Source organism: Pinus tabuliformis, chromosome 3_1 (genome assembly GCF_031772625.1).
Source record: "Pinus tabuliformis cultivar Carrire ecotype Pingquan chromosome 3_1, CPIR1, whole genome shotgun sequence".
Lineage (NCBI taxonomy): Eukaryota > Viridiplantae > Streptophyta > Pinopsida > Pinales > Pinaceae > Pinus > Pinus tabuliformis.
In genome coordinates this window covers 152,796,806-152,940,984 of record NC_142301.1, presented here as the reverse complement: position 1 = coordinate 152,940,984, position 144,179 = coordinate 152,796,806, and the positions used below count along the sequence as shown (strand labels likewise).

At 38.0% G+C, this 144,179-nt stretch overlaps 1 long non-coding RNA gene across 1 annotated transcript; it reads right to left on the bottom strand.

The window, feature by feature from the left end:
- Window positions 1–80,245: 80,245 nt before the first annotated feature.
- On the bottom strand, window positions 80,246–81,120 carry LOC149186247 (uncharacterized). Its single transcript, XR_016256115.1, has 3 exons — window positions 80,953–81,120; window positions 80,550–80,588; window positions 80,246–80,440 (listed from the first exon to the last, which is right to left on the bottom strand). It is a non-coding gene; the product is annotated as an uncharacterized LOC149186247 (long non-coding RNA).
- Between the last annotated feature and the right edge of the window lie 63,059 nt (window positions 81,121–144,179).

Genomic DNA, 144,179 nt, shown 5'->3' with positions numbered 1-144,179 from the left:
GGCATCTCCAATGGCAATTCAGTGACTCGGTTAATGAGTTGTGGGGTGAGTTTCAAGGTCAATTCCTTGAAATTTACAGTTGCCAATGTTTTTGATTTGGGCTGCAGGGGCCTTAGGAACTCCTCTGTTATTTCATCATTGTGACCTTGGATTTTATCATAGAAGGTCATCCACTTTGCATGGGAAAACAGGTCTACCACCTCAGGAGTTTCTCTCAATTTCTTGGAATCTGAGGGTTCCTTTCTTATAAACCCTCCAGGCATGGTGAAAATACCCTATTTTCGGCTTGAGCTCTAGTTAGAATGGAAATTCGGATGTGGTTTTCCCCCTTGGTTCTCAGGACAGGGTTTCTCCGCTGTTTGTATCTCCCCCTTTCACCAATTCTCTGGTTAAAATACTGCCACCGCCCAAGACATCGACTTGTCAAAAGGAATGAAGCTCTCACAAACAGAGCGCAGAGCAACTTTTTATACCAATCATATAACAGTCACAAAAAAATTTGATACGTGCACAGGTGAGCCTTACAGCGGTTTGTCATAATAATGGGGAGAGTTTGTTAACAGGAATCATGGAGATGAGTACGACGCAGCACCATTCAAAATAAATTCTATGTATTATATAAGCAAACCACCGTTCTTGACCACAGGCATACTGGTTTCAATTTTCCCCACTTCAAATAAGCTAATTCACCACCTTTCAAAAATTAAGCATGGGGATGGCATGTTCGAGCCTACCTCTCCTCGAGATTTCTAATTCTGACGCATAGACACGGGTTTCTCTGCTTCGGTAGCTTTCACTTTGCTTCCTATAGAGCTCCTTCCGGTAGAGAGCTTCTGTTGCTTCTGGAGGACGTCACGGTACTACGAATCAAGTCTGGGATGCGGGAATAGTTTGAACTGGACCGAGAAATTTGGGCCAATGAACTGCAGAGGAGGAGGACACTCACGGTGCTGAAAAACTGGTTGTGGCGTAAATGACAGTGGTTGAGGTGTGCTCTAGATGAATGATTTTGAAATACGGTGCAATTCATGGCGCGGGGGATGAGGTGTCCAGACCGAGCCATTAGACAACGTCACGGCCATCATTTCTCGGCGTGTTTCTGACCGCCAATATCTATCTCTGACATTACCTGCCATCATCCTTGTCAGTCCGCCGATTTCACTGCAAATCTACTGATTTCCCCAACTGGACACTTCCCACATGTCGGCTCCACGTCTTTCTAGCAGAATCGAGAGTAACCATGCTCGTTCGGATCCCATGAGATAGTTCTACTGGCTGTGGATGGCCAGTTGACTGACCATTGCATTTGTTCAATCCGCACATTCACATTCATGCAAGTTTCACAGTATAGTTCATGTTAATTTGATGAAATAAGGCTAGGCACTTACCTGCGGGTGACCGCGGACATGTTTCACAGGTTTTTTTTGGACGTGAAGCAATGGTTTTGCTCATTGCTGCTTCATGCACAGGCATGGTAATTCCCTCATCCATTTGTTGATGCCAGATGCAAGGCTTTCAGGAACTGGTCCTATGGTGGTGAATGTCACATGCACAGCCCAGTCTGCTCTCAGCTGTGGAGAAGGTGTTCATATTTCCGCAGAGCTGGTAGCATGCCTCCTGTGCTGATTTCAACTGCTCTTGACCCCATAGTGTGTATTCCAAGTGGATCAACTGCTATAAGATTCCTGTAGGACATCCTGTAGCTGCTTCTCCTCCTGGGTTGCATGCTGAAATGGGCACGGCTGCAGTCACGGGTGAAGGTTCCTCTTGGAGGTTTTGACAGGTATAGTATGCGAGCCTTCATGCATTTGATTTGTCCCCTGGAAAAAATGGTGATCTGAGGAAAACTGGACTTTTTTTACATGACTGTGCAGGGGTACAGGACCAAATGGTGGTAATGGCAGTGGAAAGAGAGGACATAGGTGATGGATGGGACAAAAGGGTGGCTGCAGGCCTCACTAACAAACTTCAAGTCTTAAATCCTCCTCCAGAATCGATTTTGGCTCGTCCAAAGGTTCTACAGGATGTTTCCTGTAGAAATGTAGAACTTCCTGTAGAAAGCCCTGAAACTTCCTGTAGGAGGTTGAATCTTGACCCAAAGGTGTCCAAATCCTGGAAAAAGTGTGTGGCCATGGAGGGAGTGTCGGTGAGGATGCCTGGTAGCTTGGGAAGGACCCCTGTCCTTCGTTTGTGCGACCCTCTTTATCTGCATTATATCCTTGCAACCTGCAATAATTTCAAAGATCAGCCCTATTTTTTCTTTTTTCTTTCTTTTTCTCCTTGTTTTTTTCCTTTTTTCTCTTTTTTTTTTTGAGAGACAGCAGGGGCGCCTCTATGAGGTTTTCACCGCCACTATCTGCCCTAGGCGCCTCAAAGAGGTTTTCACCCAAGGATCTTTTTTATTCCATTTCTTTATTTTTCGAGAGACAACAGGGGCGCCTCCATGAGGTTTTCACCCTCACTGCCTGCCTTGGCCGCCTTAGAGAGGTTTTCGTCCAGGGATCTTTTTATTCTCTCTCTTTTTTTTTTTTTGATGATCAAGGTGTGGCCTGAACAGAGGCAGAACCATGCTCTATTACCAGCACTGATTTTTCCACAGTTTCAATGAATTCCTGCCTCGAGAGGGGTTTCTTATATATCTTCAGTCGATGTCCATTGACAAGCATGGGGATGGCCTCTTCATCAATGGTCCTGATAAGGACTGAACCATTGTCGTTACATTTATCCACTGTATATGGTCCTAACCATCTTGTCCTCAGCTTCCTTTTGAAATCCTTGTATCTTGATTCATACAGCAGCTCCCAATCTCCCAGCTGGAATTGCTTTTCATTAGGGTGTTCGTCATGCCATATCTTCCTCTGGAGATGAACTAATTCTCAGTGGAGGAGGGCCTGCATTATTTGTTCATCTAATCCATTCAGCTGCAATAATCTTTCACGTTGAGCATGGCTGAGATCTAGGTCCAGCTGAGCTGCCACCCTCAATGTATTGTACTCGAACTCTATGGAAAGCAAAGCTTTCTTCCCGTGGACCAGCTCATAAGTTGTCAAATCGGTTGTGGTTTTCCAAGTGGTGTTGTAGGCCCACGTGGCCTCAACCAGGTGATCTGCCCAATCCTTTCTGCTGCTACTCACAACCTTGGTCAAAATCCCTTCCAATGCCCGATTAGCGACTTCCACCAGCCCATTTGCTTGAGGATGATAGGGGTTGGAAGTCTTGTGCTTGATCTTGTGATGAGCGAGCAAATCTTCAATCAAGTTGGAGGTGAACTGGCTTCCTTGATCTGTGACTAACTCTCTTGGGTATCCAAACTTGTAGAAGATATTTTCCCTCAGAAACTCAGCCACCTTCTCTTCTGTTGCTGCTTTGATTGCCTTTGTTTCTACCCACTTGGTCAGATAGTCGGTGCACACAATGATGTAAGACTGTTGCTTTGAAGGAGGGTTGATAGGACCCACAAAATCCATGCCCCACTTCTCAAATGGCTCAAAGGTCACTTGAGGTTGGAGAGGCATTTCATCTCTTGGAGTCACTTTCCCCATCCTCTGACATCGATCACATTAGCTGACATATCTTCTGACATCCAGATGGAGAGTAGGCCAATAGTAGCCTACCTGTGGAATTTTGAAGGCAGTCCTTTTTGCTACAAAGTGGCCTCCACAAGGTCCATCGTGACAGGTTAGGAGGATGTCAAAGACTTCCTCCTCCCTAACACAACGTCTCAAGATCTGATCTGGACCAAGCTTAAACAAGTTGCCCTAGATCCATGTGAACGAGGCACTTTTCCTTACAATTCTGCTCTTCTCTTTTGAGGACAGATGCGAAGGAAACTGTGCTGAGACCAAGTAATTTGCTATATCAACAAACCATGGAGAGAGTACTAAGATAGCAAATAGATGTTCATTTGACATCTGATCATCCACTGTTCCTTCTTGACCTGCAAGCAAGTCCACTCTAGACAAGAAGTCAGCAACAACATTTTCCTTACCTGGCTTGTCGACAATCATCAAATCAAATTGTTGTAACAAAAGTAACCATATAATAATACAAGCATTGACATCAGGCTTATTCATTAAATATCTAATCGCAACATGATCAGTGTGTACAGATGTTTGATAACTGGTGATGTAGTGTCTGAACCTATTTAGGGAATGGACTACGGCCAGGAACTCTTTCTCTGTTATAGTATAGTTCATTTCTGCCTTGTACAGGTTTTTGCTGACGAAGTATATGGCATATGGGAGTTTCTCCTCAATTTTTCCTAAGGCTGTCCCTATGGCTTTGTTCGAGGCATCAGTGTGGATGTGGAAAGGTAGGGCCCAGTTAGGACCTCTTGAGATCGGGGCGGACACCAGCTTTTCTTTCAACTCATCCAGTGCCCCTTGACAGTTGTTAGTCCATTTAAACTCAACATCTTTCCCTAAGAGTCCAAACAAAGTCGAGGCTAGCTTGCTGAAGTCTTTAATGAATCTTCGATAATATCTTGCTAAGACTAGGAAACTTCGAACATCCCTTACCTTTTGAGGAGGTGGGACCTTTTGGATGATAACAATTTTCTTAGGATCCACCTGTAATCCTTGGCGAGAAATGGTATGTCCTAGCATGGTCCCTTCAGTCATCAGGAATTCACATTTTTCAGGACTGATGGACAGGTTCATCTCAATGCACTTGGTTAGAAATTTTCCCAGATTAGTCAATGCTTCTCGAAAGTTGGACCCATAAGGAGTGAAGTCATCCATGTAGATTTCTACCGAATCATGGAACAAATCAGAAAATATGCTCAATACTGCTCTCTGGAAAGTGGCAGGAGCATTGCATATCCCGAAGGGAAGGATGCGATAGGCAAAGGTACCCCAAGGACAGGTGAAGGTGGTTTTATCTTGGTCTTCCGGGCTGATTTGGATCTGGTTATACCCGCTGAACCCATCTAGGAAAGAGAAAAACCTTTTCCCTGCCAATCCATCCAACACCTGATCTATGAAAGGCAAAGGGAAATGGTCTTTCTTAGTGGCTTTGTTAAGTTCTCGGTAATCTACACAGATTCTCCACTTCCCATTCTTCTTGGGCACAAGCACTAGGGGCGATACCCACTCACTATCGGAGACAGGATAGATGAATCCTACATCCAACAATTTTTGCAATTCTTCTTTGGCAATGTCCTTAAGGGCAGGATTCATTCTCCTCTGAGGTTGCCTGACTGGTTTACAATGTTCTTTAATGTAGATGTGATGGGTATAGACCAAAGGATGGACTCCTTTCATCTCCTTATAGCTCCAGGCGAAAGCATCTAAGTGTTTGTTCAGTAAGCTACACAACTCCAACTCCTGGGAAGGAGATAGGGAGGAGCTGATCTTCAAAGTTATTTCGGGGCCAAACTCCACATTCTTAATTTTGGGAGAGGTTGGATCAGTGACACAGAGGTCCACTAAGGTGCTGGCTTGGGTATCCTCCACCAATTCCTCTAAGGACAGTGCACTGGGAGGTGGATTCCGAATCAAGGTCTCAATCAAATCATCCTCGGTTTAGGGACCTCCCCTAGTGGTTTCTATGGTGCACAAGGGTGCAAAGTATACCTCATCCTCATCTCCTTCTTCCAGCCAGAGTGGTAAGTCATGTTCTAGCAGAGGCTGGGCAAGAGGGTATAGGACTAGCTTCTTGGACATAGGACCATTTTTGATGGTCATGTTTCCAGCTCGGCAACTGATGTAAGCATCCGCAGTGGCTAACCAAGGCCTTCCCAAAGTGAGGGGGTATCCAGTAAGCTTTGCCTTTGGTTGAAGGACTAAGAAGTCCACAGGATACTCCCAAGAGTTAACCAAGACCAAGACATCCTCCACAATCCCTTTGGGAGTCACAGTGGAGCGATCTGCCAATTGCAGGACTGTCGAAGTCTTCCTCAAGGAACCCTGAAGGTTGAGTTTAAGCATGGTGTCCCTAGTCATCACATTAATGGCAGCCCCTAGATCAATCAAGGTATGGGGGATAATGGTGCCATTTATGTGGACATCAACTACAGGACTCCTAGGGTCCAAATACTTTGGACAGATTACTTGCCCCAACATTAGATCAGACAGTTGTCCTATGACATTGATTGTCGAGGCATCTCTCTTTCTCCTGCCTGGGTGCCTGAAACACTTCTCCTTAATCAATTTGTTGTATATCGGTACATATTTGATGGCCTGGAGAAGGGGTATTTTCACAAACAATTGTTTTAGTTCCCCCAGAAGTTTAGTCTCCTCTGGGTTTGGTTGTGTGGTTACTTTTAGTCGCTCAGGAAAGGGTGGAATGGCTTTAGGTTCACTTTCCTATTTTTTCCTCATCCTCTGGGGGAGGAGGTTGGCGATCTGGAAGGGTCTTTCTGGATCACAGGTTGATCTCCTGGATCTCCACAACATAGGTAGGACATGTTGTTTCCCCAGTGTATACCTGCTGGGCCTATCAGTTGTTGGGGTTTGGGTTCGATTGGGCAGGCATCTGGGGTTGTCTTGGAGGAGCAGGAGGTAATGGTTGTGGCTGAGCTGGTGGTGGAGGCAGAATGGCAGGAGGAGAGTTGTATTGGGGCCTCCACCCCAGTTGAGGTGCATTCCACTAAGGCTGTGGCTGGACATGTGAGTGAAACGAATGAGCAATGGGTTGAGAATGGTATTGAGGTGGATAAGACCAGGGAGGAGGTGCAGACCAGGAAGGATGAGTAGGGGGACCCCAAGAAGGAATGTGAGCAGATTGGTTGGGGCTATAATAAGCTTGGGATGTCCCTTGCATACCCTGTTGGTAAGGTCTAGGTCCATGCGGTCTCCTTTGGTTGAGGAAGTAGAGAGGTTCAGTGGGTGCCTCAGTCCCTTGGTACATGGGTTTGAATCCGGGCAAGGTTGGGCATTGGTTTGTAGGGTGGTTCTCCTCACAAACGAAACATACCTCCACTAAGTGCAATGGACACTCGTTCTTAGGGTGCTTCCTCGTACATCTGGGACAGAAAATGGCCAAAGCCCTCTCAGCTTCCTGTTTCTTTTGTTAGATTCGGAAAGTATCAAGTTGCATGGAAATGGTCTGTCTCATCTCACTTTTGAGGTCTTCCAGCTGATTAGAAAACTCATGCTTGGAAAAGGTAGTACTAGCTAAAAGTGGATTCCCCCTACCTCTTTTCCGAGCTGCCCTAGAGTGGTTTCTAAACACAGTGTTTATGTCCTCATAAGGTAGTTGGTAAATATCTCCTCCAGCTAGCATGTGAAGGGTATCTATAAGGTCTTCAGGACTCCTTGGAGCAGGACCAGCTTTAGAGATTCAGGGTCAAGTGTGCACCTGGCCCGTTTATAGCTAAGTTGGAACCTTTCCTCATAGTCCTCTAGAGACTCATCATTTCCCATGGTCATCCAAAAGATTTCCCCCTTGGTTTCCTTTGACCTACAGTAATCCCGGTATTTGTTGTTAAAGGCTTGCTTCATCTGAGCCCAAGTAGTGATACTGTTTCCAGGTAACCCCATGAACCAGCGTAGTGCTACATCCTTGAGGGTAGAGGGAAAAAGTTTCAACTTTTGCTCATCTTCTGTATAGTCATAAGTTCGACAAAGGACAGAAAAATCAAACAGGAAGGTATCAGGGTCTTCAGTGGTCAATCCATGGAAATGAGGTAAGGCTGAGGGACTTATGTTCTTCATTTTCATGTCCCCAATAGGCTCTCGGATGGGAAAGGTACCTTCTATTCTCTCATCATCGTCTCTACCATTTCTGTTGTCAGCCATAGTCTCACAAGGAATATTTTCTTGCTCTTCTTTTCTTATAGGATCTTCGTATATCTCAGGAGGTTCACCTATAGGTTCTTCTGGATCACTACCACCAAAGAAGAGTGAAGGGTGACTTAGTGAAGTGGTGGGGGTGTTGGGTAGGAATTTTCTGGTATTATCTCTGTTCCTACGAGGCATGAAAGGAATTTTGGCTGTTTTTGCTTTTTTATTCTTGTACCTGCAAAACTGAAACAGATGGAATTGCAACAAACTAAAATCTATCTTACAGAAATGAAAATGCGGAATTGAAATGAAAGCAGGGAAAGACTAATCTATTTTGCTGAAATCAGATTGCGAGAAGGAAATACTAGACTATACTTGAAAAATTGAAATTCTATTCTACGCTTGAAGAATTGAAAGGTTAATCTACGAAAGCAGGAAATGTCTAGTTTAATTTTGTAGAAATGAAATTGCAAAATGGAAATGAAATAAACTACTTAGCAGAAGGTGAGAGTAGGAAAATAGAAGAAAAGCAGCAATCAAAAATACTCTGACGCTTCCCCAGTAATGGCACCAAAAAGAGGTGGTGAGCTCCAGTATTGTAGCAATAATGCTACAACTCCTGGGACTCCCTTCTTTACTTTTATCAACCTGGTAGTTCGTAACAAACTTGGAAGCGACGTGCTGTATGCACAAGTACTAGCTCTTGCCGCAGCTGTCACTTGGTCAGCTGGCACAAGTCCGCTAGGGGATCAAGCCAACTTCTATGGGCTCTGAGAAGAATCTTTTCAACCGATGGACGAAAGCTACTTTAAAGAAAGCAGATCTACTTGCAGAAAGACAGTGAAAAGCTAAAAGAAAACACAAACCCTAGCAAACCCTAATTTTACCAACTAACTCTACTGATGCCAAGAAGAGGATGCAAACTACTGAAGGAAATGCCATTGACTTCTAGGAAGGTAAATACATGTACCTAAGATACTTCTATAGTAACATCTGAAAGAAACATCTTTTTGTATTTTTGAATAAGTTTCCAAAGTTATTATGCATATGATTTGATTGTTTTTGGGTTGTGTAGAGGTGGATATGCAAGAAGAAATGCTTGGGAAAGGTCAAGAAGGTTCAGAGAGGGCCTAAGGGGTCCCTAACACCCTTCCATAGAGTTTCACCGAGTTTAGCTGTCAAGAAACCTCGTTCGTGAGCCTCTACAGGAAGTCTGCAGGGGTTGTACAGGATGTCTGCGATTTTCTACAGGATGTCTAGAATTTTCTACAGGATGTTCAGAGATGAGGTTTTTGGTGGATGAATGGAGAGGGAAAGGTGAAGGATTGAGTGTGGAGGTAGGGTGAGGGTTGGAGATGGTCTAGAACTCGGTGGATGGAGTTGTGGATAGGTGTGGATGGCTGTATTTGGTTCAAAGAAGACTAAAGCAATGTTACACACAAAACTAGGGTTATGGGAGCGAATGGCGAACATGAGGCAAGGATTCTAAGAAAAGGGTGGAGTGGATGGTGTAGATGGCGAATGAACAGATGAAGGGGTGGTACAGGTACTCTGCAAGGCGTTTTCTCCAACTAATCCAATGAAGACCTGTAAATTCAAAATCCTAATTATGATGACCTAAATCCGCTAGCTGCCAATAAAGAGAATGAAAAGAAGTGTGACCTGCAATGAAACCATGTATTTTAACTCATGCAACTAAGCAAATGAACGTCTGAGATTGCAACCAACTTATACACATGAAAATCAAACACTAGTGATTGCATGGCACGACAAAATTAGTGTTTTTGTGGGCAGCAAAGTTATCCTGATCCCAGCTCCAGATCCTACTGAAGGAGAGGTGAAACCAAAGATGTTTGATGGCCCTTTTCTTGAAGATTTTTCCTCTTACCAACTTATCAACAAAATCTGAGCATTCAAAATTCTATCTAACCATTTACAATGACCTATCTAATCAGTAAACTTTAACCTACTTAACAAAAATGTTTTTGCAAATGCATAAAGAACAACTAGCAATACATAGAGGAGGCCTTAGCACTCGGGTTGGGCCCAACCCCAAGAGCTGCAGGCTCCTATAAAGGACTCAGATCTGATACCAAGTAGAGCTGCTTATCATTATTCAAAAATAACCATCATAAGAAAGTTGTACAGCAGTAGCTACAATAAAACAGGCTGAGCAAAATGACAGTACTATAGTGAAAAAATAACAATGGTTCCAAAAGTAAAGTACGAAGGCTAAGGCCTTCCTATTTGTACAATACGAGGGGGCTAGCAGCCCTCCTAGATTCAAGGGACTCAGCTGTCCCAACTGCTAGTGAACAATCACTCCTCCAAAATCTGCTTGGCTGTGTTTAAAACTCGGTTTGGTGGCCTATGGAGCTCGGTGTTGAGGGTGGAGATTTCGAGGAAGGCCATTTAATCCCAGAGACAACCTCCCTATGAATCCTCACCTCAAGCTTGGCTGTCAGCTGACCCATGATTGCTTGGTTTTGCTCCAAAATTTGTCCAAAAATCCTGAAATAACCACGTATTAGTCTCCTAGGTAGAGTGACCACCCTTATTCGTTCAAATAACATAAACATACTAGGAAAACATGCATAATCTATGAAAAATGGAGGATTGAACAAGGATAATTAGGCAAAATGAGCCCAATAGGTTACCCAATTTGGGGGCTCATCAAACTCCTCATTCATGTTTTCAACCATGGTTGGGGTAGGTGAAATGGGTTCTTATTCTTCCCAATAGGTTCTTCAAAAAACTCAGTTTTTTCACCTAAGGGGTCTTCTAGCTCCCCTGTAGTCAGAGAGGGAAGCTAGCAGTCATCGAAAAAGAGTGAAGGTTGATTGGTTAAGGGTGTGGGGGTGTTTGGTAAGAATTTTCCTTGAGTATATCTATTCATATGAGGCATGAAATAATTTTTTTTTTCTTTTATGTGATTTTTTGAAAACTAAATGCAAAATAGAAATCAATGCTTAAGCAGAAATAACATCTACTTAGACACGTACCCGAACATGGTGCCAAAAAGTGGTGAGCCCTGGTATTGCACCAAGAGTGATGCAACTTCCAGGCACTCCTTAGCTCTATTTATCAACCCGAGGTTCATAGAAACTTCGAGGTGACAGTTCTATATACACAGTAGATTGAATTCTACTCATGCCCCCATTAATTAGGCCATTTAATCATTTGGGCTCCAAGACCATTCTTCTATGAATTGGGGGGGAATTAACTACTAAAAGTGAAATTCAAAAGCTAGATCTAATGTAGAAGAAGTAAATGCTTCTGAAATCTAACTTATGGATGCTACCAATTTGTAAATTCTACTTAATCAATTCATGAAAGAACACAAGAGTTATGCTACCTGCAGAAAGGAAACTACACTAATTGCAATCAACCATCTTGCCATCAAATTCACTTGTAAACAAGAAATTATTCTACCAACTCATCACTCAATATTTCATGCATCAACTATCTAATTCAAGCAATCCAAGTTGGGGGTCAACCTTCTTCTAACCTAATTCAAACTTTTATTATAGGTCAAAACAAGGGCAAAACAGGCTACTACAGGCATGCTACAGGGTCCTTGTATTGCTACATAAAGACCTGCAATGCTACAGGAAGGCTACTGAGAGGGTTTGGAAGGTAATAACAATGTGATCAAGGGATGACAAGGTGGGTGCATGTTGTGGTAGATGGATGTAAGGTGACCAACACCTCTAGCCAAGCTCAACACTTCAAAAAGGCAAGTTTTGGACTAAGAAGGATGCTCACGGTGACCTAAAAGATAGAGCTCAAGAACAATGTTTGAGATTCACCAAAAGAGGGTGGAGAAGTCCTAGATGGATATTGTGAAAAGGCCCCTTAATTGCAGATCCAACGGTCCTAAAACATCACATGCACATGCTATCTTATCATTCAAAAAAATATCATCACCAATGGCGGAAAATATGAGCTGAATTTAGAAACTATATAACTTATGCCAAAACTTTTATCTATGCAATGAATCAACTTCTAAGCTACAACAAATACATGCAAAACAGGATAACTAATGTCAACCTTTTTCCAAGAAATCATCAACATAGTGTTTTTGGGTTGTGATTGTATATTCCTCTAATTAAGCTCCCATGAGAGAGATGAGATAGAGGCAATAATCATAGGATTTTTGAGGAATTATATTATAATAGAATGTAGCAACTAACAAATATTTGAAGCTAAAAAGGAATATCAATACACAAGAGGTACCTAAGCTATTGGGTTTGGGCCCAAACCCAATAGCCTCATCCCTTTGAAACTAACTTAGTGACGGATCAATAAGAAACTTCTCATTATCATTGCAGAAATGTCAAATACATCACATAACAAGTCAAAAATAGAAGTAAGAAGTGCTTGAGCTCAATAGCATCTTAGCTAAAAACAAAATTTGAATCCTAATGATCTCTTTGTCATGTTTATTTATACAAAATTGTAGCTACCAGCAACTCCCTAGAAAATAGATATGTTTGTATCCCAAAACTTGAGAAAGGTGGATCTAGTTCTTCCTTGCACTACACTGGCTTGGCTGCCCATGAACTCATCCTACTTGGCTGCCAATGACTTCGAGTTGATGAGAAATAAAGTGGTGATCTGGGCTTATTTAAGGAGTTAAGGAGGTGGAAAACCTCCTAGAATCTCCCCTTGTTTTCTACTCTGAGCTCCTGCTTTGAAATTATCTCGAAATTGCTCCAATTCCCGCATTTAAACCATATTAGGCCACATGACATAGAAACACATCTTTCACCCCTCACGCTAAGCATAATATAACAAAAAATGTAAATAAATGTGAGAAAGAGATAATTTTAAAGCTGGAGGATAACATTTTGATCCCTAATATATGCTTATTGATGAGCCTCATCAATAGGTAAAAATTAATAATTAGTCACTATTGCATTAACAACTTAAGAAAGGACCAGGAAAGATCATATTGTAGCATGTAAAAAATTCCTAGCCTGATCTTGCTCTAGCAATATAGTTCCTACACCCATTTATAGTTTAACATATTGGCACTAGGTCGCCTATTAGACACACTGTCAATTTTTTGGTCATAAAATTTTCATTTGAGATCTAAATTGTGTTAGAAAGTAGAAATTGAGTTATAATTAATATAGAAACATGTTTTTAAAATATGCCTATTTGGTTCTTCAAAACATGACTATCCTCAAAGTTTTTTTAGAAATTTGATCAAGTCCGTTTGCCATCAGATATGATAAACAAGCAAATTTTCCAAAATGGTGATCAAAATGGATATGAATGTTTGTAGAAATTTTATTTTCAATATATTACATCTACATATATAAAGAAATTTAAATATTTATGACCAATGTTAATTTTCACAATGCGTTGCAACAAAAACAACATTTTATACATATAATTTAATTTATTTATTTATGTACTTATTTATTTGACTTTCTAGCCTAACCTACTATGTTTGAAAAGGATGAAATATATCTATTTATAAGAGTACTTCCAATGGAACCATTTTTAAACAAGGCCTCAAGTATGTACATACCCAAACTAGAAAAATACACATTAATAAATGATAGTGTATGAGAGACCAAGTTCCCTTGAAAAGATGGGCCCAAAAGTTTCCAAAGTATGGAGTGATGTTGCAACCAAATGATGGAATGAAACAAATATTCAATATAACCTTGAGTCTCTTGATTTCCCATCGTTTTCATATCATGAAGTTCTTCCATGACTTCTACAATTTTGGGATTTGAAGTCTTCCCAAACCTAATATAAGTTTCCTTTAGTGGGGCAGTTTAAATAGAATGGATGGGAAGGGTGGGTAAAATTTCTAGTTCAACATTGTAAGCATATTGTGCTGGTTTATTATTGTGAGCATGTGGAATATATTGAACAGGCATTTGTGTAGGGAGTGGAGGATTTGATGATGTAGCTGATTGGGTTGTGTGACCGATCTTGATAGGCAAGCAAGATGTTGTTGAAAACATAGTGAAGAGTGTGGATTATATGTCTGTGCTAAAAGATGAGGGAGAGTAGTCATGTAATCATAAGATGAGCCATGTCAAACTTGTGGACGAGATTGGTGGAGTTATACTGAGATTGACATGGTTGTCCTAACATAAGAGTATTCCTTGATGAATAATGCAAGTAAGAAAATGGAGAAAAAGTGTTTTGAACCATACGTGTAGGCCACAATTTCCATGGTTGTGAGCTTGTTGCAACTTCTCAATCTCTTTGATATGTTGTTTTCATCCCAGGTAAGAAATAACAACTATCTTTGGGATGCTCCTTTCAGCACTAAGATAAAAACACTTCTTCAAATTTTTCTTTATTTTTCTTAACCTACAAAACATCCAACTATGAATTTAGAGAGCTAATAAAATCAATTTTAAAATGATCAAATAAATCATTGATTTCAACTCTTGTATCTCTTGTTCTTGTAGCAGATTTGGAAAGGAAAGAAGAAAGTTCTCTAGAATTATTACCAGCATTGGAGATTCCTCTTGAATACCATATGCATAATTCACAAAGATCATCATATGATAGTTGAAAAACATCATGTTTTCCATCATATTTAAGAGTTATAAAAATTCATCTTTGAATCCTTTAAGAAGGAGTGTTTTCAAGATCTCTTTTGTAAAATGTTTATGCTTTGATTTCTGAAGGTTGTATTGAAATCATTCCACATAGTCCTCCAATATTTCACCTTCTCCTTGTGTCATACTAAAAATATCTTCACTGGCCTTGCAATAGTCTTGGTACTTCTTTAAGAATTCATTCCTCATGTCTTCCCATGTTTGGATACAGTTCCCACCAAGGCTCATAAACCATCGAAAAGTTGCTCCTTTTAGAGTAAGAGGAAACAATTTCAACCTTTGATCACTAGTACAATAATTATATCCTCTACAAAGTACTTCAAACTCAAATAAAAATGTATCTAGTTCTTCATTTTCCAAATCATGAAAAATTGGTAAAGAAGATGGGGGAATGATGTGAATTTGTGTCACTCCTCCTAGATCTTTGATAGGGAATTCAAAAGTAGTAGTGTGTACCATTCCCTCCCAAAAGAGAATATGTTTTTCATTTGCTACTTTGAGGCTCCTCCTTAAAATGTTCTTATCAATAATTCAGTGGAATAGGTGGTTCTTACATCACCTCTTAAGTGAAATGATAAACAAAATCAAGTTCCTAGCTCTAATGTTCCTACTTTTAACCATGCATGCTATATGACCTAAGTCTGACTAATGATGGTAGATATGTCACTGGTTCCCTAGGATGTGTGTGTGGGTTTTTACCTTTCGTCTTCAATATCCAATCCTCATGAAATCAAGTATGCATCTACGAGAAAATATTAGTGCGATAGTGCTATTTGACTACCTCTCCGACAACAATTCCAAAATGTTGGGGAAATTAATTGTTGAATAAATAAAAGCTAATCCTCTGAACATTAATTATCAATCTGAGAAACATCTTTTTATTTCAAGGTAATCCGAAAAATATATGAAAGAAAATACCAATAGATAACATTGGTTCTACATGATCGTGTTCTACATTATCTAGCTCATTCAACAAGAAATAAAATGTAAGGCTTGAATGACAATACTAAATTTAAAAAGCAAAAAGTAAATGATAGGAAAAATAATTATGTTGATCACACGACTTGAATCAATAATAAATGAAACCAAACCTTATTAAAGTGGAAATTTAACCTATTGCACCCAACATAATTGAAATGTTAATATAGAGCAGCAAATTAATAGAAATCTAGAAATTGATGGAAATAACAAATCTAGAAAATGTAGTAGCCAATAAATTACAAAAAAAAAAATTACTTTAAGGAACAAAAATTGAAATTCAAAGAAATGAGCACAAATGTTCGAGGAAACACCTCATCGAAGGTAGTGGGCCCAACTTCCCAAGAGTCAGTTCTACCTTGAAAAATAATCCAGAACATATTACAAGTAGAAAATTGTGAAATTCCACAGATATCTCCTTTCATTAAAAATTAGAAATAGATACAATACAACTCTGAGCTCTACCTCTAATTCAATAATTTTCCATACCCTCTTTGATCTTTGTTTTCATTAAATACAAAGAGAGTAAAGGGAAATTACAACTAAATTGATTACAAAATGATTTCCCCTTACAATTTTGAATTGATTAAGGAATCTTAATAAACGATATCAGATCTGAAATATTTCTCCATCATGATTCATCTGGAATTAGTCGAGTCTGGTATTGAAATTGAGAGAATTTGGAAAATTGCCACAATAAAAAATATGAGAAAATCACCTTCAGAGAACTTTTCATTTCTCTCAATCCACCCGAATTTTGGAAAAATACTTAGTGGAAAACTAATTTGGTCCGTTTTGCACAAAACACATGTCTTGGAATTTCAAGATTCATCTTCATTTGTTTGAAAATTCCTACGGAAAACTATCACATTTTATCCTAGTGAATTTCTGAGTTGGAATATTTGATTGAGCTGAAGATCAAATTTGCAATTTGGAAGATGCTGGGTTGTGTTATATTCTTTCCATGAGTAGATCCCCTAGTTAAATTGGGGGGGTTAGAGGGGGAGCGAAGCAACACCTTTTTTGCATTGACTGCATAGTGGGGGGGTCACAGGGGGTTTGAAGGGGGAGGTTAGCGCCCCTCTATAGGGTCTAGGGCAGCACCCCGGGGAATTTTTTTTTGGACCCTATATTAGGTGGGTGGACCTACCTATGGTTTTGTACATGGTTTTCACACATGGTTTTGGGCGCGATGGTTTTCGGTCCATGGTATTGGATGCTTCGGCATGTATATATATGTATTGCAACATTGAAAGGAACATAATGAAAAGTCAATCTAGTAGACCCGGTTTTGGAATCCCGGGGAAAATATCTGTATATATTTGTTTTATGTGTTATGCTCTCGCTATTGTTTATTTTTCTATGTTTTAGAATTCATATGTAGGTAATTTCTATACGAGGTGAAAACCTACATTTGGTATCAGAGCTGTTTTGGCTTCAAGGGGATGCCTTTGTTGTTGAGGGGTTTCGCTCAGGCCTATGGTAGACCCTATTCAGTGGGATATTTGCGAGATTGATTTTGGTGGTGAAAGAAGATGGCGAGCAGTGGAAAGTTTGAGATTGAGAAATTTAATGGTCAGATTTTTGAGTTATGGAAACTCAATATGGAGGATCTGTTGGTAGATAAATATCAGTGGATCGCGGTAGATCTGGGTACTAAACCAACGAGAGTGTCTGATGAAGAATGGAAGAAGTTGGATCCTTCCGTGCGTCTTAGATTTAGTATTACTGAATGTATCAGGGGAAGCTACGACGAAGGCTTCGTGGGACAATTTGGGGACTTTGTACCAATCTAAGTCTCTGGTGAATACACTGTTCCTATGAAAAAAGCTGTATAATGTGAGGATGAAAGATCGAGACTCGGTGACAGAGAATTTGAACACATTTAATGCTGTTGTAAGATAGTTATTATCTAGTGATATTAAAATTTCAGATGAAGATAAGTGCATTAGTTTGTTGTGTTCTCTACAAGATTCATGGGATAGTTTGGTTATTGCAATAGGGAGCAATGCAACTGCCTTGCAGTTTGATGAAACAGTCTCATCCTTACTGATGGAGGAGATGAGATGGAAAAATATGGATAGACAGAATGGTGATGCCTTGTCTGTATGATGACGGTCCCAAAATAGAAACAAAAATAAGTCATCAAGTGGGAGATATAAATCTAGAGGGAGATATAAATCTCTAGGAAAACCTATAAAGGTGTGTTGGAAATGCGGAAAGGAAGGGCACTACAAAAGGGACCGTAAATCTAGAGCTCCTGACAAGGGAAAGGGATCTGATGATGCTCCTTCTAGAGAGGTGAAAACCAACTCAGATGAAGGTTGGGATGTGTACTTGGCTTCTTCAAGTACACATGTAGATCATGAGGCATGGTTGATTGACTCATGTGCATCCTTTCACTTCACTCCCCATAGAGAGTGGTTCTGCAAGTATGAGAAATATGATGGTGGTGATGTCTTCTTGGGGGATGACAGGAAGGCTAAAATCATTGGTCGCAAAAAATTTAAGTTGAATTTTCAAGGTGGAAGGATTAGAACACTTCCGGGTGTTCTCCATATTCCTGCATGGGACAGAAATATGATTTCTGTAAGCAAGTTAGATGATGTGTGTAAAAACAGAGTTCGAGAAGGATACTTGTAAGATGGTTTGGGGAGCACTGGTATTGATGCAAGGAGTTCGTATTGGATCTCTGTAAAAGCTGCAAGGTAGAACTGTTGTTGATGGGTGCAACAATTATGTGTTTCCTGAAAGTGGAGTAGAAAATCTAGTGGTCTCTAGAGAAAAGACCATGCTATGGCATCAAAGGCTTGCACATATTGGAGAGAAGGGCCTTCAAATACTTCGTGGTAAAGGTATGGTAGAAGGTATGACTAATAGCTCTCTGGATTTTTATTTATGTGAAAATTGTGTGTATGGGAAGCAACATCAGGTGAGTTTCCTCTCTAGTGGTAAGAGGGTGAAACATATATTAGAGCTTGTGCATAATGATGTGTTTGGACATGTGAAGGTTCCATCACTGGGTAATTCTGTGTACTATTTATCATTTATAGATGACTTCTAAAGGAATACATGCATATATTTTCTTAAGAAAAAATCTGAAGTATTTGACATGTTTAAAGAATTTAAGGCTCTGGTGGAAAACCAGACAGAGAAGAAGATAAAGGTGTTGAGGATAGATAATGGTGGAGAGTTTTGCAAGAAGGAATTTGAAGAATTTTGTAAGAAGTCAGGTATAGCACATCAGAAGACTACTCCATACACACCTAAGAAAAATGGAGTGGCATAAAGAATTAACAAAACATTGATGGAAAGGGAAAGAAGCATGCTCATTGGTTCCGTTTTAGGACAAGAATTCTGGGCAGAGGTGATGGAGACTGCATGTTACTTGGTCAATAGATCACCTTCATCAGCAATGGAGGATAAGACTCCACAAGAGGTATGGATAGGTAAGAAACCCTCACTTTCACATCTGAGGGTATTTGGATGTGATGCACACACACACACATATATATATATATATATATATATATATATATATATATATAGATATATATATATGTTGCAAAGGAGAAAATAACAAAGTTGGATAGTAAATCCAAAAAGTGCATCTTTATTGGGTATAAGGATGGTTTAAAGGGTTATAAACTTTGGAACCCAGTAACAAGGAAGGTTGTGTACAATTGAGGTGTGGTGTTCAAAGAGGTGAAAGATGTTATTAAGCATGAATTCAAACCAAAGGCACTTGAGAAGATAGAGTTTGCGCTAAAGGAGGAAGAATCAGACTCTATAGCAGAAGAGGAATCAGAAGATGAAGAACCACAAACTCCAAGTGTGAGAAGATCAGTTCGAGAAACAAGGTAGCTATAAAGGTATAGTCCATCTGCTTTTTGTTCAAATTTTGTTTTATCCATTACTGATGATGATCCCAGAACTGTGAAGGAAGTAATAGATATAGAGGCTAACAAACTCTAGAAAGAGGCCATGGTTGATGAAATGGAATCTTTGCACAAAAATGAGGCTTGGGATTTGGTGGAGTTGTCGGCTGGAAGGAAACCCATTGGAAGTAAATGGGTGTTCAAGAAGAAGACAAATGTAGGAGGAAAGACGGAAAAATACAAAGCTTGATTGGTAGAAAAAGGTTATTCTTAGGTTTCAGGAATTGATTTTGGTGATATTTTTTCTCCTGTTGCCAAGGTAGCTTCTATTAGATTACTTTTATATGTTGCTATTGCTTTTGATTTTGAGGTAGAATAGATGGATGTGAAGACATAATTTCTTCACGGGGATCTAGAAGAAGAGATCTACATGAAGCAACCTAAAGGCTTTGCAGTGAAGGGTAAGAAAGAGTTGGTATGCAAGTTAAAAAAGTCTCTATATGGGTTAAAATAGTCACCAAGGATGTGGTATCAAAAATTTGATACATTTATATGGGGACTTGGCTTCACCAGAAGCAAAGCAAATCACAATGTGTATTTTAAATTAATTGGCGACTGTGTTATTTATCTGGTCTTGTATGTGGATGATATGTTGCTGGTTGGAAATGACAAAGAAATTATCCAGGATTTGAAGACCCAATTGTCCTCCAAATTCGACATGAAAGATCTTTCTTTTGAAAACTATATTTTGGGAATGGAAATTAAAAGAGATTGAGGAAAGAGGAAGCTCTGGTTAAACCAGAGGAAGTATGTCGAGACAATATTGCAGAGGTTTAAAATGCAGGATAGTAAACCGGTGAAGGTTCCTATTCATGTAGGTGTAAAGTTATCTGTTGAACAGTGTCCCAATGCACAAAAAGAGGAAGAGGACATGTACCATGTTCCATATGCAAGTGTAGTCGGTAGCATAATGTATGCAATGGTCTGTACTAGAATAGACATTGCACATGCAGTGGGAGTATTGAGTATGTTTATGTCAAAACTAGGGAAGGAGCACTAGACAGTAGTGAAGCAGGATTTCAGGCATTTACGTGGCACTAATGATTATGGTTTGTGCTACCAAGGAAGACCATGATTGGACTTAGTGTTGGATATTCATGGCTTTGTTGATGCAGACTGGGCTGTAGATCTGGATTAGAGAAGATCTACAAGCGGGTATGTGTTTAACCTATTTAGAGGTGCATTCAATTGGATGAGTAAGAAACAATTTGTAGTGGCACTATCAACTACAGAGGTAGAATACATGGAAGCCACTCATGAAAGAAAGGAATCAGTTTGGTTGCAGAGATTGTGTTCAAGTATGGGGTTAGTATAGGGAGCTATAAGGATAGACTATGATAGCCAAAGTGTAATTTTCTTGGAAAAGAACCTTGCTTATCATTCAAAGGCAAAGCACATTGATGTTCAGTATCACTTTGTGATGGATATGATAGAAGGCAAAAATGTGTTTCTAGTACAGGTGGACACTTTGAAGAATACTGCAGATGCATTGAAAAAATCTGTGAGCTCTGAGGAGTTCTCTTGGTGTAGAGAAACAATGGGCATTGCAGGGTTGGATAAATGACTAAACTCTCCCGTGACCCCTATGGAAAGAAAACAACAAGTGGGAGAATGTTGGGTTGTGTTATATTGTTTCCATGACTGGCTCCCCTAGTTAAACCAGGGGGTTAGGGGGGGGGGGGGGGCAGAGCCCCCCCTTCGTTGCACCGACTACACAGAAGGTGGGCCAGAGGGGTTTGAGGGGGGCGGTTAGCCCCCCTCTACGGGGTCCAGGGAAGCGCCCCAAGGAATTTATTTTTTGTAACCTATATTAGGTGGGCAGACCTACCTAAGGTTTTTTGCATGGTTTTGGGCACGATGGTTTTCAATCCATGGTATTGGATTCTTCGGCATGTATATATATGTATTGTAACACTGAAAGGAACATAATGAAAAATTAATCTGGTAGTATCAGTTTTTGGATCCAGGGGAAAATATCTATGTATATTTGTTTTATGTGTTATGCTGTTGCTATTGTTTATTTTCTGTGTTTTAGAATTCATATGCAAGTAAATTCTGTACGGAGTTAAAACCTACAGAAGAGATATTGGAGGCCAAAATCTTGAGTAGTGTTATAAAAAATTCATTAATAAACCATCATTGACAAAATAATGCATAATAATCTTCAATTTATTAAAAATAAAGGAGAACAAATATTATTTACTCGCAAGAGCATAAATAATTATAAAATGGAATTATATGATAAATGATGATAAATGGTGTGATAAAAGAATGGTGGAAATGGATGAAATTTATGTCGATAAGTGATAATAATAATGAAAAATTAGTGGCCCAACAAAAATTCCCCCGTAGCTAAAAATAGATGAAAATTTTACTTCTAAAATATTGTAATTTCATAGTCAATCAGGGTCGTTTAATAGTTGGATTATCTGACAGAAGAAGTTATGTTAATTTAGGGTTTTTTTTCCCTAGAAGGAAACTCTCAGTTTATATGAGGGAATTGTATTGTAGTTGTGTATGATTATTCTAAGCGAGATAGAGAGAGGAGGTTGTATTAGAGAGAAGATGAAATAACAACGGATTTTTTGTAGGTTGTATCTCTTCATTTTGTTGGATAATATAAAAGGAAGGAATTCTTGTTTCTCTGTGGATGTAGCCCAAATTAGGTGAACCACATATATTTGTGTCTCTCTTGTTGTATGCATTTTTGTATTTATGTTTTCGCAATATTTGTGTATTTCATTTCTCCATTAATTAATTTCTAACAAGCTATTGTAGTAAACATCATGCCTTGTCTCTCTTTCTCTCCAATATTAACGGTAGCTTTCTCCAAAGTCAGTCATTGTGACTTATAAAGTGTTAAACTCAAAGTAATTTTTAATGGTAGTTGTTTTCTATTACCTTGTTTAAATTCAAAGTGACTAACAATGTTGAATGATGGAAAATGGGAATAATGAAGAATGTAGTCAATTACAAATAGTTTACAGTTTCAGGAAGAAAACATTCCAAGTAAGTGAATATTTTATTTAAGATGAAAATTCAAGAATTTATTTATGGTTGAATTACTATAACATAGAAATGAATGCATGTTGTCAATAATTCTTTTGTTCTTCCAATGAAATCAATGCACACTATTAATCTAATTTCTTTGAAATTAATCTACACCATGCATCTAGTTACATCAAATCAGAAATCAACATCTATATTGAAATCAATGCATCTAGTGCAAGCAATCAAATAGGATTAGAAATAAACTTCTACATTGAATTAAATGTAACTAGTCCAAGAAATCAAATAGGATTAGAAATCAACATCTACACTAAAATTAATGCATCTAATACAAGCAATCAAATAGGATTAGAAATCAACAACTACACTAAAATCAATGCATCCAATGAAATCAATCAAATAGGATTAGTAATAAAGAACTATAATAAAATCAATGCATATTTTTCAATCAATCAAACATGACTAGGAATCAACTTACACTGAAATCAATGCATCTATTTCAGTGAAAACCAAAATATTCATAAGATGAAAGAGTTTCTCTCTCTCTCTCTCTAGTGCAAGCAATCGAATATGATTAGAAATGAACATCTATATTAAATCAATGCATCTAATGCAAGAAATCAAATAGGATTAGAAATTAATAACTACATTGAAATCAATGCATCCTATGTGATCAATCAAATAGGATTAGGATTCAACATCTACACTAAAATCGATGCATCTATTTCAGTGAAAAACCAAAATATTCATAAGATGAAAGAGTCTATCACCCTCCCTATCTTTGTTTCTCTCTTATTCCCTCTCTCTCCCCCCACCACCTGTATCTATATCTCCCTCCATCTCTCCTTCTTTATCTCTCTATCTCATCCCCACCTCCCCCCCCAAAACAAACATGCTCTCTCTCTCTCTCCATATATATCTATTTCTCCTTCCCTCCCTACGCCTCTCTCCTCTTTTGTTAGGTCCCTATAATACTAGTGATTACCCCATTACTATTGTAGTTGTATCCCTTATTAATATTGTTGTGCCCCTGTTGTCCCCATATTGTTATTACTGTGCCCCATAGAATCCCTCTATTGTTATTTTGTGGCTTTATATTATTAATGTTAGGTCAGCTGGGTTATATTGTGACTCCTTAGACTCGTATATATAGAAAGGAGGTTTTGTCATTTGAATCATCCAAGAATTGTTCATTTATGTAATGTAAAGGAGGTTCCCCCTCGAAGAGGTTGAATTCTAAGGTGTTGATCTATCCATTCTATCTTCTTTTGAGCTGGTTTCATAACATTTGGTATCAGAGCTTTGGATTCTAGGGTTTCGTTGCTCCAAATAGGTGATCGTGGCATGTTCACTATAACTTTTTTTCTGCGACATTCCAGAAACTAAAAAAAAAAACCCATTTGAGAAAAAATCTCACTGAACCTCGGGTCTGAATTTCAGAGCTTTTCGCACTATAGTTGTGGAGATATGATCTAAGGAAGTTTGTCTTTTTGTAGACTCTTAAATTACATTCCAAACAAGTGACCTGGGGAAAATCGTCATAACTTTCTCTTTGAGCATCAAATTGAAATTTCGTAAGAAGGTACAAAAAGAGGATGGACTGTAGTTACTTGTATATATATTTCAGAGAAAAAGGTCGAAACAGTGACTCATGGAACATCATACAAGTTCGCACTATTGAACTAGTCTATAATCAGGTCACTGTGGGAGATTTGGCATAAATATTCCTTGGAGAATCCAATTTGGATAAGATTGGTGGCATTATAAAGAGGACATAGACGGCTACTTCAGGTTGCAATTTTAGAATTGGAAGATTTGAAATTACAGAGATACATGAGAGGCAATATCGAGCTCCTACAAAGTGAAAAAAGGTGTGTAGATTTTAAAAAAAAAAATCTTAAGCTTGGTTTGAAAAATTATTTTGAACAATTCAAAGGGCATAGTAGAGCATTATTATCAGTAACTGATGCCCCGAGGAAAGAAAATGCAAACACCTAGTAAGAAACCTAAAAGCCCTAGCATGACTCATGAAGAAGAGGAAGAAATGCTACATGATATATCAAAATTACAAGACCAAGTGCAACAAATGTCACTCTCACAAAAGCTAACAGAAGCTAAGATAAATGGCGTGGAATCTAAGAGAAAGGGCATGGAAGCTAAGATGAATGGCATGGAAGCTAAGATGGATGATTTGAAGATATATTTGAAGACAGACATGGAATATTTGAAGACAGATTTGACAAAGATTCTACAAGAAATGCTTACTTATGGTGAAAGGGTAGTAAAGGAAACTCATGATGAGAACAAAAGAAATGTTAATCATGATTTCATAGACTCTAATGTTGGACTGAAGACCCACCATATTCCAAAAATCGATATGAGGAAGTTTGATGTCAAGGATCCCGCAACATGGATATTACAAATGGAGCAATTTTTTGATCTCAATAATGTGCAAAACACACAGAAGGTATGTATTGAAACTTTATATTCGGAACCAAATCAGTTTGTATGGTATCAATGGCTTTTCTCTCGTAAACAAATTATCACTTGGGCAATTTCATGGAAGAATTGACATCGCATTATGAGGATACAAAAAGCAACACTTTTTTTAGCCAATTGATAGGTCTCAAACAAAAGGGTTCAATAATGGAGCATATTGAGGAGTTCCAAAAATTGAACATAAGGGTAAAAAATATTCCAGAGGAGCATAGGGTTGATGTGTTCATAGGGACTTTAAAGGATAATATCCAACATGATGTTCACCTTTGGGAACCTGATCCATTAGAGAAGGCATTCAGGTTAGCAAGAAAAATGGAAAGCAAAATTATGGCAACTAGGAAGCATACCAGCCACAACTATAAAGATGGAAGTGTTGTTGCCCCTAGTATTCCACAACCTATAAGGTTGACACCACAAAAATTGGAAGAAAAAAGACCAAAAGGGCTTTGTTACAATTGTGATAGCAAATACACTAAAGGTCATAAGTGTGCTGAGAAGAAATTATTCTACATCGATTGTGAAGAGGAAGAAGAAAAGGAGCAAGAAAGATCAAAAGAAGAGGATATACTCCAGGAAAAAAGCCTAGATAAAGAAGAAATGAATCCTACCATTTCTTGTAATGCATTGGCTGGAATTACCACTCCTCAAACCATCAAGATAGAAGTACAAATCAAGAAGAAAAAGGTAATAGTGTTGATTGATTCAGGAAGTACCCACAATTTTATTCATTGTAGATAGCAAAAGAATTGAATTTCTTCCTATATCCAGCACTAGAGTTTCAAGTGATGATTGCAAATGGAGGAACGATAAATTGCTCTGGAAAGTGCCATAATATCAAGCTATCCATGGGAGAATATGTATTGAATAGCCCATTGCTTTCCATTCCAATGGGAGGTGTTGATGTTGTACTAGGAGTCCAATGGCTACAATCCTTGGGTACAATAGCTTTTAATTTTCAAGAACTTTTCATGAAATTTTCTGTGGAAGGAAAGGAAGTTGAATTAAGGGATATTGCAAGGAAACTGGGAAAGATAATCAGCTCTAACGGTATGACAAAGCTTCTAAAAAAGGAACAAAGAGGTGTAATTGCACAATTATGTTCGCTAGATGTTTCCACATTGGAATCATCTATTTCTCCAGGTCTCCAAAAAGTCTTGGACAATCATTCCAAGGTATTTGAGACTCCCAAAGGTCTCCCACCTATTCGTGATCATGATCATGCTATTCATCTGATTCTAGGAAGTGTTCCTCCAAACATCAGGCCATACAGGTACCAAAAGAGTGAAATTGAACGTATGGTTGCAGAAATGGTAGAGGCAGGTATAGTTCAACCTAGTCAAAGTTCTTTCTCTGCTCCAGTATTATTGTTGCACAAGAAGGATGGATCATGTCACATGTGTCCGGATTATAGGGAGCTCAACAAGCTCACTATTAAGGATAAGTTTCTCATTTATGAATTATTGGATGAATCGCATGGATCAATTTACTTCACCAAGTTGGATCTTCATTCAAGATATCATCAAATCAAAATGAAGACTGAAGACATTTCGAAAAGAACATTTAGAACTCATGAGGGTTATTATGAATGTTTGGTCCTGCATTTTGGCCTTACCAATGCACCTTCTACATTTCAAGGTTTGATGAATTCCATTTTTAAACCCTTCCTTAGAAAATTTGTGTTAGTATTTTTTGATTATATACTAATCTACAACAAGTCTTGGAAGGATCATGTTGAACATGTTGATAGGGTGCTACAACTGTTGGAGCATAAACAATTATATGCAAAAAGATCCAAATGCTTCTTTGGAGTACAAGAGGTGGAATATCTGGGTCATATTGTATCTCATGAAGGATTTAAGGTAGACCCTAGCAAAATTAGAGCCATTAAGGAATGGAAAATACCCACATTCATAAAGCATCTGCAAGGATTTCTCGGGTTGACAAGGTATTATTGGAAGTTTGTTAAGAATTGTGGGAGAATAGCAGCACCTCTAACAACATTATTGAAGAAAGATTCATTTTCATGGACTCTAGAAGCGACAAAGCCCTTCGAGCATCTTAAAGAGGCAATGTGCCAAACATTGGTCTTAGCTACACCAGACTTCACAAAAACCTTTATTGTGGAATGTGATGCTTTAGGAAATGGAATTGGTGTTGTTTTAATGCAAGATGAAAGACCCATTGATTTTGAAAGTCGTCCAATCAAGGGAAAGTTTTTACACAAGCTATTTATGAGAAGGAAATGTTGGCAATACTCCATGCACTTAAGAAATGGTGACCCTACCTGATGGGAAGACACTTCAAGGTAAAAATGGATCATGATAGCCTTAAACACTTTTTAGAACAAATATTATCCTCTAAAGAGCAAAAAACGTGGGTCACAAAGATATTGGATTATGATTTTGAAATCATCTAGAACAAAGGGAAGAAAAATGTGGTGGTAGATGCACTCTCAAGAAAGGATGAGGATGTGGAAGCATTGTTGTGCGCCATTTCTATTATCCAACCAGATTGGATAAACGAAGCAAGGGAGGAATGGAAGAATGATGAAGAAGTGTGGGCACTTATTCGAAAGTTACAACAAGATTCTAGTACATCCAATACATTTAGCCGGCAAAATGATTTGTTATGGTACAAAGATCGCTTATACCTCTGTAAGAATTCCCAACTAAAACAAAATATTCTTATGGAATTGCACACTTCTCCCTTAGGAGGGCACTCAAGATTTTAAAAAACTTACCACAGGGTTAAGAAGGATTTTTTTTGGGATGGCCTTAAATCGGATATTCAAAAGTTTGTGGCGGAATGTTTGGTTTGCCAAGAAAATAAAGTTGAAACAATTAAGACACCGGGTCTATTACAACCTTTATCCATTCCAAGCCAACATTGGGAGGAGGTTTCAATGGATTTTATCACAGGTTTACCCAAGTATGAGGGAAAGAGTTCCATCATGGTGGTAGTTGACAGACTTACCAAGTATGCACACTTTTGTGCATTATCACATCCATTTAAAGCCAGTACAGTTTCTACTGCATTTATGGAAACAATTCAAAAGCTACATGGAAACCCAAAGATTATTGTAAGTGACAGAGATCCCATTTTCACTGGAAATTTTTGGACATAATTATTTTCTTATCTTGGTATTCGGTTAGCTCATAGCTCATCTTATCATCCTTAATTTGATGGGCAAACTAAGATAGTAAACAAATGTTTGGAAGGATATCTTCGTTGCTTTGTATATGATAAACAGACACAATGGGTCAAATGGTTGCCTCTGGCTGAATGGTGGTATAACACTTCCTTCCATACAACAACAAAAATGACCCCATTTATGGAACTTTATGGATATCATCCACCATCAATCACATCATATTTAAGAGAAAATTCTAAGTTTCAAGCAATGGAACATCACATAGAACATCAACAACAAGTCCTCCAACTCTTAAAGGATAACCTTGTGTTGGCACATAATAGAATGAAACAACATGCAGATCAACATCGCATCGAAAGAAGTTTTGATGTAGGTGATTGGGTATTCCTACAGCTACAACCATATAAGCAAATGTCCCTCAGGCAAGCTAAGAAGGATAATAAATTATCACCAAAGTATTATGGTCTGTACAAGGCGTTGCAAAAGATTGGTACTATGGCTTACAAATTGGAGCTTCCTGCAACTTCTCAATTGCACCCAATTTTCCATGTTTCATGTTTAAATAAGGTTATAGGTGACAAGCTCCCAGTTCAAACAATATTTCCAGAACTTGATGAGGAAGGAAAAATTATATTGGAATCCAAAGCAGTCAGAGAAGCAAGAACTCGACAACTATGAAATTGATCAATTTCGGAGTATCTTATCAAGTGGAAGAACTTATCTGCTGAAGATTCCACATGGGAGGATGAAAATTTTATACATAAGCATCCAGAAATACTCAAGTGTTGAGGACAACACTTTTTTGAAGGAGAGGGGCATGTTAGGTCCCTATAATACTAGTGATTACCCCATTACTAGTGTAGTTGTATCCCTGATTAATATTGTTGTGCCCCTGTTGTCCCCATATTGTTATTACTGTGCCCCATAGAATCCCTCTATTGTTATTTTTGTGGCTTTATATTATTATTGTTAGGTTGGCTGGGTTATATTGTGACTCCTTAGACTCCTATATATAGAAAGGAGGTTTTGTCATTTGAATCATCCAAGAATTGTTCATTTATGTAATGTAAAGGAGGTTGCCCCCTCGAAGAGGCTGAATTCTAAGGCGTTGATCTATCCATTCTATATTTTTTTGAGTTGGTTTCATAACATCTTCACTCTCTCTCCCTTCCATCTATATTTATATATTCCTCCATCTCTCCTTATTTGTCTCTTTATCTCACCCCCAAACATATACTCACTCTCTCCATATATATCTATCTCTCTCTCCCTCCATCTTCCTTTCCATCTCTCTATGTCTTCCCCTTCTCTCCCTCTCTCTCTTCTTCTCCCTCTTTATTACATAATATAATATTAATATCCATAATTTTGAAACTTCATATATATATATATATATATATATATATATATATATATAGATATATATATATATATATAGATATATACATATCTATATATATATATATATATATATATATATATATATATATATATATATATATATATTAAATCTAATATTATATTAGAACTCTTAATCCTAATATATTAATATATAATATATATGGATATAAATTTCATGATATTAATATATATCCTAATATATTAATATACATTATAGTATATCATATTTAATATTATAATAAATGTTTTTTTTTAATATATTACAATTAAATATATTTGACTATTAAATTATAATTTAGAATGTTAAGTGCTATTAACCATGTTTAATTAATCACAATGACCATGTATTAAAATTTAATCTTAAAAATATTTACAAAATCTAAATATTTATGTATTTTTGGACACATTTTCACATTCCCATTAGAGTTTTAATACCTAAACAAAATGAATTAACCTTATTGTTCAATCATAAAAGAATCACAATATGGTGCAAATATGTAAATTATAGACATTTTTTCAAATAAGACAAAATGGTGGGTATAATTAGGTTTTTCAATTATGCCTCTATCTATAAAAGGAAGGGGAATTAGTAAGTGTGTGAGTAGTGTTGGTTATGTGTGTGTGTGTGTGTGTGATTTTAAACAAATAACTTAAATTGAAGGATGTAGATAAAAAAATTAATAAAACTTTAAACATGTTCATTTTCACCAAAATAGGGAATTTATGTTTAAATTTTTCATTGTGGTATATCTACTCACAGAGTTTCATCCTTCCCCTTGTTTCTTTTCCATCATGCATCTTTCCTATGCCAATCACGATGTTTAATTTGATGGTGCATTGTTTGGTTCTATCTACCATACTTGATATTAGAGGATTCATCATCTTGGAGATGAAAATCTTTTCTTGATATGTTTTTCATGCCATTTCTTACAAATTTGGTGTCAACCAACGTTGAAGCAATGGGATATTTTGTTATGAAACCAACTCACAAAAGATAGAAAAGGTAGATCAACACCTTCGAAATTAGCCACTTCGATGGGGTAACCTCCTTTACATTACACAAATGAACAATTCTTGGATGATACAAATGAAGAAACCCCCTTTCTATATATAGGAGTCTAAGGGGTCACAATATAATCAAAGCCGACATAACAATAATAATATAAGGGCACAACAATAACATTAGTGGGCTTCTATGGGGCACAATGGGGACAATAAGGGAACAACAATAACAATAAGGCTATAATGACAATAGTAATGGGGGAATCACTAGGATTATAGGGACCTAACATGCCCCTCTCCTTCAAAAAAGTGTTGTCCTCAATTCTTGAGTATTTCTGGATGCTTTTATATAAAATTCTCATCCTCCCACGTGGAATAGCAAGTGGGTAAGTTCTTCCACTTGATGAATAGATACTTTGAATTTGGTCGATTCCGTAGCTGTCGAGTTCTTGTTTCTATGACTGCTTCAGGTTCCAATATGAATTTTCCTTCCTTGTCAAGTTCTGGAAGTATTTTTTGAATTGGGAGCTTGTCACTAATGACCTTCTTTAAGCATGAAACATGGAAAACTAGGTGCACTCAGGAAGCTGCAAGAAGCTCCAATTTGTATGCCATAGTACCAATATTTTGCAACACCTTGTACGGACCATAATAATTTGGCGATAATTTATTATCCTTCTTAGCTTGCTTGAGGGACATTTGTTTATATGGTTGTAGTCATTGAAATACCCAGTCACCTACATCAAAACTTCTTTTGCTGTGATGTTGATCTTCCTGTTGTTTCATTCTATTCTGTGCCAAAGTGTCCTTTAAGATTTGGAGAACTTTTTTTTGATGCTCGATGTGATCTTCCACTGCTTGAACCTTAGAATTTTCTCTTAAATATGATGTGATGGATGGTGGGTGATATCCATAAAGTGCCAGAAATGGGGTCATTTTGTTTCAGTATGGAAGGAAGTGTTATACCACCATTCAGCAAGAGGCAACCATTTGACCCATTGTGTCTTTTTACTAGATACAAAGCAATGAAGATATCCTTCCAAACATTTGTTTGCTATCTTAGTTTTCCCATCAGATTCAGGATGATAAGATAAGCTATGAGCTAACTAAGTACCAATACAAGAAAATAATTTTGTCCAAAAATTTCCAATGAAAATGGGATCTCTGTCGCTTACAATAATATTTGGGTTTCCGTGTAGCTTTTGAATTGTTTCCATAAATGCAGTAGAAATTGTATTGGGTTTAAATGGATGAGATAATGCACCAAAGTGTGCGTACTTGGTAAATCTGTCAACTACCACCATGATGACACTCTTTCCTTTGGACTTGGGTAAACCTGTGATAAAATCCATTGAAACCTCCTCCCACCATTGACTTGGAATGGATAAAGGTTGTAATAGACCCGGGGTCTTAATTGGTTCAAATTGATTTTGTTGGCAAACCAAACATTCCACCACAAACTTTTGAATGTCATATTTAAGGCCATCCTAAAAAATTCCTTTTTAACCTTGTGGTAAGTCTTTAAAAATCTCGAGTGCCCTCCTAAGGGAGAGGTGTGAAATTCCATAAGAATATTTTGTTTGAGTTGGGAAATATGACATAGGTATAGCAATCTTAGTACCATAATGAATCATTTTTTCAACTAAATGTATCAGATGTACTGGGATATTTTTGTAACTTTTGAATGAGTGCCCACACTTCTTCATCATTCTTCCATTCATCCCTTGCTTCGTTTATCCAATCTAGTTGGATAATAGAAATGGAACAAAGGAATGCTTCCACATCCTTGTCCTTTCTTGAGAATGCATCTGCCACAACATTTTGCTTCCCTTTTTGTAGATGATTTCAAAGGCATAACCCAACATCTTTGTGACCCATTTTTGTTGCTCTTCTAAATATAATCTTTGTTCTAAAAAGTATTTAAGACTATCATGATCTGTTTTTACCTTGAAGTGTCTTCCCATTAGGTAGGGTCATCATTTATTAAATGCATGTAGTATTGCCAACATTTCCTTCTCATAAATAACTTTGTGTAAATACTTTTCTTTGATTGGATGACTTTTGAAAGAAATGGGTCTTTCTTCTTGCATTAAAACAACACCAATTCCATTTCTTGAGGCATCACATTCCACAAAGAAGGTTTGTTGTGAAGTCTGATGTAGCTAAGACTGTTGCTTGGCACATTGCCTCTTTCAGATGTTCAAAGGCCTTCGTTGCTTCTGCAGTCCATAAAAATGCATTTTGCTTCAATAATTTTGTTAGAGGTGTTGCTATTCTCTCATAATTCTTAACAAACTTGCGATAATACCCTGTCAACCTGAGAAATCCTCGCAAATGCTTTATGGATGTGGGGATTTTTCATTCCTTAATGGCTTTAATTTTGCTAGGGTCTACCTTAACACCTCCAAGAGATACAATATTACTGAAATATTCCACCTATTTTACTCCAAAGAAACATTTGGAGCCTTTTGCATATAATTGTTTCTCCTCCAATAGTTTGATAATATTGTCAATGTGTTGAACATGATCCTTCCAAGACTTTCTATAGATTAGTATATCATCAAAAAATACTAACAAAAAATTTCTAAGGAAGGGTTTGAAAATGGAATTCATCAAACCTTGAAATATAGAAGGTGCATTGGTAAGGCCAAAAGGCATGACTCAAAATTCATAATGACCCTCATGAGTTCTAAATGTTGTTTTCAAAATGTCTTTTGTCTTCATTATGATTTGATGATATCTTGAACGAAGAACCAACTTGGTGAAGTAAATTGATCCATACAATTCATCCAATAGTTCATCAATGACAAGAATGTGAAATTTATCTTTAATAGTGAGCTTGTTGAGCTCCATATAATCCTAACACATGCACCATGATCCATCCTGCTTGTGCACCAATACTACTGGAGCAAAGAAAGAACTTTGTCTAGGTTGAATTATACCAGCCTATAACCTTTCTACAACCATACGTTCAATTTCACTCTTTTTGGCATAGGGATATCTGTAAGGCCTGATGTTTGGAGGAACACTCCCTGTAATCAAATGAATAGCATGACCATGATCACGAATAGGTGGGAGACCTTTGGGAGTCTCAAATACTTTGGAATGATTGTCCGAAACTTTTTGGAGATATGGAGAAATAGATGATTTCGATGTGGGATACTCTAGTGAATTGTGTAATACGCCTCGTTGTTCTTTCTTTAGAATATTTTTCATTCCATTAGAGCTGATTATCTTTCGTGGTTTCCATGTGATACCTCTTAATTCAACTTCCTTTCCTTTCAAAGAAAATTTCATGAAAAGTTCTTGAAAACTAAAAACTATTGTACCCAAGGATTATAGCCATTGGACTCCTAGTACAACATCAACACCACCCATTGGAATGGAAAGCATTGGGCTATTCAATACATATTCTCCCATGGATAACTTGATATTATGGCACTTTACAGAGAAATTTATGGTTCCTCCACTTGCAAACATCACTTGACACTCTAGTTCTGGATATAGGAAGCAATTCAACTCCTTGGCTATCTTACAATGAATAAAATTATGGATACTGCTGAAATCAATCAACACTATTGCCTTTTTCTTCTTTATATGTCCTTCTATCTTGATAGTTTGAGGAGTGGTAATTCCGGCCAATGCATTACAAGATATGGTCGGATTCATTTCTTCTTTCTCTAGGTTTTGTTCCTAGTGTATATCCTCTTCTTTTGACATTTGTTGTTCCTTTTCTTCCTCCTCTTCACAATCTATGTAAAATAATTTCTTCTCAGCAAACTTATGACCTTTAGTGTATTTTCTATCCCAACTGTAACAAAGCCCTTTTGCTCTCTTCTCTTCCAATTGTTGGGGTGTCAACCTTGTAGGTTGTGGAAGGATAGGGGAAACAACACTTCCATCCTTATAGTTGTGAGTGGTAGGATTCCTTGTTGCCATAATTTTGCTTTCCATTTTCTTGCCAACTTGAATGCCTTCTCGAATGAGTCAGGTTCCCAAAGGTGAACCTCATGTTGGATGTTATCCTTTAAAGTCCCTATGAACACATCAATCCTATGCTCCTCTGGAATATCTTTTAATCTTATATTCAATTTTTGGAAGTCCTCAATGTGCTCCATCATTGAACCCTTTTGTTTGAGGTTTATCAATTGACTAAAAAAAGTGTTTCTTTTTGTATCCTCATAATGTGCTATTGTTTCTTCCATAAAAATTGCCAAAGTGACAATTTAGAGCAAAGCCATCGATACCATGCAAACTTATTTGGTTCCAAATATAAAGTTTCAATGCACACCTTTTGTGTGTTTTGCACATTATGGAGATCAAAATGTTGCTCCATCTATAGTATCCATGTTACGGGATCCTTGACATCAAAATTCCTCATATCAATCTTGGGAACATGTTGGGTCTTTGTTCTAATGTTAGAGTCTATGAAATCATGATTAACATTTATTTTGTTCTCATCATGAGTTTCCTCTACTACATTTTCACCATTAAGAAGACTTTCTTGTAGCAACTTTGACAAACCTTCCTTCAAACCTTCCATGTCTTTCTTCAAATCTTCAATGTTGTCATTCTTCGAATCATGATTAACATTTCTTTTGTTCTCATTATGAGTTTCCTCTACCACCTTTTCGCCATTAGGAAGCCTTTCTTGTAGCAACTTTGTCAAAATTTCCTTCCAACCTTCCATGTCTTATCCCAATATTCAATTTTGTCTTTCATACCATCCATCTTAGCTTTCATGCCATTCATCTTAGCTTCCACACCATTTATCTTAGCTTCTGTTACCTTTTGTGAGAGTGAAATTTGTTGCACTTGGTCTCGTAATTTTGATATATCATGCTGCATTTATTCCTCTTCTTCATGAGTCATGCTAGCGCTTTCAAGTTGTTTACTAAGTGTTTCCATTTTCTTTCTTCAGGGCATCAATTAATGATAATTATGCTTCACTATGCCCTTTGAACTTCAAACTATTTTTTTCAGCCCAAACTTATACAAAATTTGAAAAAGATTACACACCCTTGCTTTGCTTTGTAGAAGCTCGATATTGAATCTGTTGTATCTCTGTAATTGTGGATCTCCAAGGTCTGGAATTTCTTCCTGTGGTATCCCTCTAAGTCCTATTTTGAATTCCACTCATCTGATCAAAATCGGATTCTCCAAGAAAGCGTTATGCCCAATCTCCCAAGCTGACCTGTTTATATATGTTTCCAGTAGAGAAAACTTATATGGTGTTCCACGTGTCACAGTTTCGACCTTCGGATCTGAAAATTATACACAGAAAACTATCATTTTCCCTATTTTTGTAACCTCTTATGAAATTTTATATGATGCTCAGAGATCAAATTATGATGATTTTCCCACGATCACCTTTTTGGAATGTAATTCGGGAGTCTGCAAAAACTATAACTTCTTCAGATCATATCTCCGAAAATATAGCAAGACAAGATCTCAAATTTGGACCCAAGGTTCAGAACGATTTTGGCTCACATGGGTTTTTTCATTAGATTATGAAACTATGTAAAAAAAAGGTTATAGAAAAAATTCCACGATGACCTATTTGGAGCAGCAAAACCCTAGAATCCTAAGCTTTCATACCAAATGTTATGAAACCAACTCACAAAAGATAGAAAAGATAGATCAACGCCTTAGAAATGAGCCACTTCTAGGGGGCAACCTCCTTTACATTACAAAAATGAACAATTCCTGAATGATACAAATGACAAAACCTCCTTTCTATATATAGGAGTCTATGGGGTCACAATATAATCAAAGTCGACATAACAATAATAATATAAGGGCACAACAATAACAATAGTGGGCTTCTATGGGGCACAACGGGGAAAATAGAGGCACAAAAATAAAAATAAGGGATATAATGACAATAGTAATGGGGGAATAACTAGTATTATAGGGACCTAATGTATTTTGTATGATACAAAACCCTCGATAAATTGGACATTTTTGTTGGCATTATAGTGTTTCCATTGATGTCAACCGGTGCTCAACTTTGTAATAATAATTTATATTCCTTGTACTAGTCAAATGTATGGTCCTCAATGTTTCTTACAGTGTCTCATGGTTGCATATTTCTCTCCTGAAGCTAAGTTGCAAATTTGGTGGCAAGAGGTTACAAACTTCAAGTGTTTTGTTATCTTCTCTAGGAAGCAGTTGTTCACAGAGTGGAAATAACACTATTTTCACTGGCATGCTCATATGCCTAACGAACATTCTCTCTAGGATGCCCATACTGTCCTAGCGAAGATTGTTGAAGGTGGATTTACCGAAATGTGCATGCACTCAATTAATTCCATGGGTTGTTACTATGGTTTTTGAGCTTGGTAATTGGTCAAAAAGTTTGAGGAAGTCATTTAGAAAATGGTTAAGGTTGATAAGATCCATTATTCAATGAAGATCATGAATGATCAAGTCAAGGAGGAGAAATATCAAAATATTAAACCAATCAAGATCGTGTGAACATAGATGATCAGCTCTCCATTACTTTGATTTCAAATATTATTTTAATCATTCCAACAAATCATTTATAGGAGGGAGTTTTGTGTTGGGAGGTTTGGTTCATTTGTGAGAATAATTCACCATATAGAGGAGAGACATAGCTATAATGAATTGTTGAAGGAGACCAATTTATTGTATATTTTTGTGTACACGCTTCACTAAATATTTTATGCAGGTTATGAAGACATTTTCTTGAGGAGATCACTTCTACCTTAGAGATTGGATGTCAGCATTTTTTCTATCGCACATTTGCTAACATCATGTATGCAGGGGATTATAGATAAGAAGATTATGTTTCCTTATTGTGGAAATTTTATGTGGTTGTAGCATTATATTTATGTCTTGATTGGCTGCTATTGTTGTTACATGGTTGAGTTTTTTTATCATATTTTTTGTGTTGTTGATGGATTTATGTTGAGGGTGTGTATGCTAGTGGTTGTGTTTATGAGAATATTGGTTATTACAGAGGGATTGATATATGAGCATATTTTTATTATGATTCCAGTGTGAAAATAGCATGAAATGACGCCCACATTTGTTGTATGCAGAGTGTTATCACTCAGGTTGTTCCCTTTGACTCCCAAGGGAATACAACCGAGGTAACCACAAACCAATCTTTGGATTGTAGGTCCTAGCCTACCAGCAGTCAGAGAGGGCTCTCTCTTTAGGATTTAGCTTTGTTGATGATGATTTTAGGCTAGTTATTGAGTACAAGGGGTTTTGTTTGAGTTTTGGTGGGAAGGATGATGCTTTCAAGTAAAGAGGCAGGGATAGCATGAAAATTTCAGAACCATTGGGCGTGGAGTCAAGGAGTAGGACTGCTGGTGCGTTTTCTTGGTCACAAGAGAGAAATATGGAGCAAGCTAGCTGCACATGAAACAATGATTCAAGCTTAAAAGGATGGAATGAGGGCTAAGGAATGAGAGGCAGTTAAGAATCTCTCGTTCAGCTTAACAGAGGGAAGGTGAATGAGCTCTATCTAGGAGCAGTGAAGAATCCATAGATAACTGTCAGACATGGGTGAATTAGGGTAAATATGAGACAAAGGGAAATCATATTCATTACCAATTCAGTTCAGAAGAAAACATAAAGAAACAATAGAAATTGAGCATAGAGTGCGGTTAAACAAGTTCTAAGCTAATCTTTCTTTCTGCTATTTAGATGGTGATAGCTATATGATATGAGCATAAGTCAATGAAAACAGAGGTAAGAGGCACTTATTGAGTCATGTTGCGGCACACAAATTCCACATTTAATCCTTCAAAACATTAATACACAGCACACAGTCCATTCTCCAAGCTTTCAGCATTCTTTGATTAAGTAAAACATATTAGATATACAGTGCGAGTCTCTCTTGGAGCTATACAACCAACCCCATAAACAGTGAATTAGGGTTGTTTTATAAGTAAAATATCTACAAAATCAGATCTCAGACAGATCTGTTGTAATAAGTGTTTTTTAACCTAACATATGTCTGAAATAAATGCAAGAAAATATCTTCGAGCTGCGCTGGGGGTAGCTGTATCAAAAAGAGTTAATGTGCTGTCTTTATGGCTCGGTGCTGATCACTTAGCCATAACTGTGCATTGGGCTTTGATCCATGCTCTTGAGTGGTTCTAAGGTGCATTAACTATGATGGGAGAGCCTTGATATAGCTCCACCGTTTTCTTTGACTTTGTTGGAGGCCATTCAATGTTCACCTCCATTGGGAAATGAAGATTTTCATTAAAAACCTTTGACTGATACTCTTTTCCACTTCCTTGATATGCTTTGGCAATGAATGTGCACATTTCTCACTTCTGATACTCTTTAAATGGTTGCATCGACCTTTCATGTCTGCTGTTCGGCCCTCCGTTGCTTTAAAAACTGTCTTTGCCCCTTTCTAAATCCTGCGCGAAGAAATTCTTGTCATTTTGCAACTTTCGGGCCTACGGGTGGCCAAGCCACGAAAGGGCTTTCCATTTTGGCCTATTTCCCTTAGCGATGCGCGATTAGCGCTAAGCGCTAATCGCGCATCAAAAACTACCTCAGATTTTCATTCCGGGCTCTCTTCGCTCCGATTTGCACCTTTCACGCTTTTTGACAGTGACGTCAGCATGACGTCATTGAGGGGTCCTAGTACGGCGATGATGTGGCAAGGTGATGTCAGCAGGGTGACGTCAGAAGTACGGCCGGGTGACGTGGTGGTACGGCGGAGGTGATGACGTGGTAGTACGGCGGCAGCAATGTGGCAGGGACACGGTGGCAGGAGGCCGACGCAGGATGATGACGTCATGGGGGAGATGTGGCAATGACGTCACACAGGGGAGGGTGATATCCGGTTTCATGTCGCAACACATTTGTGCAAAAGCGTTTTCGGAGGAGGGGGCTTCGCCACATCCGAGAGGGCGATGCGTGGCGGGAGTACGACGGGAAAACCGCCCATCTCCCGGGCATTAACCCTCGGCACATCGGAGCACAAAAGGATCCGCCCACCGTAGATATCGGTCGCGCCAGATCGGACGGTCGGCGGCACAGTTAACGCGGCGGATGGTTAGGGATGGGGCCTGCGGCGCTTTTTATTAATTGCTTTAATCTGGTAGGGGGAAAACTTTAGGAAAGTGGGTTTTGGGTTATATAACAACGGGGTGAAATATATTTATATGCATGACCTTAGGATAGGGGCGGGAAATGAGTATTGTAGGGTTAGGACTTAGGGGAAATGGTCTATTAGTGTGACCAGATGTCAGACTAACTCCAGGTTAGGACATGGAAGAGTTAGTAGGAGCCCCAGATGGACTACTTTTTCCCGGACTTGATAAATATGGCTATAGTGCCAAAGGGGGGGATTATTTAATATTTTTTGGGGATTTCATATAATTTCAGTAGTAAATGGGGATGGGGAAATGATAGAGGGAGCTATATAATACAGTTAGGAGTTAATATGAATTTGTGAGGTGAAGTGTAGGGGAGAGACTAAGTTTGGGAATTGAAATTTAGACATAGGAAGGGGATAGACTTTGGAGACATGATTTTTACACAAGAAATGTGGCTTCTCTTCACTGAAGAAAATCAAAGCTTGACTTGGTCTTTTACCAGAACGAAGTGATAACAGGACTGGTTGGGGAGATCCCAAGGTCCTTTTAGGGGGATGTTAGTAAGAGACTTTTAGGGGGAGTGAAAGGAAGTTAGACATGCTTCCAAAATTCTGTCATCAAAACACTGCTTTGGTACCTCTGCCACTGATGAGATGAGCTTTCTTTGCCAAGGCCCAAATTGAAGATAATCTTGCTTCTGCAACCCTAGGCTGCCTACCCAGCTTAATACACCTAGCATTTTTTGTTACTTCATGAAGGGTACACTTAGACTTGCAAACCCTAATTGCCTTTTTCTTTTTAACTGCCCTCCTATCTAAATGTACCCTTATCTCTTCCAAGGGCCCAGATTAAGTAGTTGGGCTCCTTTGTTTCTCTACCTATCTACAAATCTGCCAAGATTAAGCTGTTTGGACAGATAATGATTCTCTATATTCTAAAACAAGAAATTGAAACCTAGGGAGGCCAAGATTAAGCTGTTTGGCCTTCCCTTAACAAAAAATTCTTCAAAATGATTAACTCATCAAAATTTGGAATACAGCAGTGGCATTTAGACTGGCACACTTTCATGGCCTCTTCTTTGGCCTCTTAAGGAAATATGGAACATTGCAGCCTGCAAAGTATGACATATTTGGCATGTACAAATGTCAATCATGAAATATGAACACCTATTGCAATAGGAGGCTAACAGTGGCTCCACTTGGGGATGGCTTTTCCTTGTGAAAAGCCAAGAACAACAGGTCAGACTGCCTTGATCTTCTATTGATGCTGTGGACTGAAAAATTTCTTTGTCCTGGCTACTAAAAGTGTGAAACTTTGAAATATGAGCAGCCCTCTTCTCAACTGAAATATTGTGAAATACATAGCACTGCCTGCTTTCTTCTGCGTGCTTGATATTATATACAATGTTGCTTGAGCATTGCCTTTGAAATAGATCCAAAACATGGATCAAAACTAATGTATTTCCCTTAGCCTCTGATCTAGAAACAGTTGCTGATGTGAAACTAAAAAAAATTGCTCCTCTCTTATTGATACTGTTTGACTGAAGACTGCAAGCTGCAAACAGTTTCTTTTTACCATGAATTGCTATGATATGACAGCGCTACTCTTGCTGTTTTGCTGAGATTAATGCAGAGATAGAGCTTTTTAAAAATGGAATACTGGCATTGACTGTGTCTTCACAAACTTTGCTGCTGCTCCTCTAACACTCAGACTGCTTATACAAAAAATAAAAACAAAGTGCTGATATATACAAATATTAATGTACAAAGAGATATATATAGAGCTGCCTTGTACCCCTTAAAAGGGATCATGGTAATGTTTTAACATTCGGCCATTAACAGGGCCCTCTTCAGCAGTGCTGCCCTCTACAGATTTGAGGAAATATGTGTTATTTCCCTGAACAACAGAAATAACGAATGGCCCTTTCCATAAAAAATCAAATTTTGCATGTTTGCCCTTGTCTTCTCTTCGTGAATCCCACCTTAGAACTTTGTTGCCAACACAGAAATCTTCAGCCTTAACTCTCTTATCAAACATCTTTTTGAGCTTTTCTTGCAAAATTTGAGCTCTGTTATAGACCTGTTCTCTTGTTTGCTGAAGATGAATGGTCTGGTTTATTCTTCTTTGAATATCATTTGGTTCTGCTTGGATCTCTTGTAACAGTTTGATGATAGGAGTGCCCAAGGAAGATGGAAATCTGGCCTCCATGCCATATACCAGCTCATAAGGGCTCATCCCAATGGATTTCTTTGTTGAAAGTCTGTCTGCCCATAGGGCATTTGTGAGCTTTCTATGCCAGTTCTTTTTGTTTTCTTCTAAGGTCTTCTTGATAATATTAATCAGGCTCTTGTTAGATGACTCGGCCAAGCCATTACCTTGAGGGTAATAGGCTGTGGAGTGGCCCAAGGTAATGTGAAATTTATGGCAAAAATTGATCATCTTTTTGGATTTGAAAGCAGCGGCATTGTCAGTGATGATCTTCTCAGGGCAGCCAAATCTAGAAAGGATATTGCACTCAAGGAATTGGATAATGATGGAGTCATTGGCCTGTCTACATGGGATGGCCTCAATCCACTTGGTGAAATAGTCGGTGGCTGTTAAAATCCACTTGTGCTGGCCTGAGGAAGAGGGGTGGATTTCTCCAATGAAGTCAAGACCCCATTGTTGAAAAGGCTTTTTGGTTGAGATGGGCTTAAGAGGCAAAGGTAACAACTTTCTTTTGCCCTCAAAGATTTGGCATTTATGACACGAGATAGCAAACTTCTTTACATCTGCAAACAAAGAGGGCCAATAGAAACCAGCCCTTAAAATTTTATCAACAGTGGACTTCCAATATAGATGTCCTCCACAGTCCCTTGCATGGAATGCTTTCATGACATTGTTAGTTTCATTCATGGTTAAACAATTAAGAAATATGCCTTCATGATTTTTCCAAAATAAAGCACCATCTATGACACAAAACTTTGAAGCCTTCATTTTTAAAAATCTTTTCTTGGTTCTGGACAATCCTGGGGGAGCAAACAGGTTTAACAATACAAAACATATATCATCATACCATGGGGATTGCAAAAAGGTTTCACTGATTTGTGGAGTCACCAGCTCCTGTTCATTATCCAGTTGGTTAATGTCTAAAGCTTGAAAGTTTGTTTCGGACATCAGTTTGGCTAAACCTTGTCCCTTTATGAGCTTGGTTGGTTTTATTTCTATGTCATACTCAAGGATGTTAGCAATCCACTTACCTCTTTTGCCTTCTTGTTGGGTGTGGAGCCTGATTATCTTCTATATTCAAAGGTATCGCCACATAGGACCCCAGTTCGAAATGGGGGCGGCAACGCCACCCATAAAATATTCGCTGCAGGGGGGGTCCAGGGGGGGGGCGGTTGCGACCTTTGGGAGCCCCCCCCCCCCCCTGGCGGGGGGTTTCGAGGGCAACGCCCTAGAAGCTAAAAACTGCTGTAAAATTTCCTTGTAAAAGTATAGTAATTTCTAGTCAATCTGGGCCGTTCATTAGGCGGATGATCTAACGGTAGAACTTATGTTTAGTTTAGGGTTCTTTTCCCTAGAAGGCAACCCCTCTATTTGTATGAGGGTATTGTAATTGAGGCTGTGTGATAGATGTGTATTCTGTGAGCGAGAAATAGAGAGGTGAGACTGTGAGAGAAAACAGAGGATATTACAGCGGATTTGCTGTAGGTTGTGTCTCTTCATTTTGCTAGATAATAGAAAGGAAGGACTCGCTGTTCGGGGTGGACGTAGCCCAAACTGGGTGAACCACGTATATCTATGTCTCTCTTGTTTTGTGCGTTTTCTGTGTTTATATTTCTGCAATATTTTATGTGTTCCATTGCTCCGTAATATATAATTTTCTAACACTTCTAGCCCCTCTTGGGTTAATATGTCTTTTACAACAGCATTTGGGACATAGGCAATCACATGTGAATATAAAATGTAAACTCGGAAATCTTTGATTGCTTTAACAAGGGCATAGGCCTGCTTCTCCATGATTTGGTACTTCAAAGGGGCATCTCTTAAGGCTCGGCTGAAAAAAGCAATTGGCTTTTCAGCTCCTTGATCATCCTTTTGCAAAAGGACAGCAGCTATGGTGTGATCAGATGCGAATGAGAATATAATAAAGTCCCTATCAAATTGTGGACTTGTGAGGACTGGGGCTTGGGTTAGGGCAGATTTGATACTCTCAAAGGCTTGTTTGGTCTCAAGAGACCATTTTACCTTGGCATCCTTTTTTAACATGTTGCTTAACAGTCTTATCAGCTCGGCTAGATTTGGGATAAACCTCCTTAGGAAATTGATCTTTCCAAGGAAAGCTTGCAACTCTTTTATGTTTCTTGGATATGGGATTTGGAGGATGGCTTGGATCCTCTCCGGATCTATTCTAATACCATCTTTTGAGATGATATGGCCAAGTAGTTTGCCTTCTTCAAGGCCAAAGAGAGACTTCTTGGGGTTCAAGGAAATGCCATATTTCCTACATGTCATGAATATTTGCCTCAAATGTTTTAGGTGTTCTTGATCAGATTTGGAGAAAGGGGTTAAGTCATCGAGGTAGACAACTACAAAATCATGTATTTCCTTGGCAAATGCAATATCCATTGCCCTTTGAAAAGTAGCACCAACGTTTTTAAGTCCGAAAGGCATTTTCACATACTTAAATGTTCCCCACAGTGTGGTAAAGGCTGTCTTGTCTTGGTCATCCGGGTGAACCAGTATTTGATTGAAACCTGAAAATCCATCTAGCAAAGATATTCTAGATGACCCCACTACTCTTTGTAGGATGTGGTCCATTTTTGGCAAGGGGTAGTGGTCTTTTAGGGAGACTTGGTTTAAATTTCTTAGGTCTACACATAGCCTAATCTCACCTGTCTTTTTTCTTGTGGGAACAAGGTTGGATACCAATTCAGAAAATCTGATGGGTGCTATGATGCCTGCTTCAAACATTCTTTTCACTTCCTTTTCAATCAAAGGAAGAAGCATAGGATTGATTCTCCTCAGTTTCTGTTTGAAGGGCTTTTGGTTTGGTTTTAAGGGAATGGTGTGTTGGATCACTGAGGTGTCATAGGACTTCAGGTCCTCATAACTCCAAGCAAATACATCTTGGAATTCTTTAAACAAATCAACATATTTGGGCTTTTGATCATGTGGCAAAGATTGAGATAGTTTGATCATTTTGGGCTTCTCTACTGTCCCGATGTTGTGTTCTTCTATAGCAGCGTTTAAGGGTTTCATTTTTGGTTTTTTGGGCACATCATTTGCATCAAACATATCTTCTAACAGAGTGAGGCCAGCAGGGAGAAAGTTATCCCTTAGATCAACGATCTCGGCCTCTGTTTCGGCTATTTCCTCCAAATGCATCTGTTTCAGCTCTTCTATGTTTGCATTGTCAAAAATAGTTGGGTTCAGCATTTGTTTGGCTGTTACAGCGGTTACAGCCTGCTGATTTTCATTTGTCTGCTGTTGTTCATCTGTCATAGCATCCATGTCAATGTTAATATTTGAAAACTCATGCTCAAGAGTGAGGAAGTTGTTAATCTGGGCATCATTTTCAAATACTTGCCAATCTTTAACATTATTTGGGATAGCAGGCCTATGTTTTATCTCAGCAGTAAAATGGTGATTTGGCTCAAAGGGAAGCTTGCATGTACTAGCAAAAGTGGCTAGGCTGTGTGCATGAATGTTATGATCTCTTGAAATCTTGGCAAGCTTAGATTCAGTGAATGTATTGAGTATATTAGTGGCAGTAGTCCTATAGGCCCTCATTCTATTGTCATTGGTAACAAAGTTGCCTTTCATTTGTTGTATGATTAAATCAGAGTCACCTATAATGGACACTTTTGCAGCTCCTAGAGCTTTGAGAAGTTTAAGGCCTAAAAGGAGAGCCTCATATTCTGCCATGTTATTGGTACATTTGAAATTCAATCTGTAGGCATGGACTTCTTCATGATTGTTATGAGTATTGTGAATCCATACACCTACCCCTGCTCCTAACTTGTTGACAGAGCCATCAAACTCTAAACACCATGTGATTTCTTGCTTGTGGTTAGTATCAGGAGTTTCAGTCATTTTTGCAGTGGGCAGATTTGAATTTTCTGTTTGGGGAGGTTCTTCTTGTATGCTGGTTGCCTTAATTGTTTCGACAGTTCTCTCAGTATGGGCAACTGATTCTTCATTGATGTGTGTGTCCAGTTCTAAAGCCAACGGCTTATCATCAGTGGGAGGACTTGTTTCATCATTAAATAAAATAAAAGAATCCATATCAGAATGGATTGAGTGAATAGGAAAATTTTGGGGCTTGTCCTCACTAGTTACCACATACTTCATCAGTGTTTCTCTATATAGTCTCTTTGGTTGCCCAAAGACAGATATAGTGGCATAGGAGAGGTCTAGTTGGAGAGATCCTTGGAGTTTTGCTCCCCAAGATCTTGATAATAGCATGCCATACTTTGGTGGAATGTCAGCAACCACCACATCCATGAGGATTGTCTTGTTTGGGTATTGGACTAAGGAGACACACAAGTCTTTGATGAGGCCTAAACACTTGACTTGACTTGAGTCAAAGGAAAATAAGTCTTTATAGGGTCTTGTAACATCAAGGTTTAGCTTCTCCATTACAACTTTGGGCATAAGATTGTGTGAGGCACCTAAGTCAAACATAGCATTGTGCAAGACTTTGTCATGTATATGTAAACTGACATAAAAGGGTAAAACAGACCCATATGTTGATTTTCCATTAACTTCTGGACCGAACAGCAGTTTAGGGGTATCATCTAGAACATTCACATCATCCTTAACTTCTGGCATTTGAAGTGATCTTTGAATTTGTTGCCTATACACATCATGTTTGGCAAGTTCAGATAAAGGGATGGATATCTTCAGTTTACCTATTTCTGCCTCTAAATCGAATGATTTTTCAGATTGGGTTTTAGTATGGTGAGAGGCAGGCTTCCCTTTTTCCCTTGGAGTATCAGCAATTTGGTCTTGTTTATCAGTGTTATGGGAAGTGATTTCTTGCGGTTTTTCAGTTTTAGGAGGGCTTTTTGGAACGCTGTCCAAATTCTCTTTTGAGGAAGAAGGTGGCAGAGGGTGATCATTAGAGGACTGCATATCTGTGACATCCTCTATGGTGACATCCTTTGGATTAGGGACTGTTTCATCAGTAGTTTCTATGAGGGAAACCTTTTCTTTGATCTTCTTCGTCTGCTTGGTATCACTTGGTTTAACCTTTTCGAGCACATCTATGGTTCTTGTCCTCAGCTTATATTGTTTGTGGACCTCATACACAGCAGTATCATAGCCTTGTTTAAAGTCAAAAGACTCACCAAACTTAGTTTGAAATCGATTAAGGTCATGCTCATCTTGGTCTTGTTGAGTTAGGAAAATTTGTTGCTCAGCCATTAAATCCACCAAGTTCATGTGAGTGTCCTCTGTGGGCTCACTAGATGTAGATGCTTCCGCATAATTTTCATGAAAAGGAGGCCTTACATCATGGTCCGGGCTAGATCTACCAGCATTTGTGTTCTGAGTTTTCTGGAAATTTGGGTTCCTTATGGTATTAGGTTGTTGTCCATCCCATGATGATTTCCTCTCAACACTCTCTACTCTGTCTCTGAGCCTGTGCATGCCACTGATAATAGCATCCAGCTTTTGATCTAAGGCTGAGGGTTCCTCTTTAAAGGTGGTTCTTCTCTCAGTTCTAGCTCTGTTTCTTTTGGAAATTAGATTTGCCTCTACGCTAACAGCAACATTTTGCATGTCTGCAAGGGTTTGAGGGGCTCTTTCCCTTAACTGATAAGCCATGTCAGTATCAAAACCATCAGGGAATTTATACAAAGCAAGATCAGGTGGAGGTCTTAGGTTTTGTGGTATTGCATTATAAACGTTATTGAATCTTGCACAATAGTCCAAGACAGACTCTTGAGGGCCTCTTTTGATGGTGTCATATTCAGATAATATGTGCAAGGGGTCTTTCTTTTTCTCCCATCTGTTGATAAATGACTGGTATAAGGCTTCTGGGTCTGCTATGGAATTGACTGTGAGTGCTCTAAACCAAGTCCTGACATCACCTGTCAAACTTTGGACGAAAATATTCATTCTCACGCTATCATCATCTATCTCGTAGTTCTCAAAATAGTCTTGCATCTTCTTGGTATGCTGGAGGGCTGTGCAAGAACCAGTTCCATCAAAATATGTGATTTTAGTTTGATAATCCTGAGGCATAGCCCCTGGATTAGCAGGTAATTGCAGGGGTGCATATCTATTCGCCATATTCACAGGGATAAGTGGAACAACAGGAACAGTTGTAACAACAGTGGTGGTAATGGTAGTATGTGCAGTGAATGGAGGTGTGGAAGGAGTGCTTTGAGAGGTGGACGATGAACAAGGGGAAGTGGGGGTTGACCGAAATAAAACTTTGACAGGGGTTGGAACACAGCTTGGTTGAATTGTTTCAGGACTAAAATCAACAAAATCTTCTCTTCGCTCTAGCTCCTTGAGGTTCCTTGGGATTAAATTTGGATTTTCAAAAGAAATTGGGGGATTTGGGTCTGGATTTGACCTTGTATAACGTGAGTTCCTTTTGGGAGCCAAATTCTGAATTTGTTTTGGTATTTTCTATGAATGTTTTTAGAATTAGCAAGGAACTAGTCAAATTTCAGAATAGCTATCTATAGCTTAAAAATAACATGAAGGTTGACTGAAGCAGCTTTTGCTTAGTCCTGTAAATGAAAAGCAAGAACAGTTTCAAAGGCTCCCTGGCTGACATTAAGGCTTCATCTGTAGTTTTAAGGAATGTACAGCAATTGAAAATTCATTGCTCCCCAGCGGAGCTTTACAACTTGATTTGTGAAACTAACTGAGGATGGTCCCCAGCGGAGTCGCCATTATGTTATCACTCAGGTTGTTCCCTTTGACTCCCAAGGGAATACGGCCGAGGTAACCACAAACCAATCTTTGGACTGCAGGTCCTAGCCTACCAGTAGTCAGAGAGGGCTCTCTCTTTAGGATTTAGCTTTGTTGATGATGATTTTAGGCTAGTTATTGAGTACAAGGGGTTTTGTTTGAGTTTTGGTGGGAAGGAGGATGCTTTCAAGTAAAGAGGCAGGGATAGCATGAAAATTTCAGAACCATTGGGCGTGGAGTCAAGGAGTAGGACTGCTGGTGAGTTTTCTTGGTCACAAGAGAGAAATATGGAGCAAGCTAGCTGCACATGAAACAATGATTCAAACTTAAAAGGATGGAATGAGAGGCAGTTAAGAATCTCTCGTTCAGCTTAACAGAAGGAAGGTGAATGAGCTCTATCTAGGAGTAGTGAAGAATCCCTAGATAACTGTTAGACATGGGTGAATTAGGGTAAATATGAGCCAAAGGGAAATCATATTCATTACCAATTCAGTTCAGAAGAAAACATAAAGAAACAACAAAAATTGAGCATAGAGTGTGGTTAAACAAGTTCTAAGCTAATCTTTCTTTCTGCTATTTAGATGGTGATACATGTATGATATGAGCATAAGTCAATGAAAACAGAGGTAAGAGGCACTTATTGAGTCATGTTGCGGCACAAGAATTCCACATTTAATCCTTCAAAATATTAATACACAACACACAGTCCATTCTCCAAGCTTTCAACAGTCTTTGATTAAGTAAAACATATCAGATATACAGTGCGAGTCTCTCTTGGAGCTATACAACCAACCCCATAAACAGTGAATTAGGGTTTTTTTATAAGTAAAATATCTGCAAAATCAGATCTCAGACAGATCTGTTGTAATAAGTTTTTTTTAACCTAACATATGTCTGAAATAAATTCAAGAGAATATCTTCGAGCTGCGCTGGGGCAGTTGTATCAAAAAGAGTTAATGTGTTGTCTTTATGGCTCTGTGCTGATCACTTAGCCATAACTGTGCTTTGGGCTTTGATCCATGCTCTTGAGTGGTTCTGAGGTGCATTAACTGTGATGGGAGAGCCTCGATATAGCTCCACCGTTTTCTTAACCTTTGTTGGAGGCCATTCAATGTTCACCTGCATTGGGAGATGAATATTTTCATTAAAAACCTTTGACTGATACTCTTTGCCGCTTCCTTGATATGCTTTGGCAATGAATGCGTGAATTTCTCGCTTCTGATACTCTTTAAATTGTTGCATCGACCTTTCATGGCTGCTGTTCGGCCCTCCGTTGCTTTAAAAACTATCTTTGCCCCTTTCTAAATCCTGCGCGAAGAAATTCTTGTCATTTTACGACTTTCGGGCCTACTGGTGGCCAAGCCACGAAAGGGCTTTCCATTTTGGCCTATTTCCCTTAGCGATGCGCGATTAGCGCTTGCAAATCAAAAACTGCCTCAGATTTTCATTCCGGGCTCTCTTCGCTGCGATTTGCGCCCTTCGCGCTTTCTGACGGTGACGTCATCATGACATTAGCAGGGGGTCCCAGTACGGAGATGACGTGGCAGGGTGACGTCAGTAGTACGGCCGAGTGACGTGGCGGTATGGCAGAGGTGATGACATGGTAGTACGGTGGCAGCGATGTGGCAGGGACATGGTGGCAGGAGGCCGACGCAGGATGATGACGTCATGGGGGAGACGTGGCAGTGACGTCACACAGGGGAGGGCGGTATCCGGTTTCATGTCGCACCGCTTTTGTGCAAAAGCGGTTTCGGAGGAGGGGGCTCCGCCACAGCCGAGAGGGCGACGCGTGGCGGGAGTACGACGGGAAAACCGCCCATCTCCCAGGCGTTAACCCTCGGCACATCGGGGCACAAAAGGACCTGCCCACCGTAGATCTCGGGCGCGCCAGATCTGATGGTCAGCGGCACAGTTAACGCAGTGGATGGTTAGGGATGGGGTCCGCGACGCTTTTTATTAATTGCTTTAATCTGGCGGGGGGAAACTTTAGGAAAGTGGGTTTTGGGTTATATAACAGCGGGGTGAAATATATTTATATGCATGACCTTAGGATAGGGGTGGGAAATGAGTATTGTAGGGTTAGGACTTAGGGGAAATGGTCTATTAGTGTGACCAGATGTCAGACTAACTCCAGGTTAGGACACGGAAGGGTTAGTAGGAGCCCCAGATGGACTACTTTTTCCCGGACTTGATAAATATGGCTATAGTGCCAAAGGGGGGGGTTATTTAATATTTTTTGGGGATTTCATATAATTTCAGTAGTAAATGGGGATGGGGAAATGATAGAGGGAGCTATATAATAGAGTTAGGAGTTAATATGAATTTGTGAGGTGAAGTGTAGGGGAGAGACTAAGTTTGGGAATTGAAATTTAGACATAGGAAGGGAATAGACTGTGGAGACATGATTTTTACACAAGAAATGTGGCTTCTCTTCACTGAAGAAAGTCAAAGCTTGACTTGGTCTTTTACCAGAATGAAGTGATAACAACACTGGTTGGGGAGATCCCAAGGTCCTTTTAGGGGGATGTTAGTAAGAGACTTTTAGGGGGAGTGAAAGGAAGTTAGACATGCTTCTAGAATTCTGTCATCAAAACACTGCTTTGGTACCTCTACCACTGATGAGATGAGCTTTCTTTGCCAAGGCCCAAACTGAAGATACTTGCTTCTGCAACCCCAGGCTACCTACCCAGCTTAATACACCTAACATTTTTTGTTACTTCAGGAAGGGTGCACTTAGACTTGCAAACCATGATTGCCTTTTTCTTTTTAAATGCCCTCCTATCTAAATGTACCCTTATCTCTTCCAAGGGCCCAGATTAAGCAGTTGGGCTCCTTTGTTTCTCTACCTATCTACAAATCTGCCAAGATTAAGCTGTTTGGATAGATGATGATTCTCTATATTCTAAAACAAAAAGTTGAAACCTAGGGAGGCCAAGATTAAGCTGTTTGGCCTTCCCTTAACAAAAAATTCTTCAAAATGATTAACTCATCAAAATTTGGAATACAGCAGTGGCTTTTAGACTAGCACACTTTCATGGCCTCTTCTTTGGCCTCTTAAGGAAATATGGAACATTGCAGCCTGCAAAGTATGACATATTTGGCATGTACAAATGTCAATCATGAAAGATGAATACCTGCTGCAACAGGAGGCTAACCCAGAGTTCATGGGTTGCAGTCTTAAAATGATGAAATTAGGCCCATGTGGATTTGAAGGTTGGGGCCTTTAATGTTCCAAGTAGAGGCTTGCAAGTGCGTGGTGGATTTCCAAGAGAGTTGTGGCTTCCTTTTAGTAGAGTTTGGAGAAATTTCTCAGGGAGTAGAGGCTTCCTTTTAGTGGTGGCTGGAAAATTAGTGAAGGTGGTGGTCTTCAGCAGGTGGTGGCTTACATAGTTATGGGAGTGGTGGCTTTTGAGTGAGTAGTGGTTCACATTTCTTTTCACGTAGAGGCTTACACACTAGTGGTGGCCAGTGACTATGTAAAGAAGTAGATTTTGATTAATAATAAGCAGTGAAAGATAATAGTAGTGGTGGTTTTTCCCAGTTGGGTTTTCCACCTAATATCCGGTGCCCTTATCTCATGCTGATTTTTTGTTTTTTTCCTTTCATGGTTATATGTTGCTTATTACTTGTGCATGTTTTTCATATCATTTATATGCTTATATTATGATCTATAAATGTACATTGCGATGTTATTTAAATGATGCATATTCAGTAAATGTTTAAAAGTGAAAAAATAAATTAATAATTGATTTACTTGATACCACCCCTCCCCCACCCCTTAGTAATGATCTACCATTCCAACTTTTTTTCATGAATGTTACATTTTATTTTCATTCAAACCTTATTTTGTGGGTCTCGTTACACATATTAGTTGAAAATAACTATGTATACTATACACTTATGGTTGAATAATGATAACGATATGTAAATTTCCATGTTAGTATCTTAATCAAATCTTAAAATCCACAATCATACTATTTGAAATAAATATAACAAACTCAACATGTAAATTGCTATGCTAATTTGTTAATCAAGTACTTTCAAATGATTCAATATGTAAAATTTGTGTATTTATTTTAAATACAATAATTATAAATTGCATCGTGAGCTAGTTAGACATAAAATGGCATACTTAAATCAATATTATAAGGGAAATGTATGGGGAGAAACAATGGAATTTTAAATAATTCAATATTTGAGATTAGGTTAGACTAATGTTTGGGCTTAGGTATTTATATACTTTGTCATAGGCAATTGATTACTTTTTATTTTAGTTGAGAAACCATAAACCCTAAACCTAAACCTATAGCAAGTAATATATTAGCATAAAACTTATAATTACCATAGTTATTAGTTTGTGAACAAGTAATGGGTTTTAGAATTCTAATATCTCACTGCAAAATGTTTTTACACAGAAGTCATTTCAAATTTATATACAACAGATATGGTTACATAAGTCATTTCAAATTTACATACAATATATATGGTTAGGTTATTTGTTTGGATCTCACTTTACATATCAAGCATCATATATCAACATGAATATATCACACGGAAACATATTAACAACCCGAAATCATATGGAATCATAAATATTATTATTGATTACAATTTACTTACCTAGAAATGAAGCAAACATGAAGAAGACATGAAATTGAGCGAGTGCCAAGAAGCTTAGGAAACCTAGTTAATCCAATGATGAATGGTAATTATTGCATTTATTGATTTTTAGTTTTTTATTTATATGGTTATTTTCATTTCGGTGGACATTAATTTGTATTGAGTAAATATTTATTTCATTTTTCTTTTATTGGACACATGTCAACCCTACATTGAGCACAAACAGAATTAAACATTGCCCTCATATTGGGTTGTAGAATGTGTCTATCGACACAAAAAGTAACCATTGAAAGATGAGTAACATTATTATCAGAACTTTTTATTTAGTTGATTACATAGTGCATATTTTCAATTCAGAAACTCATATATGAGGAAAATTGTTACACATTTAGTCTTCTCTAAACCAAATTAAATATTTCCTCAATTTGAATGTTATGATGGAATAATAACATTGGAAATTTATTCTATCTAATATTAATTAGAGGATGTATAACACTATTACCATAACCTTGTTATTTGGTTGATCACATAGTGTATGTTTTCAATAGAGAAACTCACATCAAATAACAGTTAGAAGATGCATGACATTAATATCACAACTTATTTATTTGCTTGATCACATAATACATGTTCTCAGTAAAGAAATTCATATTGTTAGAGGAAAAGTACAACACGTGAGATATAATTGTGGTTGTAATATTTCAACCATTCCACACCCTTTGCTTAGAAACTTGTTCCATATTGTCTCTCACCCCTATAATATTTTATCAGTAAATCTCATAAATGACTGTAAATTATTGAGGTGATGAGCTTTCATCAACTTTAGTCAATGTATCTCATCCACAACAATCAATTTCCAACCTTTATTTCAATTGCACCATGACCAATGAAAATTCCTTAATGCATATAAAAAACCCTTCATTTCTTTATATTCCAATAATCCTTGGGGGATTGGAAACACAAGCTCCACTTAATGAACTCATGACATAGCACATGTGTTCATGGAAATTATATTAAAAAATACACCTAATTTCACTAGTTATTGATAGATACCTCTCAAGATCCTTTTGTTGAGCCCCCTCCCAATACATATTTCCAATAAAGAAACCCCTTATTTTTACTAGATACCCCTTTATACCCCAATACCTATAAACCCCCCAGTTCTCTCCTCCTCCCACAATACCTAAAATATATTTTCCTTATTTTTCACAATTTTAAAACTACATTTATAAATGAACATGATAAGATATTAGTCAACACAATGAAACCCTTATAATTAGAAACACCAACTGAAATTGATATAATGATAAATAATTATTTCATAACTTTTGACATCACATCCTCCCATTATATATCTATTCATATTTACTCTCACTAAAAACCTTTTTAAATATTTATTTTCCATAGAAAAACAAAGCCCTCATCTTTGAATGGCATAACCACACTATTCACTTACTACTTTCATTTCCCATGCTTTTTCCCTACTTTAATATATACTCGTTATATTCTAGTCCAATTTTCAAAATTACTTTCTATATATGTTTAAAGAAATACGCTATAATTATGATTTTTTGCATAATCTAAGTTAAACACCATGTATGACTATGCATAAACACATCAAACATAAATTACTCTACCGAGTAACCCTCACATCAACACATAGAGAGCAACCCATGTCCATGTTTACTAGATATGCATAGATTTTTAATGTTAGGATTCTTGTGTTTGAGATTTTACACGATAATATTCTTTTAAATAAGGTTAGGGTTATATATGTTACGATTATTTATGTTATGATTCTGCTAATGGAAGATTATCTAATTTTTACATGTGATTTGTTTAGATTCTTTTAAATTAATATTCTTCTAAATAAGGTTATGTGAGGTTTACATGTGTAGAAAAGATATGCCATGATTCTTTGATTAGAGTTATGGAATGTTTGGCATGTGTTAAGATTCTTCACTAAAGTTATGTTTGGCACCTTTTTGAAGAACACAGGTTGGTCTTTAGGATAAAGTTTATGGTTTACATATTTTATATAGGGTTTTTGGTCTACCTATAAAGTGGTCACCTTTTTAGAGCATGATATAAACCTTGTCATTATCTTTCCTTTATTCTCACAAGGTGGTCACTTTTTTAGAGCATGATATAAACCTTGTCATTATCTTTCTTTTATTCTCACAAGGTTGGCCCGTTAGTTGGTACATATAAAGAATTCAAAGTTAGACACGTTTTTAGTGACATATATGAGGTAAAAGAGCTCCAAATAAAAAGTCTTGACTTATTAGACTTGAATATACATTTAAAGAAAAACGGTGGGTGTGGTTATCTAGCTTATTAATTTAATATTTTATTATTGATTACTTCTTTTTAAAGTTCTGATAGATATTTAAAAGAAATTAAATTTACTTATTTTGAGAAGGGTTGGAAATAGTGTTATCTACCTAGTTTATGTTCTAGAGTTTTTGTTTTTCAAAAAATTAGCCCAAAATAATAGTTGTTATGATTATTTTTTATTTTTATTTTTAAAATAGATTTATTATTTTTTTTGGATATTAAGATTGTGGAGAATTTACAAGGAAAACTTGTGATTTCAACAAATTTCTATTGGATTTCGAGTAAATTTAATGAGAAAATATGCCCAAAAAATTTTCAAAACTTAGAATAAGTAGACTCTGGAATTGAAAATTATGTGATGTTAATTGAGTTTAGTTCAAATAATTGAGAGAAAAAATATTTATCTTTTTTTATCCATGTTCAATTTTTATAAGTGATAAGTTGAATTCCTAATGAATATATTGTTGACAAAAAGCTTAAAACTTTTATACAAATTGGTTTACTTTTATATCATTTTCAAAATAAAGGAATATGTCCTAACACACATATTCTTCCCCACACATGCATATGCATATACATATATATAATAATGAAAAATAAATAGAAAATTAACTTATTAATTAAAAATAAATATTTTAATTTAAAATTTGAAATGCCAGTGACGGAAAATTTTGGGCCCATAAGGATCAAAAGAACTATATACCTATGGAGTCTGGGAAAAGTGTCAATATAACCAAACAAAGACATATGTTGTGTATTAAGGAATCAAGCAGGAAAATGCATTAAATCTTCAACAACTAATAATCGTCAGAGATCTTCTTTGATCATCACAAATCTCCATTTCCAAACTCTCCCAAGTGATGAGCTTGAAAAATATTTTCAAGAGAATTAGTCTGGCTCTAAAAAACATCCTAGCAATCAAAATGTTTCAATTTCCCCACCACCAAGACAATAAAAGAGTTGGCCTACTGGCAAACCAAACAATACAACACCATGTTGGAACTCTAACAACCAATGGACAGTGTTCCCTTTACCCCACATCCTTACCATGGTTGAACCTTAGGTCTCAAAGAAATAAATGACAATACACACCATTGTTACTAAGCATCGCATGCTCCACACTTAATTCATTAGAGACAATTGGTATCATGATGTTTTTTATCATTTTGTCGAGAGTTCACCATGTATTTGATGCATTCTCATCTTATTTGGCCTCTACTTGTGGCCCCTCCCCAATGACATCTCTTTTCACTCTACCTCTTTATGTTTTCTCCTAATTCCGTGGCCCCATTGCTCACGAATGAAGTGCATTGCATTCAATTTTTAGACATTAGATTGGTGAAACAATTTTCCTCCTTCAAAATGGGATAATGTATCAAGAGTAGTGCATAGGATAATCCCTAAGACCAAATTGAGGAAAACGAAGGATTGTAACAAGATATCTATCATCTAAAAATATAGCATGCACAATTGGCCTCTAGCTGGACCTCTACTATGGATATTCTTATCAGTCAAAGGCATAAAATTCAAAGAATGGAGAATGAATTGCAAGCTTTCATGTCTTAAATCAAAGATTTAAACTATTGGGAGAACAAGCGCTTCCTTAGGGTTCCTCAACGAATTCAACGAAATCCTCTTCTCTAGAATCAGATCTAAATGTCCCTCTTCAACAAAAATCTACTAAATGTTGAGTTGATAATTATCCTAGTTAATAGATGCAAGTCAAAACTTGTAAAATTTTGGGAGTCATTTTATCTAATATACACAGTAAAACACGAAGAAAATGATTCTTCAAGACTAAAACTATATATAAATATCGATTTTAGTCCCTTTAGATAAGTAAAATTATTGGACAATTTATATAATTCAAACACATTGTTGCACTTTAAACACATATTTATAATAATATAAACTTACCAATCATAAAATTAAAATATTAAATTTATTAACATATGTACTATAGTATTAATATTTAACATTTAAGTGTTATATTTTTATCTATTTCATATATCTATATATGAGTATTAGTATTAAATAAAATAATATTCTAAAATTAAGTAAGCATATTTTTTTACAAAATTGTACAAAGGCTATTTTTATTGGACATTCCACCTTTTGGGTCGATGGAAATGAGATGAATGGGTATTAATCATCATCATTTTCTTCAATATTAGTTTTAAATATAATATTGTTAAATATTTTTACAAAAAAGATTTTATTAAATCTATCCCTGGTCATAGCAAATATATGGGGAATTTAATACATTTCCATTTTTGTTTAGGGTTTTTCATTGAGATAATGACTGAATTTATAGGAGACAGATCCCAGTAATTTCCACATGTACTACAATTGAGTCCTTCTACATGTTTACAAGAGTAAATTCTTACATATTTCTAGCAAAAGAGAATGTAAAAACATGACATTGAGCTATTTAGGAGTCTTTTGGAGTAGAGAATGTACACAAAGTTGGGATCCCAAAGCCAAGTTAGAATCTATTTGGCGTCTCGCTTTTCGTTATTGGATTTATTTCCTCTTGTAAGAGGTGGTTCCAGTGCATTCAAGGAGAAGGGTTTGTCAGCATTGTCTCCCCTACATGATTTTACATTAGCTGTTATTATTGCCATAACTTCCTTGTAAAGCTTTGCGGAAGACCACTTCAACTCCACAAGAGTGGAGGGTGTCAATTCCAATGCTTTGTTCTTAAAACATGACTCTAGACTAGGAGGGTCGACCCGTGAAGGGGCTTGGTCTTCATTTTCGATTGGCTCTTATGTATTTCTGTGATCCTCGTTTTGGGATTCATCCATAGGGGTATCTTCTTCTTGTTTTTGATCTTGACAAGCCTCAAAAGATTTTTTGTTGAAGGAAGGTTCTAGTATTGGATCTGCTTCAACAATTTTTTGGGGGGCTACAACCTTGTTGTATTGATTCATTCTTCGCTTTTGATTGGTTGTGTTAGTGTCAATATTTTAATCCTACCATCAGTGATCAAATATCATATCTTCACTATCTGAGGATGATTTGTAAACAAAAAATCTTGTTTCAGCATGTAATTTTGATTTTAAATGTAATTTTTTTTATTTTTCACTATGTAATTTTATGTCTTTCAAATGTAATAAGCACATGATTTCCAAGCTACTAATTCAGAGTTCCAAAATGCCAAAGGACCAAAAAGTCAAAGGTCAAAGTGTTCTCAATGTATATCAAGTGATCAATTTTCCAAAGAAAAAGTCAAGTGTAAAGGTATAGTTTCCAAGAGTAAGGTGAATGACAAAAGGAAGAAAGTGGGTCCAAATCATCAATTTCATGAAGTATAAAGGCCACCAAGACATATAAAACAAATTCACTTTCACTCTCAAAGGTTGAGCTCACACTCCCTTGGTGCAAAAAGTTGATTTTGTAGGTTTAAAGGCAATTTTTTTTGGCATTGCACTTAGGAGGGAGGCGATGCGCTTAGAGAAGTGGTCGCTACATTTTTTAACACAGACATTGCCTTTCTAGGAAAGGCATTGTGCTTTTTCCCAGTAAGCCCCCATAGCACCAAAACACCTCCAAATTATCTCAAAACTTCAACAAAGTCTTGTTTCCTCTTCAACCAAGTAAGTCACACAAATTTTCCACCTCTTTGCACTCCTAAACAATAAATTTTTTTAGTAGTTTGGTTCCTAAGCAAAATTGGCACTTGGGCAAGTGATAAAACCCTAAATCCATCCCTATCCCAAATTTTCTGCCCATAGATCCTACAACGCATTCCTACATCACTATTAAATCCATCCATGCCCCTACACTACTATTTCCTAGTCCCTAAATCCTTTTCCCATAAAACCCTAAGACCTAGGATTCCAAAATTCCTAGGCAACCTCTACCATAAACCTGTAATTTAATTATCATTCCAAACTCCCTTGACATTTTCAACTCCTATCACCTCCCACAAATCCATAATCCCTCCCCTCATATGCTCAAATTTTTATAGCCCTCCCTGTTCCCTATACCTATTTCCACTTCCCATTACCACCTACCTTATCCCTAGGGTTTCTTAACCAAACACTATGGAGGAAGACAGAGACTATGTGGAAGAGGAGGATACAAAAGAAGAGGAGGATAGACAAGTAGAAAAGGACAGAGAATAGAGGAGGCCATCTAAAGGAGGCAGAATCGTAAGGCTAGAGCTCACTAACACAAATGAACTCATGGCTTCACCAATGGTAGTCTCACGTTTTCAGTATGTAGGTTGCCTTGATTTTTACAAGATGATTGAAAGGGTTCAATGTCACCATGTTTTAAGCAGACTTTTTGCATCAAACTGTAAAGATAATCAAGTGACCCTAGCAGGAGTGACCTTCACTTTATCTACTTCCATCATTGCTGCTGCCATAGAGATTCCAAACATGGGTGAGAGGTGGTTTAAATCAAAAGATTTGGAGGATCAATATTATGAACCATTCATCAAACCATTGTACAGAAATGAGAGGAGGAGGGTCTTCCCTTTCAGATACCTTCTTAATAGGTATGCCCCCATGATGAAAATCATCATGAAGTACTTCTCTTGTGAAGGAAGGTTCTCTAGGCTCTACACATACCATATCAGACTGCTTATGCACTTCACAAGGGTCAAATTCCTCAATATCCCATACTATCTGTTTAGAAGCATAGACAAAATGGCCTACATTGTACAGAAGAGAGATTATGACCAGCAGATGAATAGCCTTTTCCATCACTCATTGATCAAGATCATTGTCCTTCATCACCTTGACCAGTTGCATATTTCATGGGACAATTTCATTGCCAATGATATTTTCACTGCTCCACAAGCTCCACATGCTGAAGATATTCCTTCTTCATCTCATCCCACTGATCATCATGCTGAAGACATACCCCCTCCATCTCATCCCACTACATCTATTCCTCCATCAGTTCAACCTATTTCACCACCATCACCACCATCATCACCATTGCATGGTCATACAGGGTCACCTAGAAGAGCTGAGGTCAGCAAGCCTAAAGGGGCTGAAATAGGCATATTTACTAGAACATATCAGAAAGGGCATAGGGAGGTGTTTGCCCCACAGATTGTGGGAGGGGCCCTGCCTTCTTCATCAACAAAGAAGGTACAGAAGGGAAAACAAAAGATCATAGAAGCAGATGAGCATGAGGAAGCCATGCAAGAAGATGATGATCCTCATAGTGAGGAGGCAGACTTTGACCTAGTTGACTTGGATCAGCCATATGAACATGAAACTTCCAGTTTTCTTATAAAGGATAAGGATGCCCAAATTAGAGAGCTTCAGACTAACCTAGGTAGAGCTAAGTGTTGGGTGTAGGAATTGCACTTAAGCAAACTACTCAACACTTAATTGTCAACTCAGGGGATTCATAAACTTAGAGATGAAGCACAGGCAATGCCAGAGATGGTATGAATTTTCCTGATAGAAATTCCTACTTTCTTAAAGAAAAGCTTGCAGAATCGAAGAGTAAAAGATAATTGAATCATCAAAATAATCTAGTGCTGGAACAAGAAAGAATGCATTTGCAAATGAATCAAAATAAAAAAGCAATCACTCCAACTGATCAATTTTTAATTACTGAGTATGTGTTATGTTTTTCTTTAGCAGAGACACTTGGCAATCTCGTAGAATGGGCCCTTAAACCTGCTTCTTTAAAGATTTCCTTCTTGCACTAATTTTTCCTGCACTATCGCAATATGCTTGCACTAGTGCAGGAACATAGGTTTATGCAGGAGGTATAAATGGTGTCTTTACCAAAGGCTTTTTACTTCATGCAAGGGCTCGAACTTCTAGGGTTCAAAGCACTCAGATCTTATGACAAGAAACTAGTTCTTGCACCTGACCAGAGCTCCCTGCACTTAGCTATCAATTCTTAAAGTGAGTGCTTAATTATTGCAAGTATCAAATTAAATTGCACACATAAAAAGTGAATGTTCTTGATCTTAACATAATGCAATAATGAATAAACAATCAATAGACATTTATCCTGTAATAAGCATTTAATGAAAGAAAAGAAGATTGTGGGAAGTAAGCTAAAAATTCTTGTTGCAACACACCAATGTGCACTGGTGTAGGTTCATTTCTCCTGCTTGGACCAGGCGGGGAAAACCAATCAAATGGAATTGCAAGAAAGGAAGTATCACACCAACGTGCACTGGTGCCGGTTCATTTCCCATGCTTAGACCAGGTGGGGAAAACCAATTAAACGGAATTGCATGAAAGGAAATATCACACCAATGTGCACTGGTGCAAGTTCATTTCTCCTGCTTGGACTAGTTGAGGAAAACCAATCTGAAATCAAGTGCGGGAAAAGAAATTGCAGGAAAAGGAAATTTATCTACTTCACACAATGGATCCGCTTTCACTCAGACAGGAATGCATGTGCTAGAAATTAAATCACACTTGATAATGTAAACACAAATTACATGGAAACGAAATGGGGTAAATGTGCTAGTTTGGCTGGGCCCTAGCCAACAATGCGTTTCCCTTTTAAATAAAAGCACTGCTCAGTAACTCAGATTAGACTCATTCGTTTTAAGGAAAAAATAAGATTCAAAAAGAATAAGATGGAGCTACTTACTCCTATTAATTCACAAAGGCAAAGTACATCATGAAATACAGAGTCGAGCCCAGATTTGGGTGATAACAAAAGGTACAATCTCCTGTTTAGAAACACAGTCCTGTTACCCCCCCCCCCCCCCACGTGCATAATCGCTCCTCCTTTTATAATATGTTTACATGATAATTAATCGTATCCTTTGTAAAAAATCATGGGGATTTCATCCTAACTAATTCTAATTAAATATAATATTAGTACAGCCATTCCCCTATTAAAAAAATAGAGATTTAAAATGAATTTTCCAAATCTGGGCATTTTCTAGATTTATGGAAAAATTGGTATTTTTAACAAACTACCTCCAAAGACCTCTTCATATCTCCTCAACCATTACGAATTTTGGAAAACGGCCTGCGTCTTACTGAATTTCCTATACTGGGAAAAAAACCATGTTTCATAATTGTGAGATTCGCAACAATCAGCTTGGAAATCGAGGAGTAAATAGGCTGTCAGGAAATTGCTGCGAATTTGGGTGGAAATTGTAAAATCTGAACTAGTGCAGGAATGTGTGGTGTAGGAATCCTACCGATACTAGTGCAAGAATGTGTGGTGTAGGAACTTTGCCTCTATCAGAATAGGCATATAACCAACTTTGTAAGCCTGCAAACACACAAACTATTATTAGATATGACTTTAATGTTTAAATCTCATTAAAATAAAGGAATAGCAAATACTTACTTATTATCTCCGAGAATGCACAAAACTATGACAATGACTAGTCCAGCTAAACAACAGCATGAGTGATTTCGAGTAAAAGGTGATATAAAGCAAGGAAAAACAGAGGCCCAACATCCCCCCATGCTGACCTTCTTGCATGTCCTCATGCAAGGAAATCAATTGTCGCATTGTTGCTCCCTTGCAAAAAGCAAGATTAAAAAAATTTATGGGCATTCGTAATGATGTTTCCTGCAATTCTATGTGATCACATTTCCTACACTAGATAAATCTTGTTTCAAGAATAGAGTGTTTGCTGGACTCTTTTATTATTTATACTAATTTCAAGAAAATCTATCACAAGGACTACAATAAAAATACCAAATTGCAAGGATGGTGCGTGCTTACATTGATCTGCTTACACCGCCTAAACTGCGTTGCTTTGCTAGCACTTTTCTGCTTGCACTATTGTATATTACAACATGATTGCACTGGTGCAAGCATAAAATCTGCTAAAAAAAAGGGAATTTTGGTAAAACGTAGGCTGGACTTTAACATGACTTCCTCAATCATACAGAAGGTTTACTTCGTCATTTCTTTGATGCTTCTGAGAATATCCTTTTGCTCTTTCTCCAATAGATCCTGCAATAAGTTCATGGGGGTACAAAGAAGTGGGAAAAGGGAAAAATTCAGAATGGGAAGGATGTTTATTACAGCGATTCCAGGAATAGTACAATCAAGAGGCGTAAACAGAAGTGGGATAGGAAAAAAAATTCAAGGGGTAAAGTGGGATTTACGAACCAGATGGGAAGGTAATCATTCTGGGATTGAAGAAGAAAATTGATGGGGAATTACGAAAATGGGATATGAAGAAAGGCAGAAAACTTTCTGGAAGGTCTACTTGCTAACCATGTTACAGTTCTAATGAAAATATCAATTGTAAGAATGCAACAAGATTAGGTACAAAAGGTAGAAATTATAGACAAAATAGTATGGTACATACCTGTTACCTTGTCCCAAATGAATTCCTTGTTTTGTTTCTGCCCAAAGTCTTATAATGAAAATCAAATTTTGTTGAAAATGTGCAATCTCAAAATAACTAGCACAAGTTCATGCACCTACTATAGCAATCTTGTACCTAGATTATGCAACGCATATTTAGAGGCAACCACCATCAATACACATTGTTGCCAACCGGCGTCTTGTGAGCAGTCATCATTGAGTAATTCATCACTCTAAATACCATGAAATTCAAAATGAGTTATGATACCAATTAGAAACCTCTTTATTGAACACTCTAAATTCCGTTGTTCGGATTCAAACTAAATTTCATCTTAATATAGAACAAAGAATAACCTTTACTAAGGGTATCACATCCTTAAAGATTTTTGATTTTTTAAAGATATAACTCAAAGCATCATGTTCAAATCATATTTAAAACCATTGTCCAAAAAAAGAGGATAAGTTTAGGGGAAGAGAAAGATAGCCAAGCAAATCATAGTATATAATTAACTTTAATACCACAGACATAGCCCTACTGCCCACAGGTGTCCATAACCTCGGCAGGGGTGTCTTTTGACCCATCAAAATGTCTGTGTCCCACTTACTAGCTATGGATTTAGAGTTATCTTATTTCAATTTTAGATGAAGGTCACTGTTCTGGCTTGGTAACCAACTAATGGCAGTGCCACTCACAAGAAGTAACATGGATGAACAGGTCGGCTCATGATGAGACCTCTTGTCTTCCAACTTTTTGGTTGAAAGCCATTACTCTGGATTGGTGACCAGAAGCAGTAATGTCATGCATGCTAGGTCTCATGATCATGGTAGGTCAGCTCATCATGTGACCTCCTATCCTCGCTTAAATCTTTTGCATACTTTGATTATGATTAACCTAAAAGGTCACTTAATAAGTGGGGAGACAGATCTACTCCTTAAGAGTACAGGATGGCATGAAAAGTTTTTAATGACTAGTTCCTCTGCCCTAAAGACTTATTAAAGATATCCCAGATAATGACTAAAAGACTCCTTGAATTAAGAATGCTAGTGTTCTCATGAATAGCTTATTATGATCTTAACAAGAGTGGTCCTCCATAGGGGGTTTCCAATAGTACCTTCTAAGGGAAACTGAAATCATATATATTAGATGACAACTTCTTAGAGTGATTAGTCATGGTTACTTTGAAAAATCATGAGGTATTAGAGTGAATCATACTTAACAAGATGTGTCACAAATGTGTGTGTTAACAACCAATGCAGATCAAAAGTAGTTTTAGTGACTACACTTTAAAAATAAAAAACCCTAATAGCATCTTAATAACTTTATTCACCTACCCTACTTTACCTAAGAGGCGGAAGACTTACTTTTATGTATAGGAGTACTTCCAATGAAGCCATGTGCAGATAAGGTGAAAATATATATTGATGCTCAAATTTATCATACAAACTTGAAAGTGTGCATGAGCATGAAAAACCAACGATTGTAAATGATATGACAACAAGAGTTTTAGAAGAGAATAATGTTGCCTTGCTTGAGTAGTTGTTTGGAACCAGTGTTCGATGCAATCATGGTAGCCTTGGTCTATTTCTTGATTTGGCCCATGTTGCACATCTTCTTCTTCCTTGTCATGTCGATTGTCCTCCTTAGGACAATTAGTATCTTGATCACATTCTGGATCCACTGATAGACATGTCAAGAATTTTTCGTTCCCAGGTTCCAATGGATATCATTCATTGATTATAGTGCATGATTCATTCCTCTCCTCAAAAGAGACTTCTAAATCCTCTTGTGATGGTGGAAAAATGGACAAGTCATTGACTATTGTCAAGAAGTTTTCTTCCTGAGAGGTAGAGATCAAAATCCCAGCAGCTGCTAGGGCTTGAGAGAGAACCTTCATACTTGTTATCATCTTTAAGTCCATCTGGTTGATTGATAGTCCCTGTCTCCACACACATATTAGTAACGGGGGTTCTTACAACACCCCAAAAATGATATAACATTAAAGATTAGGATCTAAAGATAATTGATTTTAAAAGTTATTGGCTGAAATAAAGCTTACCACACTTGCATAAAAAATACAAAAAGATAAAGGCAGACTTACCCTTATTCCATAAACAGAAAATTCTTATCAAATCAAATTGCCTCCCCGACAACGACGCCAATATGTTGGGTGCAGGAATTGCACTTAAGCAAACTCCTCAACACTTAATTGTCAACCCAGGGGATTTGTAAACTTAGAGACGAAGCATAGGCAATGCTAGAGATGGTATGAATTTTCCTGATAGAAATTCCTACTTCCTTAAAGAAAAGCTTGCAGAATCGAAGAGTAAAAGATAACTAAATCATCAAAGTAATCTAGTGCTAGAACAAGAAATAATGCATTTGAAAATGAATCAAAATAAAAAGGCAATCACTCCAACTGATCAATTTTTAATTACTAAATATGTGTTATGTTTTTCTTTAGTAGAGACACTTGGCAATCTTGTAGAATGGGCCCTTAAACCTGCTTCTTTAAAGATTTCCTTCTTGCACTAATCTCTCCTACACTATCGCAGTCTGTTTGCACTAGTGCAGGAACAAAGGTTTATGCAGGAGGTATAAATGGTGTCTTTTCCAAAGGCTTTTTACTTCATGCAAGGGCTCGAACTTCCAGGGTTTAGAGCACTCAGATCTTATGACAAGAAACTAGTTCTTGCACCTAATCAAAGCTATTAATTCTTAAAATGACTGTTTAATTATTCCAAGTGTCAAATTAAATTGCACACATAAAAAGTGAATGTTCCCAATCTTAATAGAATGCAATAATGAAGAAACAATTACTATACATTTATCCTATCATAAGGATTCAATGAAAGAAAAGAAGATTGCGGGAAGTAAGCTAAAACTTCTTGCTGCAACACACCATCGTGCACTGGTGCAGGTTCATTTCTCCTGCTTGGACCAAGTGGGGAAAACCAAGCAAATGGAATTGCAGGAAAGGAAATATCACACCAACGTGCACTGGTGCAAGTTCATTTCTCCTGCTTAGAACAGGTAGGGAAAACCAATCAAATGAAATTGCAGGAAAGGAAATATCACACCAATGTGCACTGGTGCAGGTTCATTTCTCCTGCTTGGACTAGGCGGGGAAAACCAATCTGAAATCAAGTGCGGGAAAAGAAATTGCAGGAAAAGGAAATTTATCTACTTCACACAACGGATCCGCTTTCACTCAGACATGAATGCATGTGCTAGAAATTAAATCACACTTGATAATGTAAACACAAATTACAGGGAAATGAAATGGGGTAAACGTGTTGGGTTGGCTGGGCCCTAGCCAACCAACGTGTTTCCCTTTTAAATAAAAACATTGCTCAGTAACTTAGATCAGACTCATTTGTTTAAAGAAACAAATAAGATTTGAAAAAAATAAGGTGGAGCTCCTTATTCCTATTAATTCACAAAGGCAATGTACATCATGAAATATAGAGTCTAGCCCAGATTTGGGCGATAACAAAAGGTACAATCTCTTGTTTAGAAACACAGTCCTGTTACCGCCTTCCCCCTACATGCATAATCGCTCCTCCTTTTATAATATGTTTACATGATAATTAATCGTATCCTTTGTAAACAATCATGGGGATTTCATCCCAACTAATTCTAATTAAATAGAATATCAGTACAACCATTCCCCTATTAAAAAAATAGAGATTTAATATGAATTTTCCAAATCTAGGCGTTTTTTAGATTTCTGGAAAAATTGGTATTTTTAACAAACTGCCTCCAAAGACCTCTTCATATCTCCTCAACCATTACTAATTTTGGAAAAAGTCCCGCGTTTTATTCAATTTCCTATACTGGGAAAAAACCCATGTTTCAGAATTTTGAGATTCGCAATGATCGATGTGGAAATTGAGGAGTAATTCAGCTGTCGGGAAACTGCTGCGAATTCAGGTGGAAGTTGTAAAATCTGAACTAGTGCAGGAATGTGTGGTGCAAGAATCCTACTGGTACTAGTGCAATAATGTGTGGTGCAGGAACTTCGCCTCTATCAGAATAGGCATATAACCAACTTTGTAAACTTGCATACACACAAACTATTATTAAATATGCCTTTAATGTTTAAATCTCATTAAAACAAAGGAATAGCAAATACTTACTTATTATCTCTGAGAATGCACAAAAATATGGCAATGAATAGTCAAGCTAAACAATAGCATGAGTGATTTCAAGTAAAAGGTGATAAAAAGTAAGGCAAAACAGAGGCCCAACAATAAGTTTGTCATTTCTTTTCTTGAGTAGGAAAACAAGCATCTAAAGACCAAAAATCTGATCAATGAGGTGAAACTCATCAAGGCTCAAAGAGAAGAAAATAAAGAAAATGTCATGCTTGATGAAGCATATGGGAAGTATGGTGATTTTGATGAGGAAGAAGACCAAATTCCAAGAAAGAGGCCCAAGACTAGAGGGTTGAAAAGATCTCTAGAACTAGAGAGGCAAAAAGAGGTTGAACTTGCCAATGAGCAGTTTGCTATCATGATCAATGAGGACCGAGAATATTGGTTTGAAAGGGTAAATGAGCATCTTGAGAAGCTCTTGAAGAATTCAAAGAGGGACAATGACTTACAAAGAAAGATGGCCAAACATTACTTCAAGAAAAATCAAATTGCAAGGTCCAAACTCCAAAAGGTCAAAACAAGACTTGAAACCCTAGCCAAGCAAAATAAGGAAGACAAGATTCAAATCCTTGATACAACATCACTCATTGCCTAAAAATTCCTCATCAGCCTTCCACAGATCAAATTTTGAAGAGTTTTGAGCAATTTTGAAAACTTTGGATTTTTTTGCATTTTTTGGCAGTTTTTGCACCAATCACACTGCCAAAAGCGCAACGCCCTAGGCGTTGTGCTTTTCCTAGAGGCCTCTAAATGAAAAATGGCCACCTCCATTGGATTCAGAAGGCAAAATACAATCAGGAAAACCACTTTTCTATGCTTTTTTGGGTCAACTGGGTGGTCAAAGGGTCAAAAAACACCGAAAAAATTCATGTTTATGCCCTGTTTTGGAGGTTGGTGCTGCGCTTTTGACTAGTCTTTGGATAATCAGCCTTTGGAGGGTCAAAACTTAACTATTTTGGAAAATAAAGGTAAATCTGGAAACTATACCAGACAAGCTTTCCAATTATCTATCCTAGGCTCAATTTGGACACCAGGAACCCCCTGAAAGGTGGAGTTGAAGTTGGCGCTATGCTTAGGACAATGGTGTTGCGCTTTTGACACAAATTTTATGAGTTTCATCATTTTGTAAATTTTCTCAGTTTTGATAGTTTCACCTTGACAAATCATGTTTTTACCAATGTAATTGATGGATGTAAATGTAATAATGATGTTTTAAAGTTACCTAGGGTAAATACATTAGGTGAAAACTCTTTTTGTGATGTAATGAATCAGTTTCCAAAAAGTGAGGGATGAGTCAGTTTGACCTCCCTACACTCTAGGTTTCAGTTCAGATTTTGGTGGAATAGCTCCTTAGCTCATGGATTCGACCCCTGAGGATGGGATAAGTTTTTTGATGGCTATATCTATCATTTCTTGACTCATTTCACTGGTTGGATGTTGTTGTATTGATCAAAGACACTAGTGTAATCAGTATTTGGTAGAAATTTAATGAATGAATTGCAACTATTTTGATGGAATACCAGTGGTATGGCATTTTGACATAGTCTCTTCTTATGTTGCATATGTTTGAATGTTTTGTACTCTGATGTTTCATTTCACTTCTATGATATGTTGATTTTCAAGTTGATGAGTAGAATATCTTACATGCTTTGTTTTGGGGAAATCTTCATAATTTTTCCATTTTCTTCAATTTAGAAAGAATAAGTGCTTGTCTTTCTCTTTCTAGAACCTCACCAATCTAATCCATCTAACTCAAGAAACTTAAAGGGTTTGATTGTCTACCTACCTTGCTCCATCAGATGTCTGCAATCATACCCTTATTTGCCCTGACCTAGTCTCTTTGACCTAATCATCATCCAACAACCCAATTTCAAACAATCAAAACCTTTTGCACATCATAACTAGCCTAAAACCCTAATTCATCTAGCCCTCTTGGTTGTGATTTTGTGGAGAGAGCCCTCTCCAGCTTGGTAGGGATAGATACCAAGTCAAAAGGTTGGTCTGTGGTTACCTCAGCTGGACTCTTCCTCAACCTTGGAGATCTGGAGGAGTGATAACATACTGGCGTCGTTGCCAAGGAAATGAGAGATCATATCTTCCCTAGGAAAGAATGACAAATATCAAATCTGAATGCTGACGGTGAACAATGATCAAACACATATGAAGGTTGGACCATTCACCTGGCGACTCCCACTTGATCCAAAGACTGTGCTGGTAGTAGGATTTAGAAATTGAAATGGTTTCTTAGTCCAGAAGGTATGCTACTATGCATCGAGATCATGTTCTAGGCTTTCCAAATTGTCCACCTCAGGTACATTGGAAAACATACTTTCTAAAATTTAGAGATGGAAATGGTGATGATGCTACACTTCATTTAATAAGATTTCATATGCATGTGCGTAAGATGAGGATTAATTTTCGTGAATATTGTTTAATGAATATGTTCATGGCCGCATTAGAAGAAAGAGCACGGTTTTGGTGTGAAAGCTTGCCTCTTGCTTGTATTTATTCTCTCAAGGATTTTCACTCAGTATTTTTTCAGAAGTATAAAGAAGCCTATCCTTCTTTTCTTTTTATTGAGGATTGATGTGATCACTTTGAGAATTTCATTCAAGAGCTGGAAAGTGCTTATGGTGATGAAGATTTTATGGATGATGAACTCTTGGATGCTTTGAAAGAAAACCTTTTTCACCACCATGAGAAGATCATGGATTCTACCCTGGATGACAATGAACTTGAGTAGAATTCTTCAAACGATGATAGTGATCTTCCATCATACGAAGTTGATAATAATTTGCAGCATTATTTCTAATCTTCAAGCGATCAAGATATATATAAAGATGTTCTTTCCATCTGCCCTTCATTCCTTTCCTCTTCTGAGTTTTTAATTCAAGAAGAAATATGTGCAGATCATAATTTTGAGTTTTCTTGTATACAAACTCTAGAGGGTCATGATTTATCCGTTGAGGTCAAAAATAGTGTGCAACATGTTTGTTGTCTTGAGTTTTATTAACATGTTTAGCAGCCTCCAAATGATCAAGATATAGATTTTTTCAAAGTCTAGACAATTCTTTTTCTGATATACATGAAAATATTTGTGTTGATGTTGATTTGGCTACCTCAATTGAAGATCTGCAAGAACATACAAATCTTTTCTCTGATCTGGATGGTATGGAAGACGACATTGTTGCATTTCCATTTAAGAGGGATCACCAAAATTTAGAAGAACAATTAGCCATTATATTTGAAAGCATCTTCCTTCTTTTTGTTGATCCACAAGAGGTAATGCTTCATGATTTCCAAGACCCCTTGGGCAGTCTTTTGCAAGCATTGGAGAAGGTGAATGTTGTTTTGTTTGTCAGCATAAGTCTTGGTTTCAGTTTTCATTGTGAGTTGCCTACATGTACATCATTCTCTTTGCTTACAGAGGATGTGACAATAATTTTAGTGAATGGTCATCTCCTTTTTTGGCTTCATTGGAAATCTCACATCACTTGATTGATTAGGTTATGGATCAATTATAATAGATAAGATGTGACCAATAAGCTCAACATTATGATCATATTTTTCAGTGTCAATTTCTAGTAGAGTTTGTAGTTGACGATGTACAGTTTAGCTTTCAGTTTAATTTGAGTCAGTATTGAGTCATTTTTCAGTCAGTTTTCAGTTTGTCATAAGTCAGTTTATGTCATTTAAGTTTGCAGCATTTAGTCATGCTCATTAGTTATTGAGTTTTTGATCATATATCCCAATGGATAGGCATGCTGGTCTACAATGTTCTTGACACCTCTTTCAGAGCTGCCATCCCCAATAAGGCCAATGTTAGTGTCAGTATTTGCATCCTACCATCAGTGATCAAAAATCCTCTTTTCATATCATATTAGGGCCCCACTCAGAAATTTTTGTCATTCCACTAGGTCATCATTCAAAAATTTACTCATCGATGGTAGCCCTAGTAAAAAACATCACTCTCCCTTAAATTTCATTACTTGTCGGCACATTGTCATACCTTGCTGAATGCACAACAATCATGAGGTCAAAGTCATCATGTCATCATATCAGTCATGACACCATCAATTCTGGTCTGTCAAGGTTACCATTAGGTCCTAGGATTTTTAAGGTCCAATAAAACACCATTTCTATTGCATAATGTCAGCAAGTCTCATAGTGATCAAATAACATCTCTTCACTATCTGAGGATGATTTATAAATAGAAAATCTTGTTTCAGTATGTAGTTTTTATTTTAAATGTAATATTTTTTATTTTTCACTATGTAATTTTATGTCTTTCAAATGTAATAAGCACATGATTTCCAAGCTACTAATTCAGAGTTCCAAAATGCCAAAGGACCAAAAAGTCAAAGTTCAAAGTGTTCTCAATGTATATCAAGTGATCAATTTGTCAAAGAAAAAGTCAAGTGTAAAGGTATAGTTTCCAAGAGTAAGGTGAATGAAAAAGGAAGAAAGTGGGTCCCACAGCCGAAATCATCAATTTCATGAAGTATAAAGTCCACCAAGAAATCAAAATCAAATTCATTTTCACTCTCAAAGGTCCAGCTCACACTCCCTTGGTGAAAAAAGTCAATTTTGCAGGTTTAAAGGCAATTTTTTTTTGGCACTACGCTTAGGAGGGAGGCAGTGCGCTTAGAGCAGTGGTTGCTCCCTTTTTCAATGCAAGCGCTGTGCTTTGGGGGAAGGCGCTGTGCTTTTGTCCAGTGAGCCCCCAGAGCACTAAAATGCCTCCAAATTCTCTCAAAACTTCAACAAAGTCTTGTTTCCTCTTCTACCAAGTAAGTCACACAAAATTTCCACCTCTTTACACTCCTAAACAACATCTTTTCTTAGTGTTTTGGTTCCTAAGAAAAATTGGCACTTGAGCAAGTGATAAAACCCTAAATCTTTCCCTATCCCAAATTTGCTACCCATAGACCCTACAACACCTTTCTACATCACTATTAAACCCATCCTTACCCCTACACTATCATTTCCTAGTCCCTAAACCCTTTTCCCATAAAACCCTAAGACCTAGGTTTCCAAAGTTCCCAGGAAGCCTCTACCATAAACCTGTAATTTAATTATCACTCCCAACTCCCTTGACATTTTCACCTCCTATCACTTCCCACAGCTCCATAATACCTCCCCTCATCTCCTCAATTTTTTATAGCCCTATCCCTATTCCCTATACCTATTTCCACTTCCCATTCCCACCTACCTTATCCCTAGGGTTTCTTAACCAAACACTATGGAGGAAGATAGAGACTATGTGGAAGAGGAGGATACACAAGAAGAGGAGGATAGACAAGTATAAAAGGATAGAGAATAGAGGAGGCAACACAAAGGAGGGAGAATACTAAGGCTGGAGCCCACTAACACAAATGAACTCGTGGCTTCACCAATGTCAGTTTCATGTTTTCAGTATGTAGGTTGCCTTGATCTTTGCAAGATGATTGAAAGAATTTAGCATCACCCTATTTTGAGCAGACTTTTTGCATCAAATCTTAAATATAATCAAGTGACCCTAGTAGGAGTGACCTTCACTTTATCTACTTCTATCATCATTGCTGCCACAGGGATTCAAAACATGGGTGAGAGGTGGTTTAAATCAAGAGATTTGGAGGATCAGTATTATGAACCATTCATAAAACCATTGTATCGAAATGAGAGGAGGAGGGTCTTCGCTTTCATATACCTTCTTAATAGGTATTCCCCCATGATGAAAATCATCATGAAGTACTTCTCTTGTGAAGGAAGGTTCTCTAGGATCTACACATACCGTATCAGACTGCTTATGCACTTCACAAGGGTCAAAAAGCTCAATATCCCATATGATATGTTTAGAAGCATAGACAAAATAGCCTACATTGTACAGAAGAGAGATTATGAACAACAAATGAAGAGCCTTTTCCATCACTCATTGATCAAGATCATTGTCCTTCATCACCTTGACCAATTGCATATTTCATTGCCAATGATATTTTCACTATGCCTCAAGCTCCACATGCTGAAGATATTCCTTCTTCATCTCATCCAACTGATCATCATGCTGAAGGCATACCCACTCCATCTCAGCCCACTACATCTATTCCTCCATCAGTTCAACCTATTTCACCACCATCACCACCATCATCACCATTGCATGGTCATACAGGGTCACCTAGCAGAGTTGAGGTCAGCAAGCCTAAAGGGGCTGAAATAGGCATATTTACTAGAACATATCAGAAAGGGCATAGGCAGGTGTTTTCCCCATAGATTGTGGGAGGGGCCCTGCCTTCTTCATCAGCAAAGTAGGTACAGAAGGGAAAACAAAAGATCACAGAAGCAGATGAGCATGAGGAAGCCATGCAAGAAGATGATGATCCTCATAGTGAGGAGGCAGATTTTGACCTAGTTGACTTGGATTAGCTAGATGAACATGAAACTTCCAGTTTTCTTGTAAAGGAGAAGGATGCCCAAATTAGAGAGCTTCAGACTAACTTAGATAGAGCTAAGTTTGTCATTTCTTTTCTTGAGCAGGAAAAGAAGCAACTAAAGACCAAAAATCTGATCAATGAGGTGAAACTCATCAAGGCTCAAAGAGAAGCAAATAAAGAAAAGGTCATGCTTGATGAAGCATATGGGAAGTATGGTGATTCTAATGAGGAAGAAGACCAAATTCCAAGAAAGAGGCCTAGGACTATAGGGCTGAAAATATCTATAGAACTAGAGAGGCAAAAATAGGTTGAACTTGCCAATGAGCTCACTTTGAATGAGTAGTTTGCCATCATGATCAATGAGTAATAGGAATATTGGTTTGAAAGGGTAAATGAGCATATTTAGAAGCTCTTGAAGAAGGAAAATAGGGACAATGACTGAAATAAATATGTCCAAACATTACTTCAAGAAAAATCAAATTGCAAGGTCCAAGCTCTAAAAGGTCAAAACAAGACTTGAAACCTTAGCCAAGCAAAAGAAGGAAGACAAGCTTCAAATCCTTGTTGAGGCATCACTCATTGCCTAAACATACCTCATTAACCTTCCATAGATCAAATTTTTAAGAATTTTGAGTACTTTTGAAAACTTTGGGGTTTTTTGCATTTTTGGTAGTTTTTGCACCAGTCACACTGCCAAAAGCGCAATGCCCTAGGCATTGTGCTTTTCCTAGAGGCATCCAAATGAAAAATTGCCACCATCATTGGATTCAGAAGGCTAAATACAGTCAGGAAAACCACTTTGCTATGCTTTTTTGGGTCAATTGGGCAGTCAAAGGGTCAAAAAACACCCAAAAAATCATGTTTCTGCCTTGTTTTGGAGGCTGGTGCTACGCTTTTGACCAGTATTGGGAGAATCAACTTTTGGAGAGTCAAAACTTGACCATTTTGGAAAATAAAGGTAGAGCTAGACGCTAGACAGGATAGGCTTTCCAATGAGCTATCATAGTCTCAATTTGGACATTGGGAACCCGTTGAAAAGTGGAGCTGAAGTTGGCACTGCACTTAGGATAGTGGCCTATGCTTTTGACACAAATTTTATGAGTTTCATCATTTTGTAAATTCTCATTTTTGACAGTTTCACCTTCACAAATCTTGTTTTTACCAATGTAATTGATGGATGTAAATGTAATAACTATGTTTTAAAGTTATCTAGGGTAAATACATTAGGTGAAAACTCTTTTTGTGATGTAATGAATCAGTTGCCAAAACATGAGGGATAAGTCATTTTGACCTCCCTACACTCTATGTTTCAGTTCAGATATTGGTGGAACAACTCCTTAGCTCATGGATTCGACCCCTGAGGATGGGAGAAGTTGTTTGATTGCTATATTTATCATTTCTTGACTCATTTCACTGGTTGGATGTTGTTGTATTGATCAAAGACACTAGTGTAATTAGTATTTGGTAGAAATTTAATGAATGAGTTGCAGCTATTTTGATGGAATTCCTGTGGTTTGGCATTTTGACATAGTCTCTTCTTATGTTTCATATGTTTGAATGTTTTTTACTTTGATGTTTCATTTCACTTCTATGATATGTTGATTTTCAAGTTGATGAGCAGAATACATCTTACATGCTCTGTTTTGGGGAAATATTCATAATTTGTCCATTTTGTTCAGTTAAGAAAGAATACATGTTTGTCTTGATATTTCTAGCACCTCACCAATCTGATCCATCTCACTCAAGAACCTTAAAGTGTTTAATTTTCTACCTACCTTGCTCCATCAGATGTCTGCAATCATACCCTTATTTTTCCCGACCTAGTCTCTTTGATCTAATCCTCATCTAGCAACCTAGTTTCAAACAATCAAACCCCTCTTCAAATCATAACTAGCCTAAAAGCCTAATTCATCCAACCCTCTTGGTTGTGATTTTGTGGAGGGAGCCCTATCCGGCTTGGTAGGGCTAGATACCAAGTCAAAAGGTTGGTCTGTGGTTACCTTAGCTGGACTCTTTCTCAGCCTTGGAGATCTGGAGGAGTGATAACAGGTTGAAAACTCGCCTCTTTTAAAATAGGGGCTTTGGCCTGCTCATCTTTTATTCAGCAGGGGAAATTTTTGGAAAAGCGCCGAGCATGACAATGAATGCATTTGGAAGGAATATTCGCATACTCCAATTCTTAAATATGGCTTCGTTCTCAAAAATTTATTTGTAGGGCCCTTGGTAAACCTTCATTAAGGCTTACCTCAACACTGATGTAGGCACAAGAAAATTGACCTCCTTATGGTTCTACTTTATTTAGATAGTGTCCCAGCTTGTTCCCAATGTCTTTAAGTGCATCAGGCCCCCAGAGATGAAGATGGAGGCGTGGCAGCCTAACCCACATCTGCACCACAATGATCTCAGAATATGGATTGAAATCAAAAGTCCATGGGGTGATACAGTGGCCTCTAGATCCCATGAAATGTGGACTTGATCTAAAAATCAAAACTCTTTCCATTTTATTGAGAAAGAAAAAAATATAGAAGCCCCTTCCAACTGTAAAGAAAGTTACCTGGCCTTGAAGCTTGGGGGCCCATTGTTCCGCCATCCATGTTTCAACAACTTTTGGATTCAACCAAAAGCCCATAAACTTGTCAACCAAAGCTTTTTCTAAGAGAATTAGGGCTCTGTTGCATGGATCCAAAAGGTAAAATTCCATCATAGGGATTGCAACTAATTTCTTGCCAAATTTTTAGAGGGGAGAAAAATTCCCTCAAAGTTTTTGAACCTGCATCGAGGCTTTAAATACAACTTCTCCTTCCATGACATGTTGAATAAAGATGTTATGGAACCACACCTGCAAAGAAATTGAAACTATGGGTTTGAGCACTCACTTCTCAGCCATCCACGTCGTCTGTGGAAATGGCTTAAACCTCTGCAAGTCTAAGGGGAAGCAACAAAATGACACAGTGAAATAAATCCACACGACGTACCAGATTAGTAACAAAAACTATCAAGTGGGCCCACATTGCCCTGTATCTACAAAAGAAAAAAAACCACAAACAGCTAGGGAGCTCTAGTTCTCAATGCTCTTATTCATTTTCCTCTCTTTGTATAATATTAATAATATGATATTGTTATTTTGAACCGAGTTACAAAATTAATTATACGTTTAAAATGTTTGTGATAAATTTATTATGATATATAAATGTTTGATTAATATAAAATTATTAATTCTAGTTTTTTTATTAGATAATTTCTATAGATATTAAGTTGTTGATTTTAATGATAAACTTAATTAAATATTAATATTGCAAATAATTTTTAATGAATGGAAAATATGAAATATGTTATAGTAGTTTACAATAGCTAAACTTTGATATGGGAATAAAAAGAAATTAATACGGCATAAATACAAAATTATAATTAGAAAATTCACAAAGTTATTAATTTTAATTTATTTATTTTAATAAATAGCTTTTAAAGATAGTTAATTTCTACAATTATTTAGGTGTTGATTTTAATAACAAACTTAATTGAATGTGGAATATATATTATGGATTAGAAAACCATTTTATTAAAGTGGAGCTTCGGCATTGGGATAAATGAAATTGTTTTTATTTAATCCGATAATGTTAATGATCTTTATGGTTGTGAAGGTTGGAATAAAAGTATATGTTAGAAAATTTACAGCATAATTGAACAAATCCAAAGACATAACTTTTAAGCCGGGGTAGTTTATGAAATTATCATTTAAATTTTTAAAAGATTCTACGTTAAATAGTTATTTGGTGAGAGTTAGAAACTTATAACTCAATTCAACATCAAGGATAAAAACTCAAGGAATAGAAGAGTTGGTAATAAGTTATTAATATTGTTTATTTGCAATGGAAACAAGGGAAGCTGCATCGCAGCAAGTCCCTGCCAAGTTACTTTTACAAGTTAGTGCCACTGCATTAAAGAGTTGCCCAGCAACAATGTACATGTAAGTGCCACTGCATTAAAGAGTTGCCCAGCAACAATGTACATGACATAGAGGAACGGGACTCTTTATAATTGCTTTAACAGGCTTTGGCACTCTTTATAATTGCTTTAACAGGCTTTGGCCTAGCTGTAGAGCTTCTGATACAAAGTTTTGGTTGTGCAAGCAGTAATAGAGAGAGCAATAAGGTAAAGACACAGGAGTGGAAACGCATTCAGAAAATATCTCTTTGCTAAAGCAAGTTGAAATTATAAACTTTATGAAAAAACTATCTGAGAAATGATATGTGAGTACATGTTACAAACGCCAGAAGCAATGAAGTCAGTATACGATTCGATTCTACAGTATATGCTAAATAACGCTGCCAAAGGAGGAGCTTTTACATGAGTGGGGAGGGTTTCCTCTTTGAGTAGCCCACCTATGTGACAGCGAACAATCTTCAATAAGGAAAAGAAAGAAACAATTTAAAAATCTAAAGCCTTTTAGAAATAAGAGGCAAAGCTTTACAAAATTTGGGATTATGCTGATGAGGGTTTACGTTCCGGAAGTGGCCCTTGGAACATAGTGTTCCTTTCAACATCAGAAGTCCCTCGAACTATCCTTGTGCAGCGTAGGCGAAACGTTAAGCTCGGTACCAGACAGAAAGCCGTAAACCTCCTCCGCCATCGGATCACCTCATCAAGATCAACTAGCACAAAGCAAGACAGTTGTCACAAGCAGTGGGAACCAGTTGGCAGGTGCTTGCAGCCTCTTGGACCATTCTTATGTCGCGTGTCCCCGAGTACAAGAGCCAACTCGTCAAGGTCTGGGGGATAAACCACCGAAGGCCATGTCCGTATTAAAACATAATCTCAAACATAATCTCAATGCCAACTTTGTAAACTGTGGAATATAAAATCACAAGATTTGCATATAAGAGTTGTCCGATTCTACGAGCTTAAATCATAACTGCATTTAACATTTCCGTAAGCTATGACGGGTCCTTTCTTGTTTAGCTGTTACACAAATAATAGCAAATCCCTTTCCAATCATTACAATATATGGTCGACCTAATTTCAACCTGGCATATGACTTTATACCGGAACAAAAGACAAAACGAATCGCGTATCTTTTGATTTTATGTGGTATTAGTCACAATAATTAATTGCATTATCTTTGAAATGCAGCTTTAAAATAATCATTGTGGACTAACCGAATGCTTGAAAAGATTTAATCGTTCAAGCTAATTGAAATTGCATCGACTACAGTGTACTGTGTAAGATTGACGTTTTCTTGACTTCTGCGCACGTGGTCAGTAAGGGCTCCCGCAGAGATTACGAGCGAGAAGAAGAAAAGGAAGACGTAGAACCATCAAAATTTACAAATGCCGTGATTTACAAAAACCTTCATTGAAAAGACATAAAGCGAATTACAACACGCGGTTCGATTTTGCGTTCAATGTTTTCATTCACTCGAATCAGTTGAGCAGGTATGTTATAAGCATTTGCCCTGTTCTTTTTACAGGAAACAGACACGTAAAGAAGAGGAGCGGTGACAAAATGACACATATCCCCTCGCTCCTCGACACGTTCAATTGCTCTGCGATAACGGATGGAGCGAGGCACAAAAAACTGCTCAAGCTGAGGTGATTTACTCTGACCGCCTACCGCGAACTGCACTGGATTCTCTACCCCTGTCCAAACAGCAGTATCAGCGAAACCTTAGTGATTTCTTCAACCTTAAGAGGGAGATAGATAAGTGACAGAGAAGCAAACAGCAGTATAGATGCGCATTTGCTGTCATATTATCTGCAGGTCAGTAAACTGGTAACTGCATACCTGTTCAATTAATAAAATTCACAAATTCACAAATTCACTTTGTTTTTTGTTTCTCGCTCTGTTTGTTTTCTAAGTAAACACCAGAATTAGCTGCAATGCATTTCTTGGCAATGCATTTCCTGTCAGAATAAACACATGCAATTAGGAATACGAACCATAATGCGAACTATGAAAATGATAATTAAAGTGTTATAACAGAACAATAAGTGACAAGTGTAGAAGAACAAATCTTCTGTGTTAATTAAGGTCAAAAATATTATGCATAGTAAAACCTAGTTCCTAAACTGAACAGTGAGTCAGACATCGTTCCAAAGGAAATTCCAAGTATGCAAGTTCTAGAATTAAAAAGAAAACATAGATGTTTTCAATTAATAAAAACAAGATAATAAGCACAGTAACTTGACTGTAGCTTGTGATTTCATTCCAATAAAGTTGCTGAGAGCCGATAAGAGCCTTGGAGAAAATCATCCAATTAAAAATAGGCTTCAGAACCCTGTAGATCAGATGCAGGAGTCGCAAGCAAGAATGTAGAGAATTATTTTGAACCCCATGTTTTGTACCTACCAGAAACCCAGAACTATGTGAATTGTAGCAATAATAATATTGCCGCAGTCATTCGATGAAAGGAAACAAAACAACTTGAACCATAACATGTAGGGGCATCATTACCTAAATCATTCGCTGAGATCCTGGGCGCTAATGACAAACCTGGCATTGGAGTTAAGAAAATAGATTAGAAATCGGTGAAAAGAGTTTAGCCAAGACCTTTCCAAAAGAACAGAATGACTGAATAGAAACGTTACTAGCTCAAAAACGCTCACCTGGAATCATGAATATGACCTCGTACACAATAAAATGAATTAATCTACTGCGTTATGATTTTCTATTGCTTTGAATTTTTTCTGTCAATATGTTTTATAGTGAATATTAAATAATCAACGAGAATCGACAGCTATTACGACAAAAAGAATGTGCAGAAAATTCATATACAGATACGTGTTGTTGTATTTAACTGAATTTCCTTATACATGCTTTTCTGTTTCTGCAGTGTGCTTTGGAAAGAGTACTAAACCTGCGGCTAAGAGAAATTAGACGCCTCTGTAGGCGCAAATCTTCAATCAATTTCTGGTTAAGCCTCGCAGTACTTGTCATGGCGAATCCACAGAACAAAATTTCTTCACAGCTCGAAACTGAAAATATGAAGAAAATAAACCTGCACAGCAAAAAATCAACAATATACAGAGATCTCAATGTATGGAATTCATTGAAAAAAATAATAAATTTCCACATACGAAATTGACGAAGAGACCCTGAGTCCTTACCAGGCAAATACTTGGAGTCCACTTACAATGCGGCATCTTCGGAGCAGCAGCGTTCCTAACACGGACGAAGATGAACAGAACAGTTTCAATATGAACAAAACAGTTTCAATATTAGTTTGCCACCTGTATGCCATGCATAACCATGGCACTTGTTTTATTTTTTTGTATATCTATGAGATCATGAATTAATGTTAACATTAAAACAACCCGTTGACGGTTAGGCGGAATGCAGCAGGCGTGTAAAACGAATTTAAGCTATGGTCGGGCCTCTTCCGCCTCGGGAAGAGGCCAAATAAGATGGCAAAAGTTAAGTTAGAAACAAAACTTTGGTTATCCGGCACAGCGCCTTAATCCACCGTTTGAAAACTTTGTAATAACCAGCGTATAACAGAGATGGCAGGGGTGAAGTAATGCTAACTAGGGGTCATATCGATTACTATAGTCCCTGCCGGATGCCAGATGGCAGGGACTAATAAGAACATAAGAACAATTAAGTTAGCTAATCATACATAAGAACATAAGAACAATTAAGTTAGCTAATCATACATAAATGATTATGTCAATTAAGTTATCTAAAAATGATCAAGACAATTATTTTTATTTACAATGTTTTAAAAAGTTGACAAATTCAACCATTTTTTTTGTTGTTAAATTTCTTCTCCAAATTTAGTAGGAATTTGCCTGAAGTAAAGGAATTTTCCCTGTTTTAAGAAAACCATTATCAAAGTTTAAAAGAAAAATCAGTGAAAAAGATGTAACTTTGCTTCCCTAAACAGGTTGAGTTTTCTAATTTTTAACTTGTTTAATTTATAACCATATGTTAGCTAATTGTTATTATTAGTATTACTTAAAATGTAGTTATCAAATAATTGTTAAGATATAATTATTAGTTATTAGTTATTATTATTTTTTGTAAGGTAAAATTTGTATTAACTGAAAAAACTTGAGATTACATTAGGAAAGGGATTTTCCATGTCAATCTCTCATTGGGGAGACCTGAACATAACCATAAAATAATTCTCCATAGAATACTGGGTTTACTTCACCCTTTGGGTTCAAATTAGAAGGGTTAATCAGGGCTTGACTAGATGAAACCAAAAATAAAAAAGAAAATACAAAATTCCTAGTATAACTTGAGTTCTACCCTGATATGTATTATCTAGAAAGAGTTACAACAAAAGTTACAATGAGCATTGACATGAGGTGTTTATTATGAGGGATCTTAATCTAAAATATCAGTATGAATAGGTGCCTTTGACTCCTCATGAGTAGTACTCCCCACTAGAGGAATGCCACAATGTTTCTCTATACAGTCTAATCTATAGTCCATGAGTCTCGGGTGGCAGTGAAGGGACTCTAGAGAATGAAGGACAACATCTCTATGCTCATGTTTGTCCACTAGTTTTCCCCAAAAGAGAAATTCCATCTGCCATTACAAATCTATGATTTACATGTACTAGTTAAAATGGCCCCTTGTGTGCCTTGTATCAAGGATCCAATTAGCCCATTCTACTAGTACTTAAGTTTTAGAGGGGTGGATTTGTGTGTGGGTGCTTCACCCTGAGCTCTAGCAATTTCTTCATGAATAAGGCTAGGTGCAGTTCCTAGTAACATCCCACAAATTGTTGCAAATGATGGTGCATACAAGACTTCTCCCTTTGGGCCCTCTCTCAATAGTATGATACCCCCCTTCATACCCTAGATTGTTGATGAGGAATTGTGGCTAAGGAAAGTTGTTCCAAAATCTGAGAGCATGTAGAGTGATGAAAATTTAGTTCGAGCTTCTAGTGTTGTGGCCACCCCACCAAAGGTTGTGCTATTCCAAACAAAGGGTACGACAAGATAACTTCCAACCAAGTGCGTAAAAAATAAGGATAGGTGTTGATTCTTTCAGCCTTCTTACTCCAAAAAATAATGATCCACAAAGAGACACTCTTACAGTGAGTACACCTTGAGAGTTGAGAGTGCACAATAATACCTGTGTGCCAAAATTGAAGACACCCAATAGAACATGTGATAAATGAGATACTACTGCACACCCAAAATCTTAGAGTGGTGCCACCTCCTTGGAAAATATAGTAACTAGAGGGATTCCTAAATTCCCCCGCAACTCGTGCTCCAATTATTCTCACCACAATGAACCTCCCTATACTAGGAAAACTATACAGGAAACAAATTCTAGGGAAGGGGTGCTTCCAGCTGAAGATTAAATATTGAAGCACAAAGGGAGGATAGTCGTAAGACAGTGATTTTAGACCCCTCTAATTCATGCAACTATCCCAAAATAAGGGAATATAATAATTTCCCACAGGTGATCTCTGAATTCTAACTAGGTCAGAAATAATAAAATTGAATACCAACTGACTTGAATTAAATCAAAATACCGAAAACAAGAGTTGAAACACCCCTAGGGAACTAAAACTTGGATGATGGTATCATACCAATAAACTAGAGACATGAAACTTTTCACTTCTTGAAACAAAAATAACATAATTGGCTTTACTCGTGCAGTGGGCGCACTAACAAAATTTCCAATATAAGACAAAATTATACCACAATCATAAGTAGGAAACAATGTAGTGTCCTATTTTTCTAGTATAGTTTTGTCACTCCTATCCAGGGTGATTTTTGACAAGTTATATATATGATAGGTTGATCACTTGATTGAGGAATAATGTTTTACATACATAGTTATATTTCCTTTTATGTTTATGTATGACAGATTGATCACTGGATTGGGGAACAATGTTTTATATAGTTATATTTCCTCTTATGTGTGGCATCATTGACTATTTATATTAGATGGTTTTGGTTAAGTAAAATGTTATACATATGTTTTTTTTGTTTGTATATGATTTATGAAGCAGGTGTATGACATGGATGGTGAGCTAATATTGAGACACATATACCCATGGATTCTCATGGTTATGCGGAATAGATGGTTAATTATTATTTATGGATGATACATGATTTGTGTGATTATATATGTCTAATATTGTACTAAGCAGGATGTGGTAGGGTACCTGGTCATTTTCCAAGAAGGATGTTCAATTATGAATGACTCTGGAAGTCATTTCTTCAAAACCAAAATGACTCTGGAAGCCATGCACCATTCTAGGTAAAATGTGATTAATTTAATTTCATTATGAAATTCATTTGATTCCTTTGATCTATGAGATTTCAATGTGAGTAGGTCTTTGAACAAGGCCTTACCAGTGAACCATCAGATGGGTAAACACTCACAATTAGTACCATAAGGAGAAACACAAAGTTTCAAAGCAAAGTAGATGAGAGGTCATGAAAATTAGGGCGCGAAGTCCTAAATCCAAGAAGTATAAAGACACAGAGTCTTGTATATTTAGGGTGCGGAGTCCTGAATATTTAAAAAGATCAAGTTGTTGAATCTTGGATCTTTGAAGTAGATCAGGGCGTGGAGTCCTCAATCTACTAAGGCATAGAGATGCATGAAATAGGGGTGCGAAATCCCTATTCTCCAGAATAAAAATTCCACTCATAGATGAATTTCCTTAAATAAAATTTCATTCTCGCAATTACAAGAAAAATTCTTTGAAGAGTGCTTCTTTTTCTTGTAAACACTTTGTTCCCTCCCCTCTGAATTTTTAACAATGTTTAGAAAACTAGGATCAACTAATAATGTGGGAGTAGTATTTACAGAAGTAGAAATGTTAACAGAATGTCCATACCATCTTTCTAGAGTCACGAACCGAGCATGGTGGACATTCTGTTAACATTTCTACTTCTGTAAATACTACTACCACATTCTCAGTTGATCCTAGTTTTCTAAACATTGTTAAAAATTCAGAGGGGAGGGAACAAAGTGTTTACAAGAAAAAGAAGCACTCTTCAAAGAATTTTTCTAATGGATAATTATTTTACCAGAAAAATTCTTTGAAGAGTGCTTATTTTTCTTGTAAGCACTTTGTTCCCTACCCTCTAAATTTTTAGAGGTAGAAAGATGCCATTGTTTTCACAATTGTTGATAGCCATGCGGTTTTCTCGGATTAGTGGCTGCTCTAGCAATCTTCATTTTTTAGCAGATTTCAACAATTATTGCCTTAACTGCTTGCCTTATTACTCCGAATTTGTAGTCACCGATTTTTCCAGACAATTTGGTGACTATTTCTTGTGAAACCCATAATGGTAAAGAAGAGATGAATATTTCTTTCCATTTCGGTTCAAGAATGAGTTTAGGAGATAGAGTGTGCAACCTATGTAGGAACTCATCAAAATGCTACATATTATGGAGTTTCATAGCAACCAAAGTAATAACAGTTAAATCATTGTTAATCTGTGGAAACCCAATGAAATTTACAGTGATGCCATAAAGTAAACAACCAATCATATTGTTTACAGGGAGTGATGTTGTAGGGTCCATGTACACACTTCCATCTGCATTCAGAACTTGTGAATTTTCCCATGTATTTAACAGAGCGGGATCTTTCAATGTTTCAGCTTTTAACCATGAGTCTAAAGATCCTTCAAACCCACCAATAATTCTTCTGGTAGAATTAATGGGTCCAATATCATCAGCCAAATAGGTTCTATAACAAACAAGCATAGAATGCATGACTGACAAAACTTCTGCCTCAGTGCAATTATCTATATTCCATGAATATGTGGAGGATGCAGACCAATCTTTATGATATTCAGATTTCATCAAATCTCTTCTGTCTGGGGCAGGAGTCCAAGTAGAATTCCATGTAGATCTGGATGTGGTTGCATGGACCGTATTGTCTTCAGGGATGTTAAACTGAACTTTGTCTTGAGGAGAAAAATTCTGTACATAATCCTCAAGTTTTTCTAAGGAAGGTTCTTCATCATCTATCTCTATCTTATGCAAACCGGTATCTTCTTTCTCTTCTTCATCATACCACTGCTTTCTTGCTGTTTCTTCTTCTTTTACACTTTCCTCTTCTGCTTTCTTCATCTTGATCCATTCTGTTAGGGAAGAACTGGTTGATGTACTAGGATGTGAGGAAGTTATGGGATTTGATTTTAGATGTCCAAAATAACTTGGGGCAGCAAAAAGACTGTAAGGATAAGAGGTTCCTGGTTTGGGAAACTCGATTTCTACAGGCTGCTTTATAAGACTTGATACTGAACCAGAGATAGTGTATGGCATCTGTGAAGAAGGCTCACTAAACAAAGTAGTGGATTTGTAAGAGTCTGATGAAGGCTTCTTTTTCAATAAGTCAATGGAATTGGAAACATTCAAAACTTGTTTTTTAATAACATCAAGACTGGAATTCACTTTAATAATTTCTTTTCCATGAACTATAGCTGCATCAACTATTTTTCTTTCTGTAGATATTCTGAGCTTATCCAGGCTTTCAGCTATATGTTTATCATTTTCTGCTAAAGTCTTGACATTATCATTCAAACAAACCAAAGCATAATCCTGCTTTTGCAACATCCTATTCACTAAATATTTCAGAATGTTATTCATCACTTCTATGGATTTATGCCGGTTTCTCAGATATTTTCCAAACTAGAAAGAGCAAGATTAGTCGAATTTGTGGCAAGGACAGAGTCTTTTACTGAATCCTCTGTCTGGATTGGGAAAAGTTTGAAGATTTTCCCATCATTTTTCTGATAACAAAATTTTTCCATGGTGGAAAATCATTGTAGTTTTATAGATCTATCAAAGCTATGGAGAAATCAAGAAAGCATGACCATGAGGCTGGGCCATAGGCAAGGGTCCCTTGACATCCACTGATGAAGGCCTTAGGGAAATTTCTCCATCTTCGATCAAAAACACAAGAGAAAAAGGCAACATCTTGACCTTTTCTGTGTAGAGGCTGAATACCTATTTGGACATGGCCAAAATGGGCAAAATTATAACCTGCTTTTCTGGCAGCGTCAAACTCAGATTGATTTATAATATTCAGAGAATGAAGGATATTGTTATTAGAAGTCGTTTGCAAGACTTCCTCTTTGACCTTATATCTCCAGAATTGGATGGAGTCCAGTAATCCTAAATTCTTGTAAACATTTTTCGGGTCTACTTTTGGAAGAGTCCAGGAATCAGATGCAACAGGTTCTGAGAATAGATTAACAGACTTATCAAGAACTATAGATTCTGTAACATTTGAGTTTCTTTTCTCAATATTTGCTTCTTCTTGTTCTTTTAGAATTTCCTCAAATGACTTATCACCGAATTCATGACGAGAACTAGATGCAGATAAAGAATCCATAATAGTGTGAAGAAATACAAGTATAGCGGAAGATATTTGACTTATGCAACTTCAGAGTAAAAGACAAAAATCTTCAAAATATTGTGTACCAGATTTATCAGTATTACGATCGCAAACAGAGCAGGTTTCATGGCTTCTCTTGGAAAGAAGTTCTAATCTCCTAGTCTTCAAACGCCATAGACGCCATCCCCGGCTTGATAGGCAACAGACATTATCGAGACTCAAACAAACTCAGATGTTCCCAACAGTATGCTCAAACGAAATACAACTTGGCTCTGATACCATTTTATTACTGATAGAAACTGGTAATTACAAGAACAATACGATCTCCACTGAGATAGACTATTGTGGCATTAAACAGATGAATATCCTTGCATAGTAAGAGAAATTTGTAGGCTTCCTGGTTCACAAAGCAGACTCAGTCTGAAGATCAACATAGACCCCGATCAACTTAGACACCCACAAATCCTAGAATGAATTTATAAAAATAGAAAGTCATGTCCAACATCTCAAGCACGACTTTCCAAAAATAGTAAATCACCTTGCATAAATTGGTAATCAAGTGGAGTTGAAGAAAAACGACTTAACTTATCATTAATCAATCCTAATAGTTCAATCTTGATTGAATCCTCAATATTATTAATATTATTATTATCTTTTACGAGACTATGATATTATTATTAAAAAGGAATTACAAGTCAATTTTATCTCCTCAATCAATTCACACATCTCCTTCATGACTCTCATGGCTCTATGTATCTCTCTCTCTCTCTCTCTCTCTCTCTCTCTCTCTCTCTTAAATAATTCATTATACTCTATTTTATGCACTCATCAAAGAATGGAATATTCCTTTTCACTCATTAAAAATATGTCATAAAATATTCCTCTTACGCTCTCTTTAATGCATATGTTACACCCTCCTTAACTAAGGCATGCATACCTCTCCTTAATGGCATAAGTTACACTCCTCTAAATGGAATCCAATGCATGCACATTACTCCTCCTTTATGACAAGAATTGGTTTCTCCTCCTATATATGAGTCTCATGTATTCTCACTTGGGGATTATGAGGCCAAGAGTGGAAGAGACTTGAGGAAAATAGTGAGAGGGAGAGATATGAAGAGTAACCAATTGCATCCATAATAAATCTGAAATTATTATTAAAATCCTAATATCTCTAGCTATTGAGGTTGACCATGAGTGATATTGAGAGGAAGTGAAAATTTGCTTCCTTAGTTTGCCTTGCAAATCTCTCTACTGTTTTTTGGTACTGCTTGTGAGCTTTTGCAACTCAGGGGTTCCAGGGGGAGAATTTATTCCTAGATATGGTTGGGAGGAAAACCGAGTGGTTGACAATGAGTTGGTAAGAATATTGGAGCTGGAGCATACTCTCATTGGAGTTGGAGTATACTCTCATTTTTTTGATTTGTATAAATTCACTACCAGGTATGTTGACAACATTATATTGTTTTTCACTTTGTAGTTCATCACATGGTTTTGCTTATTTGCTTGTTGAATGAAATGTAGATGTATATCAAATGCTGCACACTAAATGTTGAAGGAATTTTTCAATAACTGTAGTTTATTTTATGTAAGATTTTTTGTACAGTTTCATTGCAAGTTGATTTACATCAAGTCTTAATGGCTAAAGCATTCAGGCTGCCATGAGCTTTATGAAAACATGTTAATAGCATAAATTTTGTTTTTCCTTCTCTTTTTATAGTTGTAGATAAGTTTGCATGGTATATGTTTGACAAAAGGGATAAATGAGATAGTAGGAATTTGTTTTTTGTTGTGGTTTTAAATAATCTCATTTCTGGGAATTTTTGTTTCGATTCATTTTAACTTCAGGGGGTATTTGTAACTTATGGCTATGTCACCCCAACTTTGATTTCAAAAAATAGAGTTCCAGAATCTGGTTTTGTAATATTCTATATTTTACAGATTTGGTGCTACTGCCTAGTGGCTTGTCTTGTTGTTCTTTTTTTAGCTGTGATTTACTTGGTAATCTCTTTTTATGAAACCAGTCCATTATATAAACTCTAAATTCTTATTTTAAAGTCTCAATGGTTAATACATTGCTATTTTAAATAACTTGTGACTACTTTCCTGATAGTTTAATAGCTAGTAGCTTGTTTTGTGACTACTAACCGTTGTTCAAAATTCTCCAATGGCTATAGCTACATCGCTGCAAGCTATTTGTAAAAAATCTTAAATATTTATAGTCATTATGTGCCTAAATTTTTGTATATGCAACAATCAAGATGGATGACAGTTCTACTTATGTATTAGGTTCACTTATTGACATTACTGGCAATGAAAAAGAAGTTATGTATTCTTAGATTCAGGTTAGTTAATTTTGGTGAAATCGCCTTAAGGGTTGCATTTGTAAGTGTTTGACAAAATGCCTCAATGGTTGTACATTTCATGTTTGCAAACTGTTTGACATAATTCTTCAATGGTTGTAGCTAATTACATCTATGAATTGTCTATAAATATGACTAAGTGAATTCAGGATTTGCAACCAAGGTGTTTATGGAAATATCTCAAAGAATAAGCATGATGATTCCATTGAATTAAAATCCAAGGAAGCCAAATTGGGTAGGTGAATTGTTGTAATGGTTAGCGCACATATGAATTCATAATAATTGGAAACCACTCCTTTAGAAGTTGAATTATCTTATTTTTCTTTCCTTTGTTTTTCCAAAGAATTCATAGGCATATTATCTAGAACAAAATCAAATTAGTCACTCTTAAACACTTTTAATTGCAAAAGAATGAACAATTAGCTTATTGGAAATTGTGGTTTGTAAAGATTGATATTGTTTATCCCACTAAAGACTCTATCATTTAAATGTGATTTTAAGACTTATGGTTGTAAGTTTTGGATCTTGAGGAACCATGACCCTGTAGCTTTAATGAGAAGTTTAATATTACCATGGGTTAGTTAGTTAGTAGAAATTAGTGTGTAGTGTAAAGAATACCAATAAAAATAAAAATAAAAATATAGATATATGACCTTGCATTAACTTTACGTCTTAAAAACTTAAACTTAAATCTCATTTTAAGTCAGCCTTAGTATAATACTGATGGTTGGTAAGGTGGGACCTTACATATGGTATTAGAGCCAAGTTAAAACTCTAGGACCTAGGGCTTGCCTGCTAATATTTATTTACTTACCTGAATTTTTCCTTGGTCAGGTTAAGTAATCATGGAGAGAACATCAAGGAGGAGGAAGGAAGTTTCATTTCCACCTCCCCAAGATAAAGAATCTGAGAAAATATTCATCAGGGAAGTAAGGGATATGATGTTATCTTTTAGAAAGATGACTGAAGTCTTGATTAGTAGGGTTGGGGGAAATACTTTAGTGCCTGGGTCTTCATCTCAAGAAGAGAGGTAAGAAATGACATCTAATAGAGATGTACATAGAGAGTTGGAAAAAGTTAAGCTTCTTATTTTTAGGGGTACCACAAAAGGGGAGGTAGAAGAAGCTTGGTTTGAAAACATGCGCCTATGTTTTGAGTTGCGGAACTATTCTCGCAACCAAAGGGCAAAGTTGGCTATATACCAACTTAAGGAGAGTGCACTATTATGGTGGAGGAACTTAGAATCCCAATTGGGATACTCCATGTCTACCTTGACATGGGAATGATTTGAAGAGGAATTTCAAGCAAACTACCTTTCTGTTGAATACTTGGAGAGGGAATTGAATGAGTTCCATGATCTTAAGAAAAGAACTAAGACAATCCTTGAATATCAAGCACGATTCATGAAGTTGCTTAGATATACCACCCATCTAACTACTGAAGCCCTCAAGGTAAACAATTTTGTGTATGGATTGAATCTTATTATAAAGGAAAAGGTAAGCATTTTGAGGCCTACTACGTTGCATGAGGTAGTGCAACAAGCAATTGTAACCAAGGAAGAATTATTGGGGAACAAAGGGGGGGATAAAACCCCAAATCTATCATTCCTTGGGAAACCTCCTCGAAGGGGAGGCCAATATGTAAGACATAAGTTAGGTGGTTCACATCATCAGGCATTTCAAAAGAATCATACTTTTAAGAACCAAAGAAATAACCCAAGGCAACATCGTCAACAAAGTAATGCTCGCACTCAAGAATCACCTAATAAAAGGGTCAAATTAATGAAAACTGCTCCCACTAATGGATGTTGGACTTGTGGAGGACCTACTTATGACCAAGATTGCCCTGAAAAGAAGACTGAAGCACAATCAGAGTAGGAACAAGCTACTGCGAGAGATATGGGCAGAGCCCATAGGATTCATGTAATTTTGCAAAATCGCCAGGTCGAGCATCCGTCTATAGTGCTTGAAGCATCAGGTAAGATAAATGGTATGGTTGTTACTATTTTGATTGATCTTGGAACAACTAAAAGTTTTATTTCTCCTAATTCTTTATTGAAATGTAAATTGGTGGCACTAGAGCAAAATGATTTTGATTAGGTTGAGATGGCCTCAGGGCGATCTCAAAAGGTTGAACACTTTGTGCAAGGGTGCCCTTTAGACTTGGGAGTGTGTGTCACAAATGTGAATATTTATGTGGTGCCACTTGGTCACTATGATGTGATAACTGGGATGGACTGGCTTGAAGCCAACTGGGCTGTGCTTAGTTGTTGAAGAAAAACCCTTCATTGTTTGAGTGATGAGGGCTAACATATGGTTATCCATGGGGAAAGGAGACTTATTTATTTAAGAATTATCTAATTCTTGTAGATGAAGGGAAGTCTTAGGAAAATATGTCAAATGTATGTTGTAATGACTTTAAATGAGGGAGAGATTTCATCCTTTGAACAATATCCTTTCCTTTCAAAATTCTCTGATGTCTTTTCAGAGGAGTTGCCTGGTTTATGTCCAAAGTGAGAGATTGAATTCTCCATAGAACTAAATCTTGGTACTGAACCTATATCCAAAGCTCCCTACCGAATTTATATTGTTGAAATTCATGAGTTACAAGTGCAACTTCAAGAGTTATTGGACAGGGGTATGATTAGACCTAGTGTTTCACCTTGGTGAGCTCCAATGATATTTGTAAAGAAGAATGATGGATCCCTTCGACTCTATGTTGATTATAGGCAATTGAATACAGTAACTATTCGAAATAAATATACTTTGCCTTGCATTGATGATCTATTTGATCAAATGAAAGGATCCACCATATTCTCCAAGATTGATCTTCGATCTGGATATCATCAGCTCAGAGTTAAAGAAGAGGATATTTCCAAAACTTCTTTTCGAACTCGTTTTGGTCATTATGAGTTCGTGGTTGTTCCTTTTGGGTTATCTAATGCCCCAAGAGTGTTTATGTGTGCGATGAATGGTGTATTTCGGAATTACTTGGTTAAATTTGTACAAGTTGTTGGAAATAATACTGAGAGGGGGGGTGAATTAGTATTATGAGATCATTAAAACTTTTTCAATGCTCAAAAACATATATGCTACTTCAGTTAAGTGAACCCGCGTGTACACGCTGCTGTGTCTAAAGCAACTAGCGTATATCCAAAAATCTTATGATTCAGTTAGCTTATCTTCAGTAAATGCATCAGAACATTATTAACCATATTAACAGTAAACAGGTGCAGTATAACATAACAGATCATCACACAAAAGCCACACACATGAACACAAAGATATAAGGTGGAAACCCAATGTGGGTGAAAACCACCTGCTGCAAGTCATCTCAATCTTCTTCTTAATAAGAAAATCCTTTTACAATATTTGTACTGGTGCAGTCTTATACCAGTACGGGAGCTACAACCCCCTTTGCTCTTGTACTAGCCGATCCATTTACTAGTACACAGGCTGCTACCTGCTACAATGCTCCAAAGATCTCCCTTAGCTTTTGTACTAGCTTAGATACTAGTACGTAGGTGCTTGCCTACAATCTCTTCTCCTCCAGGTACCATGTTTCATCAATTTTCAGACTGGATACACTGAAGCACAACATATAATCTGAAAGGCCACTTTTCATCCAATTTTCATACTGGACCCATAACTATCATTGAAGCTCAAAACAATCATCAAACTCTGAATCACTGAAACCCTGTTAACAACACCGTCACCAGAACACAGAGCAGACACAGAACTCTGTAATAACCATCAGACCCATCTGCAACTTCAAATATCAAGCTTTACAATGTATACACTACTTCAATGAATCAAACCCGCGTGTATACGCGCTTTTGCCAAAGACAACCCGCGTACAGATCTAAAATTAATTTCTCATAACTTGCAGCTGTACCAGACATCAGTCATACTCATAACACTTATAGAACAATACATGTGTCAGTATGTAGATCTAGAATAAGCATCATAAAGATAGTTCATTTCAAACCATTTGATCCCGATCTCTCCTTAGATCTTGTTCTCAATCAGCCGGTGAGATCCCTCCTTAGCTCAAATCAAGCAATGCATCATCAACCCATAACCTGCATACTGGATCTCATACTTCTTCAGATATTCAAGACATTTCAGATACACTTGCCTAATGATTTCCTTCTCCTTATATAGTCTTAGGCCTTGTTCAATACCAAGAGCCAAAACCATAGAAATCCAATACCATCAACTTCAAAACTAGGGATCAACACGTTCGTCGAGACACCAAGGTCCAAAACCATAGGCACAACTTCCAAGGAATAACCGCCGTGGACCAAAGATAAGTTTTCCTCATACACGCGCTTTTACTGAAGCCAACCAGCGTGTACACGCGACTTGGTATATAGCTAACCTGCGTATACGCGACTTGGTATATAGTGAACCTGCTTGTATACGTGACTTGGGCTTAATGAACCTGCGTGTATGAACTTTCTCTTCTTCTTATAGTCTGATCATCAATTCCTTGCTGCTGACCTTCTGCACTATGATTTGTCATCAGCGTGGTTTGCCATCAAGAACAACACTTATCTCATAATGCCAACAATCTCCCCCTTTGGACTTGATGGCAAAGCTAACTTGTCACACTTAGAACTATCATCTGATTCCTTTGAGCTGTCCTCCATCAGTCACATCTGATATCTCTTCTGAAGATTCATCCAGTTATACATAAGTGAGATATTCTTCTATGAGAGGGTTGCCATCAAGTACAACACATGCATCATAATGCCAACAATCTCCCCCTTTGGACTTGATGGCAACAACACCAAATCACTCTCCCCCTTTGACATCAAGGGCAAAGGGTGGACCAAGATGTTCTCTTCCTTTGCTGAACATTTCGCTGTCCATACTCCCCCTGAGTATCTGTTAAAATCTCTGAATGATCTCCCCCTTTGTTTATGCCAAAGTGTACTAATCTGTTAATGCTCCCCCTGAGTACATGCCGAGTCTCTGTACTGCTGAAGTGTGCTGTTCATGCTCTTCCTGACTGTAGACAAGATCTGCAAAAGATGTTCTTCAAGAAGAACATGACTCTATACATCCTAAAAGACCTTCCTATCACCAAAGACTCATACATTCATCCATCTCTCAACTAAGTGAGGATATACAAAAATTGACTCATCCACCCAACCAAGTGGGGATACATCAAAAGTTTACATATGACAACCAATCACATTGCATCAATCATCCCAGGCATAGTGGGGAAACCAAAATAGGCCATTACATGACCTTGACACCATGAAAGAGATACCACAAAAGAGATATATGACATAGAGACGAAAGAACTAGACCAAGACTTATGAAAGTCACCAGCAGCATCTGATAATCACCATTCAGATCAGCAACCAAGAGATCCTTCTGTTCTCCTTTCGCCTTTGTTCCACTTGAAACCAACAACAAATGTGGACTAGAACCAAAAGCTTTAAGATAATGCCAACAATGCATCATTGGAAGATTATCTGCTCCCCCTGAACCTGTGCCAGATGATCTCTGTCAGACCCATATCAGACTTTCTGCAACCAACATCTGTCCCTGTTGATTTCCTTCAAAACTCCATATACGTGTCTGCATCCACATAAACAAGCGTATATACGCGGATAGGCCTTATGAAACTCGCGTACAGCTATTTTCATATCAGCAACCTGTAAATGTCCTGCAGCAAGGTATGTCTGCATCAATTCATCCCTTTGAACAGAATTCAGATTATATCATGTGTGAAACCACCATAGCCATTTCATCAAGCTCTACATGATCCAAGTATCATTACTTGGGAACATCTGCATCAACCAACATATGTAAGTATAAACCTATCATCATATAGATACGAACTCATCATCATGTCTCCAACAAAGTGACTTTGAGGAGTCATCCATGTATCAGCACTATGAATCTTGAGCTCAAACTCTTTTGACAAAGCTTCTTGATATCATCATCAGCAACAATCCTTATCCACATGAGTGCCTGCATCATAACTGTATGATCTTTATGCATATGACAACAGCAGTATATAAGTGACTCATCATCAAGTGAGGAAGATGTGTATTCAAGCTTTGTACTCCTCCTTGTCCTTATGAAGATCACCATGTAAGCACCATATATGCATCATCAAAGAATCAACCATAAATCTGATCTGAACATCTTCTATGTAACTTCAAGAATCATATGAGAGTTTAACATAGACAACTCACAACCACATCATAGCAAGATATATCATTTAGCCATATAAGAATCATCACCAAGGATTATTAACCATAATGCCAACAATGAATTACTAAAGGCATATGCTCCCCCTCAACCAGTGCCATCTGTTAGATCTGATCATGCATATATCAGCAATAAGTATCAAAACATCATCATCCTCAAGTTAGGATCAAAACACTTCTAGACATCATACAAGTAACAAAACATTTCCACACATCCTCAGCAGACTGTAACCAATAGAGCAAATAATAGACTGAATCATATTAGATCCTTTTTCTGATCCTGTCCCCACTGCTTTTCCTCAGACTGACATATACGCGACTTTGCAGTGTCTAACTCGCGTATGTATGCGACTTCCCTTTAAGGTACTTGCGTATGAGATTCAGAACACTGAAGTTTTACACTTTTAGCTCCTCCTGAGTCTGATATGTCTGTGTTGTGCTGTGTCTCAGTACATTGTGCTGACTGTACTTCCTTCTTCCTCCATATCTTCAAGTGTGATGAGGTTTTCTCCTTTTGGTGTGATGTCCATCCTTTGTTCCTGCATTCCTTTGCTATATGTCCAAGCTTGTTACATGCATAACATCTTACATGTTTCATATTCCTCCTGTAGCAATCAGCAGCTTTGTGACCAAACATATTACAAGCAAAGCAATATCCATTAAAGTACCTTGAGTGTGATGATCTTTCTGCATGATGGTCTTGAACCCTTCTTCTTCTACATCTAGCTGCAACATGTCCAAGATTATGACATACATAACATTCAACATTATTCATAGGAGGAGTAAAAGATTTTCTTTGAGGAGTCTCTTTCCTTGATTGTTGATGGGGTTGACCTTTCATCTCCTTGTTGATCATTTTAGATTTCTCTTTAGGGTTCCTTGTCTCACCTTGTGAACTAGATTCACCTTCAACAGATTCATGAAAACCAAGACCGGTCTTGATAGCAGGAGACCTTTGACTACTAAGAATATCATCCAAGACTTTAGAACTATCTTGAAATCGTAAAAGCTTATCCTTTTCTTCTAGTTTACCTTTCAAGATATTTACCTCAACCTGAAGCTGTTCTTCCTTTTCAAGAGATTGCTTTTTCAAATCTTCTTCATCTTTCCTTTCTTCTTCCATTTGTTCCCTTAGTTTGAGAATCTCCTTTTCTTGTTCTTCATTCAGATCCTGCTGCATTTGACGAACTCGGAAGGCACATTCTAGTTGAGATTTTAAGCTGGTGGCTTCGTTTTCTTGTATTGCAATAGCTTGGAGTAGATCTGTATTCTGCTTCTTTGATTCTTCAAGATCTCCTTTTAGTGCGAGGATTGTAGCTTCAAGATTTTCATAGTAGCTGGATCTATCCTTGAGTTTCTTGATGGTTGTGCTTCTTTCGTTGACTTCTTTTCTTAATGATGTCACTTCATGCTGCAATTTTTGACATTGGTCTTCCTTGTCCTTGAGAAGCTTTCTTACCTTGTTTTCTTCTTCTAGTTGGGCCTTTAGTTTGGTAACTTCTTCTTTGAAAGCACATTCCCTTTTGTTCAATAGATCTTGTTGATCTTTAACTTTGTCTGCAAGCCTTCTAAATACTGCCTCTATTTGATACTTTTCTTGCTCACCCATAAAAGCATGTTCAGTAGTTTCACTATTACTTCCATCACTTTCACAAGGAAATATAGCAGGAACATCAGAGGATAACACATTCATACCTGATAATGATTCTGAATCTGATTCTGAATCTGAAGAACTTCTTATACCTAATCCCCAATCGATTCTCCCACTGTCATAGATCTTCTGAGATGTCTTCTTCTTCTTATGAGCTTTCTTCTTAAGCTTCTTTCCCATTGTTCCACGGATCTCCTTCAAGCGATCAAGCTTCTACCAAAGGACCTGCTCCGATACCAATTGTTGGAAATAATACTGAGAGGGGGGGGTGAATCAGTATTATGAGATCATTAAAACTTTTTCAATGCTCAAAAACATATACGCTACTTCAGTTAAGTGAACCCGTGTGTACACGCTGCTGTGTCTAAAGCAACTAGCGTATATCCAAAAATCTTATGATTCAGTTAGCTTATCTTCAGTAAATGCATCAGAACATTATTAACCATATTAACAGTAAACAGGTGTAGTATAACAGAACAGATCATCACACAAAAGCCACACACATGAACACAAAGATATAAGGTGGAAACCTAATGTGGGTGAAAACCACCTGCTGCAAGTCATCTCAATCTTCTTCTTAATAAGAAAATCCTTTTACAATATTTGTACTGGTGCAGTCTTATACCAGTACGGGAGCTACAACCCCCTTTGCTCTTGTACTAGCCGATCCATTTACTAGTACACAGGCTGCTACCTGCTACAATGCTCCAAACATCTCCCTTAGCTTTTGTACTAGCTTAGATACTAGTACGTAGGTGCTTGCCTACAATCTCCTCTCCTCCAGGTACCACGTTTCATCAATTTTCAGACTGGATACACTGAAGCACAACATATAATCTGAAAGGCCACTTTTCATCCAATTTTCATACTGGACCCATAACTATCATTGAAGCTCAAAACAATCATCAAACTCTGAATCACTGAAACCCTGTTAACAACACCGTCACCAGAACACAGAGCAGACACAGAACTCTGTAATAACCGTCAGACCCATCTGCAACTTCAAATATAAAGCTTTACAATGTATACGCTACTTCAGTGAATCAAACCCGCGTGTATACGCGCTTTTGCAAAGACAACCCGCGTACAGATCTAAAATTAATTTCTCATAACTTGCAGCTGTACCAGACATCAGTCATACTCATAACACTTATAGAACAATACATGCGTCAGTATGTAGATCTAGAATAAGCATCATAAATATAGTTCATTTCAAACCATTTGATCCCGATCTCTCCTTAGATCTTGTTCTCAATCAGCCGGTGAGATCCCTCCTTAGCTCAAATCAAGCAATGCATCATCAACCCATAACCTGCATACTGGATCTCATACTTCTTCAGATATTCAAGACATTTCAGATACACTTGCCTAATGATTTCCTTCTCCTTATATAGTCTTAGGCCTTGTTCAATACCAAGAGCCAAAACCATAGAAATCCAATACCATCAACTTCAAAACTAGGGATCAACACGTTCGTCGAGACACCAAGGTCCAAAACCATAGGCACAACTTCCAAGGAATAACCTCCCTGGACCAAAGATAAGTTTTCCTCATACACGCACTTTTACTGAAGCCAACCAGCGTGTACACGCGACTTGGTATATAGCTAACCTGCGTATACGCGACTTGGTATATAGTGAACCTGCTTGTATACGTGACTTGGGCTTAATGAACCTGCGTGTATGAACTTTCTCTTCTTCTTATAGTCTGATCATCAATTCCTTGCTGCTGACCTTCTGCACTATGATTTGTCATCAGTGTGGTTTGCCATCAAGAACAACACTTATCTCATAATGCCAACAATCTCCCCCTTTGGACTTGATGGCAAAGCTAACTTGTCACACTTAGAACTATCATCTGATTCCTTTGAGCTGTCCTCCATCAGTCACATCTGATATCTCTTCTGAAGATTCATCCAGTTATACATAAGTGAGATATTCTTCTATGAGAGGGTTGCCATCAAGTACAACACATGCATCATAATGCCAACACAAGTGTTCTTCAATGACATCCTAATCTAATCAAAGTCCCCAGAAGAGCATGAGAAACACCTGAGATTGGTGTTACAATGCTTAAGATAAAATAAACTTTATGCAAAAATGTCCAAATGTTATTTTTTCCAATCAAAAATCCATTATCTTGGACACATTATCTCTAGTGAAGGTATTGCTATTGACTCAGCAAAGATCGATGCGATTTCAGAATGGCCAACACCCTCTAATGTGCATGAAGTGCGTAGCTTCATGGGTATGGTAGGATACTATCAGTTATTTGTGGAGGGGTTTTCAAAAATAGCTAGCCCTATCACTACATTGCTTAGGAATGGAGTACGATTTAATTGGACAAATGAATGTGAGGAAGAATTTTCCAAGCTCAAACAATGTTTGACTACAGCTCCGATACTTAAGGTTCCAAATATGGATAGACCATTCACAGTATGTACTGATGCATCAAAATATGGATTGGGTGTGGTATTATCACAAGATGGTAGGGGGATTGCATATGCCTCTAGGAAGTTAGGGATGCATGAGGAAGACTATGCAACCCATGATCTAGAACTAGTAGCTATAGTTCATGCCTTATGACTTTGGCGGCATTATCTAGTGGGAAAGAAATTTGAATTGAAATCAGATCACAGAGGTTTGCAACATATATTTACTGAAATTGATCTAAATGCTAGGCAAAGAATGTGGTCAGAACTCCTAAGTGAATATGATTTTGACATAACTTACATTAAGGGTACATTGAACAGAGTAGTCGATGCACTCAGTCGAAGACCACAAATCTTTTCAGTAATTCCATTGAAGATTGATTTACGAGAGTGCATCTTGAGAGCACAAGATGTAGATGAATGGTGCAAGGAAGTTAAAGTTTCTCTTTCTGGGGAGGGGGCTAAGAAAAACAAGGTAGAAGGGTATTCTTATGATGACGATGGCATGGTGAGATTCATGCAAAAGATTGTAGTTCCAGATCAAGATGGTCTTTGCGAGTTCATTTTGAAAGAAGCTCGCCGTGCAACATATATGGCTCACCCAGGAGTCCAGAAGATGTATGCCGATTTAAAGAGAAATTTCTTTTGGGTAGGCATGAAGAAGGATGTAGCAAATTTTGTGGCAAATGCTTGGAATGTCAAATAGTTAAAGAAAAACATGGTTGATTTCATGTGAATTCTCGGAGGAGAAAAAACTGGAAATGCATAGATCTAGGGTTTGGAGCAGAGTATCAATGTTGGGAACCATGGAGGGGCGTGAAGGGGGAGCTCCACTCCCTCCTACAGTCAGGTAGTCTCAAATCGCTTCAAGAAGCCTATGGAAGCTGAGACCAGGAGTTTAGAAAGAGGAAAACAGGAAAACAGAAAATCACAGGGGCAAGTAGAAACTCTGGAGGAAGTTAGAAGAGAGAAGCGAATAGGAGAAGGCAGTCAGAAAGCCGACCCCAAAAATCAGACAGGACCTTGTAAACCTAGGGCAATCATCACACCAAGAGTGGTGTTAAGTGATCTAGCGCTACAGGCGCATAGGGAGCACATGGCGACTTATGTAGTGATTTGAAAATTCATGGGGTTATGGCCACTGAGAAGGCTTTATATGCATGGATAAAGAACCATTGGAAACCAAAGGGAGAAATAGATCTGCACCTTGGATCCAAGGGTTTTTTCACAGTAGTGTTTACAAACCTAGAGGATAAAGACAGGGTGTTTGAAGGAGGACCATACTTCTATGCTGTTGTAGGCCTCTATATGCGGCCATGGGTGATGAATTTTGTCCCGGAATGAGAGACATTCACATCAGTGCCAGTATGGATAAGACTCTACTCCTTACCTCTAGATTATTGGCTACCAAAATCATTAAAAGCCATAGGCAATAAACTAGGGCATTTTTTAAAAATATCAAAGGCCACACTGCGTGGAAAGTATACCTCCTTTGCCCGGATATGCGTAGAAATGGACCTTTCTAGAGCTCTTCCAGATGAAATAATTCTAGAAGTATATGATGAAGAATGGGTGCAGGCGGTGGACTACGAGCATGTCCCTTTCAGATGCCACAAATGCCATGAACACGGGCACCTCTTTAGAGACTGCCCTTTAAACAAAATGGAGAGCAGTATTAAAGTCAACTCAGGGAAAGAAACTGAAAGCTTCACCAAAGTAGGAGGCAGAGGAAAAGTAGGGAAAAAGAACCAGAAGAAAAGCAATGAGGAAAAGCAGCCCAGTCATAATAGTTTCAAGATATTAGAAGAAGAAGATGGGAATGATAAAGCGAACAAGGTGATGGAGGACAGTCCTGCCGAGAAAGAAAAGGATGATAGTATGGAGGATAGACCTGAAAAAAACCAACAAAGGGAGGAGCTGCCAAGCACGATGGAACTTGATAGGGACCAAGAGATGACCCCAAGCAAAGTGGGAACGGAGGATCAGGACCTACAGGAAATTCTTGAAAGGGAGCATCTCGATCTAGAAAAGTTCCTGGAGCAGGGAACTACCAAAGGAGTGGATTCGCTACCCCAAGAGGAGTTTAACAGAGTACAACAACTCTTCCTATGGAGTACTCAGGCAAAGGGTTCGGGGGTCAAAAGAAACCATGACAGTCAGGACAATGAAGGGATGAAAATGATGGAGGCTACATTGGGACAAGTTCCCAAAAACCCAGGAAGGAAAAGAGGAAGAAAAAGACAGAAGGAGCTGTTGATTGAGTGTGGAAAACTCATGATCAAATCGGGTAAGATGAAAGACCTAACTAGTTACTCATTTACAAGTCTTTCTTAATGAAGCTTCCAACATGGAATATTAGGGGTCTAGGAAGTAAAAGAAAACAAAAAAATCTTAGCAATAAAATGAGAGAAGAAAAACCAAATATGGTATTTATCCAGGCAAAAAAATGTTCAATATACAAAATAGGAGAGATACATAGCAAATGGCTTATTAAGTATGAATATCTAGAAGTTAAAGCAGACAATGCAGTAGGAGGAATTCTCACACTTTGGAACCCTCAGAAACTTGGAATCCTAGATGCTGAAGCATCCAGGAACTACCTATCAGTGGTCATCCAACCTTTGGGGGACAAGGAAGTTTATTTGATCACAAACGTCTATGGTCCACTAAAAGCTTGAAGACAAACTCAGGTTTCTGACCTCACTGGAGGAATCAAGAGAAAGGCATAAGGGCATCCCCTGGATTTTGGGAGGGGACTTTAATATGATCAGATCTCTCTCAAAAAAAAGGTGGGACCAGATCACTAGGGAGAGATTCATTAGCATTTCAAGACTTCATAAACAACATGAGGCTAGTAGATACAAAGACAAGTAATGGTATCTTCACCTAGAATAATAAAAGGGGAGGGGCTTCTCAAGTGGCCTCTAAACTAGATAGATTCATCATCTCTGAGGACCTCATCCTCACAGGCCTTGACTTGTCAGCTATGATCCTCCCTTTTGGAGGCTCAGATCACTGGCCCATTCAACTTGAAGCGTCCTTTATAGGAATGCCGAGAAACAGACCTTTCAGGTTTGAAAACATCTGGCTTACCCATCCTGACTTTATCAACAATATTGAAAAATGGTGGACAAAGGATATGCATGTTCAGGGTACTAAAATGTTCCTTCTGCATCAAAGATTGAAACACATCAAACTCAAGCTTAAATATTGGAATAAGAATGAGTTTGGCAACATCTTTGAAGCCAAAAAAGTTGTTGAACAGAAGCTACAGGAAGTTAATCAGGTACTCATCACTGATGCCTTCACTGAGGAGAGTAAGGAAAAAGCTGACTCTCTTCAACAGGAATGGGAAGGCGTATGCAAGCAAGAGGAGGTCTTCTGGAGACAGAAATTGAGGGTACAATGGTTAAAGGAAGGTGAAAGGAATACAAGGTTTTTTCACAAGTCTACCATGGAACATAGGTCTCATAACAGGATTACATATCTCAAAGACACTCAAGGAAAACAGCTCAATACCCGCAAAGAAATAGAATCTGCTCTGGTTCAATATTTCCAAGGCATAGTAGAGGAGCCCCTCATAGACAGATCACAATTTATCAATGACTTCACAAAGCACATTCCTAAGCTTGTAAGAGAAGATAATTATAATCTTAACAGAATAGTGACTGAAGAAGAGGTTAGTGAAGTCATCAAAGAGATGCAAAATGGGAAAGCTCCAGGTCTGGATGGCTTCAATGTTGACTTCTTCAAAGCATGTTGGGCTATAGTCAAGCAAGATATCCTCGATGTGGTGGAGGACTCAAGGAAAAACAAAATTGTTTTGAAGGCGCTCAACACCTCTTTCATATCCTTGATTCCAAAGCAGGAAAATGCTATGACTCCAGATAGATTTAGACCCATAGCATTATGTAATGTGGTGTACAAAATTATTTCCAAAATAATAGCAAATAGGCTTAAACCCCTTCTTCCAACTCTCGTATCTGAGGAGCAAACTGGATATGTGGAAGGCAGACAAATTCTAAATAATATCATTCAAGCTCATGAGGTGGTTCATTCACTTAAAAGCAAGAAGCAGGTAGGAATGATCATACAACTTGACCTAGAGAAGGCTTATGATAAGCTAAGCTGGACATACATCCAAGAAGTACTAAAAGCATATGGCTTTGATCATAACTGGATAAGATGGGTAATGGCCCTTGTTACCACCTCTAGTTTTTCAATACTGCTAAATGGCTCACCATCCAAAACCTTTAAGCCATCAAGAGGACTCAGGCAAGGAGATCCACTCTCACCCTTCCTCTTTATTCTCATGATGGAAGGGCTAGGCAATGCAATCAAATCTGCCAAAATGGAAGGCAAGATCCAAGGTCTTAAACTCACCCCGAATGGGGATGCTTTGACCCATCAACAATATGTGGACGACACCATGTTGCAGGGTACACCCACGGTCAAGGAAGCTCTAGCTTTCAAACAAATCCTGAACGAATTTGCCATGGCTGTGGGTACAGAGGTAAGCCTTGCAAAATCAAAGATTTTCTTTTTTCATACTAACATTGCTATTCAGAGAAATCTCACAAGAATTCTAGGTTTTCAAAGAGACCTGCTACCATCCAAATATTTGGGAGTACCTCTTACAGACAAACCTCTGAGCAAGGCAGTTTGGGAGCCTGTTACTAATAGACTCTAGGACAAAATCTGGAAATGGACAAACAGGTCTTTGAATTTAGCAAGCAGGCTAGTGCTGACAAAATTTGTCCTACAAATTGTCCCCATCTTCATGTTTTCAGCCCTTCCAGCTCCTAAAGGAGTTATGCAACACATCAAAAATATCCAAAGAGATTTTCTTTGGGGCAAAGGGGAAGAGAAAAAGAAATGGGCTCTGGTAGCTTGGGAAAAGATCTGCAAACCTAAGACACATGGAGGTCTGGGACTTGATGACCCTGAGACCCTAAACAAAGTTTTGGGAGCAAGAATATGGTGGAGATGGCTAAAGGAATCGGGGTCCCCTTGGGCCAAAGTATGGAAACAAAAATATGCAAACAGCTGGCAAGAAAGAGAGTACATCAGAATGTCTGGGCTCATCAAAGGCTCCCACATTTGGAACAAAGCTTGGGAGAATAGAGACATTGTCCAGAAACACAGTTTCTGGGAAATCAGAGATGGAAACCTTGCTTGGTTTTGGGAAGATAATTGGCAACAGGAACCTAAACTGTCAAGAGTAGAATTTTCCAATCTAAAGATTGATATGGACAACAAAGGGTTATTAAGGGTAAATGACTTCTGGGATCAGGATAGAAACGATGGAAAATGGAGAATATGGAAGAACCTGGTATACAATGATGGCTCCCCATTGAAGGCCCCAACAGAAGCTCTTAAAATCATCTTGGAGCAGAGAAATATCTTGATATCAACATCTTCAGACCAACTGAGATGGGGTAAAAACAATGAAGGCAACTTTAACCTCAAAGAGGCCAAGCGCATAGCCCTTGGACTGGACTTTCCAGACCCTGATAAGGTATGGAAGGACCTATGGCAGAACCCAAACTAGATGAAAATAAAATTGTTCATGTGGTTGGTGCAACATAAAAAAATTCTGACTTGGGAAAACCTTCGGAAAAGAGGTGTAGCCAGTCCATCTAAATGCCAGCTATGTGAATTACAGGAAGAAACTATGGAACATCTGCTCAACCTCTGCCCCTTCACCTCTACATTGTGGAATTGGGTGGCTGCAATATTCAGACAAACAGACAGGGACATTAGCAGCATCACCAACACTTTGAGGAATTGGAGGAGTAATTTCTCTGAAAATGAAATAATCAACAAAGTTTGGGCTTTGGTTCCAGGCTTTCTAATCTGGGATGTCTAGAAAGAACGCAATAATAGACTCTTCAAGAACAAGATTGGTTCATCCCAGAGCATCATGGCTCAAATCATAAGACATCTCAAAGAGACTGTAGGAACCCTTATAAAAAACCCCCCTGAGAACCAGCCTCAAGACCAGGATATGCAGATACTGCTCCATTTGGGCCTACAGGGGTTTTCCCACAGGGCATGAACAAGACGGTAAGTCAAATAACAGCTGATAAGGACTTCTGGCAACCTCCCCCTTATGGTTTTATGAAATGAAATATAGATGGAGCCTCAAAAGGAAACCCAGGTATAGCAGGTTATGGAGGAGTTATTAGAGATGAAGAGGGTTACATAAAAACAATCTTTCACAGTCATTTGGGGAAGGCCACTAATAATATGGCAGAGCTCATGGCCCTTGAACAATGCCTAGAAATCTTGAGGGACTCAAATCTACATAATACCATAATTGAAGCTGATTCTGAATTGATAATTAGGTCGGTCAAGAAAATATGCAATGGCTCAGCACCAGACAAAGTGTCAAAACACTGGCGGTTACTACAGGTCTATCAACGTATTCAATCACACCTGCGAACCATGAGAACCTTTAGTTTTGTTCATGTTCACCGAACAGCCAATAGGTTGGTGGATATTTTGGCAAATGAAGGGGTTCTCTGTTCCAAAAGTAATAAAAAATATGACTGGATGGAAACCCCCCAAGGACGATTAAGGGAAGAATGTCACAGACAGGCAACCCTAGACAGGGAATACTATCAGAGTAGGAGAAATAATCAGAATGAAGACTGATGGAAACAAAAGAGTTGGGGTCTGCACGAGTAAGTATCACAGAGAAAAAGGCGAACAGGTTCACAGGCAAACAACTATAGTTTGCCTTGGGTTTACGGGTGGGAAAATGCACTCGGAACTCTATATTCATAGAGTTAGTGGGTGGAAGACCATATACAAAGTAAGTCTTTGTATGAACCCGAAAAAACAATGCATCTAACCTTTAGATTTGTGGGGTCGTCTGATCAGTTAAAAAGTGGGCAGGTTGGAGTTATCGCAGGCATCCTAAGGATTTCGGGTGCCAAACAGCAAGAGCGTTAATTTACCAAATGGACTTGAAATCCCTTTTAGCGGTGCTTTATTTTTGTTTCAGGTCCGTATGAACAGTTATTGTTCAGATGAGCTGGTAAAGCTTTTTGGGATCTCATGACTCCAAAGGATTTTGGGCGATTAAAAAGCTCGAGGGTTATCTATGATATTGTACCCGAAAAAGTTTAGAGAGATGGCAAATCTTCATTTTGGGTCCGTTTAAAATGTTAAAGGGTTAGCATCATGGCTACTCGAGATTACCTTTTATCTGTTAGTTTCACTGATGGTGGATCGATCTTTTGGTTAGGTTTGGAACTGTTTGTGAGCCATAGGCTTGGTTACCAAGTTTTCTTTTAGGGGCTCAGCAATTGTGTGGGCCACAGCTCCGTTGGAGCTTGTGCTACCATTTGTATATTATGTACCTTTATATAGATGAATAGAAGGACCTACTCTCACTTGAACAAAAAAAAATAAAGCAAAACATGGTCACCCAGCAGGATTGTTGTAGCCGCATAACATTCCTGAGTCCAAATGGGAAGAAATGTCTATGGACTTTATTGTTGAATTACCTGAAACAACCAAAAGGCATAACTCCATTTTGGTGGTGGTAGATAAACTTACTAAGAGTGCCCATTTATACCTATTAGAGATACTTACAAAGAATTTGAAATAGCACAAGTGTTTATCAAGGAGGTGGTTAGAATTCATGGTTTTCCTAAGAAAATCATATCAGATAGGGCCTCTATATTTACAGGAATATTTTGGACTAGTTTCTAGGGAGCCCTTCAGACACAATTAAATTTCAGTACATCTTATCATCCAGAGACTGATGGCCAAACTGAAAGAGTAAATCAAGTGTTAGATGAAATTCTTAGAATGTATGTAATGGATCAACAATCTAAGTGGGAATATTATCTTCCTCTAGTGGAGTTTGCTTACAATAATAGTTATCACCGCTCCCTTGGTATGGAACCTTATGAGTTATTGTATGGAAGACCATGCAGAAAACCTTTAAGTTGGGATAAATTAGAGGACAAAATATCGGTAGGTCCTGAAATGCTTCAAGAAATGGAAGAACAAGTGTGTCGTATAAGGCAAATATTAAAGGAGGCACATGATAGACAGAAGAGCTATGCTGATATGCATAGAGTGGATCGTAGTTTTAAAGAAGGGGAATTTGTTTTTCTTCGAGTAAAACCTCAGAAAAGCTCTATTAGGTTTGGGAAAGGATCTAAGCTCTCTCCTCGATTTGTTGGGCCTTTTGAGATCATCGAAAGGGTTGGACTTGTGGCATATCGTCTTGCTTTACCACCAGTTTTTCATCATATGCATGATGTATTTCATATTTTGGTACTACGTAAGTATGTTCATGATCCTTCTCACATTTTAGATTGGCATCAATTACATGTAACAAACGAAGGGACTCTTAAGGTAGAGCTAGTTTGCATTTTGGACCATCGCACTCGACAGCTTAGACATCGCATGGTGGACCAAGTAAAGGTCCAATGGGACCTGTACAGTCCTAGTTCTGCCACTTGGGAAGATGCATCTTCTATGTGTCTTGAGTTTCCTTTTTTGTTTAGTTAAACTTAGGGCAAAGTTTACTCCAAGAGGGGGAGTATGTAGTGTCCTCTTTTTCTAGTATAGTTTTGTCACTCCTATCAAGGGTGATTTTTGATGAGTTATATATATGATAGCTTGATCATTTGATTAAGGAATAATGTTTTACATGCTTAGTTGTATTTCCTTTTATGTTTATGTATGACAGATTGATCATTGGATTGGGGAACAATGTTTTATATAGTTATATTTCCTCTTATATGTAGCATCATTGATTATCTGTACTAGAGGGTTTTGGTTAAGTAAAATGTTATACATATGTTTTTTTGTTTGTATCTAATTTACGAAGCAGGTGTATGACATGGATGGTGATCCAAGATTGAGACACATATACCCATGGATTCTCATGGTTATACGAAATAGATGGTTAATTATGATTTATGGATGATACATGATTTGTGTGATTATATATGTCTAATATTGTACTAAGCAGGATGTGGTAGGGTACCTGGTCATTTTCCAAGAAGGATGTTCAATTATGAATGACTCTGGAAGTCATTTCTTCAAAACCAAAATGACTCTGGAAGCCATGCACCATTCTGGGTAAAATGTGATTAAGTTAATTTCGTTATGAAATTCATTTTATTCCTTTGATCTATAAGATTGTAATGTGTGCAAATCTTTGAACAAGGCCTTACCAGTGAACCATCAGATGGGTAAAAGCTCACAATCAATACAATAAGGAGAAATGAAAAGTTTCAAAGCACAATAGATGAGAGGTCATGGAAATTAGGGCGTGGAGTCCTAAATCCAAGAAAGATAAAGACATGGAGTCTTGTATATTTAGGGCGCAGAGTCCTGAATATTTAAAAAGATTAAGTTGTGGAATCTTGGATGTTTGAAGTAGAACAGGGTGCGGAGTCCTCAATCTACTAAGGCACGAAGATGCATGAAATAGGGGTGCGGAATCCATATTATCCAAAATAAAAATACCACTCATGGATGGATTTTCTTAAATAAAATTTAATTTTCACAATTCTAGAATGAATTTCTTAAAATAGAAAGTCTTGTCCAACATCTCAAGCACAACTTTCCAAAAATATTAAATCACCTTGCATAAATTGGTAATCAAGCGAAGTTGAAGAAAAACGACTTAACTTATCATTAATCAATCCTAATAGTTCAATCTTGATTGAATCCTCAATATTATTAATATTATTATTATCTTTTACGAGACTATGATATTATTATTAAAAAGGAATTACAAGTCAATTTTATCTCTTCAATCAATTCACACATCTCCTTCATGACTCTCATGGCTCTATGTAACTATTTCTCTCTCTCTCTCTCTCTTTTAAATAATTCATTATACTCTATTTTCTGCACTCATCAAAGAATGACATATTCCTTTTCACTCATTAAAAATATGTTATAAAATATTCCTCTTAAGCTCTCTTTAATGCATATGTTAACACTCTCCTTAACTAAGGCATGCATACCTCTCCTTAATGGCATAATTTATACTCCACTAAATAGAATCCAATGCATGCACGTTACTCCTCCTTTATGACAAGAATTGGTTGCTCCTCCTATATATGAGTCTTATGTATTCTCACTTGGGGATTATGAGGCCAAGAGTGGAAGAGACTTGAGGAAAATAGTGAGAGGGAGAGATAAGGAGAGTAGCCAATTGCTTCCAGAATAAATCTGGAATTATTATTAAAATCCTAAGATCTCTAGCAATTGAGTTTGGCCATGAGTGGTATTAAGAGGAAGTGAAAATTTGCTTTCCTTAGTTTTCCTTGCAAATCTCTCTACTATTGTCTTTTGGTACTACTTGTGAGATTTTGCATCTCGGGGGTTCTAGGGGTAGAATTTCTTCCTAGATATGGTTGGGAGGAAATCCGGGTGGTTCACAATGAGTTGGTAAGAATATTGGAGCTAGAGCATACTCTCATTGGAGCTGGAGCATACTCCCATTGTTTTGAGTTGTATAAATTCACTGCCAGGTATGTTGACAACATTATATTGTGTTTCTTTTTGTAGTTCATTACATGGTTTTGCTTATTTGGTTGTTGACTGAAACTTAGATGTAAATCAAATGCTACACACTAAATGTGGAAGGAATTTTGCAATAATTGTAGTTTATTTTATGTAAATTCTTTTTGTATAGTTTCATTGCAAGTTGATTTACATCATGTCTTAATGGCTAAAGTGTTCAGGCTGCCATGAGTTTTAAGAAAACATGTTAATAGCATAAATTTTATTTTTCCTTCTCTTTTTACAGTTGTAGATAAGTTTGCACAGTATATGTTTGACAAAAGGGATAAGCGAGATAGTAGGAATTTGTTTTTTGTTGTGGTTTTAAATAATCGCATTTTTGGGTGTATTTGTTTCAATTCATTTTAACTTTAGGGGGTATTTGTACCTATGGCCATGTCGCCCTAACTTTGATTTCAAAAAATAGAGTTTTAGAATATGGTTCTGTAATATTCTATATTTTATAGATTTTTTGCTGTTGCCTTGTGGTTTGTCTTGCTGTTTTTTTTTAGCTGTGATTTACCTGGTAATCTCTTTTTATGAAACCAATCTATTATATAAACTTGGAATTCTTATTTTAAAGTCTCAATGGTTAATACATTGATAGTTTAAATAACTTGTGACTACTTCCTGATAGTTTAATAGCTAGTAGCTTGTTTTGTGACTGCTAACTGTTGTTAAAAATTCTCCAATGGTTGTAGCTACATCGCTGCAAGCTATTTGTAAAAATTCTTAAATATTTATAGTCATTATGTGCCTAAATTTTTTTATATGCAACAATCAAGATGGATGACAATTCTACTTATGTATTAGGTTCACTTATTGGCATTACTGACAATGAAAAAGAAGTTATGTATTCTTAGATTCATGTTAGTTAATTTTGGTGAAATCTCCTTAAGGGTTGCGGTTGTAAGTGTTTGACAAAATGCCTCAATGGTTGTACATTTCATGCTTGCAAACTATTTGACATAATTCTTCAATGGTTGTAGCTAATTACATCTATGAATTGTCTATAAATATGACTAAGTGAATTTAGGATTTGCAACCAAGGTGTTTCTGGAAATATCTCAAAGAATAAGCATGATGATTCCATTGAATTAAAAATCCAAGGAAGGCAAATTGGGTAGGTGAATTGTTGTAATTGTTAGCTCACATATGAATTCATAATAATTGGAAACCACTCCTTTAGAAGTTGAATTATCTTATTTTTCTTCCCTTTGTTTTTCCAAAGAATTCATAGGCATATTATCTAGAACAAAATCAAATTAGTCACTCTTAAACACTTTTAATTGCAAAAGAATGAACAATTAGCTTATTGGAAATTGTGGTTTGTAAAGATTGATATTGTTTATCCCACTAAAGACTCTATCATTTAAATGTGATTTTAAGACTTATGGTTGTAAGTTTTGGATCTTGAGGAACCATGACCCTGTAGCTTTAATGAGAAGTTTAATATTACCATGGGTTAGTTGTTGTGTGTGGATCATGATTGTTCAGAGGTCTTTGTTTCATTCGGATGTATACCCCAGGAAGTTTTCTACACCCCTCCACGCAGGGGGGACTTGTCCCCCCCGCGGGGGTCCGGGGGGGCTGATCCCCCCCGGCTGGAGGGTACGGGGGCCAGCGGTCCCCCGGCGGGGGCTCGAGGGTAGCGCCCCGGAAGCCAAAAATAAGGGTAAAATTGCCTTGTAAAAGTATAGTAATTTCTAGTCAATCTGGGCTATTCATTAGGCGGATTATCTGACGTTAGAACTTATGTTTAGTTTAGGGTTTTTTACCCTAGAAGGCAACCCCTCTCTTTGTATGAGGGCATTGTATTTGAGGCTGTGAAATCGATGTGTATTCTGTGAGCGAGAAACAGAGAGGTGAGATTGCGAGAGAAAATAGAGGATATTACAGCGGATCTGCTGTAGGTTGTGTCTCTTCATTTTGCTGGGTAATAGAAAGGAAGGACTGGCTGTTTGAGGTGGACGAAGCCCAAACTGGGTGAACCACGTATATTTGTGTCTCTCTTGTTTTATGCATTTTCTGTGTTTATATTTCTGCAATATTTTACGTGTTCCATTGCTCCGTAATATATAATTTTCTAACATTAGTTAGTTAGTAGAAATTAGTGTGTAGTATAAAGAATACCAATAAATATAAAAAATAAAAATATAGATATATGACCTTGCATTAACTTTACGTCTTAAAAAATTAAACTTAAATCTGATTTTAATTTAGCCTTAGTATAATACTGATGGTTGGTAAGGGGGGACCTTACAAACAAAGGAAAAATTCCTATTGGCAGATGATTTTTCTCACCTTGGAAATTAGATACCTTTCCTTTTGGTTGTCAAGATAGATGGTCTAAAACCACCAGAACAACAAAGAAATAAGTGTAATAAGCCAAGCCTCGTTCCCCCTAAATCATCCAACACACCCAAAATGAAAACTTACAATGGAATTTCACCAAGAAAGTGAAATTATCCTCCCTAACCAGAATCAATAGATCCAAATTCATGCTGACATAAATAAAATGAAAATTGAGACTACAAAGATTGATAAGTTCACAATTATCTGAATGTTTGAAGGAAATATTAGAACAAAATACCAACAACATGGACCATCTTAGTTCTCTAAGTAGAAACCACACTAATCTCTCTATTAACACAATATTGTTGCTATCAAAATTTCCATTAAAAAACAATGGAACACTAAAAACAGATTCAATAAGCAATATAAATTATCCTCCCACTGTTTCTTTTGTAAGTAGATGGGAGTAGAATATGGCTCCTCAAACTAGAAAATACATTGTCATGTCTTTGTGACGATATGGGAAGGACTCAACACTTAGTCATTCCACCTCCACCAACACAATCAACCTTCATTTTCCACTCTCCCTTCCTCTTCTAGGCTTTGTATCCCATCATGTGACTGACTTTTAACACTATTGCTCTGCATATAAAATGCAATGGGGTTCTTGAAAATAGCTGCCTCGAAACATATTATAGACTTGAAAACTACATCAAATTCCCACCACCTTCAACTACTCTAAAACGTTCAATCATATTATTTCTCATTTATAGATTGTCATGCAATCCATGTCTCCATTGTAATCCTCTTGGGGATGGGTTGCCATGTCCCCATGCTCTTCAACTAAGTGGGATGGTGATACCCACCCCCAACATTTATCTTGAATGCCACCCCATCTTACGCTAAGCCATCCTTGAACGCTAGTAACCAACATGCATCTTTCAGCTAAGCTTATGCATCAAGCTCCATGTGGTTGAAATGGAGGAAGATGTCTCTTGGAATCCATGATTTTCCAATGGGTCAGAAATTTTGTTTCTTGTTTTGCAAACATGAAGTGGGATAAGTGTTAGGATCTTACGAATAGGAGATTCAACCTGAACTAACATGGTTTCCATGAACCATATTGACGATACCTTATGAATTTGAGTACTATTTTGAATTTTCCTTAGCATATTAATAATTACTTGCAAGTCAGTTTTGATCATAACATTAGTGTATTCTCAAGCACAAGCACACTTTAATCTTATACCGAGTCCCATCAATTTTATTGCACTATTAGTTCTTAAAATCATCAATCATGAATATATATAGGGAGGCATACTTGTACAATTTCTGATGACTCCCAAAAAACCAGATAGACCTAGGCTTCCCTTTCAATCCCCATAAAAAATCAATTTAAAGAAAAATTTACGAGGGGGAGACCAATTCGTAGAGCTTGAGAAAGGAATTGGGGGGTAGGAGTGGAGATTAAATCTAAGGATTAGGGGGTAAACTAATATAACAAGGGCTTTGGCTCACACCCTCATATATACCAATCTTGGAAAGACCATGGAAGAGCAAGGATGGATTCTTTAATATGCATAGTGAGAGAGTTCCAAATGTGGTCTGTAGCGATAAATGTGCCTTTGAGGATTCTTCGGTTTCTCTCTTTCCATAACCCCTAGAGGAGAGAATTTGGAACCATAGTCCAAATGTGATTCACAATAGGGTTTGAAAAGGCCTAAGAGCTCCAATTAGAAAATGCATTTAGTATATTTATCGGATCTCAATCCAATTTCCTAATCAATCCTTTTTATCAAGACCATAAACCTATGAAAAAAGTGCAACTATTGAACAAATGTTCCAAATTTTATGAATGGAGGAGACAAAGAACACATCTGGAGGGACCTTGGTATTTTCATTTTTGAATATTTTCCCAAGTTAACATTTTTTATAGAACATGAGCCAAAGAAAAATAAAAAATTTAAGTCCAAACATTTTGTCTCCATATATTTATCTAACTCTCTTCTACTTGTAGATCCCGGTGACCTGCCTCCAGGTGATATGCTTCCTTTATAGAAAATTTCCTTTCGATTGATATCCCTATCAAATCTTATTTTCCTGAATAGAGTGTAGTATCCATATTTTTTGAAGATCCCTCTAAGAATCCTACCATATTTCCCCATCATGTTATGGTAGCAAAATTTTAGGGAGTAACCATGTATGCCATTGTTGGTTTTGACCCCCCTCAGTCGAGTATTCGACAACTTTGATTCCTACTTGATCTACCATCTGGTATCTTATAATTTCTAGCCCATTTCTTCCTTCTAATTTCATTATATGCTTCCATGAATCGCCCCAAAACATTTTCTAGCACATTTTTTCTTTTGTTGTGAATAGGATAAAATATATTACTGTGGAAACTGAAAGATTACATAATTTGGGTTGTGTGGGAGAGAGAGCCCGACACAAGACCCGACCAAAATCCCTAAAATGGCCATAGAATTGTCTTTTTTACGATACAACCATGACAAAAGTGGGTTATGATTACAGAGGTGGAAACCAAGAGGAACCCTCTTTACGACATTCTAAAAAATGAGAATATAGAAACCGAGATAAGAGAAGAAAATCATAGTGAGGTCGACCATGAAAAATTTGTTTTTCTCTACAATAGAAAGCCCTTCGCAGAGGAAGAAAAAAAGGAAGATGACGAAGTCACTCCTGGTTGATGGTTACCAAATCCTCATCCAGACGAATGGGAGTCTCCTGAGAGCTTCCCTCCTGCTGCGTGGTGGTGTTCAGTCGACTCGTGGGGGCCCGAATGACCTATTTCGTAATGCTTGTGGTTCCTTCAATAGTCGAATGGGTGTTCGTCATCAACTTATTCTTGATAACTATGTATTGCGATGCATCCTGAGTAATGAATTTACAGTGGTGGATGGCTTCGACATACATCACAAACTTCTCACTCAGCTGGTCAATTTTTGTTTCCAGTACCTTGGTGCACTCCTCCTGCTCCTGCATTGCTAACCCCATGATTGTTTTCATTTTCCACCATGTTTCGTGCACTCGGGTGAAGGCAAGGTTTGAAATCCAGGAAAAGTTGGCGTCGACTTCCTCATTAGTGACCTCTCTATGGAGAACATTTGCTTGGGCTTTTAATTTGGCAATGCACTACTGAGTTTTAGGATTTACCGCCACTGCATCGCACAGAGCTACACGCCTTGTAGGCGTGAGTGGTGGGGGGTGAACCCAAGGACTGCTAGTCAGAGGATGCGCGACTGCACGCACCTCCCCGACTGGAACCAGGGGTGGAGCAATTCTTCGGGGTCATGAGAGAAGCAGAAGGGGTAAGGAATGTGGGGAATCAAAGTGCGAATGACCAACGGAGAGGGATAAAGGTAGAAATAAAAATGACGTGGGAGAAGAGGGAGGGGAAAATAAATAGAAACTGGGTGATGGTGAGAGGCTGGGAGCAGGGAGAAGGGGTGGGAAGGGGAATCATGTGAAGTTCTGATGCATGGCAGTGGAGGAAAGTCTGAGCAGAGAGGATGTGACTGGGAGGCGGTAGTCACACAAGGGAGAGGGGAGGTGGCATCGCTGGTGCCAGAATCAGGCAAGCCAAGGATGAGTCTGTGCACATGCACCATCCACTTATCCTTCCAACAGAATAGAGAATCGAACTTGAAATGACGAAGGGTACGCGGAAAATTATTGCTCGGTAGAGTGGTTATCTTTGTAATTGATTGATGCACATTTCTAATGGATTTCACCTTCCTCCAATTCCTGCCATGCTCAGGACTTTAGGCGTAGGGTACTAGTCATACTCTCATTCGCGAGTCTGTCCACGAGTTTATTTCCCTTCCTTCTAATTGCTTGAAAGTGGAGGCATACCATGCTGTCAATTCCCTGCTTGATCTGTTGTATTATTTTGTTTAGGCTCCAATTTTCTGAAATTTTGTCCACGTTGATGCCTTGCTGAAGTTTTTTGCCAATCAAGATTTCCAGCATGGAATCTCCTTCTACAATCAGAGGACTGAGCTTTAGGGTGTGCGTTGTGGTGATGTCATTTTCGAGGGCATGAATTTCTACGACATTGTTTGTGGCTAAACCTATATTTCCCTCATATAACCAGATTATCTCTCCTTTATAGTTTCTGAAGACTCCTCCAAAACCGGCTAGGCCCAGATTCCCCTTAGCAGTGTCGTCATAGTTGAGCTTGAAAGTCCCCTTCTCTGGCGGCCTCTAGGTGTTTTTTCTATTTTCAATCTTGGGGAGGGGATGACTTTGTGGACCTTGATCTGAAGGAGATCCAGCATTGAGAGAATTCTCTCTTTGTAGGTGGGAGGGGCTTTGACAGTTTGAGTAGGTAGAGAGGTCACTGTTTCCTGGATCACACTTTTGATCTTAGAGATTGTGATTTCCTCCTCGGTAGAGATGCCACAAAACATTCTTGTGTTGCGCTTCTTCCACAGAGCCCAGCGGATCAGACCAGGAATTAAATTCCATGCGTGATTAACCAAAGGATGTGAGAAGATAGATCTCTAGTTCGCGATGGTACTTTGAATAGATGAGGGGTCCCAATCAGAGCTGTTGAAGACCAGAGAAATCCAATCCCATAAATTGGATGCGAATGGGCATACATTTAACAGATGATTGGGGGTTTCTCCTTCTTATTGGTAGAGAGGGCATCTCGATGGGCCAATAAAGTCTTTTCATCTTAGGTTGTCCCATGTTAAAATCTTTTTATGCATGGATAACCATAGAAACATAGATATTTTTGGCAAGTTCTTCCTGTCCCAGATTACGTTCCAATTCTATTCTAGTTGAAGTTGATCTTGCTTTCCTATGTATCTATAGGCCTCTTTTAAATTGAAGTGTCCTGCTTAGTTTGTCCCCCATCTGAGTTGATCCTCAACAGAGTCAAGGAGGATTTGTCTTTTTTGTAGTTCTAATGAGAGGTCTGACTAGGCTTGGGGGTTCATATGGGGAGTCCAATCCTCTTGTTCCATCCAAATTCTCCATCTGTCCTTTTTGTCACTCGTTTTCTAGTATTGGCTGACTTTGGTCTTCCCTTTGTTTTTCATATCATCCTTGATTTGGTGATAATGATATTCAAAAGTTTCGACCTTTGTTTCCAAGAATCCTCCTCAAAAAGAGCCTTGTTTCTATTTTCTATTGCCCAGAAACTATGACTTTGAATGATGTCCCTGTTCTCCCATGCTTGGTTCCAGATGACTCGACCTTTGATATTTCCATTTAGCCTAATGATTTGATCTTGTGAGAGGGAGGGGGTGTAATTTGTTTTCCATAGGATTCCCTAAGGGGATTTGGGGTTTTCAATCCATCTCCATACTTTTTTGGCTCCTAGGGCCTTTCCCGGGAGGTCTATGTCTCTAAGACCTAGGCCACCCTCTTTTCTAGGCTTGCAAATTTTCTCTCAAGCCACCAGAACGCATTTTTGTTTCACCTCTGCACCTATCCATAATAAGTTCCTCTGAAGGTTTCTGACTTTGTTTGAAATCACTTTTGGGGCTTTTAGATTCGAGTACAAGTAGAGCAGGATGGCCTGTAAAACTGATTTGACCAGGATAAGAGGGTCTGCCAAATTGAGAGATCTAAATGTCCAGTTGACAATTATTTTCTCCATCTTGTTAATCAGGTTCTCCCAAGTGGCTCGGGAGAGAGGCCTATATGTAAGGGGAACACCAAGGTAAATGGAGGGGAGGGTACTAATGGGAATGGCCAGGAGTCTTGCAATGTTCTTGCAAATGGGAAGTGGAGTAGTAGAGAAGAACAACTTGTATTTGACGGGGTTGATGGAGGTTCCAGATGCAGCAGAGAATTCTAACAGAATGGACATGAAAGAGGAGGCTTCTTTAATAGATGGGAGGCCCATGAGAAGAGTATCATCCATAACTTTTTGGTGCATTGATGGGGGAGCATAGGCATGGGGCTGGAGATGAGAGAGCTTATTATCATGCAGGGCAGCAGAGATAGAGTGGCTTAGCCCTTCATCCATTATGAAAAAGAGGAAGGGAGAGATTGGATCCCCTTGCTTGATACCTCTGGAAGGATTAAAGGGTTCCAAAGGGGATCCATTCATGAGGATGGAGAAAAAATCTCCTGACACCATAGCCATGATCCACTTGATGCTTTCTTTGTGGAACCCAAACGCTGCTAGGACTTGTCTCATATAGTTCCAACTAATTTTATCAAAGGATTTGGACATATCTAGATGAATCATCATACCAATTTTTTTTTTGGGATTTAAGAGAGTGGATAAGCTCATTAGAGAGGATGATACTATCCATGGCTTTCCTTCCTTCCACATAGCCAGACTATTGATGGGAGATGAGAAGACGAAGGATGACTTTAATTCGATTGGCGTGAACTTTGGAGATTATTTTGTAGATGACATTGCAGAGGGATATGGGCCTAAATTTGTCCAAGGAATCAATAGAATTGCCCTTGGGAATTAGAGTTAGGAAGGTGGAGTTAAGGTCTTTAACGACATACTGCTAAATTTGAGATTCTTCCATAAGGGCATGCACTTCCAAATTTATGATAGGCCAACAAGCTTTGTAGAAATTAATGGTGAAACCATCTGGACCTAGTTCTTTGCCATTGGGAATTCCCATGACCACATCTTCCACTTCCTGGAGGGATAATTTCCTTAGGAGCATTTTGGTATGGTCCTCTGTGAGAATTTTGGGAATATGTTTGGTGACTTTTTTTATGTCCTGATCCTGGTCATTCCTTGGCTCTGTGCGAAGAGAGCTGAAATAGTGATTGAGCTCTGTTTCCAACTACTCTTGAGAGTGAACGAGATGACCACCTTGGTTCTTCAAAGCCAGAATTGTGTTGTTTCTCTTATAATGTATCATTTTTTTATGGCAAAAAGTCGTGTTCCTTTCCCCACATTTCAGCCTATTTATTCTGGATTTTTGTTGCCACAACTTTTCTTCTTGGATGGCTCTTTCCTCCCAGCTTTTTTGTAGTCGTTGTTCCTCTTGCTTACTGTTCTCCTTTAGCCCTTCTTCAATTATGTTTTGTTGGAGAAGTTCCAGTTGATGCTCCAAGTTTTTTTATCCATGATGATGTTTCCAAATGTTTCTCTGTTCCATTTTTTGATTTCCTCTTTGATATGTTTTAACTTTCGTTGGAAAGTGTACATTTTGTTTCCGGTTTTGATGGGAGTGTAAGTCCACCATTGTTTCATTTTTTCCATGAAGTATTGGTGATCCAATCAGAAGGCCTCAAATCCAAAAGGCTTATTTTTCGGAGCATTGGAAATTTGAATCTTTAGGGAGATTGGCCAGTGATCAAAGCTTTCTTGCGGTAGGATTCTCGCCTCCATTTAGTAGGAGGTGAGATAAGTTGCATCGGATAAAAGGAAGCGGTCTAAACGGGAGGCAATTTGACGGTCTCCTCCTCTTCTGTTATTGTTACACAGTAATTTGTCACCGTTGGTCACCGTCCCTATCGCCCCGTTTCCATACATTGGAGGACGTATTCCGGGACCTGTGAGCAGTGACATAACCCAAAAACACTTGCATTATGTTCCCCTGAGTATGTACTTCATTTTCCCTGAAGACAACTTCTGCAAATTATCCCTGAAAAGTGCTCTTTTTCCATTGGCGCAGGTCCACAGTATCTTACCCGCGCCAATAACTGAGATCCTCAAAATAGGGCGCGACCACTGGCGCTCTGTCATAGAACAACACCCGCGCCAGCCCAGTTTAGTAATGATTTTTTCCAAAAGCACGCCCATATGATTTTTTCCCTTCAGATCACGAAGCCTTTTGAGGGAAAAATCCAGTGGATAGAGGTCGAGAGTCATCATCTATCCTTGACAACTATCCACAGTAGCTTTTCCGAGATAATGCCAATCCACAATGGGTGTCCTGGTTCATTGAATATTTCTACCTTCTCCATCTATAAATATTTGTCCTCATGCATTAGACAAGCTAGTGCTAGTTGTTGAGTTCTTGAGTTCTTGGAGGAATGCTAGTTGTGATTATCATGAGTGATAATGAAGCATAGAGAGGTTATGCTACCGGAGAGGAGATACATTGCAAGACACATATAGTTGCTCGCCCAGCCAGAGGAGAGGTTCAACGTCAGAACCTTGGTTGTAACTTTTCCTGTCTATTATTAATTAATGAGCGACTGCTATTATAGTTCCAATCTCATTGTCTATTATAGTGATGTGTTGATTTATTTCCTTTCTAACTGAAATATAGTTGTGCCTTGGTAGATTTTATGTTGGTATTTGTTTCTTCCTTTGCATGTGCAGGTGTCCGTTTATGATCTGTTGGAGCGAGGGAGCGGGAATATCAACTCTGCTTCGACCATAGCGTTGGATTCCAGGTTGGTCTTCTTAATTCACCTTTGATGCATAACTAGGAACTTGTGTGGCAGCGTGGTTTGATTGTGGCTAGTTCTGTTTTAGGCTAGTGGGATCGCCTCTGTCCGCAGAGGGGATTTACCTATCCAACAATTTGGCGACTCCACTGGGGAGAAGCTATTCGGAGTTTGTCTTGCATGTTGATTTTCTCTTGCTTGCTTGAGTAAATGAGCTTCCTGCGTCAGTTTTGAGTTTATTCTTTACTGTCTGATCCATCTGAGCACTGTCAGCCCGCCCTGAGGTCGTGTTATTTATTTTTCTAGCCGGCAAGCTTAATTGGCGCGGTTATTACTCTGACAGTCACGCCAGTTGGCGCATGTTGCTCAAAAGCAACTCGCACCAATCCTTTGGTAGCGCAAGTTGCAGGCTGACAGTGGCGCCAGCCCTGTAAATTTTGCCTGTGTGTGGGTGGAAAGCTCTTTCAGCCTCTTTTTATATCTCTTACAGCCTCTGGAAGTGTGTTGAACCTCTGTTTGACTGGTTTTAGCCTTTATCCTTCAGTTGTTTGCTTATTTCTATTGTTTTCGTCTCAGCCCTAGAACATCTAGTGACTTTGCATGTCTAGCCTTCTGTGGGAAGTTTCGGTCTCTTGATTATCTAGTCAACTTGTTGGTTGTGTTCCGCACCTATCCAGTGATTTGTTAAAGCTTGATTTTCTATGCTCTGAGTGATTCACTTCTAGCCTCTTTGGATTTTACTTGACTTCATTCGAACTTAGATTACATGGTTCATTGAAAGTCTTTGTGTTTTTCCTTGCTTGCATAGTTCATTTTGGTGTTTCAGAATTGGTTCTATTTCATTGAGTGAACTTGGATTGTGCATATCTCTTAATATTTGTTTAAATGCATCATGCCATCTTAAAGGAGAGAAAAACAAAATATCTTTTGCATCATATTAGTTAGCGTTTATTGTTATTTGTTGCTATTAAAAAGAAAAAGAAAAAATTTCATTTCTTGTTATTAGCCGCATTAGGATCTTTGTTGTTTGCTGAGTGATCATTTCGTTTGTGTAAAGATCTCAACCCTCCTATAGATAGAATTCATCGAATCAAATGATATAGTTTTGGCATATAGTTTGCATTTAAGAAGTTTTTGAGATATCACATACGGTAGGACCAAAAAACTGAAACATAATCGAAGATAAACTTTAAAATAAACTCAATGAACATAACAACGCATTGGAACATAACGCAAATACTCTAGAGGTCTAGGTTAGAGACGTGTTCTGACGTCTTTAAACCTGGTAGTTTATCGTCGAGTGGTTGGGTGATTCCTCCACGGTGAAACGATAGGTTCCAATACGGACTGAGCTCCCACGTACCGTCGCGTATATACGGGAGACCCCATTAGGCTATTATCCTTTATCCATAGGAAGCCGAGTCTGCCGCCTTACAAGCCGTAATGCACTGAACACAGCATTCGGGAAGATTGACTGCAGTACGGGAAGTCCTTGGTTTTCATCTGATTGCCAAGGTGTATAAGCAGTTTTATGGATTTTTTGGTAAACCTTTTACCTAAAGTCTCCAGAGTAGTCACTTTTGATCCTTTTCGGACTCCCTAAAAGAAAAGGTGCCTGTGAGCGTCTTGTCACTTCGTGCTCATTAAATATTCGAAGGAGACTAGAGTCATCTTTTATCCTTTTCTTGACTCTTAAAATATGAAAAGGTCAAGTTCAGTGTCTTAAAATTTATTGGCCACGATAACATCTACCCAATTAGATTTTGTTTGTGTTAGCTTGAGTAGGTTTATTTCTCGTTCAATGGCAGCCTTCCCGGCGCCCACCGGCCAAGGTATTCCTCCTGATGGGAACCCTCGTCCATTTCCTTCTGTTGGAAATTTCGGTGTTCAGTATATCGCAACTTTGTCTTTGCCTGGGTTAACCATCGGTTTGCCCATATGGTTGTTTTCAAACTCGATGGTCTCGAGTGTGATAACTCCTGTTCCACCACCACCTCCTCCACCCGAACAACATCATGTTGATTCTAAGGTGGACCCCTCCCCTTCTTCGCCCATTGCTGCGTCCTCATCTTCTACTTCGCCTGGTGAAACCTTGGATTTCAGCAACCAGGTGGCTAAGAAGAAGAAGAAGAAGAAGACCAAAAAGAGGAAGTCTCCTAAGGGAAAGGTCGCATCTACCACGAAAATATCTGAAGTAGAACCACCTTCTGCTCCTCCGCGGAAGGCTAAGTCTCCTTGTCGATTATTCAAGGAGGACCATCTTCTTTCTGATTGTCCTGGTATTCCCAGGATCCTAGATATATGGTCCCGTGACCCGACTCGCCCCTTGTCATCGCAGATCGACGATACCTTATCAGTTGGTAAGAGAAAATGGAAGGTTCGTTTCCCTTGTCGACTTTGTGAAGGTAACCATCTCCTTCGCCTTTGTCCACTTATAGATGAAGCCTCCCGTCTTTTGGAAAGTCTGTCAGCTCCCTTACCCCAACTACCCGCTGGATATCAGCGTCTTTTTGCAACTGCAGATCATCTCTCCGTTAACCAAGTGATCAAACATGATTCCTCTTTGGTCCAGCCTTCTCTTCCCGAACCTAGCTGTGCTCCGCCTGTTCCAGACCAGTCCCTGGTCGGAACGAGTGTTGATTTACATTCATCATCTATGCACCACTTTATCATCAAGGATGAACCACCCGAGTCCAAACCAAATGAAAGTCCAAAGTTCCAGATTACAGTTGACCCGGTCTTTCAAAAGGTCCAGCTTACAAGCGACCCGGTTTTGCCTACAGAAGTTCCATCCTTAGATGATCTTACATCTGAATCCAAACCAGACAAAAGTCAAAGGGTCCAGCTTACAAGTGACCCGGTTTTGCCTTCAGAAGTTCCCTCCTCAGATGATGTTATCACTGCAAAGAATGAAGACCCCACCGTCCAAATTCTATTCATCAACATAGACTCTAATGATCAAGTGAGCATCCCTCTCATTCCTTCGCAACAGGAAGAAAGTCCATCAGAATCATATCCGGCCGTTTATCCAGTCCCACCTCCAAGCAACCTAGTTGTTTCCTTCAATTGGGATCAACTAGGCAATCCTCGGTTACCAGCCTCCATACCATTTCGAATTATAGTCCAAGTCTACCGAATGGTTATGGCCGGTACAATTATTGATGAGGGATCTCCTGTGAGTATCCTTTCTTCAACAGCTTGGGAAGCACTTGGTTCGCCACTGCTTCTGCCTGAGATGAGAAACCTTACAGGTTTCCATCGAGAAACCACTCGACCTTTAGGAATTCTTCCCAATGTACCTATCACATTAGAAGGGAAGACTGTTCAAATGGGCGTCATGGTAGTCCAAGGTCCGTTAGATTACAATTTACTCCTTGGACGAGACTATATTTATCGCATACGTGCAATTGTGTCCTCACTCTTCAGGGTGATGTGTTTTCCGCACGAAGGAAGGACGATCAGGATCGTAGACCAACTTTCGTTCCCCGGTTCACACTTCACATATAGTCATCTACCATTCCTAAATGGTCTTATTTCCGCAGGAAATGCCTCAACATCCACTCCGTCATTCTGATGACAGCAGCTGACCCGGGCGCGTGACTGAGGCCCGGGGGGCATGCATCCTCCTTCAAAATCGAGTCTTTCCAAGTAAACCTTCATTCCATCCACTCCGTGAATGCCATGAAGCTTGGGGGGCATGTACCTCGATTTGCATTATCATGCTGGGGGCATGCAAAAATTTAATAAGCATAGTTTTTCGTTTCAAGCTTGTGTAAACATGAAACCGAATCCAAGCAAAGTTCTCCATGGTTCAAGCTTGTGTAAAAATGAACCCATACCTGATTTACATCCCGTGATTTCCTTTTATCTGCTAAATTCTGCTAGATGAGCCTTGGTTGTTTCATTCCATCGCCACCATCTCTTTGGCCGATCATATGCTTTCACCTGGTTGTTTATCCTTTCCTGAGGAACCGCAGCGATGAGTCATTTTATTAGCCAGCCTCTTGACCTTTACATGTTTTGAGCAAGTTCCACCATTACCGGAACCAGTTGCTACCCTTTATACCACTCGTTCCTTCGGGACGAGTCGCCTTTACGCTCTTTTCTGACTCGTAAAATATGAAAAGATTGCCGAGTATTTTTCCTTTTTGACTCGTTAAAGAAAATAAAAATGGAGGTATGCTTTCAGCTCTTTTCTGACCATTTAAAGAGGAAAAGATTGCCGAGTCGCTCCTCTTGACTCGTTAAATGTTAATAAGGGGTGGTCATTTTAAGTTCTTTTTGTTGACCGTTAAAACATAAAAAGATTACCGGGTTTTTGTCATTTCAAACTCGTTAATGGTTACGAAACGACGTGGTTTTGACCGCTTTTTTACTTTTTCAGGTCGAAATCACTAATTATGAAAAGTACTCCTCGATCGTAAGGATCGGGCGGTTCTTTCGGGTATTATTTTATACTTTTTCGGGCCCGAGAGACACAACTTTACGAAAAAGGACATCCCTGGAGTTTCCTTTTCTGCTGTCTTTTCAAACTCTCTAAACATGAAAAGACGTCGAGTTCTTCCCTTGTCAGACTCGTTAAAACTTAATGACATCGGATTTTGTCACACCACAAGCATATGCTATCCCCATCAAGCTTGTTAAAAATAACTGGGGTACTCGCCAGAAATGGCGGGGGGAAAAGAAAATTTTTGAACCATAATTATTACCGTGACGGCAGTATGTTGCTCTTGAAAATGGCACTTTTCTGCTTTCATGTCCAGGGTGGGGATATCTCATCTCATATCTTTCACTTGCTTCCATGGACTTGGGTACCTTATTTGACCTCTCATCCACTCATTGCCTCGTCATCATGACCTTTGATACATTGATGTCAAATACTGCCGATTCCATTAATGTGCCGCCGATATGTTCAAGAGAAGTTGACCTCTGCAAAGAAACAACCTCCCTCTGATAGTTCGTACAATCTTGATTCACAACATTATCTCTCTGTCTCGTGTCGATGATGTGGGAAACATTATGGCCCACCTTCAATCAAGGTCACTTCCTGTCGACTTCAACTCATTATCCAGGAAGTTGATCTAGAGACTCCTTTCCGGTGCCTTGGAGCCTGCATGCCTCAATGGCAGGTTCTTCGTGTTCGACGTGAGGTTTTCATCATTGGCCTCCGATCGAATGATTCTACGGGTGTTCGACTTCAGATCATTAATTCACACGCTGTAGATTGTACCTATAGTACCTTGAGGGCCATTATCATTATTGGTGGTACCTCTCGCGTCTGTTAACAGTTTCCACTATTGACTGGTAATCAGACGATGTTCATGTGTGTTCGACTTCAGCTCATATATTCACATGCTTGAACTTGTACTCTTGTTCAGGTCGAGATGGAGCACAAGACCCTGGATTGTGTCTGTTGTAATCCAGGCGTGATTCTTGATACTTGACTTATTCACTGGATGGCTGCGACCATACCTGAGTCAATTCATTGATCCTAACCAGATGGCTGCATCCATACTATGGATCTAGGTTATTTATGTACTCTCTTATGGATGGGTGCGACCATACCACGTACATCATGTAATTGAACTATCAGTCATGTCTCTTCACACAGATCCTCGGCGGCAGCTCTATATATGTGTTCTTGTGTGTTCTTGTAAAGCATTTCACCCCTCTCTCTACCTCTCGGACTTCATGCTTTAGGGGGCATCTGTTACACAGTAATTTGTCACCGTTGGTCACCGTCCCTATCGCCCCGTTTCCATACATTGGAGGACGTATTCCGGGACCTGTGAGCAGTGACATAACCCAAAAACACTTGCATTATGTTCCCCTGAGTATGTACTTCATGTTCCCTGAAGACACCTTCTGCAAATTATCCCTGAAAAGTGCTCTTTTTCCATTGGCGCAGGTCCACAGTATCTTACCCGCGCCAATAACTGAGATCCTCAAAATAGGGTGCGACCACTGGCGCTCTATCACAGAACAACACCCGCACCAGCCCAGTTTAGTAATGATTTTTGCCAAAAGCACGCCCATATGATTTTTTCCCTTCAGATCACGAAGCCTTTTGAGGGAAAAATCCAGTGGATAGAGGTCGAGAGTCATCATCTATCCTTGACAACTATCCACAGTAGCTTTTCCGAGATAATGCCAATCCACAATGGGTGTCCTGGTTCATCGAATCTTTCTACCTTCTCCATCTATAAATATTTGTCCTCATGCATTAGACAAGCTAGTGCTAGTTGTTGAGTTCTTGAGTTCTTGGAGGAATGCTAGTTGTGATTATCATGAGTGATAATGAAGCATAGAGAGGTTATGCTGCCGGAGAGGAGATACATTGCAAGACACATATAGTTGCTCGCCCAGCCAGAGGAGAGGTTCAACGTCAGAACCTTGGTTGTAACTTTTCCTATCTATTATTAATTAATGAGCGACTGCTATTATAGTTCCAATCTCATTGTCTATTATAGTGATGTGTTGATTTATTTCCTTTCTGACTGAAATATAGTTGTGCCTTGGTAGATTTTATGTTGGTATCTGTTTCTTCCTTTGCATGTGCAGGTGTCCGTTTATGATCTGCTAGAGCGAGGGAGCGGGAATATCAACTCTGCTTCGACCATAGCGTTGGATTCCAGGTTGGTCTTCTTAATTCACCTTTGATGCATAACTAGGAACTTGCGTGGCAGCGTGGTTTGATTGTGGCTAGTTCTGTTTTAGGCTAGTGGGATCGCCTCTGTCCGCAGAGGGGATTTACCTATCCAACAGTTATTCTAGGTGAAAATGCCATTGCTGGTGTGAATGTCAATGAGGTTGAGGTTTTCAATGGCAGTGAGGAAAGTCTCAAAGTCCTTATCAAGCTTTCGGGTACCTCCTTTCTCCTCAGAAAAGTTAGTTATCATATTAAAATCACCTGCTATGATTTTGAGAGGATAGTGAAGAGGGTCAAGGAGATTGGAGATGTTTTGGAGCATTTTGATACAGTCTATCACCTTGTTCGAGGCATAAATATTAGTTATGAAAATGCTCTCATTGGTACATATGATTCTCAAGATCATTGTTATCGAATGATGAGCTTCCAGAGAGGATATGAGGTCGAATTTGGAGTTTTTCCAAAAGGTCATTATGCCTCCTGCCATACTTGTAGCATTGTTGGCCAAGGAGCTGTATGGCTTGAAGAAGAGTTGAGAAGGATGGGGGGTGGGTGAGTCGAATCAAGTTTAGTTTCTTGAATTAGCATGATGTTATGGTGATCAGACAAGATTAAGGTACGTTTCTTCCTAGGACTATTTAGTCCCCTAATATTCCAAGAGATGCAATTCATTGACATGGAGATCGGTATAGAGCAAGAGCCTTTACCTTTCCTTCATTGATTAATTTGGCGATTAGTACTTGGAGAAGATGACTAGTGGTCTTTCGACCTCAATTTTGGCTTGAGCCTTTGAGGTTGAGTCCTTCTACTGGAATATTTGCTAATATTCCCTTCGAAACTATGTTTTCTTGTGCTAGATGGTGAGCTTTGAGTTTTAGTTCTTCATGGAGGAGATAAGATCCTTCGATTTTTTGTAACTATTATTCTGAAATGGCATTTATTCCTTTTTGTTTCCATTCCTCTGCAATTGTTGCAAGGTCTACACCCTCCAGAGCTTCCTCTATGGCATTTTCCTCTAGTGTTTCCTCTGTTTCTATTTGCTCCATTTCTGTATCCTCTTGCACATGCTCATTTCCTCTGTTGGTATAACCTGTATCTGTATAATTGTGTTTGCTGTCTACTGGGATAATTTCTTCCTCTCCTGCTTCATCTCCTATTAGCTCGTTATGATCCATTTGCTCCTAGGTACTATTCAATACATTGAACTGGTTTTGGCTTGCTTCTTTAAATTGGGTCTTATTGGGGATAGCCTTTTTCGTATTGTTCTTGTTCTTGGAGATGACTTTAGAAAATCCTTCGCTATCTTTTTGTTTACTCGCTTGCTCTTGTGATTGAGGGGTTTATTCATTGGACATTCTCAGAAGAGATGCCCATGCTCATGACACTTCCTGCATCAAAAGGAATGTGTTTATAGTCTATACTTTGCAGCGATATTTCATCCCTGAAGTTGAATTTAATTGCTTCTAGCAGGGCACCAGAGACATCTATATATACACAAATTCGAGTGTGGGAAACATAGTGACCCGTTATGGTGACTTTAGACATTTTGATGTACTCCCCCAGTTGGTCTCCTATACCTTTTAAGACTGAAGGAGCCCAATAATCTATTGATAAGGAGTAGAGGCGTACCTAGAATGAAACCCTCATAAAATCCTCTTTTTCTGGTGTTAATTTCTCCCTCCAAAATCTCATGTATAAACTGGTTGAATTATAGAAATAGGGTCCTCCTTCATATATTTTGTCTCCATCTTCTAGGACATCAAACATGACTGTGAAGAATCCTTTGGAGCCCAACTAAAGTTTGATCTCCCCTTTGGGTGTCCATTTTCTTTAAATCCACTAGTTCAGGGCTTTTTCAGTTGGCCAAATGCCCATGAAATTGCATATTATTGTGTGTTATTGCATGTATTCTTTGTATATTGCTACCTCGGGGTCCTAGATTTCTAGTTCTTGGATTTTATTAGCCTTGGGGTTGCAGTTATTCTTAACATTTTTCCCCTAATCCTACGGCTGTTCTTGAGTTTTTGAAGGATTTACGTTAGTAGGGAAGGGTGTGTCTATGGCCTTGCCTTTTTTTGCTTGAGTATCCTTGGTTATCCTTTTCATTGTGTCTTGATTCCTCTTTGACAACTCTTTTTGTTGTGGATGTGTTATTTCTTCTTTGTCATAGTTTCCTCCTGGTGGCGTACAAAAGGTGGAATTGGAGGCAAAGTTGGTGAAGAATGAAGCTTGGTCTAGCGGTCGACCAAAGACCACATCCTTGAAGGAGCGGGTGCCAGGATGCTATTGCGGATCTGCCATGGCGAACAGGGCATCGAAGGCCTGAACTAGAGGCATGAGGGGAGGTTGCAGAGAGTACTTAAACCCTAACCTCTCTAACGATTTCATCGATCAAAAAAAATCTCCAGCAATTTCATTTACTTCTAGGGTTCTATCAAAATTTCTTCATTTTCTTTCTAGCACAATTTTTGACTTCCTAAAAATATTTTTTTTTAAACAACTTCATCCTTTTTTTGCTAATATCTAAATTGATGAACCTAGTGTTGAAATTGTTTCACATATTAAGTTTTTTTGAGTTGTGTGAGGGGCATACTTTTCTTTCCATATGATTTTCTAGATAGCACTACCTCCTTGGAGCTATCGCCACCAAACATTGCTCCAATTATAGAGGACATGATGGCTAGGTCACGAAGTCCCAACCACCCCTTAAGATTCATGTTAGAAATTGAATAACAAAGAAATGGAACAAATAAAATATTGAAGAAACACAAATACAAAAAAAAATCATAAAACAAGAGAGACACAAATGTACATGGTTTATCAAATCTAGGCTATGTCCACGGAGACACAACCAATCCTTCCTTTTATATTATCTAGCAAACTGAAGGGATACAACCTACAACAAATGCCTCTAACTTCCACTTCTCTCACACACAATGTCCTTTGTTTTTCTCTCAAAGAATAATATAAAACCACAATATAAATCCCTCATATAAATTGAGGGTTGCTTATAGGGTTAAAAACCCTAAACTAACATAACTTCTACTATCATATATTTCTCCTAATGAATGACCCATATTGACTACCAAATTACAATATTTTAGAAGGAAAAATTTTCTCTAATTTTTGCTTCGAAGGTGTTTCCCCCGAATCCCCACCAAAGAGGGGTTAAAATCATACTGCCATCCCCACTTCCCACAATATAAATAGTTGGTGCGAAATCTCTCCCACACCCCCCTGTCAAGGACTGGGATCCAAATGCAGTTGAAACAAGGCCTCTAAATCAAGAAGATAATCAAGCTCCACACCAAACATGTCACCCAACATAAAGTGTCCCACACCACCAGAGACTAGATCTTTCCTAGGTATGCTCCACCCCAAAGGAAGGAGCATTGGATTCTACGAAAATATTGTAAGACTGAGGATGGTGCCATCATTTTTTAACATAAGTATACAGGTAAGGCTTGCAGGACTACTTTTAAGAGCACTAATATTTCAACTATGTTGAGGGATCTAAATGTCCAAATGGGTAATTTTTTCTAGAATTTTGAATGTAATTCCTTCCATAAGTTCCATTTAATAGAAATTTCTACTAGTGGATCCCCAAGGAAGGCCACTTATTTGAAATCATAGAATGCAAGCTATCAACCGCTACACAACCACATGAGTGTTAAAAAAGAAAACTTGTAATCTATTCTTATTGATGTCCATACTTGAGGCAGAGGATAATGTATTTATAATTTCATTTATCTCCCAAGATTCTTGAGATATTGGAGTGGAAAGTCCCATTGTATCATCATCAAACTATTGATGGGAGAGAGGGATATCCTCTCCAAATATTTTCAAACCCTTAATCCTATTTTTTCGCTATGTCTGATCCAAAATGGATTTTGGATAGACGCCTAAGTCTAAGTGTTCCTCAATGAGGAAAATTAAAGTCCAAGGAAGTTCTTCGAACTAGCCTCATTGTAGAGATCGTCTCATTCTGAATCTATTGCAATTTGAATGGGCCAAAACTGACTTAGGATGCAGAAGTTATCATAAAATGAAGTTGCCTATATCCCTTGGAAAAAGGGGCAAAATCCCTTGAAAATGGGTCCTAAAAACCCTCTAAGTCTTCAAAATCTCCTAAAAGGTCAAAACCATCAAAAAGGAGGAAGTTTCAAAAAATTCGGATTACACTATCAGAACCCAAAAAACGTGAGGAAACAATGAAAATAAGCCTATCGAAGGCTTGAACAATGAATTCATAGGAGCCGTTGGATCTGGCCGATCAACAGTCCAGATCTGATCGGCGATCGCAATTGGCAGTGGATATCGGATGATATTGGAGCATAATCTATGGTTATTGTGATAGCGACATCGCAATTGGCTATTGCAATGGAGCGATATCGCAATTGGTGACCATAATAAAGCACTTACAGTGGCCCGGGGTTATTGCGATCAATCGCATCGCAATATCACAATCAGAGTTCCACAGAGGAGCGAGCTTATACATATACATATATGTGATGCGATTAGCCGAACCCGATAATAATCATAAATGGTGTTTGATATATTTTGAAATACGGGAAATGTCAATTTCCTTTGTATTTCGTAAATACGCCAAATGAATTGATTTCAAAGGAAATGTGTCTGATGTGAGACTACGGACCTGTTGATGCCTCGAAAATCATTGTATCAACATTGGGGGATAACCACCCAGTCCGGACCTTAATACAGCTCCTTTTCCGTTTGGAATGGTGGCTCCGACTGGGTATAATGGGACCAGTTTCCCAATAATGAATAAAAGGAGTGGATGAATGATTGATTATCTAATCTAACGATAGGTGAATAACTTAATCTATCAGCAAAAATAAAAGAACTACTACTAATCCTGGGAACTATTATTCTTTGAAATGTAGCGCTTGATGATCTTTGTTTATTGACAGGCATATAGACAACTCTATCTAATAAAAACGTAGACATTTATTCATTCAATGATTACTTTGTTTAAATAGTTAAACAAAGTGATTAACACAATATTGCTACGCTTATCATTTATATTATCGATACATATATGATCAAAAGAAAAGCATACTGTAAACATCCAATAGTGGAAGGAATAAAGAATGTTGTTAAAAACACATGCATATATCCGATAATAGCAAAAGCGATCAAATGACAATTCATATAAAGAATGAACTCAGACATAGATAATAGTACCATATGAGCTGCTAATCACTCCCAATATCAATCGCTATTTGAAATTGTTCTTCCGACTTAGAAATACTTTCAAACAAAGACAGTAGTGCACATCCGCATAAAAGCTTCTTTGTCAAAATCAGAATGATTGGCTTAGTTTTATAAAAGAATATGCCTGAAGTACAGTAGTGCAACTTCAGGTTTTAAGTCATATACAAAACTTATGACCCTTTCTAAATACATGAAGGGGTCTATAAATACTTAATTAAGCTAACTACCTATGAAACTGAAATCCTAGTTAATTGGTATCATTTGATTCTGAATATCTCCTTCATGGCAATCTGGTAGTCGGCGGCATGAACCATCATTTAGGTTGTTTTCCTTTAAACCTAAGCTGGCATATCGCAAGCATTGGCTCCACTTCTGGTGGTCTGTTGAGACGAGAATTGAGTTGGGTAGCATAGGTGGCATCCTATATATCGGGAATGATATACCCGATTGCATCTATGAGGCATTTGAGGGCGGCGATCTGGCTGTATGGTTTGACTAAGAAGAACCAATAGGTGTCCCATGTCAAACTGTTAATTCCTGCGATTAATCTCCCATTTTTCTCTAGTTCCGGATAACATGACTGCTCCAATGTTTTAGCCACTGTCAATTTACCTGGAGTACATTGAGAAATCATGTTAGACAAGTAGAGAGTATTATTAACTAATTCAACCAAATTACTTGCGGTTAACTTGCATCTTGAAATTGCTCTCTCTGCTTTCATTAACTGGGACTGCCATTCCGTAAATAATATCTCCTTGTGTGATTCTAGGATTTTTGGCAAATTAGTCTCCTGTCCCTGATCGGTGTCTTGCCACTCAAGAAAATTAGTTAGTGTTTCATCGGCTTGATCCAAGTCTATTCTAGCTTTTTCCGATTTTTCACTTATTGATGTCGTCAAAACGCATAAAGGTTCCGCCTGGGTGATTTGTTGACATAAAAGATTTATCTGTGTTATCAATTTCTTGTTTATCTGTAATGCCTCTGCTCTGAATTCAGCTAGCTGTGGAAGATTATTTGTTTTCTCTAGCTGGGCTGATAGTTGAGAAATTTGCTCATCTTTCGACTTCAGCATTTGTTCATTTGCTGCTTTTAGTTGTGCCAATGCCTCAGACAGCTCTTTCTGCTTTTGAACTGCACTGTAATCAATCCTCTGTTTCTCTTCCTGCAATTGTTTAGTCAATTGATTATTTATTTGTTGTTGTGTAAAAAATTGCCATTCTGCTTGCTCCGCCTTGTGTTGTACCTCCGATAGTTGTGCTTGTAGTGAAAAGATCTCCTGGTCTTTTCCTTTTAATAAATTACTCACCTCTGATGCCTTGTCTATTGTAGCTGCCGAATAGGCTCCAGCATATTGGGATAGTTTTGTTAGGTCATCAGAGGGGTCAAATTCCTCTTTCCAAACCACGTTGCCCATCACTGTTTGTTCAGGGAATAGGGAAGGTTGATTAGTCCTTCTCCTTTTCCGTTGTCATTTTACCACAGCCTTATGTCTTGGGCTGTAAAAGACATCTAAGGGAGGAATTTCTTCTACTTGCAAAATAATTTGATCGGAGGGGTCCTTAGGGATTATCTCTACTTCTTTAGAACTGGGTAAGCCGTTGGTTCCACTTGGAACCTATTTTGAAGTTGTCTCCTGTGTGTCAGCCGCTTTTGATGTTTCGGCTTCCTTCGAGCACTCAAGATTGCTGATGATTGAATCGAATTGCTGCCATTCCTGGAGCAATTTCGGGTCAATCTGGGTATCTACATTCACCTCTATACTGCTCTGTTCCTACTCTTTCGTTTTGGTTTCCTCTTGTTTCTTCATATGCACCTCCTCCTGTTCTTTTGATGTAACAGGAGGTTCCTTTGTGAGTCGCTGCTCAGGCTCGCTTGATTCTGTCGTTGGGGTTGTTGCTAACAGATCTAGAGGCAGAGTTTGCAACCTCTGTTCTCTAAGTCTGTTGAATTAAACTAACCTGTCATCTTTATATTCCATTCTGGCCAGCAATTTAACTTGGGACATTGACTTGGCTGAGGAGAACAGGTCATTGAACTTATCTTCTTTATGATCAAACTTTGTCAATTTTGCCTGTTCAAGTGCATTATAGGCGACTTTGTTTGGATCAAATCGCCTATTAGGAAGAGTTGCTAGACTTAATGCCTTCATTTTTTCAGCTTCTTTCTCTGCATGTTTTAAAGTCATGCAGAGCGTAGACACCGCATCTTAGAGGAAAAGAGGGCCAAACTTGCTTCTTATTTTTCTTTAGAGTTTGTGTAACTCCTTCGGACATAATCTGATAGGCTATCTCCCTAGCCAACAGTTTATCAGGTATGTACAAAGGGAAGACATGAGGTTTAGCTTGGCTGCCGAAAATTCTTATATAAGTAAATTTTTCCTCTCTGAACCATCTTCCTATGGATGTCAAATCAACCCCTGCTTGGTAGGAAATCTTAGGAGCAGGTTTATCAAAAATAGAGTAGTGAATGGGTAACATAAAGCCATTGCAGACTTGGTATAAATGGTGCTTATAGTAAGTTTTCCACAACTTCTGATGGTATATGTGAATGGGCATTGGGTCTTGTGGAGTCCACCTCCATCCAAGCACGGGAAATTCAGAATTAAAACACAGTGTGTCCAGGATATAAGCACTGTAGTAGAATGGGGGAATAAACCTTTCAGTGATGCGGGTTTTGCTTCTCAAATCAAGAACTGTGGTTGCTAGCTTATCCGACAGTATAGTTGCCCAATCCATTATTTCACTATTACATGCCACTTCCATCAAAGGAACCATTTCTATAGTGAAATTAGCGGAATCATGTAACCCCCACAACCTACACATCATTATCCCAGCATAACAATAAGGAGAACACAGAGAATCAACAGAGTACTTACCCGAAGACTCATGCTTGTGTTTTTCCTGATTTTGCCTCCAATCCCGAATGGGTTCGTATTCAATTTCGTTCTCTTCTCTGAATTTCTCCAGGAATGCCTTGTTTTACTTCTTCTCTGGTACATGCAAATGATACATTTGCCTCAAATCATTAGGTTGAAATGAACCGAAGATTCTCCCATCTATGGTGCAAAAGGTTCTGTCTGTGATTGGGATTTCCTCAATTTCCCACCTCACTACATCCGTATATGGGAGAATTTGTTCCCGGGATGCTATCCGATGAAGGAAAGAGACGGCTAAATCCTTTAGAGTAGCATCAGATTTTCGAGTCGTATCTACTGTGGCTTGTACTGTTGTCACCTCGGGTTCTTCGGCCTCAATCAAATTATAGGTACTTTGCCAAGTAGTTTTGCCGAGTCCTAGACATGTAGTGTCGGATATCAATCCTTTTCTTTTAGTTCCTGGATCAGCGATGGGTTGTCCTGTGGCTGGCGAAGTGGAGGCCATTGCAGTCTTCTTAGACTTCTTCCCCATTCTGCTTAAATCTACTGCTTCGGAAGAGTTTTGCACAGGAGTGAAAATGAACGTAATATAGAGAATTGGTAGTGCAAACCAAATATGAGCGAGATATATTAATCAATCCATGATGAAGGATTAACTTAAAGTGGCCGCGGATACAATCTGTAAAAAGATTTTTTTAGACTTACTATTTCATTAAATGGCCGTTAAAACCTGTCAATCCTTTAAATGCCCATCATATTGTTTATTGGCCGAATGATTCGTTTAAGCGTGCCTTGGATGTTTTGGCGATTGAGCGCAAGTGAATCGCTATTGGGAAGATAAGGCCTTTAATATGAATTAATCGTAATATCTATGCTTTATCAATTTTTTGAAATTCGCGCTTTCAGCTTTATCGCAATCGACCGTCGGGGAAAAATTAAATCGTTATATTGGTTCCTTTTGGAATCCCCAATTGCCGATAGCGATATCGCATCGCATCGGGTGTATTAACTGAAAACTTTGAAAAGCATGCATGGTATATCTCCGATCGCCGATAGCGATATCGCATCGCATCGGAGCAAAAGGGACTTTTGTTATGATAACTTGTTATTGCCGATATCCGATAGCCTTTTGTGTGTTGTCGCGTCGGAGAAAACCAATGGGTCTTTAAGTTATGCCTCCTTTGTCATTGCGACATGCGATCTTGCGATTGCTTTATCGCAATGATAAAAGATTACTCATTTATATATTATAAGACCAATTAATTGGTTTATCAAAAAGGTTTTGTAATGTTTTCATTTTGTTTTCGGATGTTTTTGAATAATACTAAGTTGATACCAATTAAAATAAAAATGGGCCCATTTCATATTATAGTTTTGAGAATAAAAATGATATGAAATGGGGGGTTGTTGTAGAGCACAACAATTGGTGATTCGCTGGAAGAAACAATTATCTCTAAAAAGTACGGAAATACTTAAACTTTTTCAAAATATGAATCTCATCAAAGGGGAAAATTCTAATATAACTAGGTATATATGCATTCCAAATAAAATGAAACTATCTTTGCTAATTTCCTCTCTTGTTTAAAATTAGATACATTATAAGTTTTAAATTGGCTTCTATTGGTTGATAATGATAAAACAGAAAACCTTTCCAAATCAGCTTTTAGAATTGACTCCTTTGTCATAGGTAGAGCCTCTGCTGCCAGCAAACGTTCATAGTTTCGACAGGGATACCTTTTAACCATGTTATTGTCCATTGTCCCATCCATTTCAGAGTATGATTAACAAAATGAATTCAAAACATGCTTTTCACATTTTGCATTTCTTTTCTACTTTTCTGTTATTTCGTAAGATAAAAAGCCATTGTCCTGGTTTGGTGACCAGCTGAGTGACAATGCCATTAACTGGTAGTAATTTAACCGAACAAGCTGGCTCGTGATGAGACCCCTTGTCTTATAATCCTAAGCCATTACCCTGTTTTGGTATGCAGTATTGGTAATGTCGGTTAAACTATTTCCCTATGATCATGGTAAGCAGGCTTGTAATAAGACCTCTTATCTTTTATATCAATTTTTTAGAATTACATTCTGAGTAATCATAAGCTTTGGTGAGTGGGATGGACAATTTTCTCTTTAAGAGTAAATGGATGACAGGGTAAGAGTTAAAGATGCTGAAGTTGGATTAGTTCTTGTTTTGATATTGATAACCTTTTTGTGACCAATTTGAAAACATACAATGATTTACAATACTTCTAAACTTTGAGAAGCGTTCACAAAAATTGAAGTGTGGTTTCAGAATGCAATTATACCTAGTTTCCTAGAAATTATCCCTTTTGTTTAAGACTTCTATTATTTTAAAAGCAAATATCAACACTACTTCTTTTGAGCAACTTTTAAATACAGCAAAGGTCAATGGAAGATACCTTACAACTTTATTTTCTAATGGTCCTACAAACTACAAAATTCCATTAAACTAAAAAGGAGAAGGGGTTACCTCCTCAATTGAAGAATTTTTTTAAGATAAGGCCATTAACAGGGAGAGAATCTCTCAAACCTGATAAATCTTGTAATATGAAGGTCGAATGGCCTATCTTCTCACAGATCTGAAATGGCCCAAGCCACATCTTCTGGAACTTGGTGTGTTTTCCCTTATCTTCATGGGCTTTGTCTCGTTTCAGAACTAAATCACCGACTTGAAATTGTTTTGAACCAGATGAGGCTGAATCAAAGGATGACTTGATAATTTGCTGATGTTTTGCATGAATAACCTTGGCTTTTTCTCTTTCTTCTTCTAATTTTAGAATTTTGTCATGTCTAAGTTGAATATAAGAAGAAGGGCTTTCCTCAATAAAATGAACTAGGGCTAGAGAAGGAAGGACAAGATTTGTTTGTAGCACTGCTTCTTTTCCATACACGAGATTGAACGGAGAAGAACCTATGGAAGCCTTCTACGTTATCCTATCAGCCCATAGTGCAAATATTAAGGATTTGTGCCATTTTTTATGATTTTGTTCGATAGTCCGCTTACTAATTTTAATCAGATTTTTATTTGTGGATTCTGCTAAACCATTACACTGGGGATAGTAATTAGCAAAATATTTCAATTTAAATCCTCTTTTAATAGCAAAATCAAACATAGCATTGCCTGAGAAGTAAGATGCATTATCAAAAACAAGAGCATTTGGGACACCAAACCTGGTAATGATGAATTGATCTATGAATTCTATAATTACCTCAGAATTTGTTATCCTTAAAGGAATTGCTTCAACCCACTTAGTAAAATAATCAGTGGCGGTAAGGATATACTTATGCTGTTTGGAAGAATGTGGAGTAATTTCTCCAATGATGTCCAATCCCCATTGCTCAAATGGTTGTTCAATGTTGTTTGGTTGCAAAGGGAAAGCTGGCTTTCTTTGTCTTCCACTAGAAGTTTGACAATTTCGGCATTTCCTTACATATTCATGAGCATCTCTAAACAGAGTGGGCCAATAATATCCAGCATGAATGATTTTGTGGGCTGTTGTGTCAGCTCCAAAATGTCCTCCTGCTGGTCCATCATGTAATTCCTGCAAAACCTTTTGTGCTTCAGGTTTTTCTAGGCATCTTAACAAGATTGAATCATAATTTTGCCTAAAAAGCACATCATCAATAATTGTGAGATTTTTTGCTTTTAATCTAATGGCCCTTTTGTTTTTGTAAGACAGGTTAGGAGGTGCATATCCATTTTTCAAATAAAATATTAAGTCAGCATATTGTGATTCAGAATCGGTAATACTTATCTGGTTGATCGCTTCGGTTTGATCTGTATCACCTGATTCTTTAATGTTGGATGCTCTTGTCAATAACCTGCAAAAACCTTGGCCTCTAACAATCTTTGCTGGTTTAATTTCCAAGTCATATTCTTGAAGTGTTGTAACCCAATTTTCCCTTTTTTCACCTAATTCCCTTTGGATTAATAGTTGCCTTACCGCAGGGAAAGGAACTATAACTTTTGTATGGGCTTTTAAAAGGGAGGGTCTGTAATGTTTGACAACTTTATATATAGCAAAGGCTTGTTTTTCTACTTCGGAGTAATTCAATTCAGCACCCTGAAGATTTGAACTATAGAATGAAATGGGTGCTTCTAAGTTGTGATTGTTAATCTGTGTGAGTATTGCTGCATAAGACAAATCGGATGCAATAGTATACAATGTGAAATGATTAGAAAAATTAGGAGTATTTAAAGCGGGGGCATTGATTATTGATTGTTTGATTAAATAAAATGCTTCCTTTTCTGGTGATCCCCATCTAAAGACTGAATTTTTCTTAATCATAGTTTGAAGTGGAAAAATGATTTGAGAAAAGTCTGGAATGAATCTTTTGACAAAATTGATTTGGCCTAGAAATGACTACATGGATTTTTTATTATGAGGGAAAGGGATTTGAGAGATTTTTTTGATCCTATCCAGATCAATATAAATGGCATCTTTAGAAACAATAAAGCTTAAGAGCTTTCCTTGGTCAAGAGCAAAGAAGGATTTTTTAGGATTAAGTGAAATACCGTACCTTTTGCAGCGTTGAAAGATTTGATTTAAATCATGCAAATGATTGGATTTCTTTTTAGAAAATACAGTAATATCGTCTAAGTAGACAACTACTGTTTTTCTAATTAATCCTTTGAAAGCTATATCCATCGCTCTTTGGAACGTGGCTCCTGCATTAATAAGTCTGAAAGGCATTTTCTGATAAGCATAAGTTCCCCATTTTGTTCTGAATGTGGTTTTGAGTCGGTCATCAAGATGGACCAAAACTTGGTTATATCCTGAAAAACCGTCTAAAAAGGACATCAACTCAGAGCTTGCCACTGATTGGAGTATCTGATCCATAGTAGGTAATGGGAAATTATCTTTTAGGCTCACCTTATTCAGATTTCTGAAATCTATACAAATCCAGATGTCGCCATTTTTCTTTCTGACAGGCACCATATTGGAGACCTAGTTTAAGTGCCGAACGGGAAAAATAATATTAGCTTTCAAGAGTTTATTGAGTTCCGATTTTATTTGACTCTCTAAGTTCGGATGTATTTTTCTCAACTTCTGTTGAATTGGTTTCTGTTCGGGAAGCATTGGAATGGTATGCTGGATGATGGATTTATCGTATGTCTTTAAATCATCATATTTCCAAGCAAAAACATGTTTATTTTTCCGTAACAGTCTAATGAATGCTTCCTTTTCTTCCACGGAAAGTCCTAATCCTAAATTAATGTTTTGAGGATTTTTCTCAGTGCCAAGGTTTATCAATTCAAACCTTAAGGTGGAACTTTGGAGCTTTGTATTGGTCACAGGTTTAAACCTGTCTTTAATATCATAAAGATCCTCAAGCTTCACCACAGGCTTAGGGATTGAATTTTCCTTGTGTTTTCCTCTCATTTGAAGGTCATGCTCATTTTCCTCAATGATTTGATCATCACAGGACTTTTCGGAAGTTAAAAATTGTAAAATGTCTTCATCATGATTGAATACTCTCCAATTAGTGACATTGTCCGGAATCGATGGCCTAAAAGGTAATTCTACTAAAAATCTATCTGGGCTATAATCTTCGGAAGGTAGGAGCTTGGAAGCAACATTGGCTAGCAAGTCGGCTGCTGAATTTTGAGACCTGGGGATGGAAGAAATATTGAATGCCGAAAAGTGGGAGGTGAGTTCCTGTACCAGCGACTGATAATGTTTGAGATGGCTAGAAAGACAATGAATTGTATTCCTTACCTGTTTAATAATAATTTCGGAATCTCCAAACACTTTCAAATATTGAACCTTGAGGCCAATCGCTTTATATTGTCCTTGGACTAAGGCTTCATACTCAACTGTATTATTCGTGCATTCAAACTCCAACCTACAGGACATCATTGTTTTTTCTCCCTAAGGGATAACCAAAATACATCCTGCTCCTGAGCCTTCGCTAGACTTAGACCCATCGAAATATAGTGACCAAAATAAAGAAGTATTAACAATTTTATTTACAGTTTCCTCAGTATCATTAAAACATCTTGACCTACTTGTTTGTGAATAGTTTTCGATCTGAGATGTAGAATTGTTTACTAAGAAAGGAGATGGTTGGGCAGTGAAGTTGCCAAAGAATGACTCAGATGAATAATTCCCTAAAATGTTGTTATTAAATGCTATAGGTTGGTTTTCTTGTTCAAATTCTGTAACTGTATGGGTCATGTGTTTCTCCCGATCGATTTTTATTTGATTTGGCTTTCCCTTATAGGGAAGCCACATATGGGACCAATCAGTAGAAATATACCCATGGAGTTTTTCAGACCAATCCCTACTCAAGATCAAACCATAAAATTCAGGTATATCAGCAATTAAGATATCAATTCTTTGAACTACTCTAGGATCAGCTGATAGTCTGATAGTTACTGAGTTGATTTCTCCTAAAACCTGGACTTTAGTCCTGTCTAACTGCACAATATGAATAGCATACTTTTGGGGTTCAATGTTCAGTTTGGAACAAACTGAAGCTAGCATTATATTAGAGGATGCCCCTGAGTCAATCAAACAGTTGTGCAGGTTTCTATTGTAGATCTCATAGGTTAGAAGGAAAGGTGGAGTATGAGAATTTGATCTATCTCCAATCAGAACTGCATCAGTAGCTTCGACCATACCAGAAGGTGGTTGACCTACATCATTTGCAGCTTTAGCACTGGGAAGGGGTGAAGTAGGAACATCATTTAATTCTTTGAGAAGCAATTTTTGCTGATGTTTCAATTTACTAAGTTCAAACATGGTAATATTTGCCTTAGTCTTTTTCATGTCATCAACAATATTGTAATCCATTGAATCGGATACTACCAATGTCTTAGATGTTGACGGAATATTTGAGGTTGAAGGTTGGTTTTGTGGAACTGTTGCAGGTGGCTTTTTTGGGGGTACCTTTTCCTTTGTTGTAGTAGCACCTGCACTCCTTTTCTTTGAAGTTATCTGAGTAGGTTCGGAGGTATTTTTACTCCCAGTAGTGACAAGAAACGCTTCTTCTTCATTTTCTGTATCGGAATTAGGCAATATAAAATCCCACATTCCATGACATTCAACAACTTCCTCTTCTTCATCAGTTGGTGAGACTGTTTCTTCTTCTCCTTCTTCAAGATCTGAATCTGCATTAGATATAACATTCAGTGGTTTTGATTCAGTTTTCTTGTAATTCTTAAAGGGCCTTTTGGTTGAGGTTTCAGCTACTTGTTTTTTGATTTCAACCATTTCATTTGACATAGTCTTGAGGACCTTTTGTAGACCCTCCATGTCATATGGATCTTTAGGGGTTTTCTTCTTTGAATCATCTTTAAAAGAAACTTTTTTGGTTTTTCTATCTTCAAGAGCAGCTTTCTTCTCTAGAGCATTAATACGTTTCTCCACAGCAATTGCTTCTTTCATGTTTTCAGCTAAAGTTGGTTTTCCGGCCCTGTCTACAAAAATAGCTATATTGGCAGGTAGGGCAGTTATATACCACTCGCCTGATTTGCTCACTTGGTTTGGAGGCCATTGGGATTTTGTTCAAGAGTTTATTGAATCGCGCATTAAATTCTTTAATCGGTTCCCTATGCTCTATCCTAAGATTGGAGAGGTCATTTATTAATGTAGCTAAAGACCTATCATCACCATACTTAGTAAGAAACTGTTCTTGGCAAGTCGTCCAACTGGTAATGGAACCAGAAGGCAAGGAAAAATACCAGGATCATGCTGATCCTTGCAAAGTATAAGGGAAAAGCCTAACGACAACATCTTGCTCTGTTACTCCCTTCAAATTAACTGCTAACATGAAGTTATTAATATGTTCCTCAGCTTGTGTTCCATCATCTGGATTAAACTTGGGTAGCCATTTCTCAGGAGCATCAGGTAATGCATGCAATGGTGCAGGCATGTTGACTGCACCAGGCCTGGTCCATGGATCTGCCATTGTAACTGCAGTAGTGGATGATACTACTATTGAAATTCCAGATGTCTGGGAAGGAGTTGATATTGAGGATTGCGCAAGTTGGGATGTTGAAGTTGCTAATCCCTGATGAACAACAATGTGTGATGAGGGAGTGGATGGTTGACTTCACACTGGGGAAGATGAGATGGAGGATGTGGATGAAAGTGTTTCACTGTCAGATCCTT